Below are 144179 nucleotides of genomic sequence, written 5' to 3'. Positions count from 1 at the left end.
TCTGTTAACTGAGCAGTAGATAATAAGAGAGGAGAATATTGATGGTTGATTAGCTGCTTTCAATGTGTCAGAGTTACTTGTAGGGATTAAGTGGAAATGACAGCTCCATCTACGGCATCAGCTGGTTATACACACTTGAAGGAATTTGTCACATGGTAATTTTCATCTCCTATTTGTTAGAACATTTGGAAGTAAAGCATTTAAGAAAGCATGACCTTTGAATTCATAGATTGTATTTCACTTATGAAAATGTGGACTCTGATGAGTTACTGAATTTTTGTGAATCTTAATTGCCTTATTTATAAAAATAGAGGATAATACCTTTGAAGGATCACTGCTAAATCAGATAATAATTATCAAATTCTTAGCACAATACTTGGCAATTAGTAGGTGCTCAAAAATTAATGGTTAATCTTATTACAACATAAGCAAAATGTATACTTGGTACAAAGTATTCCCTAAAAATGTGTTAGGAATTGGTGATGAGGCCTTATAAAACTCTTGTAAAAGTTAGATATTCATGCTTAAAACCATTTTTTTTTTTTTACTTTTTGTTTATTTCACACACACACACACACACACAATCTTCCATCCAGTGGTTCATTCTCCAGATGCCCACAAGCTGCGGCTCAGCCAGGCTGAAGCCATGAGCTGGAACTCAATCCAAGTCTCCCGCATGGGTGGCAGAGACCCAAGCACTTGAGCCACCACCTGCTACCTACCAGAGTGTGCAATTTTAGTAAGCTGAAACTGGAAGCAAATCCCAGGTACTCTGATATAGGAATCTCAAGTGATGTCTTAACCACTGTGCCAAATACACCATCCCGACCCTGTGCCACGCACACACTTTTTTAAGCAGGAGAAGGAGATAAGTGAATTGAATATGCCTTTGTTTCTGAAAGGTACAACATATTTTTCAAAATGCAAGAACTACTGGAATTATAATACCTGATTGTTCAATTGCTGATTCCTGTGCCAACACAAGACATTGTTGAGAGGCAATCTCTAAAATGGGAATCTGGCTCACTACATTTTAATCCAGCTCCCCACATGATTCTTAAATTCACTGAAGTCTGAGAACCACTAATCCACGACATTCTTACACACTAGCTCTCATTTGCATTTCTAACAGAAAGGATTCAGGTTCTGGTAGGACTGAGAAGTTCACACATTTCTTCTGTCTTAAGATCAAAGAAGTTTTGGCCGGCGCCATGGCTTACTTGGCTAATCCTCTGCCTGCGGCGCTGGCACTCCGGGTTCTAGTCCCGGTTGGGGCGCCGGTTCTGTCCCAGTTGCTCCTCTTCCAGTCAGCTTTCTGCTGTGGCCTGGGAAGGCAGTGGAGGGTGGCCCAAGGGCTTGGGCCCTGCACCCACATGGGAGACCAGGAGGAAGCACTTGGCTCCTGGCTTTGGATCGGCGCAGCGCCGGCCGAAGCGGCCATTGGCGGGTGAACCAATGGAAGGAAGACCTTTCTCTCTGTCTCTTTCTCTCTCACTGTCTAACTCTGCCTGTCAAAAAAAAAAAAATCAAAGAAGTTTTAAATTTTGTTTTTCTTTATATTTATTTGAGAGGCTCAGAAACAGATAGCCAATTCCATTTACTGGTTCACTCCCCAAATGCTTGCAACAGCTGGAGCCAAGCTCCAGTGCTGAAGTCTAGAATACAATCCAGGTCTTCCACATTCCATGGGTGACAGGAATGCAGTTTCATGAGCCATTGTTGCTGGATCCCAGCGCTTGCATTAGCAGGAAGCTGGAATCATTAGTTGGAGCCAGGAATCAAATCCAGACATTCCAATATGGGATGTGGGTGACCTAACCACTAGACTAAATGCCCGATTCTCTATTCCCTTGAACTACAAACTCTCTTTCTTCTCTTTGTCCTATTTTTCTTCCTTCCTCCCCATTTCTCCAAGGAAAGCTGTCCTTGCGCCCTCCACTTACAATTCCTCCACCCAGTTCCAACTCAGCTACCACACTAGTTCTGTAAATTCTTTCCCAAACAAGTTTGCCTCTTTGTACCTCTGTCTACAGCTCTGCTTATGCTATGCTTTGAGTATGTTCTTTTTTTAAAGATTCATTTATTTATTTGAAAGTCAGAGTTACACAGAGGAGAGGCAGAGAGAGAGAGAGAGAGAGAGAGAGAGTCTTCCATCTGATGATTCACTCCCCAGTTGGCTGCAATGGCTGGAACTACACCGAAGCCAGGAGCCAAGAGCTTTCTCCGGGTCTCCCATGGGGGTGCAGGGGCCCAAGGACTTGGGCCATCTTCTACTGCTTTTCCAGGCCATGGCAGAGAGCTGGATCGGAAGTGGAGCATCCGGGTCTCAGACCAGCACCCATATGGGATGCCAGCACTGCAGGCCAGGGTTTTAACCCCCTGTGCCACAGCACTGGCCCCTTGAGTATGTTTTGTTCTCACCAAAACCCATGTTGAAGCTTAATTTTTCAATGTGGCAGAGCTGGGAGGTGCGGTCTAGGGGGCAGTGTCTGGGTCTTGGGTGCAGAGACCTCATGAATAGATGAACGCCTTCTCTCAGGAGTGAGCGAGCTCTGGCTCTCGTGGGACTGGGCTGGTTACGCGAGAGCAGGTTGTGAATGGAGTTCTGCTTCCTCGCTGCCTCTTGCCTCTCACCTACCTGTTCCTGCTCACTCTTGCACTTTCTGCATAAGGCCTCTCCAGAAGCAGCAGCCCCCATCTGGAACTTCCCAACCTCCAGAATCGTCAATGAAATAAACTACTTTTCTGTATGAATCACCTAGTCCCATGCAGTCTGTTAGAGCAACAGCAAATAGATTAGGACAATGGAATAAAAGTTAATTTTTAAGACTCCGAGGTTATATAAGGTGTAACCTTGTATGCAAGTGTTCTATTTTCAGAGAAGATGCTGGAACTGTCTTTCAAATTTTTAATAGCTTTAGAAATACTAAACGTCAATAAGTCTTTCCAAATGATGTCTCATTTTGAGCCTCACATTTTTCCTGGCATCACAGTGTACCCAAGGAATAACAAATCGGGATAAAGCAGTCTTCATTTTAGACCTCAAATTTTAAAAATTCCGAACTTTGTTGCTTCCTTCTTGGGTAAGTAAAGTGAAAATGAGTTTTCTCAGAAGCAGCAATTCCCTCCAGGCCTGCATGATATGAGAGTGGTCTGGGGCAGCGTTCGTAGGCTCCCACAGCATTGCCTGACTCAGATCCAGCTGAGAGCAGCCTCTTTTCCAGCCACTCACCCGTGTCATATTCCCCTGACACTGCTTCAGAAAGGACATAGAGAAAATGAACCTATTTTCATTACATGCTGTGTCTACAAAGATGACAGGAGTAGTGAAACCCACCACCTATACAATCACAGGCACCCTGCCAAGTCCAAGCTAATTTGTCTTCACAACGGCAAGTGTTTCAGAAGCCCAGAGGTTCATGGTGGTGGTCTGACAATTCAGTATGAAAGCTGCTTCTGTCCTTTGCTGAATCCCCACTGAGCTTGCCATTCCACTCGTTTGCAAAGGCATTCACCGTGTCTTCAATCAATTTTGAACTTTCTCTGTTGAGTAGAAAGTGACACCTGGAATCCGAGAGTGGAGGAGCTACACAGGTGACATTGCTAAGCCCTTTTTGTAAGTTCCCACTCCCACCCCCACTCTGTCACACGACTGGAGTCACATTTATAATGTGGGCCACAAGAATAAGCAGAAAGGTGAACTTAGACGATTTCATGTGGTCACCTGTGATAATATCGTCGAATCTGGACTTTGGAAATGAGACAGCCACATGCAATTTGAGAGACTGCCAACACAAAGTTCATTATCCATTATACCATATGTCACTGATTTTAAGTGTGGTTTGGGCCAGTTCAGTCTGAATGTCACTTATGAAAGATCACATCTCTGACATTTACTATGATTGATGATTAGTCTCTGAACCATAAAGCATTCTGCTCATCAGAAGGACGTGTACAGTGAAACGTATTTCCCTTGAATGCTTTTGTACTTGATTCTCTCTCCTCACCCCCACCCCCATTTCCTGCTATTTTTAGTGTCCCAGGTATGTTTATTCTGATACCATAGTGGTTAATAGGGACTTTTAGGTGAGGCTATATTTAATCCACAAATCAATTTTCCAAAATAAAAGGATATATTCTCTATCTATGGTGATGAGGTAAAGCGAGCCCAATAATCAAACCATATGACCACTCCTTCTATGAGAATGAGTGTTGGGGTCTTAAGCCTGTGGCTAGCCCCTGACCAGCAGGGGAAGTACAGGCACTCCCTGACAAGGCGAACGGGAAAGGTACGGTCGACAGGTCAGGCACACTGCAAGCACCCATGAGTTCTGTCAAAGTAGGAACTACTTTATCGAGGAAGTGTACAGGCTTATAAAGCTTACGAAAGACATGCGCAGTAGGGGAGCCAATCAGCGAAAAGGTCATGCAGGCATGGGTGGACCACGCATAGGAGCACCTTAAGCAAAGTATAAGGATCACTCACTGTCCACATGTCCGGAAGTAAAGCAGACCTATCCCTGCTGGTGGTCTGATCTTATGTAGCTTAACTGCAGCAGCCGCAAACACACCCCTCGAACATCTGCCAGGCGCCATATTGTAATGAGATTTTAGGCAATGCCCAGCCAATGAGAATGAAGGAGTATCTCTGCTGGGAGGAAATGACCTATAAGTACCTGACAGCAGGCATATATTTTAATAAGTACCATTTTTATGTTAACTTCAGAAATAGACTAGGTTCTTCTGAATCTTACTTATGATTTGAAAAAAGATACCAGGGGAGGGTGTTTGGCCTAGTGGTTAAGATGTCATTTGGGATGTCTATGTCTCATATCAGAGTGCTTGGGTTAGAGTTGCAGCTCTGCTCCCCGTGGAAGCTTTCTGCTAATGTTTGCCCTTGCAGGCATTAGGTGATGGCTCAAGGAATTGGGTTCCAGCCACTCACATGGGGGGTCTGGATTGAGTTACTGACTCCTAGCTTCCACCCTGGTGGAGACTTGGCTGTTTTGGGCATTTGAAGAGTGAACCAGCCGAATGAGAACTGTCTGTCTGTCCAACTGCCTCTCTGCCTCTCCACTAAATAAAAAAAGAAGTACATAGAGTTAAAATAAAAGATCTCATAATTTTTCCCCATCTGGTTGCCATAAAAAAAACTCAGCCCTGAAATATGAGTTGTTCTGTTCTTACACGATTTTAATTTAAAGTGACTGTAATTCTTCAGTATAATGTCATATTTTCTGGAAAGAGACAAATGTATTCAAATTTTGTTTGGCTCGACTTTCCTTGAAGCTGTTAAGAGTCTGGCTAAGATTAAATTCTAGTCATATTTATTAAATGTTTCTTTTCTTTTAAAAATTATTTTGAAATCTATGCACAGCTTTTAATGCAAGATTATTTATTTGAAAAATAGAGTTACAGAGGAAGAGGAGGAGAGACAGAGACAGAGATGTTCCATACTCTGTTTCACTCCCCAAATAGAGGCAACAGCTGGGGCTGGACCAGGCTGAAGCCAGGAGTCAGAAGCTTCTTCCAGATCTCCCACACGGCTGGCACAGGCCCAAGCACTTGGGCCATATTCTCAGGGACATTAGCAGGGAGCTGGGTTGGAAGTGGAGCAGCTGGGACTTTGACCCGGTGCCAATACTGGATGCTGGCACTGCAGGCAATAGCTTAACCAGCTGTGCCACAGTGCCAGTCCAGCCTTTCTTTAAAGAAAGATTTAATTATTTATTTGAAAGGCAGAGTGACAGGGAAATCTTCCATCCACTGGTTCACTACACAAATGCCAACAAAAGTAAGGTGTAGACCAGGCCAAAGCCAGGAGCCAGGAATTCCATCCAGGTCTCCCATGTGGTAGCAAGCACTCAAGTACTTGAACCATTATCTGCTGCTGCCCAGATCAGCAAGAAGCTAGATAAGATGGGGAGAACCTGGGACTTGAATCAGGCACCCTAATATGGGATGTAGGCATCCATAGTGGTGGCTTAACCCCTTCTGCTACAATGCCTACCTCACATCATTCTTTCTTACCCTTTTCATCAACAAAAACTTCATGACTCTGTTTCATAGCTTTTAGCTTTAAGATTCTGTGACTATAAAATGAGGTGAAGGACTCCATAGTCATATGTGTGTGGTTAAGATTCACCAGGGAACAGAGACGCAAGAGGAGAATGAGTGCAGTCATTATTGTCCATTTTAATATAGTAGAACCCTTTGACTTATACAAACTATGAAATCCTTTCAAATGAATGCTCACATTGCATAGCACCCTGCCATTGTACTTAAACTCTACCACGTAATGCAGGTACAGTTTCAATTGAGAGGTAGGAGAGATACACTGGTAATAATTTGAAGTTACTTTTTTTTATTTAGTAAATATAAATTTCCAAAGTACAGTTTATGGATTACAATGGCTCCCCCCCCCCATAATTTCCCTCCCACTCACACCCCTCCCATCTCCCGCTCCCTCTCCAATTCTATTCACATCAAGATTCATTTTCAATTCTCTTTATATACAGAAGATTGATTCAGTATATATTAAGTAAAGATGTCATCAGTTTGCACCCACACAGAAACACAAAGTGTAAAATACTGTTTCAGTACTAGTTATAGCATTACTTCACATTGGACAACACACTAAGGACAGATCCCACATGAGAAGTAAGTACACAGTGACTCCTGTTGTTGAGTTAACAATTTGACACTCTTGTTTATGGCGTCAGTAATCTCCCTAGGCTCTAGTCATGAGTTGCCAAGGCTATGGAAGCCTTTTGAGTTTGCCAACTTCGATCTTATTCCGACAGGGTCATAGTCAAAGTGGAAGTTCTCTCCTCTCTTCAGAGAAAGATACCTCCTTCTTTGATGGCCCCGTTCTTTCTACTGGGATCTCACTCGCAGAGATCTTTCATTTAGGTCTTCTTCTTCTTCTTCTTCTTCTTTTTTTTTTTTCCAGAGTGTCTTGGCTTTCCATGCCTAAAATACTCTCTTGGGCTCTTCAGCCAGATCTGAATGCCTACTAGCTGAGCACCAAAGGGGAAACCTGTTGAAGTGAAATGGACACTATGAGAAACAGTGACTTGATCAGCCCTTGTCCTGACTGTTGATGTACAATGTAATACTTTATCCATTTTAGTATTTTTTTTTGTTCTAGTACTATTGGTTGAACTCTGCAATTAACACACAATTATTCTTAGGTGTTTAAATTTTAACTGGAAAGTGATCCCTGTTAAATATAAGAGTGGGAATAAGAAAGGGAAGAGATGTACAATTTGGGACATGCTCAGACTTGCCCCAAATGGTGGAGTTAGAAACGTGCCAGGGGGATTCCAATACAATCCCAGCAAGGTGGCATGTACCAATGCCCTCTCACTAGTCCAAGTGATCAACTTCAGTTCACAATTGATCACACTGATAAGTCTAAGAATCAAAGGGATCACACAAACAAGACTAGTGTCTGCTAATACTAACTGATAGAATCAAAAAGGGAGAGAACGATCCAACATGGGAAGTGGGATACACAGCAGACTCATAGAATGGCAGATGTCCTAAATAGCACTCTGGCCTCAGAATCAGCCCTTGAGGTTACTTTTAAATTATTTATACAGCGAATAATTATCTCCTCACCATTAAACCTCTAATACAGTTTCTGAAATACTTTAGCTAGAAGATATTACAAGGTTATTGGGTCAACACTGAAACTTTATTATTATTAATATAAAGAGAACAGAATTCCTGTATTTCATAGATAAAATTCTCAGAAGATATCCATACTTCCCTCCCTCCCTCCATCCATCCCCACTCATTCTGAATTTTATAGCTGGAAGACCTTAGATAAGCTCCACAACTACTCACCATGATTGTTAGTGGCAATGCTGGGGCTGAGAAGCCAGAACATTTTCCGACTGGCAACTTTCAATAATTAGATTCCTCTACTGTAATCTGTCCTTACAGTTCACAGGTTGGGAAAATAGGACAAAATCTTGTTGCTTTAGGTGGTGGCCCAAGGACTGTGTCCTATGCACACTTATACAACTGGAAGTGTGTAAGCATGTGGCTACCCACGAGCAAGTTTCCCTTACCATGGGCTGGAAAACGTGTTGACACATGGCCTGGCTGGATATTCAGGCCTCTCTACTGATGATTCCACTTCTGGAAGTGCAGTTATTTGAGACGGACCCTTCTGAATCTCCGTGAATCTTTCTTACGGCTACTTAAGATAAACACTTTAGCTCTCATTAAAGCTGAAAATGAAAAGGAAATTTCAGCAAGGGTTGAAATGTTAGCTGTGGAGAGGCATAAACCACTCCCCTGACCTCTGAGATTCCCTACAATATCATTGGGTGGTTTCCTTGAAAATGTTATTTACAGCTCTCAGATGTTAAGACCAGCTGCTTACAGATATCTTTCATATCTTTTCCTACTCTCAAGGAACATGATCTAAATATGAATCATCATGGGCATCAAGAGCTTGGCTAAAAAATCTTCCTAGTGACAGAGGATCCTATTCCCTGAGTGGTGCCAGGCGAATTCTTTCCATAGATTCTTCCTCAGAAGAGAGGTAATAGGGCTAAGTGGAAAAAGCATGAGCTTTGGCAACAGTTAGATTTGAATTTTAATCCTGACTCAGTCACTTAGTGATTGACCTAAGACAAATAAATTAAACTCTCTGAGTCAGTTTCTCAACTAAAAATGGAGATATTACCTACTCCAGAAAGTAGCACAAAAAAAATTGTGGATTTAAAAGTACACATAAAGTACCAAAGTATAGCAGATTCTAGATAAATTATAATTGGTGGTTATTATTTTTAAGTTACATCTGGCCACCAAAATGGAGCAGAAATTTCCTATATGTGATAAACTTTTGAGAGTCTATTCCCCTTCCAAGCCTTGTACACTGACCAATGCATGTTGTGTTGGGGCTAGGGAGCTGGATGAGAGGAGACAGAAAAAAGATAGTGCCTGGTCTTTTTACTAAAATTTTAGCATTCTTTTCCACCTTTCTCTTTTCATTCCTTTATTCACTGTTTACCTTAAAAACATTTCTTTTAAAATAAAAAATAATACATCAATACATCCTTGTTAAAAATGTGAACAGAAGCATCCTTGTGATTCCTTTTTTCTGATAAGGGGACAGTCAAAATAGCTGCTGCAGGACCAGCGCTGTGGCCTAGCAGGTAAAGCTGCCGCCTGCACTGCTGGCACTGGTTCGAGTCCTGGCCTCTCCACTTCCAACCCAGCTCTCTGCTATGGCCTAGGAAAGCAGTAGAAGATGGAACTGCTTGGGCCCCTGCACCCACGCGGGAGACCCAGAAGTCCTAGCTCCTGGCTTCAGATTGGCACAGCTCCGGCTGTTGTGGCCATCTGGGGAGTAAATCAGCGGATGGAAGACCTCTCTCTCTCTCTTTCTCTCTCTCCCTCTCTTTATCTCTCTCTCTGCCTCTGCCTCTTTGTAACTCTGACTTTCAAATAAATAAAATAAAACTTTAAAAAATAGCTGCTGATATGGAAATGAAATGCTAGGAAGTAAACATCTTCCTGATGGAAGTAAAAAATATTTTATATATTAATTTTACCATATGGAGTTTAATAAAAATAATGATAATATGTAAAAGTAATGTAATTTCAAATACAGTCACATGGCTAAACTCTTTGTTAATTCCAGTAGTTTGACAGCTGTTGCTGTTGCTGCTAAGGAATTTCCAGTTGGATAATCACACATTAGGCAAATAGTGACATCTTGTTTCTTCCTCTCAAATTTGCATTCCTTGTGTCTTCTTAATTCAGGTTGCATTGGCTAGGTTCTCTAATAATTTGTTGATTGATAGGGATGGAGAGAACATTCTTGAAAAATTTCCTTATTCTACAGAGAATACTTTTACATTTTTCATATTGGATATCCTACTTGATGTAAGTTTTCGGTAGATACTTTTTAGCTGGTAAAGAAAGTTTCTCTTCTATTCTGAACTTGTTAAATTTAAAAAATCAGGATATGGTTTTAGATTTATCAAATTTTGTTGGTATCTAGTGGGATCCCCATGAAATGTCTTCTCATTTAAACTGGTAAGTAATTAAGCAACTTAAATTCATGGAGTATACCCTTCCTGGTCATAACACACACATACATGTTTTTAATTTTTATTTACTTATTTTAATTTTTTAAAGATTTATTTATTTTATTTGAAAGACAGAGTTACAGAGAGGCTGAGGCAGAGAAAGAGAGAGAGAGAGAGAGAGAGAGAGAGAGAGAGTCTTCCATCTGCTGGTTCACTCCCCAGATGGCCGTAATGGCCGGAGCTGTGCCGATCCAAAGCCAGGAGCCAGGAGCTTCTTCTGGGTCTCCCATGTGAGTGCAGAGGCCCAAAGACTTGGGCCATCTTCTACTGCTTTCCCAGGCCATAGCAGGGAGCTGGTGAAATGATCTTTTCTTGATGATTTGATAGAGCTCATTGGTAAAATTCATTAGGGATAGATCGTAGACTATTCAATTTCTCATGTATTTTTGAATTAGCTAAATATTCCACTTCCTGAGTCAACCTGGACAATTTTTGTTCTTTTCTTAAAAATCTTTCATTGAGCCGGTGCTGCGGCTCAATAGGTTAATCCTCCGCCTGTGGCGCTGGCACACCGGGTTCTAATCCCGGTCGGGGCGCTGGATTCTGTCCCGGTTGCTCCTCTTCCAGGCCAGCTCTCTGCTGTGGCCCAGGAGGGCAGTGGAGGATGGCCCAGGGCCTTGGGCCCTGCACCCGCATGGGAGACCAGGAAAAGGCGCCTGGTTTCTGCCATCGGATCAGCGCGGTGCACCGGCCGCAGCACACCAGCCGCTGCAACCATTGGGGGGTGATCCAACGGCAAAGGAAGACCTTTCTCTCTGTCTCTCTCTCTCACTGTCCACTCTGCCTGTCAAAAAAAAAAAAATCTTTCATTGATTTTAGGGTTTCAAGTATACAAGAGGTAGGCAATTCAGTTCAATATTTCTTCTGAAATAGAAAAAAAGAAAACTAGAGAAACTGAGAAAAATATTTTAAAAAAATATTTGGGGCTTTGGGGAGTGAAGAATGATAAGACCAAGATCATGGAGAAAAGCAAGTCCAGGAAGTGTGCAGTATCTGGGACTGTTTTTTTTTTTTCTAATTTGTTTTTAGATTCTGAAGAAGTGACTAAAAGGGCATCTTAGTCCATTTGTGTTACTGTAACAAATACCTTAAGCTGTGTCATGCATTTGTAAAGAAAAGAAGTTTATTCTGGCTCTTTGTTTTTGAGGCTTAGAAGACCAAGCTTGGGGTGGGGGTGGGGGTGCATCTGGTGAGGGCCTCCTGCTACTCCATACATGGTGAATGACGTCACGTGGGCGGGAGGGTGTGAAGGAGAGCTGAGAAGCATGTGCGGAAGAGGCTAAATGCAAAGTGGCTTTGCTTTGTAACAACCAATCCAGTCCCATGGACTTCACCCACTTCTGGGAGACGGGCATTAACAACTTCCAAGGGTGGTGCTTCTATGTGTTCCACCTTTTAAAGGTTCCACTACCTCTCAATACCATTACATTTGGGGCTTCTAGCATATGATCCTTTTGGGGGGAAAAACCATATCCAAACTCTAGTAGAAGGTGAGCAGTGCTTTAGACTTAGGAACTAAGTGAATAAACATTTAAATTCGAAATCCTATAAGAAGGGGAATAATGGCAAGCTTGCCAAGCTTTGGTAGACCCTCAAATATTACCCTAAGAATAAGGTTGAACCAGAACAATTTAGGTTGTCTCCATTTCTTGACTATTGTGAATATTGCTGCAATAAACATGGGAGTGCAGATGTTTCTTTAGTGACTGATTATATTCCCCTGAATATATATCCAGTAGTGAAATTGCTAAAATAACCAAAGCAATTTTAGACAAAAAGAACAGAATGGGAGACATTCTACTACCTGACTTTAAAATACCTTACAAAGCTACAATAATTGAAAGAGCATGGAATTAGCATAAGAACAGATTCATAGACCAATGGGACAGAATAGAGACACTAAAGTAAATCCATGCATCTTCAAAAACTGATCCTTGAGAAAGGGTCTAAGGACATGATTGAATAAAGGACAGTCTTTTTTTTTTTTTTTTTTTTACAGGTAGAGTGGATAGTGAGAGAGAGACAGAGAGAAAGGTCTTCCTTTGCCATTGGTTCACCCTCCAATGGCCGGCACGGCCGTTGCGCTGCGGCCGGCGATTGCGCTGATCCAAAGGCAGGAGCCAGGTACTTCTCCTGGTCTCCCATGGGGTGCAGGGCCCAAGCACCTGGGCCATCCTCCACTGCACTCCCAGGCCACAGCAGAGAGCTGGCTTGGAAGAGGGGCAACCGGGACAGAATCTGGTGCCCCGACCGGGACTAGAACCCGGTGTGCCGGTGCCGCTAGGTGGAGGATTAGCCTATTGAGCCACGGCACCGGCTCAGGACAGTCTTTTTAATAAATGGTGCTAGAAAAATTGGATATTTACACACAGTAGAATAAAACTAGAACCCTATCTCTCACTGTGTACCGCCTCCACAAAAGCCCTCAAAATGACTACGTATCTTTGAATAATTGCATTGGGGTGGCTCTGGAGATTGCAACATACACTTTAGATAATCTACTTGGAGTTTGTATTTTACCACTTCAGTGAAATGTAAAGGGAGGTCCCTTTACACCACACCGTCTTTATATTGAGGATGTCGTATATATTGTGTGCATATAAAATGACCCCCTGATAATGTTATAATTTTGCTTTCAACAGTCAAAAATCGTTTAGAGAACTTAAGAGCTAAAACAGCCTATTCATACAGGCATCATTTTTAGTTCCCTTTATTCATTTCAAGTTTTTCTTTGGTATTATTTTTCTTCTACCTAAAAAAACTTTCTTTAGCATTTTTAAAAGGATTGGACTATTGCCAACAAACTCCCTTACTTTTCCTTCATCTCAGAAGGTCGTTATCTGTCTTCATTCTTAAAGGATTTTTTCCCCCAAAAAAGAATTCTGGATTGGCCATTGTTTTCTTTCAGACTTCAAAAACATCGCTGTGCTGTCTTCTGACCATCCTTGTTTCTTTTCTGCAACCCTTTGCCGTACCCTCTCGATAATACCTGATTTGTCTGGGGCTTCTTGCGAGATTTTCCTTTTCCCTGTGGTTTTGAGCAGTTTAGTCATGATGTGTCTGGCTGTGGTTTTCTTTGAGTGTACATTCTTTGAGGCTCACTGAGCTTTTGAATCTGCAAACCCATATTCTTCAACAAATTTGGATTGGTTTTGGTCATTATTTTTTTTCCTGCTTCAATTAGAGTATCCTCTTCTTCGACCTTAGTGAAATGAATGTTAGATCTTTAATATCATCCTATACTTACACAATGCTCTGGTCAGGCTTTAAAAACTGAAATTTTTTTTTGTGCTCAGATTTAATTATTTCTAATGACCTATGTTTGGGCTCAATGACTCCTCCGTCATCTCCCTTATGCTACTGAGCCCACCAGTATGTTTTTAAACTTTACCTTTCAGTTCTAAAATTTACGTTTAGCTCCTTTTCCATAGTCTACTTCTTTGTCAGGAAGTCATCTTTTCATTCATTTCAAAATGTTTCTTTTACTTCATGAAACATAGGATAGATGCATTAAAGTTTTTGTCCGACAATTTCAACATGTTATCTGTTGATTATCTTTCCTATGGACAGTTGTTGAGAATTTTCTTATTCTTTATATGTTGAATAATTTTAATTGCTTCCTGGACATTTTGAATATCATGTTATTTGGACTTTTACTATCTTCTGGATATTTGATCTTTATTTTTAGTAAGTGATCCAGCTGCTTAGCTTAAAATTACCAATCCCAATCTGCCTTCTCTGTTCTGTGGTTCCAATGTCAGTCTAGTTTTCAAAGTTGCAGCAGTATTTTTTTTTCAACTTTTATTTAATAAATATAAATTTCCGAAGTACAACTTTTGAACTATAGCAGCTTTTCCCCTCATAACCTCCCTCCCACCTGCAACCATCCCATCTCCCACTTCCTCTCCCATCCCATTCTTCCTCACGATTCGTTTTCAATTATCTTTATATACAGAAGATCAACTTAATATATACTAAGTAAAGATTTCAACAGACTGCACCCACACAGACACACAAAGTACAGAGTACTGTTTGAGTACTAGTTTTACTGTTAATTTGCATAGTATAACACATTAAGGACAGAGGTCCTACATGGGGAGCAGGTGCACAATGACTTCCGTTGTTGATTAACAATTGACACTCTTATTTGTGACATCAGTAATCACTGGAGGCTCTTGTCAGGAGCGCAGCCGTATTTTGGTGGGCTCCATGTATGTTTCACCCAGAGGCTGCTTTGGGATATGAGCAGTGAGTCTACACCACAATTTCATTTTCATAGCATCTGCTATGCTGCCTTCATATCAGTTCCACCTATAAAGAACTCATAAGTTACTTCATACACAGATTTAAGGAATCCATATCTCCAGTGCTCTCTGCCCTACGATTTCTCCAATGCTCTCCAGCTCTCAAGGGCCCCCTTCACTGTCTTCTGCATCGAGGATAGGCTTTCAGCCTCTCCGTGCTGCTGTGTATTTCTCGTAACTGGGTCTGCCTCAGGAGTAGAAGGTGGAGAGAAAAGAGAAAGAAAAGTGATTACGAATTCCCTAAGATTCTCCAGATCACAGGGACTCCTTTTCTCAGTGCCTCTGGTAACAAAGAAGGAGTTTTCTCTGAGTTTGAGGTGCCTGCGAGCCCACCACACTGCTGTTGCCGAAGCGTAACTTCACGGCCTGCCACAGGGCAGGGCCAAGAGATTAGTGAAAGGAAAAAAAAAATATGAGGATTCTCTCCACACTCACTAACCTGCAGGGCTCCCTCTCTATCCCCAGAATGGAAACAAGGGTCTGTCTTGGAGCTCGTAGGGTCTAGAGTCTAAGTTAGAATGCAAAGGTGGAAAAATGAAAAAGTCAGAGTGAGAATGGTTGTTCTGTCAGCTTTGACAAGAGGTGTGGCAGAACAAGTTTATTCATTTTAGCCAAAGCCAGAGCCCTTAAGATTGAGACTTGAATGATTTACATCCCTGGCTGGATTGTGGTGACCCAAGACTGCCTGCATCACAGCAGCCTGCAAAACAAAGGAAAAGATGATGTAATTCTAGGTCTCAACTTAAACAATCTTTTATATACGGGATGTGGAATTCAATTAAAAAAAAAAACTAGTATAGTGCCAGTGTTTATGGCGTACTGAAAGCTGTTATTCAGAGCAACTTCCTTTGAATATATTTTCTTTTATGAAAAAAACCATCTTTACAAAAATCAAAAATTATCTCCCTGCTCACCCCTCCCTCCTCACCATAGGGCACAGCAGTCTCTGCCAATGTGGAGATTATCTATTTCTGCAGGAAAACATAGCATTCTAAATAATCTGCTATAGGATTAGTGACAATAAAAATATCGTCTGTTTAAAAGTTTTCTTATGATTAAATAATCATGGCATATAATCTGATTTATAAAAAATTTGATTTACATGATTGTTCCTCAGAATTCATTTAAAAGTTGAGGTACAGTACATCCAGATGTCTTTGGCTAAAATTTCAATGATGGTCTTGTCCTACGTACGTAGCTGCTTCCTCTCTACTCCAAGGGATTTAAAGCACAACAGGAAATGGAGTTCTATGATCTATCCTTCCTCTGTCCTACCAACTCTCTTTATTCAGTTGTTCCTTATTTACTCCTGAAGGGCTTATTTATGTTTGAAATAAAATACAGAACCAGAGCCAAAGCATCTTGTTGATTAAAAAAAGAAATGACATTGGGGTGGGTGGTTGTAACTACAAAATAAGCTGAGCCCAGATGTAGCACTAGCGAGAGGAGCAGTGTCACCCAGAGAGCCTCCCTGGGAACTTCCCTTTGGGCTCCCTCAGGGTGTTCCCTTCATACCCAGATGTGTGAACGGATACATACACAGCAGAGGGCGCCCCAGTACAACACAAGAGCCCCAGGGCCATGGGCCATCTCTCAGATCACCGGGCTTTGCTCAGTCTCACACTTCTGGTGATTTGCTCAACAAACATCTGGTGAGCGTTTATTGCACGCCAGGCTCACATGTGCATTACACACTTCTGACACAAAGATGAATTTGGTTCAGTTCCGACTCTCAAGAAGCTTACACACAGTCAAGTAGGGAAGATGAATGTGTGTTAACCAAAAAAAAAAAATAGTTAACATTTTTTTTTCCAGTTATGTTTTAGGCACCTTGCTAAGGACTTTGCTTTGATAATTTCATTTATTCTTTTTTTTTTTTTTTTTTTTTTACAGGCAGAGTGAGAGACAGAGAGAAAGGTCTTCCTTTTTCTGTTGGTTCACCCCCCAATGGCCGCCGCGGCTGGCGCGCTGCGGCCGGTGCACCGCGCTCATCCAAAGGCAGGAGCCAGGTGCTTCTCCTGGTCTCCCATGGGGTGCAGGGCCCAAGCTCTTGGGCCATCTTCCACTGCACTCCCTGGCCACAGCAGAGAGCTGGCCTGGAAGAGGGGCAACCGGGACAGAATCCGGCGCCCCAACTGGGACTAGAACCCGGTGTGCCGGTGCCACAAGGTGGAGGATTAACCTAGTGAGCCGCGGTGCTGGCTCTCATCTATTCTTCATAAGGGTTCTACAACATATGTACTCTTATAGTTGCTGGCATCACACTGTGAGAAGTGCTGTAATGGATGATGAGAGTACTTGGGAAGAAATCAGAGAGGCTAAATTCACCTAAGAGAGTTAGACAAAGAGAGAAGAGAGACATTAACTATAGACTTGTCTTTTGCTCTGCTATGAGATGGCATGGAGTGTAGGCTGTCTGGTTTGATTTGGAAGCCTCAGGACTGGTCTTCAATAAGTAACTGATGAATGAGTGATGTTTGAGCTTGACCTTGAATGCTGAGTAGATTCTTATAAGATAGGAATTAGAAAAGGGACACTCAGACAGAGGCTGCAGCACAACAAAAATACTGAGACCTGATTGTAAGATACTCAGGGGGAACTGACTAGTCTGTGGTGAATGAAGATTTGTGCAATGGTGGGAAGTGGGAGGAGAAACTGGAAGGCAGTTTGCTGTCTCAGCAATTCTGTGTAAGAAATCACCGCAAACAAAGTGCCTTTCACACAGCATTTATTACTGCTAATGAGTGTGTAGGCTTGTCAGTTGGGGGATTCTGCTGATCTGGGCCAGATTTGGCTGATTTCTGCTGGGCCTGATCATAAAAGCGCGGTGACTGCTGGGAAGGCTGTGGGCTGGCTTGCCCAGGTTGTATGGTTGTTGGTTGGATGTCGGCTGGGTGGACAGAGCTGCCTGGGCCATGTGTCACTCACCATTTTATAAGTCACCTGTGTTTGTTCACATGGCAGTGCCAGGGATTCATGAAAGCAAGCAGAAGTGGGCAAGGCCCCTTAAGACCTAAGCTTGAAATGGGTCCTCCGACATTTCTACCACCTTCTATTAGCCAAAGAAAGTCACAACCCCAGCCTAAATTCAGAAAAGGAAAATAGACCCCGTTTCTTGGTAGGAGGAGCTAGTAAAGTTGACAACAGTGGGGATACAGGGAGGGGTAAAGAATTATGATCTGTTTGCACTCAAGCAGTTCAGTTGAGATCAGATACCTGAGGGTTATCACCATCTGAATTCCAGGTATGTACTTTATTTTGCAAGAATGGGAAACCCTTAGGGCAGATATGTGGAGTAGCAAAGTCTCTGCTTGGGACACCTTCATTCTATATTGGAGTGCCTGGTTTGAGTTCTGGCTAGAGTACTCCAATCCAGCTATTTGTGAATACACATTCCTGGAGGCAGTGAATGATGGCTCAAGTACGTGAGTCCTTGCCACCCACATGGGAGGCCTGGATGGAGTTTGGGGCTCTTGCCTTCAACCCAGCCATGATCTGGCTGTTGCAAGAATTTGGGGGAATGAACCAGTGAATGAAGGGTCTCTCTGTGTCTGTCTTTGTTTCTCTTTCTCTATGCCTTTCAAATTAAAGATGAAAATAAATAAAAAACATTTTATAAAGAATGGGTGGGGGCAAAATTATGGTGTAGCAGGTAAAGCCACCACCTCTTGTGCTAGCATCCCATGTGGATGCCAACTCATGTCCTGGCTGTTTCACTTCCAATGCACTTGCCTGCTAATGGCCTTGGAAAAGGAGGGAAAGATGGCCCGAGTGCTTGGTTCCTCAGCCAGCCACGTAGGAGACCCAGAGGAAGCTCCTGGTTCTTGGCTTCAGCCTGGCCCAGCCCTGGCCCTTGCAGCCATCAGGGGACTGAACCAGCGATAGAAGGTCTATCTCTCTGTCTCTGTCTAATTTCTCTGTACCTCTTTCCTCTTTCAAATAAATAAATCTTAAAAAAAAAAAAAAAGAACAGGAAGCTCCTTAAAGCATAGCATAGTTTTGGGTTTTAGAAAGATATCTCTGGTAGTGACAAGATGGGAAATTTGGAAGAGGAGAGCTTGAAGACAAAGTACCTTTGAAGAAGCTAACGAAGAAGTGAGTTTGAAAAGAACCTGTGACGTTAGTTTACTCTATCTGCCAAGTTATATCAAGATTTCTTCTATTATCTGCTCGTACTAATTTACTTTGCACAGAGATTTTAAGAAGTGAGTTCAAACATATGGTCTAGAAGTTAATTTAGAGAGCCTCCAAACGTCTTCACTATATTAAGAGGCTTGTCTATGGTTGTTTCAAGTGTCTTGAGAATGAAATAGTGTCTAGAATTATTTCCTTATATAAAAGAAATACAGATTGTGAGGAATCAAGGAAGATTTTTGAGCAGGAGAAAAACTGTGGTCAGAGGTACCTTTGGGAAGCTCAATTTCTCATTGAAGAGTAGGATAGATTAGGCCGGCGCCGCGGCTCACTAGGCTAATCCTCTGCCTTGCGGCGCCGGCACACTGGGTTCTAGTCCCGGTTGGGGCACCGGATTCTGTCCCGGTTGTCCCTCTTCCAGGCCAGCTCTCTGCTGTGGCCAGGGAGTGCAGTGGAGGATGGCCCAAGAGCTTGGGCCCTGCACCCCATGGGAGACCAGGAGAAGCACCTGGCTCCTGCCATCAGATCAGCGTGGTGTGCCGGCCGCAGTGCACTGGCCGCGGCGGCCATTGGAGGGTGAACCAACGGCAAAAAGAAGACCTTTCTCTCTGTCTCTCTCTCTCACTGTCCACTCTGCCTGTCAAAAAAATTAAAAAAAAAAAAAAAAAAAAGAAGAGTAGGATAGATTGATTTGGGGAACTGTTTGGGGACCATAGAAAAGAGTTTATGTACTTACTAGGTCCGGAAATGACCCTGGGAGTGGGAAAGGACAAATGGATCTGCAGGGGGTTCTGCTAAGATTGGAGAGAACTTCTTTCATCTGATCAGTTATGTCTCCTAGGTCATGTTTCATAAATATTAAATGTTATTGCTAATGCAAATTCTAGGCACAGGGATTCAGTCAAAACTGAAAGGACATGGAAATCGCTGCCCTCACCATGCATTCTTGGTTCAAAAGGGAAAAGTGGAGAACATTGCTCAAAGCCCCCTCTTGCCCTAGTGGAACATTTGGGAGAATTGCCTTCTTTCTCTAACCTCCTTCCTCTGCCTTTCTGTGTGTGTGATTACTGTTTGTTTCACAGCATTTTGATGACTGAATAACATTGCCTTTCTCATATAAATTGTAGTATAAGATTTTTTTTTTCCCATAGTAGTATCTGTTCTTCATTATTGCCCCTAACTGGCTATGTGATCCCAAGTAAACCTCTGTGTCTGTTTTCTCATCTGTACAAAAGGAGATGTGGGCCAGCACTGTGGCATAGTGGATAAAGCTGCTTCCTGCAGTGCCGGCATCCCATATGGGCGCAGGTTCAAGACCCTGCTGCTCCACTTCTGATCCAGCTCTAGAAGATGGCCCAAGTCCTTGGGCCCCTGCACCCACCTGGGAGACTTGGAAGAAGCTCCTGGTTCCTGACGTCTCTCTCTCTGCCTTTGCCTCTCTGTAACTCTGCCTTTCAAACAGATAAATAAATCTTTTAAAAATTAATTAATTTAGAAAAGGAGATAGCCTTGTTATGAGGGGTAAGTTAACACATTTTGAAAAAAAAAATTTATTTATCATTTGAAAGGAAGAGTTACAGGGTCGGGGGTTGGGGGGAGACAGAGAGAAAATCTTCCATCTGCTGGTTAACTCCCCAAATGGCTGCAAAGGCCAGGGCTGGGCCAGGCTGAAGTCAGATACCTGAAACTCCATCTCAGTCTCCCACACGGATGGCAAGGGCATCAGCTCTTGGGCCATCTTCCACTGCTTTCCCAGGCACATTAGCAAGGAGCTAGATCGGAAGCGGAGCAGGTAGGACATGAACCTGCACTCGTATGGGATCTATTTCAAATCACGTCTAAAGAACTGAGTCCAAGAAGACAAACTACATGATTAAAAGTTACAAACATTTTTTTGACTCAGTGACCTTGTGATCTGACTTTTCCTGGGCATATATATTAAGCCGACCAGTCACAGATCTCCATACCACTCTGTGTGATCTGAACCAAGGAAATTCAGGCCTGGCTTTAGGCAAAGCTGAGCTGAAGGTGAATGTGGTTTAGGTTCCTCCATCATCCCTCTTGTATTCTCTTTGTGTACTCTCCTCTGTTGATTTCTGCATTCCTCCGCGGAGAACCTGCTGTGTAGCAGGTACTGTGTTGGGAACAGTGCCGGCAGAGAAAACCCAGGCCCTGAAGCGTGGAGTCCAGAGGCATGGCTGCAAGTCGCTGATGCCATTGCAGCAGGACAGGACTTGAACTGAGCGGAGGGAGCAGCATGGAGTTCTCCAAACCAGGGATTGGATGTCAAGGCTCTCAGGAGGAGAAACAACTGGAGGCAGGCAGAAGAAGGTAGCATGACACTGACATGACATTGACTCTGGCATTGCACTTACTATGTGGGACCTCAGGAAAGTTTCAACCCTCCCTGAGCCTCAGTTTCCTCATATATAAGACCAGGATGATTTCCAAAAGTTGTGAAAGTCACAGCAAATTGTAAAGTACTTGGTACATGAAGACAACACCAATTACGCGGCACTGCCAAAGGCCAAGCATTATTCTCTTTCAATGATTACTGAATTTCTCAGGCAATTCCCAGGCCATATAACTCACTGGATCCTCATAACAGCTCTGTAATATGGCTGTTCCCGTTAGACTCAAAGAACTGAAGTCAAAAGTGTTAACTGACTGCTTGCTACGGTGTTTAGAGTGAATAAACTGATATCCATAGCCCATGCTTTTAAGTTCTACCCTATGAGTTTCAATAATAAGGGCAAAAAATAGTGAGTTAATAATAAAGAAAAAGCACGTGATACAGTTTGTTAAAGCACGGGAAGTAAGACACAGCATAACATAATGGCTTATGCATAAGCCTGAGTCTGGTCAAATATTGTTTTATGAATCAGGGCTTTCAGTTATCAATAATAGAAATTGAATTAGAACAGCTTAAGTTAAAGGGAACTTGTTGGTGACATGATGGGGCTCCCATAATACATGTGAGGTTGAAAGATCAGGCTTCAGAAACACAGAAAGTCCATGGAGGGCTGGCGCTGTGGCTCACTTGGTTAATCCTCCGCCTATGGCGCTGGCATCCCATATGAACGCCGGTTCTAGTCCCGGTTGCTCCTCTTCCAGTCCAACTCTCTGCTGTGGCCTGGGAGGGCAGTGGAGGATGGCCCAAGTGCTTGGACCCCTGCACCCACTTAGGAGACCAGGAGGAGGCACCTGGCTCCTGGCTTTGGATTGGCGTAGCTCCAGTTATAGCAGCCATTTGGGGTGGGGAGTGTGAACCAATGAAAGTAAGACCTTTCTCTTTGTCTCTCTCTCTCACTGTCTAACTCTATCTGTCAAATAAAAAAAGAAAGAAAGAAAGAAAGAAAGAAAGCCCCTGGAAACCCCAGAAGGCATTGCGAAGAAGGCACAGTTTGGTGAGCAACACTTAGGAAGAGTAACATCCAATGGCCCCACCCCAGATGGCTCAAGTTCAAAGTCCTCAGAAAGTGGAATGTGCATAAAGGCCAGAAGAAGGAGGGTCTCTTTCATCTTCTGGTATAGGAAATGGTTTCCAAGAATTATCTGCTCTCTGAGACTGCACTGAAGAAAAGAATCATTTCCCTCCTCCAGAACTGGAATACTGTCAACGTGGGAGTGGACTGGAAAACCCAGCAATGACTCAGTCCATTACATCTATTAAGACAGCAATGAGGGCCAAAATTGAGGTATTGTTCCCTCCACCATCAGACAGGTATGTATTTGAATGCCGAGGCTTTGTGTTCCAAGGAGCAAAAGATCATTATCTGATCATATTTTGATCTCCAGTAAATTCTCTCAGTTTCCAAATTTCCACGGAATATATTCTTCCCATAGCATGGAAAATCTGATCATTATTCACACTGTCAAACAAACAAAACAAGGTAGACACAGGCCTCATTACTCTAGGAAGAGATGAAACATTTCTGGCAAAAAATAATAGCAAAAAGATTATTCTTTTTCATCATATACTTGAAGCCTTGAAGCCTAATGTATACAGTTCTTTCACACTCAGCTTTGAAATGGCTGACAGTTTCAGATTTTTTTCTCTTTCCTTACAGCTCCCTGGTGAAGAGCTGGCTCTTCAATCAAAAGTAAAGTAGTTGAAATATCCCAGAAATGAACATATTCTGTTTAATGGCTGCTGCTTCTTTCATAGGGGGAGCTGGAGAATTTTAGAAGTGGGGGAAATGTCAGTGATTACCTAATGTCTTCCTTTTGCAGATGAGGAAATTAAGATCCAAAGACTTTTTGCGGCCAGCCCCAGCTCAAACAGAAATAAATGTCAGGTCTCTCTTGATCTCAACTCTCCCTATTTTTTAATCCTGGCACATAGCCCATGAAATAACTTTCTAAAAGTTGTGTTTATTCATGAGGAAGAGAAAGAGAGAGGGAGAGAGAAAGAAAAAGAGATGATAGAGGTCTTAGGCCAGAGCCAAAGCAGGAGCTGGGAACTCAGCCTACGTCTCCCACGTGGGTGGCAGGAGCCCAGTTAGTTGAGCCATTGCTGCTGCCTGCTGTCATCTCCATTGGCAGGAAACTTGGAGTCAGGAGCTAGAGCCAGAATCGAGCCAGGTACTCAGCTGTGTGATGTGGGTATCTTAACCACTCAGCTAAATGCCTACTCCCCTGAAATTATTTTTTTCCCAGATTTGTGTGTGTGTGTGTGTGTGTGTGTGTGATTTGCAACATGATTTAGCTCCTCCAGTAAATTCTCTCTGTTTCCAAATTTCCACGGATTATATTCTTCCCATAGCACAGAAAATCTGGCTCAGCTTCTCTCCTTCAGTTCTCCTGTACCCCAACACTGTCTTCCTTCTCCAGTTTCTACCACATTCAGCTCCTGCATCCCATTGGTGTGTACTTGATGCTATCACAAGGAACACGCTCTGCCTAGTTCCTGAGTTAGTATCTTCTCCTTGGCTCTTCTCTCTTTGCCTAGAAACACTGTCCCACCCAACAGTATTTTAATAAGTGTATGAATGGAAACTTGTAGGTTGATTGGTTTGATGGGCCAATCAACTGTGGGTTTTTAAAAAAATATTTATTTATTTGAAAGAAAGAGCGAGATCTCTTTTGTCCACTGGTTCACTCCCTAAATAGGTGCAACAGCCACTTCTGCGGCAGGCTGAAGCCAGGAGCTAGGAATTCCATTTTGGTCTCCCACATAGGTGGTGGCAGGGGCCCTTGGGGCTGTCATCCATTGTCTTCCTAGAAACACTAGCAGGAAGCTGGGGCAGAAGCAGAACATCCGGGATTTGAAATGAGACACCAACATGAGATGCTGGTGTCGCAAGCCAAAGCTCAACTTGCTGCACCACAGTACCGACCCTCAGCTTTTTTAAATTTAATTTAATTTAATTTAATTTTTTGACAGGCAGAGTGGACAGTGAGAGAGAGAGACAGAGAGAAAGGTCTTCCTTTGCTGTTGGTTCACCCTCCAATGGCCGCCGCGGCCGGCGTGCTGCGGCCGGCGCACAGCGCTGATCTGAAGGCAGGAGAAGCCAGGCGCCTCTCCCGATCTCCCATGGGGTGCAGGGCCCAAGCACTTGGGCCATCCTCCACTGCACTCCCTGGCCACAGCAGAGAGCTGGCCTGGAAGAGGGGCAACTGGGACAGAATCCAGCGTCCTGACCAGGACTAGAACCCGGTATGCCGGTGTCCAAGGCAGAGGATTAGCCTAGTGAGCCGTGGTGCCGGCTCAGCCCTCAGCTTTGTTTTGCAACTTTTGCATGTGGCAGTTTTGGCCCTGCTCTCCGAGGCCTCAGGCTGTCTGTGCTCACTGTACCAACGAACTTAGGCTTCTGTGGGTGTCCATCTCTCTTCTGCTATCTGCCAAAGTCAACATTAGCCTACTAAGTATCCTTGCTTAGTTGCATTGTTAACTTTGATGACCACAGTATAAGGCATACATTAGCGAATATCTACTTCAGATATCTGTTGTGCATGACAAACCACCACATTTAGTGGCTTAAATCACATTTATTTATTTTTCATAAATCTGTGGATGGATGGTTTTACTGATCTTGTCTGAGCTTGGCTGTTAGGATTTATTTATTTATTTGAAAGGGGGAGGGAGAGAGAGAAAGAAACAGAGAGATCCTCTGGCTTACTCTTGTTCATTCCCCAAATGGCTGCAATGGCTAGAGCTGGGCCTATCTGAAGCCAGGAGCTAGGAGCTTCTTCTGAGTCTCCCACATGGGTCAGGGGCCTAAGAACTTGGGCCATCTTCCACTGTTTTTCCAGGCTCATTAGCAGGGAGCTGGACTGGAAGTGGAGCAGCCGGGACTTGAACTGGTGCCTATATGGGATGCCAGTGCTGCAGGCAGTGGTTTTGCCTATTATTCCACAGCGCTGGCCCCTGAGCTTGGCTAATCTTGACTGGACTTACACATGCATTTACAGGCAGTTGGCAGGTTGGTTGGGGGATGGTTGGTCTAGGACAGCTTTGGCAAAGACACTTGACCTTTGGAGGCCTTTGGTCTTTTGGAGGTCATGCTCTTTGGTCCTTCCAAAGACTGGCCCAATTTTTTTTTTTTTCATTGTGGTAGCCAAGTTCAAATAGAGGAGAAGAGGAAACTCAAAGGTTATTTTCCAAGCCTTTGCTCATGTCAAATTTGTTACTGTCTATTGGCAAAAAGTGAGTATCAAGGCAAGCCCAAGCATCAGGGAGGAGGGTATGAGATGAGATTCAGAGTGTAAAATATTGAAGTCATTTTACAGCTATCCAAGGTGGATGTTTGGCCTAGTGGTTAGTCTGTTGTTTGGGATGCCCGCATCCCAAATCAGAGTGCCTAGTTTCAAGTCCTGGCTCCACTCCTGATTTCAGCTTCCTGTTCATGTATACCCTTGGAGACAGCAGTGATGATTCAAGTAATTGGATTCCTGCCACCCACAGGTGAGACCTAAATAGAGTTAGCAGGCCCCTGATTTGACCTGCGTAAGCCCTGGTCATTGTGCACATTTGGGAAGTGAAGCAGAGCATGGGAGCTCTGTCTGTCTCTCTTTCAAATGAATCAATAAATGAATGGATTTTTAAAAACTAGCCAAGCTGGTTTGGGAATGTATGTATATATACACAGTACATGTGTATGTATAGTTACAGTCCAAAGTAATAGTAGTAACTAATGGAGTACCAATGGAGTGGCCATGTCTACTACTTCTTACACAAGTACCTGATTTCTTTAGAGTCGAGTGATTCTTCCCCTTCCCTCAGCGTATGTAGTTTCAGGAGAGTGGCACACGATCACATTTAGCCGAAGTACCACTTCCCCTTAGCAAGAGTAAGGGTTTGTGGCTCAAGCTGGAGTAGTAAGAGACTCAATTCCAGGCCTTTCTGTGAAGAAGCCTCTCCTACCAAACTTACTGCAGGGCCTGAATCTAAAAGGGTGTGGTATGAGAACTGCTCCAGTTACCTTGCCGCTGCGGAGCCAAGAGGTGGAGATAAACTCGGCCTTGGAGATGTTTTTTGAGCTGCAGGATCCATCTGTATCTGAAGCTAGATGTACGACTTACTTTTTCAGTCATGAATCAAAAAATCTTTTTATTTAAATGAGTTGAAAGGTAATACATACAAAGTGCTCAGATCAATGTCTATCAATAACAGCACTTAATATGTGCTATTACTTGTTTATAAAATTTAATCGATTTTCTGTCATTTGTAACCAAAAGAATCCTAACTGCTATGCACAAAGAGAAAAAAAGTAAAAAAAAAAAAAAAAAAAAAGAGAGTCCATTTAGAGAAGCAAATAAAAATTTTTTAAAAACCCCACAATCCACAGTGAGAAGTAAATAAGACCCTGCTGAGGAAAATGATGGAAGGTTTTTGTGGGGCCAGAAGATTTGAAGATCTGATACTCCTACCCAGCTCTTCCTCTTCTTGAAACCATTACTCCTGATTTAACCTTCCAAGTATTTTCTAATATGTTTCTTTCTTCTTCCACATGTCCTTCTCCACAACTCCAGTTTGGGCTCCAGAATTTATCACCTGGACTAGATTACCAATCTTTCAAAAATCTTGTTGACTTATTTTTGCTGTCACAGATTCACCCTCAATTCCTAGTCTTTCAACAAAGCACTCAGAGCCATTATTCAGAATCTAGACACCACTTCTTTAATTATTTTTTAAAGATTATTTTACTTGTTTGAAAGGCAGAGAAAGAGAGAGAGAGAGAGAGAGAGAGAGAGAGAGAGAGAGAGAGAATCTTTCATCTACTGGTTCACTCCCCAAATGACTTCAGCTGGGCCAGGCTGAAGCCAGGAGCCTGAAACTCCATCTGAGTCTCCTATGTGGGCGCCGGGTCCCAAGCACTTGGGCCATCTTCAGTTGCTTTCCCAGGTGCATTAGCAGGAAACTGGATCAGAAGCCGAGCAGCTGGGACTTGAACCAGCTCTCAAATATGGGATGCCAGCATTGCAAGCAGAGGCTTAATCCACTGTGCCACCACGCAGGCCCCTAGATGCCATCTCTAAACCACGCTCCCTATGCGCTGACACCAGTGAACTGGGTGTACTGCTCAGACGAGCCCTTTCTCATCTTAGCGCCTTCATTCACATTGTCTCCAGGAGTGGCTTCTCCCACAGCACCCAACACTTAGCGTCAACCACTTCACTCGCCTCACTGTAGTATAGTAGATTGTTTATATGTCTATTGCCCAACTCATCTTGAAGAGGCAATGAGCGTGTCTTAGTCATCTTGGTACCCTGACCCCTGGCACAAGGGCTGGCATGCAGCATGGCCTTGATGAAAATCTGGCAATGAATGGATGAAACACTGCAGTTCTCTGCTTAAGAACAGGAAGAATGAACACTTCTTCAAGGGTTATTCTGCCTATATAACAGGCCTGTAGGCAGTCTGCCCCCAGGTGTGTGCAGCTGATGAGTGGGAGGAAACAAAGAATACTCAGGGTTGAGCAGTGAGTTGGAAAATGAATATGGTCACTTGAGCTGAAACTGTCATTTCTTACAGCAGCGATAATAACAGGACATAAATATTCATAGAGTCATTATTCAGAGAGTTGTGAGGTGTTTGGCAGAGAATATACTGTTTGGGATTTTTGCTTCAGTGCCTGAAATTATTACTAATAAAATTTTTTTAAAAAAGCTGAAATCCAGTGTTCTCTGAGAGCCAGTGAGATGACGAGAAACTCTCAAGGTCTTAAGTCAAACTGAGTGGCAGCCCTGGGGTGGTTATCTGACAAGACGCTTCTTGGGAACCTTGTTAGAGTTGGCTCTCGCTTCTAGTGGCAACCCGGGCCTGATTATTTAAGACAGTCTCCTCTTTCCATGCATAATCGCAGACTCCTGGGGCCATTCTTTCTTTCTCATAGAGTGTCATTTTATTACTTAAATTGAAACATGCATCGCATCCTTCAGATAATTACCATACGTACTCATGGAAGAAAATATGAAAAACACATATAAAATAAAATAACCTTTAATCATGTCTGCCAAAGATGTAATTTTAGTATATTTGCATTCAGTTCTTCTTCTAAAAATATAGAATTTAATGTTGAACTAATGGTATAGAGCAAATGGCCACGTGATAAAGAACTGCACCAAGCCAGAAAAATGGGTTTTGCAGCACATTCTTGCCAGTTTCTAACTGGAAGATATTGAGCAAAGCTGCCTCAATTTCTTTGTCTGTAAAGTATCGATAAATACAATCTACCAGAGTTGAGGGTTAAAAGAGACAATAAACGTAAATCCCTCAACTCAAGCAATAGGTAGCCAGTCTTAAGTAGCTATTGCTGGGATCAGTATTGTTCATAATTTAAGTCGTATAGTCCCAAAGGTTTTTCTACACTCCTCCCCATAACTCACCCCTACATTCACCCAGTTACCCAATCCTGTTGATTTTTTACTTCCTTTGTGCTACTCAAATATGAGAGAACTTCAAAATCCTCATGGAAATAGAATCAAAAGATGTTTATTTTTATGCAAAGAATTAAAACTCATGAATAGTTTCTCATGATACTCATTTCCATGAACTTTTTGAAGACCCTTCACAAATCCCCCTCTTCTCTCAGGCTCTGCTTTGGTGCAGGACCTCAGGATTTTTTTTGCTCAGGCACCAGAGTTCTTTTTGTTGAGCTGCCTTCCAAATCATGCTTCGCATGGGCAACAGAGAGACTTTCTGAAACACAGATCTGACCACATCCTACCCCTGTGATAGTCGCAGGGCTGCTGGACGTGTGCACACATGCAGAGGCTCATGCAGCCTGTGTGGGAGACTGAGTGTGTGTGTATGGGGATTGTAAGGGTGAGGGGCAGGGTTCTGTGCCGTGGCTCGGGCAGAAGGGTGAAGAGCGTGAAATAGTGTCTGAGCTCCTGTCTGGTCTCCAGTTCTCCCTGATGAGGAGAGGGGTTTGGGCCAGAGTCTTAAGGCAGAGTCTTCTTAATCATCTTGGAAGAGGCTATAGCTACAAGCAGTGCTGCTGCAGGCACCTGCAATCCGGGGAGCCCAGATCACCTGTCACAGCCTCTGTGTGACTCACAGCTGAAGAGTCACCTAAGGCGTCAGGAGGGCTGAGCTGCCCAGCAGAACCACAGTGGGCAGCAGGCCGAAGGGTGTTGTGGCCAAGTCCGGATCTTCCTCCAGGCAAGATTTTGAATGCGATCTGTGTTTCTGAACATCAGCACCACAGCTTCCAGGGCTTGGCCCCTGCCTTTGTCTTTGGCTCCTGCATCCTTTCAAGTTAGGGACCAACACGCATCTGTACTCCAGCTGTTCTGAGCTAGTGGTACTCCCTGGAGGTGCCATGTATGTCTCCATGCCCTTGTACCTGGTACATTTTTCGGAATTAGATCAAGACATTTAAATAAATAGTAACTTAAACAAGATAATTTTATTTCAGTTTTACGTTGAGTCTGGAGGAAGACAGTCCAGGGCTGATAGGTTTGCCAGTGTCCTCAGGCACCTAGGCCACTTTCAGCCCATCACTCTGACATCCATAGCATGTGGCTCTTGCATTTCCAGTGCAAGATGGCATCTGATTTTTAGCAGCAGGAAGAACCAAGGAACAAAGGAGGCAGATGCTTCCAACAGCACTCTGATTTACATACTCTTTGCCAGAATAGTCAAATGATCATATCTACGGCAAGGGCAGCCAGAAAATAAATAGATGTCGTTATTCTGGGCATCTGTGTGCCCCAGCTTAAAATTAAGATTCTGTTACCATGAGAGAGGGTCTGGTCAGATACGGCGGAAGGCCTAGCAGTCTCCAGGCCACTGCTGGCCTCTATTTCTCTGCTGAGTCATGGGCTAAGCTGCGCTCTTCTTGGGAAGCTCCTGCACCCTCAGCCTCAGCCAGCGTTCTCAAAACTCCGTGAGCGCAGTTTTAACTCTCACTGTGATCTCTTTGTTTATTCATTTCCAAGACTGATCAAATGTAAGGTTGAAGATCATATGCCTAGCACACTCTCTGCCTCATAATAATCAATCATTATTTTCTGAATGAATTATCACTTTTCAGACAAGAAACTGAAGGTGATTCTTAAAAACCATCCACATTAATACATCCAGATGATTTTCTACAAAAGAAAAAAAGCAACTCAGTGGAGGGGTGGGCGCTTGGCTCAGTGGTTAAGACACCAGTTGGGATGCCTGTGCCCCATGTGGGAGTGCACGGTTCAAGTCCCAGCTCCTCCACTCCGATTCAACTCCCTGTTAATGTTCACCCTGAATGGCAGCAGGTGATGGCTCAAGAACTTGGGTCCCTGCCACCCATGTGAAAGACCTAGATTGAGTTCTGGGCTCCTGACTTTGGCCTGGTCCAGTCCTGGCTACTGCAGGCATTTGGGGAGTAATCAAATATTTCTTTCTCTCTCTAGCTTTCAAAAAAAAAAAACCTAAAGAAATAAAAACATTTTTAAAAAGTGATCCCATTGAGTAAGCATAACCTTTTCAACAGTGATACAGAAGCAATGAAACATCGATAGGCAAAAAACATGAATCTCATCTGAGCCTCACAACTTATATACTCAAAATTGAGCATAAAATTTAATACAAAGTGTGAAACTGTAAAATTTCTAGAAAAAAATCATAGAGGAAAATCTTCGGGGCCTGGGGCTTAGTGAAGAGTCCTCAACTTGACACCAAAATCACAGACCATAGGAGGGAAGTTAATAAATTGGGCCTCATCAAAATTTCTTTGTTTTGTGAGTCTCTGGTGAGAGGATGAAAATATAAACTATGGATTGGGAAAAAATACTTGCAATGTACATAGCTGACAAGCAGTAGTATATCATATATTTAAGAACTCTTAAAACTATATGGACAATTTAATTAGAAAATGGGAAAAGACATGATTTCACTGTAGAGGGTATGAAATGGCAAATAAACATATGAAAATATGTTAAAAATTAGGAAAATGTAAATTAAAACCATAATGAGATCACTGTATATTAGAAAGCTAAAATAAAATTAGTCATAGCATTAAATCCTGGTGAAAATGTGGAGAAACTGTTCTGGAAAACACTTTGTTTCTTTTTAAAAATTTTTTTAAATTTAAGGTAAACAAATTTCATGTATTTAATATATACACATTTAAGAACATTGACTATTTCTTAGGAAACCAATGTGAGTTTTCATATGACCCAGCAATTGCACTCCTGAGGTATGAAAAATTATGTTTGCAAAAATATGTATCAAATATTCAGAGCAAATTCATTTGTAATGAACCCACACTGAAGACAACCCAAATGTTCCTCAACAGATGAACGTTTAAACAAAGTGGGGTATGTACATCTCTTTCTTTTAAAAGAAAAGAAAATTTATTTATTTGAAAGGCAGAGAGAGGAAGGAGGAAGAGAGAGAGAGAGAGGGAGAGAGAGAGAGAGAGAGAGAGAGAGAGAGGAGTTTTATCTACTGATTCACTCCTCAAATGGCCACAACAGCCATGTTTGGGCCAGACTGAAACCAGGCACCAGGAACTCAGTCCTGGTCTCCCACTAGGGTGGCAAGGGCCCAAGAACTTGAACCATCTGCTATTTTCTCAGGTGCATTGGCAGGAATCTGGATCAGAAGTGGAGCAGCTAGGACTTGAACTTGCACTCCAAAATAGGATGCCAGCATTGTAGGTGGCAGCTTAACGCTTTGTGTTACAATGTCAGCTCCAGGAGTTCATTTCATGGACTACTACTCAGCAATAGCAAGGAATGAACTATTGATATCTGCAAACACTTGGATGGCTCTCAAGGGGATTATACTGAGCAAAAAAGTCAAACCAAAAGCAATCACTGCTGTATGATTCCACTTATAAAATATTTTTTAATTTTAATTAAAGAGGTCATAAGGGTGGGACCCTGATCTAATAGGGCGGTGGTCTAGAGAAAAATTCCCCACCCCCCAACATGCACACACCAAGGAAAGCCACATGAGCACATGATGAGAAGGCAGCCACTTGTGTGCCAGGAAGAAGGCCCTCACCAGGACTCAATCGAACTGGCACCCTGATCTCAGATGGCCAACCTCCAGAATGGTGGGAATGTTTGCACCCCCCAGTCTAGGGTATCTTGTTGCAATTTGGTGCTTCTGTTTAGTAAGGGGAAACCTTTGGCTAACAAGTCAAGTCCATTTATTTGCTTTCTCTGGCATGTAGGAGGCTGAGCATTCTGAAAGACATTTTGAGAAACAGCAACTCTGAAAAAGGCTGTTAGTGGGAGTCTGCACCCAGGGTAGTGTAGGATGCTTCTGTAGGCTACTGTAGGATGCTTCCCAAGACGGGTAGGAGGGCAGGCCGTCCTACTCTCCAGGGTGCTGGCCTTCCTCCTTCGCCATGGGAACTCCTGTTTGCAGCACTGCTGGGTGAATGACAACAGAGCATGTAGTGCTTTGTTAGAGGTGGGCATAGGGTCAAGTTTACTATCAGAATGAGTTGAGGGAAAACAAAGGAAATGTTTGATTTTTCTAAGCCATTAACAGTTGACACTAAACCTTGTCAGGTTTCAGTGGAAAGCAGCTGGATCGATACCCCTGGAGCAGTGCTTTCCCACTTAATGCGGGCACAAATCACCGGGACAGAGTGCTAAATGCAGATCTTTTCAGTAGACCTCGGGAGGGGGCTAAGATCACGCGCTCTAACCATGCTTGTGCTGGAGGCCCAAAGGCCAGACTTTTGAGAAGCAAGGGCCTACATTTGGACTACGAGTTCCCATGCACCAAGGCCACTGCTTTCTTTCTCATCAATCCCCAGGATTGGCATGATGCCCGGCACTAAAAGAGGTTCTCAATAAATATTTGCTGAATTGAATTAATGGGGACACTGGCTACAAGGACACATTTAGTAGTTTAATTTTCTGTTAGAGTAATAGTCACAAACCAAATGGATAAAAATAAAACCATAATTAATCATATGTCTAACTGGTACTCTGGAGTTTCCTAAGCACCTTAAGTTAGTAGTAGCTTATTTGGGGGGACAGTGTTGTGGTATAGCAGGTGAAGCTGCTGCCTGTGAAACCAGCATCCGATGTTTGTGTCCTGGCTGTTCCATGTCCAATCCAGCTGTCTGCTAATGGCCTGGGAAAGCAGCAAAAGATGGCACAAGTGCTTGGGCCCCTGTCACCCATGTAGGAGACCTGGATGAAGCTCCTGGCTCATGGCTTTGTCCTGGCTTATTGCAGCCATCAGGGGAGCGAACTAATGGATAGAAGATATCTCTCTCTCTCTTTCTCTCTCTGTCTCTCTTTTTTTTTTTTTTTTTTTTTTTTGGACAGGCAGAGTTAGACAGTGAGAGAGAGAAAGACAGAGAGAAAGGTCTCCCTTTTTCCGTTGGTTCACCCCCTAAGTGGCCTCTACAGCCGGCGCGTTGCGGCCCACGCGCTATGCCGATCTGAAGCCAGGAGCCAGGTGCTTCTCCTGGTCTCCCATGGGGTGCAGGGCCCAAGCACTTGGGCCATCCTCCACTGCACTCCCTGGCCATAGCAGAGAGCTGGCCTGGAAGAGGAGCAGCCAGGACAGAATCCGGCACCCTATCCAGGACCAGAACCCGGGATGCCAGCGCCGTAGGCGGAGGATTAGCCTAGTGAGCCGCGGCGCCAGCAAGGATCTCTCTATCTCTCCCTCTCTGTAACTCTGACTTTCAAATAAATAAATCTTTCTTAAAAAAAGTTATTTGATTTTTACTCTCAACAACAATCCTTAGAAGAGGAGCTGTCTGTCTTATTTTTATGTTATGGGTGGGAACAGACAAAGCAGAAAGGTTACATCATTGATCTAAGGAAGGCCAGCAGCACATACACTGAACATGAGACGGCCAACCGCTAGCTTTTTCCTGCTCTACTCTGCAAAAAGAGTAAAAACTTGGCCCCAAGTGGCTCATGTAATTCTTAGCATCATTTAGCTTGAGGCTCTTGATATTCCTATCCCTCTATAACAGCTATACATTTGGTCCAAAAGAGTTCATATGCCAGAAATAAATATATGGGAGTGATGTGAGGTGACAATTTGTCAAAAAATAATTCATGATCTCTTTTTGGGCTGCTTGGGCAAACCAAGTGCAACTGAAGTCTTCCTTCTCTCTCAGCAGAGGGGCTGCATCCAAACTCTAAGCATTCCCTATCAATACAGATTTCTGCCCTAGGGCAGCATCTTATAGACCCCAAGACACAGGTACAGGGCAGCTAGGGCTCTCTGCTCCAAGCCAGTTGGTAAGTAGCACCATACTGCCTTGCTGGAAAGTAGTCTGACCAGATTATCACCCCTCTGCTTAGCCTTTCATGCTTTTTCTGGAAAAAGAATGAAGGTGGGGATTGAATGGGGGTTCTCTCTACCTGAACTCTGACCTACTTCATATCTGGTGCAGCATTCAGGCCCTGGAGTGCCTTGGGACTACGGGAAACTCTCATATGCTCTTTCTTGCTGCTCCTGCCTTTATAAATTTCCCCGGGGAAGCTATTTCAAAACCCATGCCTTGTGGTGCTGTGGAGTTCATCTGAGCCCTTGTAGTGTATGTGGTTCTCAGAAAAGGACCACTTCTCTTGCATGGCAGAGGGGGTTAACTGTGCCTTTACAAGTTTAATGTCAGCTTTCTTCTCTTTGTCGCACTTTCCTTCACCTGAAACTTTTCTTCTGTGGGGATTCCCAAAGCAAAACATGGTACAAGATACATACAGATTTTCCTCAAAAAGGTCATAGGATGGCATTTGGTGCAGGAGTTAAGGTACAGCTTGGGATGCCTGCATCCCAACATCCCATATTAGAGTGTCTGGATTTGACTTCTAGCTCTGCTCCCAATTCCAAATTCCTAGTAACGCACACTCTAGGAGGCAGCAGATGATGGCTCAAGTGGTTGGGTCCCCGCCACCCATGTGGAAGACATGAATTGAGTTCCTGGTTCCTGACTTCATCCTGGCCCTGCCCTGGCTATTGCACGCATCTGGAGAATGAACTAGGAGACAGGAAGTCTTGGTCTGTCTTGCTGTCTCTGTGCTTTTCAAATAATTTTTTTAAAGATTTATTTATTTATTATTTGAAATTCAGAGTTACACAGAGAGAGGAGAGGCAGAGAGAGAGAGAGAGAGAGAGAGAGAGAGAGAGGTCTTCCATCCACTGGTTCACTCCCCAATTGGCTGCAATGGCTGGAACTGTGCCGTTCCGAAGCCAGGAGCTGGGAGCTTCCTCCTGGTCTCCCACGCGGGTGCAGGGGCCCAAGGACCTGGGCCATCTTCCACTGCTATCCCAGGCCACAGCAGAGAGCTGGATGGGAAGAGGAGCAGCCGGGTCTCAAACCGGCATCCATATGGGATGCCAGCGCCTCAGGCCAGGGCATTAACCCGCTGTGCCACAGGGCCAGCCCCTTCAAATAAAATTTAAATAATAGCTTAATAAATTTCAACAGATTGCTGTCACCTTGTCCTTTGTCCTAACCCCACCTGTTAGGTTTCTGCCAAGCATCCCAGGGATGTTAACAGATGACAGATTCCTGTTACCACGTAGCATTCTGGAGGCTATGTCAGATTCATGGAGTATAAGAACCTCAGCTGCAAAAAGAATCTTTTATTTCTGAAGGGTCGGCATGCCCAAAGTCTTGCATGTTTTTCTTTCCTAGAAATGCTTGCTAACACTTTCGTTTTTGTCTGTCCCTTTCCATTTCTCCCCATTATCTCTCATTTCCTGTCCCCACATTCTATCCCCTCCTTACTCTCATTCAATTTGTATTTGACCAAATTGTATCTGATGGATCAAGATACTTTGTGTCATGGAGCTTGATTGCCAGATTTATTTCTCTATCAGCAACTTTGGCTCAGTCTATGTAATTGAAATTCTCAGCTCAGACCAAGTACACATCTCTACGGGTTTCTAAGATCTGAGGTAGGTGGTATCCTAGATATCAAGATGTCCATTTGGGACAGGCATTAGGTGTAGTGGTAACCATGCCTCTTGGGATACATCCCATATGAGAGTGCTTGGGATCAAATCCTACCTCTGTTTTTGGTCCAGCTTCTTGCTAATGTGCACCCTGGGAGGCAGCAGGAGATAGCTCAAATTCTTGAATCCCTGCCACCCACATAAGAGACCTAGATTGAGTTTCCGGCTGTAGGCATCAGTCAAGCTCAGCCCCATCTCTTTTAGACATTTGGTAGATGAAACAGCAGATGGAAGATCTCCCCTCCCCCAACTTTTAGCTAAAATAAATGAACAATAAATAATTTTAAAGAAACATGAATTATCTTTTCTAAACTCCACGACCTCTTAAGGATGTTATATTTGTACCACCATTTAGCAAATGAGGAAACTGAGACTTTCATCAGTCAGGATGGACACAGTTGTGCTACTGTAACAAACAGCATCATGTGTCTTATTGGCTTAAAACAACAAAGATTTAATTTTTGGCTGTATTACCATTCCATGGTGTGTCTGGCTCAAGTTGCCCTCACTCTGGGACCCAGGTGAGTGGAGCCACCATGGCAGAAGGTAAGTGAGAAGCATGAATATTCCTCCCCAGTCTTTAGATATTGCCCAGAACCAACAGACATCACTTTCTTCCTATGGCTCCATGACGTATGTACTTCTGCCAGAGGTTAGGAAGTGAAGGCACTGGGCTGTATTTGCCTAGCATTACAGGAGACAATCCCTGCTGATGTCTGTCTCTTTGCCACCTCATATCTCTGTTCCCTCAAACTGTCCCAGATTACCCTGTTGTCCGAGAGAAATTGTTAACATAATTTTTTCTGTCTCAAACGTGTCCTAGAATGGGAGATATATTGTAAGACCACTTTACCTCTTGGGATTGGAATATATGTAAGCCTCTTTTCAAATGCAGAAAAGATGGTGGGTTATCAGGCATTTTTTTCACCAGAGTAGAAAAACAAGAATTTCGAGAAGGGAAGTCTGATTGAAGTCTCAAGCTTCAGAAATAGTGCCTCCAAGGAATTTCTTCCTGTAGTGCAAACCAGAATGTGTGTGTGTGTGTGTGCTTTACCATCACAAATAGTGTTTTGGAAAATTTTGAGGAAGCTTGCTACACAATTTACATTTTATGTGGTCAATTCTAGTTCGATGGCATAAACATAAGCAAGTTAAAAATAACCAAGAGAAACACACACAGACATCACACATTTTTGATGGTTGTGAAACCTTCTCCTGTTCTTTTTCTCACCTCACTGTGTTACTGGGCAGACTGCATCTTCCACAGAGAGGTGTGAATGAGAAATCTGATAACGTTCAGAACTAGAAGGGGGTGGCAGAGCTCGTTCTTCCTAAAACTGTGCAGCCAAGTTAAGATCCAACAAAAAGAAAGCATTCTAGGAGCTGGGAGGGGACACTTCGCTTTGTTAACATCAACGATCTCTACCTGAATAGAAGAGACGTGAGCTGCTGTAAGTGCCACATACTGTCAAGCCATCAGTGTCACGGACCACGTCGGTGACACGGACCACAGTGGATAGAAAGAGACAATGTATACACGTGGCTGACAAGGGCTGTACTGCCTATGGAATAATACCCTCACCTCCAGTCGCTGCAGCAGTGGTGGGGAATTCAGACAGGCTCACGATTTCTCACCCTGGCAAGGAATGTATGTTCTTGTCATCACTCATGATACATCCCATGTGTCAACCAACTCCTTCCCTTCCCTGTTCTACTACAGGGCACAGGGCTGTAACAGAGACAAGGCAAAATGAGGCCACTTGGGACACTGCCACAGGCAAGGGCTAGCACAAAACCAGAGGAAGCAGCATGCACAAGGAAACAATGTGCAGTTGACCTTTTTTTCCCCTTTTTTTCTGCTGTCTGGCAGCATCCAACCAGGTTTGTAATAAATTTATGTATAAAAAGTTGGTTCTTATTCTTTCATGAAAGCACCATCAAGCCTTAAGATTAGTTCAAGTCTCTGAAACATAATGCATTCTAACTTGCACCTGGTAACTGTGGATGATGGCGCAATTTACACTCAGCTCCAGGTTGTCTGTTTTTGACATTCTACCCGCTCACACACTTGCATTTTCAGAAACTATATGAGCACAAAAATATTAAATGAAATCCACTCTATGTTACAGTAGAATGACATGTTATTTATTCATATAACCGACAGTTAGGCAGTACTCAAAATTCATTTCAGTAAGCAAGTGATTCCACAAACATCTAATATATACTAAAATTGATAGTCAGAAAGTATAAAATACCATGGGTATGAAATGCCATGGTAAATACTATTCAACAGACTACAATCATAATTCCAAACTAAATCACGATCTTTTAAGATGATTTAAATAGTGTCAGTATGATTTGTCTTTTCTTCTTCCAAGCAATTTACTTCTTCCACTGATGCAAGACAAGATCGTTATTCTCAAGAAGTATTAGAGTGACATAGCTTAGGTTTCTCTCTTGTGACACATATTCTTGCAGATTGTTCTTAACATTGCCCCTTCACATGGAAAACAAGCCAGTCAGCACTCAGTTCCCCAAGCGAAAAACCTGGATTTGAACTGCGCTGAGAGGGGTAATTCAGAGTTCAGCAAGAGGCAGGTGGTGAAAAACCTTTTGCAACTTTTGATATATGCTGACTTCACGTCTGAGGCTCTAGGCATCCTAAACATAAACAGGCATCCACACCCATGAAGTTACGGGAATAAAATAATGTGATATCTAGATGACTGACACAATTGCAACTGGGGGTAAGTTACAATATAATTCAGCGTCACTCCAAACAAAAACAGCTCCTACCTAAAGTTACTTCTTCTAAGCCTCATTACATTTTTGAGAAGCGTGGCTGTTTGCATTAACAGTTTGGTTTATCATGTATCTGTCTGTATTATTTTAAAGACTTATATTTTATCAGAATGAGGTCCAAGCATGAACCTGGCTTGAAAAGCTAGCAGCAATAGTCATGAAACATTATCAATAAATTAAAAGGCTTTCACAGAACAAGATTCAGCTAAATGAATTACATACAAAATACAGCTAGAGAAATAACAATTGTGTAATGCTGAATTATGAGGGAGAGGAAAACAATCTAAAAAAATAGAAAACTCTCTCCATACCTGGGTGTCAAGGCAAGATGTAACACTGCATAATGCCACAATATGAGCAGTCCCTGGAGGGTGGATACTCCAGAAACAGCAGTATCTGGGGATCTTGGAATTATGACCAAGAGATGAAAATACTGTACCAAAAGGCATGCATATAATCACTGTGTGCATTCAGTGTGTGAGCTGTGACCTAGGCAGAGACCTAACACGACAATGAGGCAGTGTTCCAGGGAATCCATTCAAACCAGCGTGGGCGACTACATGTTGATTAAACCTTCCGAGGCAGCAAAATGTGGGCAGAGTGCCATGTCTGGGTTTTGCAGCTGTTTTACGATCCTCTTGCGGAATTTCTCCCGCACACGATTGAATTCCATTATGTCCATGGGGTCCTCTTCAATCCAAAATTTATGAAACTCGTGCATCAAATAGCCTGTTGGAATAAGGTTGTGATAAGAACGTGGGGGAAGAAAGATCTTAACACATTCAAAATCATCCTGAATGCTGAAGGAGAGGCTAGAGCAAAACAACAGTAAACACGGGTTCACAGAAGACATCAACAGTCAGCAAATACGACTGCTTGCAATGATTCTGAATACCAGCACAGGAGAAGCTACCAATAGGAACGACTTTTGAAACTGGTTCTGAAACGATTCTTGATTCCAGGAAGAAGGAAGACAAATCAATTCTGCCATCTCGTGAACATGAATCACATCAGAAATGTATTCGCAAGGCCACAGTGACTACTTCATCCTCTGCCTCCTAATTGAATTAACATAATGTTCTGATTTTTCAAAATTACTTTGTTCCGCCTTTTTTCTCTTGATATTCGGTTCAAAGTTTTAAATTACCCTGACAAATCAAACAAATGCATTCTGACAATCTATTATGAGACAATAAGGATTGTAAATTAACTCTAAACAACACAGACTGGTCCTTAAACTCTATGAAATTGTTAATAAGACTTCCTTGCTCTGAAGCATAGTTTTATAGTCAAATACATTTGCATCTCAAAAATGTTTCCTAGGAATGATTTGGACTGGGGAGATTTGGGGAATAAATGTTAGAATTCGACTGAAGAACCTACTCATTACATCTGTTCCTCACTGTGTTTCCTCATTCCACTGCCATTCTTTTTAAACCACATTTAAAACTGGAATACGACTTTTTAAAAAGGATAGTACTAGGTATGTGAATGCAGTAAATCCATTGAAAGTTCAGATGTCTTTATATATTAGCAAAAGTAAGGAAAGAATCTTAATTTAAAAAAAAGAAAAATGAAGATTATGCAAGGTTTTGTCTTCATGTAAGAAGGTGGTAGCAAATGGGAGTCAGGACTCCAGAGCCAGAAACCTGGATTGAATCCTGTGCTTCCTCCTCTGTGTGTAAACAAAAATGGAAAAAAATGAGCAGCGGAGATGATGGGGGCCCCAGGAAGAGACTTTGGAACAAAGACAATCAGTGTTCTACTGGGGAAAAAAAAAAAAGAATCCTTTTTTTTTTTTCTGGTAACTAGCTATGCTTAGGGATACTTTCAACATGCTTCTTCTTCTTCTTCTTTTTTTTTTTTTAAAGATTTTATTTATTTATTTGAAAGAGTTACACAGAGAGAAGAGAGGCCACGGGATCTCAGCTGACACTTAAAAGGTTCTTCACACTCAGCCAAAAGCTGAGTGTGGAAAAAACCCAGTCTTTCTACAGCCCAACTATGTGAAGTGTTCTTTATGCCCCACGTTTATCTCTTTTCTAGGTGAAGCATCCTCATTTCTCACCAGCCATGATTTGGAGTCTGTTGTCACCTTTGTTGTTTAGTATATAATGACAGAAACCCATTTTCTCTGAAGCTGGTATCTTATTTCAGCAAAAGAATTAAATAATCTGATTTTGGTGATTGGACAAACTCATACAATATCCTATCTTTTTAGGTGCCCTTGGCTTCCCTATAAATATTATAGTTTTTGTAGTTCTAAAAGAAATTTATGAAAATTTATAATTTCTTATTTCCTTACTATGTAAAATACATACATAACTTTCTTGATTGGTTTCTAAGCTCACATAAACATACTTGAGCTATTCTGGAAGGAAAGTCAGGTTTCTAGTATTATTACTTAAAATCAGCCACGATGATGTCATTAGTACTCCAAGAGCGACAGCTCTCTACTCCTACTGACAATGATAAAAGGCTCTGTGAACAATCTGTAATGAAGAATTCACTTTTCCGCAAAGTGCAGGGATATTGGCAACTCACTCTAAATGTGATGTCGTGTAGTGCAGTCTCTAGCAGAATGCACATCCATTCAATTTCTCCATTATTCTTTCCTACATGGAATTAAAGAAGAACATCTCTAACAATGGGCTATGGTAAGCGTTGACGGGAAGGTGGTCTGTTTTCTGCCCCTTTCTCAGGATCCTTCCTTAAAATACAAAAGCCAAACTTGAAAGATTGCAGACTGATTCCCTGGGACTTTTCCTCAGCACCATCAGTAAAATAATTAGAGACAAAATAACACAATCTTCATAACTGAAATAGAAATGGTGGCTTGGCTTCCAAGGAACATATTACAATCATAAGACTCCATTCATTTATATAAAATTACAGAGAATTCAAAAATTCATTTGGTCAGTTGGTTAACTGACTCACTACCTGCCAATTAACAAATCTATAACAGAGACAGTGTTAGGTACTGAGTTCCAGAAGCAGGTGGAGCTCCTGGCCTCCTCAGTTCTTGGACCCTCAGGGAGAGGGAGGCAGGCTTGCAACCTCAGCTGAGGATGTATTAGCTAAGGAAGCTAAAGGAGAGGGAGAAAACAGGCCAGGGTATTGCTTATAGTCTCTCATTTAATTCTTATATCTGTGGGGGTATGCAATGCAGATATTCTGTCTCCACTACAGAGGAGGATGTTGAGCTTAGGCAAGATGCTTGAATGCTGCACAATTACACAATTACAGCTGGAAGCTGGAAGCCGGACCTGAAACCTGCTGACATTTCACCAATTGCGACAAGCGCCTTTATTCGGTGCATTCTGCTCCTCCGGTGCTTAATCTTACTGAATAATTTCTTCTTTTGAAGGTCAAAGAAAAGATAATTCCTTTTCCTTTCCTGACCATTGTACTTGCCTTCTGCTCACTACACCTAACCTGACTTCATTTCAATGTGCCTGTGTGTTCAACAGAGCTTTAGATTGAACGTGATTTTTCTAACATACTGTCTTGGCAGCTCAGTGTTCAATGAATAACACTGTAAAATCACAGTGATAGAGCTACTGCATTCTTATATTCTTCCACCTAGATGAAATACTTGTTTGGAATACTAATTTGGCTTTTCAACTCAAGCCTGCAGCCCATTTGCTGCTGCAAATGTGTTTTGGTTTTACTTCATTGCATTCTGTTAGTAGGGAGCAGAGACATTTGCAAGGACACAGGTAATTGCAAGAATATTACAGAGGAGACGTGCAGGACTGATCACACTAAATGGCAGAATAGTGAATCTAGGGCACAATTTGCTTCCCCTAGAGATATCTGAGTCCCTCTGCCTATGACACAACTCACTGGGGGATTGCTGCTAGTTTCAAAACGTGTTGAGAGTCTTGGGAAATAAGTAATCCTATTGCATGCTTATTCATCAGGGCTAGAATTCTTTTGGAAGCTTATCAATTTAGGCCAAGTCTCAATTTTTCCAGTGAAACTAGACTCCTCTTCCCCCTGCAAAGAACATCATCCATTTGGCCTCCAGTTCATCCATCCATCCTTCTAACCACCCATCCTCCCATCCACCCATCCTCCCATCCTCCCATCCATCCACCTATCCATCCAATAGTCACCGAGCACCTGGTCTGAATCAGGCTCAGTGCCGAGGATATGACCCCAAACAAAACAGACATTTCTCCCCTTCCATGTCAATGCTTCAGGCTTTTACCTTTGATTCCTGGATGAACTCCTCTACTGTGCGACTCTGATTTTCTCCTCAGTGTTGAGCAACCCCAAATCTGTAGCTTAAGCCCCTTCAGAGCTCGAGAACTTTCCATTAGAATGCCCATACACAGTTTTCTGGATTTTTTATTTTCAGCTAAGTCATACAGTTCAAACAGCTTAACAATTTTTGTTACAGAAACAAATAAAAAAATCAAAAACAACAAAACAAAACAAATAACAGCATCTCCAGATCCAATTCCTGCTTCTCCAAAGCAGCATTTCAACTCCTTCAGCTAGTTATTTTGATTATTGATCTTCATAGCTCTAAATAATGTGTTTTCAACTGCTTTATTTTTTTTTTTTACTTCTCTTTATAGATGAAGATTTAGTTCCCTTTCACCTATCCTAGACACAAGGTTTCTTGCCCGATTCTTTTCTTTACTGGCCTTCTTTATTTACTTTAATTTTCTAATTCATTTAACTTTAACTATCCCCTAAGTATGTCAATGTCCTGTTAAGATGTTCAACCATGGTAGACACTCTATCACTTCACACTCTTCGAAGAGTCTCTTTTTGGACCTCAGGTCTGCTGAAATCTAGCCTGATTGTTTGCAGCCTATTGCTCAGATATTCTCTTGGGCTTTCCCGATGCTTCTTTCCTGGGATATATTTCCTCTCTTCTGAATCCCGTTATTCCTTTCAGAATGACTTATGGAAACAGATCCTTCAGGAGCTTCCTGAGAAAGGTGCAGGGAGGTAAATGCTTAAGAGTTTGCTTTTTTTTTTTTAAAAAAATGTCTTTATTCTTTTCTCATACTTAAATGAAAAGTTAGATGTGGTACAGAATTCTAAGAAGGAAATCCTATTACCTTAGGTTTTTCTTTACTATTATCTTACATTTCTGAAGACATTATTCTACTGTTTTCTAGAATAGAATGTTGCTGTGGAGAAGTCCAATATTATCTTTATTCCCAATTCTTTATGATACAGCTTTGGATATCTTGAGGATTATCTGTTCCCAGTGTCACAGAATCTCACAATGATATGGACCTAGTGTGGGTCTATTTCCATCTATTTTGTTGCAGCATACTTTTTTATTTTATTTTATTTTTTAAAAGATTTTATTTTTTTTGATAGGTAGAGTTACAGACAGTGAGGTGGTGAGACAGAGAGAAAGGTCCTCCCTCCGTTGGTTCACTCCCCAAATGGCCGCAATGGCTGGAGCTGCACCGATCTGAAGCCAGGAACCAGGTGCCTCCTCCTGGTCTCCCATGTGGGTGCAGGGACCAAGGACTTGGGCCATCCTCCACTGCCCTTCCCAGGCTATAGCAGGGAGCTGGATTGGAAGAGGAGCAGCCAGGACTAGAACTGACGCCCATATGGGACGCTGGCACCGCAGGCGGAGGATCAACCTACTGCGCTACAGCGCCGGCCCCCTGGAGCATATTTTAAAAAAGAAAAGTAATCCTTCAGTTCTGACATCTTTTTTCTTGATTTATTCTTTGATGTCCTCCCCTACGTTTTCACATTTTCAGGCATTCCTGTTCTTCAGATATAAGGTTTCCTGGAATGGTCCTTTGATTGTTCAACCTTTGTTTTCTATTTTTCATATTTGCCTTTTTGTTCTACTTTCTGGGAGAACTTTCTCTACCTTATCTTCTAATCTCAGAGACTTCATTTCTGCTAAAACATGGATCTGAGAGTCAACTCAGGCTGTCTTAGGGCCAGCACATTTCATGGATCTTTTAAAATATATCTGTGTTTTTAAGGATTATATATGCCAGATCAGAGGGAGATAGGCATCCATGATGTCGTTAAGTCAGACCACACTTGATATTATGCAAGAGCTTGGAAAAAGAAAAAACCATGACCCTTGATAACAGTAAGTGCAGGTTTTTTTTTTTTTCCCCTTAATGAGAAAACAAACAAAAATCAAAACCAAAGGAAGAGGTTTGAAGGTCCCAAACAGCCAAATGACTAAGAACTCAAGTTCAATCCTTGCCTGGAATGTTCTATAAAAAAAAAAACTGTATTGATAATTACAGAAGAAGACACTTACAGAATGTTTGTTGGAAGTGAGACAGCGTTGGAGCCTCTGGGGCAATGTTATAGAAATGGGTTTTCAGAGCTCCACTGATCAGTAGATTGTACGCCAGGTCTGTTATGTTGATGCCCACGATTGCAAATGAGTACCTGTAAGGTGCAAAGCACAAAACCAACAGTGTGTTACAAATGGGAGATAAGCACTTCAAAAATGATAGCATGCATTTTTACATTCCTATCAAATTATCAGAGTGGCAGTTGCCCTTCCCCTTCTACCCTATCAAAATCTTGACTTTTGTAAATTGTCCAGAAAATTTTGGTAGTGTGTACCATGAGAACTGAGAGCTTATATGCTTTGACTTGGTAATTCTATTCGCAAATACATGATAGGAAAAAATTCAAAACTTTAAATACAAGATATTCTTTACAGCATTGTTTATAATGGCAAGGAAACAGAAATCATTCAAACATTGTAAAAAAAGATGATTAGAGAAATAAATCAGGGTGATATCTTATAACATGTGATAGCTGATTAAAACTATAGTCTAGGGGTTATCTATGTCGGATATAATACATATGAACAAAGCAAGCCAAGTTTTAGTATATAAGGAATAGGATGAAATGTCATAAGCTATTAATATGGATATATAAGATTAATACAATGGGAATGAGTTTCATTTATTTTCTGTAAGAAGCTGTATATTACTTTTAAAATGAGAAAAAAATTTAAGAAGTATCTTAACATAGAGTATATTTCCCAATCCCTTTTCTTTGTATCTATTAAAAATCAAGGCTGGCGCTGTGGCTCAATAGGCTAATCCTCCGCCTTGTGGCGCCGGCACACCAGGTTCTAGTCCCGGTCGGGGCGCCGGATTCTGTCCCGGTTGCCCCTCTTCCAGGCTAGCTCTCTGCTGTGGCCCGGGAGTGCAGTGGAGGACGGTCCAAGTCCTTGGGCCCTGCACCCGTATGGGAGACCAGGAAAAGCACCTGGCTCCTGCCTTCAGATCAGCGCGGTACGACCGTGCCGGCCGCGGTGGCCATTGGAGGGTGAACCAATGGCAAAAGGAAGACCTTTCTCTCTGTCTCTCTCTCTCACTGTCCACTCTGCCTGTCCAAAAAAAAAAAAAAAAAAAAAAAAAAATCAAAAGGAAGGAAGTACTTAAATCATCTCTGCTAACATAAACCTAGCACAGAAAAAAAAAAAGGAGTTTCCTGCTCATAAATATTTTTGGAAAAAATAGATGTTATAATAAAAATATCTAAAGTAAGGTTTTACCTAAAGGCCCAACACTGATAGAAATCTGTTAAGTAAAACCTACTAAACGAGACAAAAACATAGATCAGCATCCCTTTAAATACTGAATGGGATAATATATTCCATCATGACAAATACAATTTCATCCTTATCATCTTTCCCCCAGTACTCGTAGGGTATTTTTGTCCTAGCTCTGGTCAGACTGACAATCTTTATATACAAAATCTCACACTCACCCAATTGCTTTATCCATCCTTTTCTTCTCCCATTCTGCTTTGCTGAATTTGCTGAATGAATGAATGAATGAATGAGTACATAATATTTATTCTCTAATTGGTACTTTCTCCCTTTTAATGCTTATGTTAAAATCACTAACCATATGGAAAGATGTCCACATCTTGGATATCCAACACTAATAAATTTAAATTTAATAATCTTAAAAGTCAAAATATAATTTATATGGAGCTCAAAAGTGGAATTATTTAAGGCCAAGTTATTTACCCCCATCCACTTCAGTACCACAGCGGGAGACAGTGCTAAAGGCCAAACATGAACATATGCTTCTACACTATCATCAACTACCAAACAGCAATTCCATTGTGAAACTTTGCCTGGCTTTTGTCTTTCACAGTCTCATGGTTCCCCACTGAATTTTGTTATGTTTTATCTCATGCTGTTTATCCTACTTAGCCTTATATCATGTGATGCCTGATTCACATATGTTAAATAAACATTTATTGCTAAATAAATGATTGGGTTAGTGGAAGGCAGGAAGGAAGGAAGGAAGGAAGGAGGAAGGAAGAGAGGGAAGATGTACTGTCTAGTTTTTAAAAATTCTGTTCCAATAAGTGTTGCAGCATTTTCTCTGGATGAGCTGAGTCAGCTAAGCCATAGCAGTCCCATTTTAATCTGTTTTATAACCTGAACTTCTGAATAGGACTATGTGAAGAAAAGAGTCCTGTCACAAAGCATTCTGAAAACACTGCCTCACCTCTGTTACTTTGCAGACTGACCTCTCTGTCCCATCTGCACTCCCCTCCACACTGCTGATGTCTCGCAACAGGCAGAAACCATGTTCTATTCTTTATCTGCGACTCCTGTAAACTTTATTCAGTGGTTTACACTAAAAACTACAGTTAGCATTTGAGCTAAATAAAAACTTAAGACTGGAGCTATTATGGACACTTAGCCTCCATCTAAGTAGGAGAGAGCTCTCTACATGACAAACATCAGATACACAATACACACAACCACAAAGACATCATGCAACACTAATATTTAACTATGTGTAGTTCCTATTCTGTAAACAAGTGGCTATAAAGGAGCTACTTGGAAGTCATGTTCAAATGTGACACCTGTTTTTAAAGTATAATTCTAACCTATAAACCAAACAGCCAGAGACATCAAAATATTTTTACCTTAAAAGACTCATACCCAAACAAAAATGAGTTCTGTGTGAAATTGAAGTTTTTTGTATAAAAATTTATAACCAGCTATTTTCTCTTCAGCAAAGTTTTATAAACATACATTATCTCTAGAGTTTGCTAAGTTAAATCTGTATCAGCAATGGAAATATAAAAGCCCAAATGACCTGCACTCATTTGGTTACTTATAGGATATCCTGGCTCAAACAGATGAATCCCTCTCTTTAGGAAAACATACCACACACACACACACACACACAAGTCAAAACTCTGCTCTTGAACTTGAATCCACTTTCACCCTTCAAGTTGCTTCAGGACTCAACGGATGGATGTGTCCAAGAGCAGTGGTGTACCACGCTTGCTGAAGGACAGACAGGAATGAGCTTTCTTTAGTGTTTATTGACATCTCCCTGTTCAACACCTGATATTCAGGCCCTACCAGTAACTATTTTGACATGATAATTGGTAATATGTACTTCTTTTACATAAGACTGATGTTGACACCATAATTGGTAACGTACACTTCTTTCATGTAGTTGACATTATAATTAATAAAATATGCTTATTTCAGACATTGGTAAAGAACAGCAGTGGCACTTTCAAAGCATTCTGATTTGTTTCCAGGGACATTTTCTTCCAACTTTAAGTTATTCATATGTGAGTTTCATCTATTCAATTTCATTGTAGCTTGAGAGATAAAGCACAATAATTATATCTATATGCACACACACAACACAGCACACTCACAAATGTCAGCTTCTTAAGAGTAGCTATACAAACCCTGGAGTACTTGCTCTCTGATGCTTTTCACAGGAGACAGAACTGTAAAGCTTTTTTGGAGAATGGCTCATAGACAACATTAAGCCCCCTTCAATGGTCAATCAAAACATACTTCAAGCTCCTTGTGACTTTTAAAAGATCCTGAAGGATTCATTTTTTCCACCTGATGTTCCTCCAGGACATTCCACCTGAGTGTACTCACAGACTCCTAAGTCCATTTAACCTGAGGGGGTTCAGAGTCTCCATATGACAGACATAAGCTGTTTAGAAAATGTAGTTAAAAATTAAAATAGCTTGATTATAGCCATGTAACATATAAAGAAAGAGCTTAGTGTTTTTCTTAAAATGAATGCCAAAAAATGTGTTTTAATCTTATTAAATATTACAAATTTGGGAAATGTAATGTAATTTAATGCACTTTAGCCAACTGCAGCTAGAATGAGTGAAACAGTAAGGTGTAGCAAAAACCCAAGTCAACCTACTCCTGAATTCTGAGAATGTTATAAAATTTTGGATTTATTGAGCAAAGATGAACACTAGCAACTAAACATGCAAAATATTGATTACAAAGTATTGGAATTCCTTATATGAAATGTGACTAACATGCATAAGCACTCATAACTACTATTTATAATAATATTAGAAATATTAATTAAAGAGAAAATTACTCTGCACAACAATATTCCCACATAAAATGTCCTCCTGGGGGTGGGGGAGTCACAGGTGTGTGGAGAAGCTTTAGGTGAAGTTTTCAAAATGTTCCTCCAGAAGTGGCTTATTTCTTCATACTGTCTGTTGAACTTTTACTTAGTGTAGTAATCATTATGATCAGTAAGTAAACTGAAAATAGATCTTTGTAAAAATGAACAGTGGGAATGGGAGAGGGAGGAGGAAGGGTTGGAGCATGGGCAGGAGGGAGGGTGGGGTGGGAAGCATCACTGTGTTCCTAAATCTGCGTACATGAAATACATGAAAATTGTATAACTTAAATAAAATTACAAAAAAATGCAGCAAATAAAAAAATGTTCCTCCAGTCAGGTTATGGTCATGGCTGTAGAAAGGCTCTCATATTTTCCATCAGGTTAACATAATCTGTTTCACTAAGACACAGCCACCAATCATTAACCATATTAGATAAAAAGTTGGGAAATGTTTCCTTTTGAATATTTTTCATGAAATTATATTTCTTACCCAGACTTAGTAAAATTAAAGTAATAACACACAAAAGCAAAGAAAAAAAATACCTTATTTCCTCTTTAGTGATATCCCTTCATGTAGTCAAAGAAAAAAAATTCAGAAAGGTAAATGAAAATGTAAATAATGTAGAATCTAGATTTTTACCAAAAAAACAAAACTGAACAAAAACAAAAGCCGCCTTGACAATTCCAGACCTCAGTTAGTCCCTGACTTCCACTCTGCCTCTATCCCTCCATCACTCTCGCTGGTCTCTGAACTCTGTCCCGCAGCTTCCCTTCTTCCAACCCTACTTCTTCACCTTCCTGGACACTAGTGACATTGGCAGTGCCATTAAATTCACATCTCACGTGAACGGTGCCACTTTACATCCCGAATCTTGGAACAAGTACCTGAAGTTCTAACTCTTCTCTTGGCATTTGTCAAAAGGGCTTGTTTGAAAGAGTTTTAAGCCTCACTTATGGTGGGATGACTCTCCTAAGGCTCTCATCAACAGACCCATGTAAGAGAAGAAGTTAATTTTACTGAATCCATCAAGTCTAACCAATCTTTCCTGTTCAACAATTACCTGCATTTTGGATGGAGAGAGTCAGAGAGGACCTGCTGAGCTGCTGCTGCATCCCGTTCTGCAAAATACCTGCAGATGGAGAGAAAGCAAGCCATGACTCCACCCCTGAAGAACAGATCCACTTTCGCCTAATTTGAGGCCATTTTGGATTTAGAGATGGATACTGTCAGAAGATATTCACCTGCTTCAGCTCTTCCAGAAAAAGATTTTCATATTCAAATTTTCCAAATATAATGATGTGGCAGTGTAGTTTCACAACCCACATAGACTTAGGAATGCATCCAGTGGATTTGGGGACATAATTATGTACTTTGCCAAGCTGCTGCTTTGGGAAGCCCACGTCCCATATCTGAGTGTCTGGGATGGAGTTCTGGGTCCACTTCCAAACCAGCTTCCTGCTACTGAACACTCTGGGAGACAGCTGACGATGGTTCACGGACTTGCATTTCTGTCACCCTTATGGGAAATCTGGATGGAGTTCCTGGCTCCATCATGATGTCAGCTTGGTCCAGCCCCAGCTACTGTGAGTATTTGGGGAGTGAACTAGAACCAGTGAATAGAAGATTGCTCTCTCTTTCTGTCATTCTGCCTTTCAAATAAATAAACAAATACATTTTAAATAAAAACCAGATGACTATAGATAAGGGAGTTGAATAGCTCAGCATTTGAGAATCCCAAAAGGTGGAAGCCCAGAGAACAGACAAGGTGAGGGGCTAGGACAGCCCAAGGGCAGAGATAAAACAGACTCCAGTAGGTGAGGAAGACACATTTAAGATGTATTTTTCTTGGGGGATATTCATCGAGCATTTGAATTCTAGGTGAATGGAAAATATAGAGCTTAGAGAAGTTAAAAAAAACATACAACTCTGTTCTGATGGGAAAGAGGCAATGAAGTTTCCTATCGCAAATGTACAAAGCTGCGTGCCTTCAAAAACAGTCATAAAAAGGGCTTCAAAGAGAGCATTATAAAACTATTGCACTGGGGCCAGTGTTGTGGTACAGTGGGTTAAGCTGCCACCTGCAATGCTGGCATCCCACACTGGAGTGCCAATTCAAGTCCTGGCTGCTCAACTTCCAAACCAGCTCCCTTCTAATGTGCCTGGGAAAGTAGGGGATGATGACCCAAGTTGGAGAATAGGATGGAATTCCAGGCTCCCAGCTCTGGCCTGCCCCAGCTCCAGCCATTACAGCCATCTGAGGAGTGAACCAGCAGATGGAAGATCTCTCTCTCTCCCATTGCCTGTGTACTCTGCCTTGCAAATACATAAAGTAAATCTTAAAAAAAACCATGTATGTATTCTTTAATGTGATGTGTATATATTTCCTGCATAAATCCAATGGGTAAATCAAGCTCTTCAGTTTCCACTGAGAAAATTTCAAACCAGAGTAAGCAATTTCAATACAGACCATGATTATTAATGTAATTGGGTCTCATTTCATACTTTTGTCTTATCTTGGTTTCCTCTTTTATGCCTTTCATATTTCTTGGTCCAGTGCATCTAAAAACATCCTTTAATAAATAAGACAACTAACCCTACATGAAATAATATCCTAGCTATGGATCTGTTATAGTTCAGTCAGTGTCAGTCTTGTCTCATTTCCCTGTGTTAATGGTGGTTTATCTTATAAAAAAAGTTTTTAATTTTAAGGTGTGAAATTTATTGATTCTTCTTTTTCAGTAGAAGGTGGTTTTTGTTGTTGTTGTTTGTTATTTGTCTGTATCTTTAAGAGATCCTTACTCAGATATCTTAAAGATTTTCTCCTAAGGTCCGGCATTGTGGCACAGTGGGTAAAGCCGCTGCCTGTGACTCTGGCAGCCCATATGGGTGCCGGTTCAAGGTGCCGCCGCTCCACTTCTGATCCAGCTCTCTGCTAATGTGCCTAGGAAAGCAGTGGAAAATGGCCCAAGTTTTTGGGCCCCTGCCATCCATATGGGAGCCCTGGAAGAAACTCCTGGCTTTGGCCTGGCTGTTGTGGCCATCTGGGGAGTGAACCAGTAGATGGAAGATCGATCTCCTTCTTTCCCCTTCTCTGTCTCTCTCTGAAACTCTTTCAAGTAAATAAATAAATCTCTTTTAAAAAAAGATTTGTCCCTCAAAGTTGGGAGGAATGCGTTTGACTCTTAGCTTGGGAATTACAGTGAGGAAGACATTTAATTCTATTTTTTTTTTTTTTTTTTTTTTTTGACAGGCAGAGTGGACAGTGAGAGAGAGAGACAGAGAGAAAGGTCTTCCTTTGCCGTTGGTTCACCCTCCAATGGCCGCCGCGGCCGGCGCGCTGCGGCCGGCGCACCGCGCTGATCCGATGGCAGGAGCCAGGAGCCAGGTGCTTTTCCTGGTCTCCCATGGGGTGCAGGGCCCAAGCACCTGGGCCGTCCTCCACTGCACTCCCTGGCCACAGCAGAGGGCTGGCCTGGAAGAGGAGCAACCGGGACAGAATCCGGCGCCCCGACCGGGACTAGAACCCGGTGTGCCGGCGCCGCTAGGCGGAGGATTAGCCTAGTGAGCCGCGGCGCCGGCCTTATTTCTTTTTTTCTAAATGGAAGGCCAGTTGTCCCAGTTTCAGTTATTTAAAAGCTCAGCCATTATCCACTTATTTGTAACACCACCTTTGTCATCAATTTGACTTTCTATTCATTCATATCACATGATATCATAACATTTAAAACATTTTATAAAATAAAGTGTGATTATGTTTAAAATAAAGGGAAGGATCTAGGGGGAAGATAGGGTGCCACCCAAAATCACTAAGGCTTCATTTCTTTTAAAAACCAACAAGATATTGTCAAAGGACATAAGAACAAAGATTCTCTTTGGCTCAAAAAAATTTTTTTTCAAATGATTGAATTTGAGTGTGAAAAAAAAGTACAATTAGTTGAGTCACACATGCGAAAACACAGAAGTTGACAGATAGAATTTGAAAAATAGAGAGATAAAACAAAAATAAATAAATAAAAGGTTTATGATCACTAGCATGGGAACTAGGACCCCAACTTCTTACTCCTGAGAACCGGTAACCAAATAGAAAAACTGAGCATCTGTCCTTCCTGTACTTTACAGAAAACAAATTACTATAGTTGACAAAGGAAACAGTTTACAGAATTCCAGCCAAAATTCATGGAAAGAATAACAGAATTATAAAAGCATTTTTTCTTGTGGCAGCAGCACAAGTGCAGGTTTGAGGTGTTGCCGCTCCACTTCCCTTCCAGCATTCTGCTAATGCACCTGGGATAGCATTGGAGGATGGCCCAAGTGCTTGGGCCCCTGCATTCATGTGGGAGACCTGGATGAAGCTCCTGACTCCTGGCTTGGTCTGGCCCAGCCTTGGATGTTGTGGCCATTTGGGAAGTGAACCAGCAGATGGAAGAATTTCTCTCTCTCTTTCTCCTTCTCTCTCTCCTCTCTCTCTCTGACTTTCAAATAAATAAATAAATTTTTACTTATTTTTAAAAAGCACTTTTTGCACAGTGAATTAATTAGTTTTGGGAAGATCATGGAAGGAAGAAAGCCTATCAAGGACTTCACAATGGAGCCACCAGGTTCTGATCCCTCTGACTCATCTCAGCGTTAAGACTGAGAGCAGTGCTGTCAACCTGAATCTTCCCAGGTCTTTCCAAATGTCTCCAATGTTCAGGAAATACAGGGGATGCGAACAAGTGGAAACAGACAAAGCCAGTTCCTGGCACATTTTACAGAACAACTGACTAGAATCTTCTACAGGAAGGATGACAGGAGGAAGTAGACAAAAGGAGAGGCAGAAGGGGAGAGACTGATCTAATTTAATAAGACCCCAGGGCCATATTAACTAAGCACAATGTGTAAATCTCATATAGACTTGCATTAGAACAACCAGTTGTAAATGGCATTCTTACGAGAACTGGGAAATTTGAATGTGGACTGGAAATAGATGACACTAAGCAATCATTATTAATTTTGTTTTGGTGTCATAGTAGCATTGTAGTTAATGTAAGATAACACTGACATTTTTTAGAGCTACATATTGAAATAGGAGGCATGAAATTATAAGCAGTACAGGACTTTCAATGACACTCTTGCCCAACAAAGTGTTGGAAGTATTTCAAAACCTAAACAATCTCTAAATCAGTAGGAGAGTTCTTTACCATCTTCCCCTCTTTTTGCAACTGCTTGACACTTTTCATAATAAAATTTGTAAAAATCTGATATTTTCTTAAAAAAATCCATAAAATCTAAAAGAAGGAAGATGCTAGTAGCTTGTATAAGCTTTATGTACCTGAATTCCTCTCAGAGAATTTGAATGTTTTCTTGCAAGTGACTTTTGGGACTAATAACTTTGACATTTTAATGAGAAGACCAGAACACCACTGTAACATATAATTACTCCTCCTTCTACTTACTGCAAATTATACAGGCCCAGAAGTCCCATTCCTCGAAAATCGGTTTTAGGATCATCACCTTGGAAACCAATTTCACACCACTGCTTAGAAATCCGAGATTCCAATGGAGTATTGGGCTTCAAGAATTTCCATAACTTGAGACAAAAAAGAGAATTACCCTGTTGATATTCACATACAATTCACTTTCCTATAGACTCTGATTTTGTAGACTATGTTATAAGGATTTGGAAAGCTGAATATATGCAAATGTACTGCAATTAAAGATGTGATATTTTAATTATCTGTGATAGCAGTTCTCAAAGTATAGTCTGAACATTCCTTTGGGGTACCCAAGACCTTTTCAGAGGGCCTGGGAGACAAAACCAAACCAAACCTACTTTAAGTAAAAGTAAGAGGTTATTTGCCTTGGCACCCTCATGAGTAGTACACTGGGATTTTCCAGAAGCTCCATGTATGGCATGTCAGAATGCATTGTTCTGAAGGCAGTAAAATGTGTATTTGTATATTTTATTTTTATAAAGACTTCTGTTTGAATTTATAATCAGAAACTAGGTAGATAATCTCACAAAAGGCTCTTTGGAGCTCTCAAAAATATTTAAGTGTATACAGAGAAAGTGAAAACAAGGAAAATTTGGGGACCACCCATTATCCAACTCATCAGAAAAGTTTTCCTAATGTTGTATTAGGACTTTTCACAGCATTATTAGCAAAAAGAAAAGTGGGCTGACTTGAGTTTTATTTCTTAGATCTTACCCATTAACAGGAGGGAGAATAAACATGTCTGGAAAAAGAAACATCAGTACTATTCATGAACAAACTTAACATATATTATCATCTTAAAGAGTTGAGTAAAAGAATTTCAATTAAAATCAACTATATATTGACAAATACAAATTCGAAATATTATGCTCTTTACTGCATAATAAATTGGTTCTACTTTCCTAAGTTTTCTGTAGAAAGAAAGATACTGCATTTATTACTAAAGAGGAGACAGAAATTGAGATGTACAGTTGTATAAAGATGTACGGTCAAACTACAGAGCTCTTACTAACAGAGATAGACATGTAAGCAAACTTTTTGGACTGTTAATATTTAATATTTTATCTTTATTATAGATAGGGTACAAATATAAGTGTCAAATCTTACTATTATTTTAGAAGTAAATTTATAAATTGCTGTTCTATAGATTTTAAAGTAAAGCAGAACATTAATTACGTTGCTTTAGAATAAACTGTCACAAATCTGACACATTATAAAACATAATATTCAATAACAGAAAATAGTAACAAATAAAAAGTTGTAATTCATACTATTTTAGTATTAATTTCAACACTAATCTAAAAATGACTTATTACTCACATTACATAGTACTTTATGTTAGTGTCACACAGATGGATTTACTTTATCAAAGGATGAGTGAAAAAGACTTCAGAGGAATGAAGGTAAATCATGCTTGAAAGCAAAATATAAAACCTGAGTATAAAATATCCCTTTTTATATAATCTAGACAAGAGTTTGCCAGTGCCCTGCATTCAAACAGAAAATGTGTGAGTTCATGGAAGAGACTAGTGAAAGACATGTGATCAGTCAGAAAAAGTTCAAAACATCCTCTAGGCACTGATTTGGTTACTGCCACAATGAAAAATAATAAAAAACAATGATTTTAAGTAATCCCAGGGTCCTCCACAATTAAAAAACTTTGGTATCATCCAGTGAGTTGGGTAAAGACTGTCAAAAGCAAGCATTTCCTTTCTGTAGATAGGTTACAAATCCCACTCATTAGGAGAATGCTTAGTTTGCAAGACTAAAAAACACCAGCCCCACCCCCCAATCTTTTAATTATATTTTCCTGTGAACATTTTGAAGTATCCATGAAAATGAGTGTATGTGGCTGTGTTCCAATAAAACATTACTTGTAAAAATGAGTGGCAGGCCAAATCGGGCCCACAGGTCTTGGTTTGCTGACTCTTGCTCCACAAAATTTTGGGTAGTAGGGAATCAAAGGGGTTAATACTCATTTAAAATACGAAAGTGCCTAAACTCAGGCAGTCAAACACAAACCAAGAGTCAGCCTCTGGGAACCAAATGTGAACAACACGTGGTTCTCTCCTGAGACACGGTGTTGTGTAGTAGGTTAAGAGCCCTTTCTAACTATGTGAGCTTGCAGTCACTTACTTGCTCAGTCTGTTTCCTCATCTGAAAAATGGAAATAGTACCAGTGCCACAAGGTAGTTGGACCAACTGAATGAAATAATGCTATAGAACACTTAGTGTAAAAGTTGGTACATATTAAACACTAAGTAGATATTTTCTATTACTGATTTTCTTATAATTATACTTGAAATTTGAATAAATTGAAGAGGAGAATAAAGATCTCCCTCCTAAGTTACCCTGGGGAGGCTAGCGAAGATGTTAAAATTCAGTAAGGATTTTAAAAATGAGCTGGCTCCATAAGCTGTACTTCGGAAATTTATATTCATTAAATAAAAGGTTTTTTTTTTTTTTTGACAGGCAAGAGTGGACAGTGAGAGAGAGAGACAGAGAGAAAGGTCTTTCTTTGCCGTTGGTTCACCCTCCAATGGCCGCCGTGACCGGCGCGCTGCAACCAGCGCACCGCGGCGATCCGATGGCAGGAGCCAGGTATTTATCCTGGTCTCCCATGGGGTGCAGGGCCCAAGCACCTGGGCCATCCTCCACTGCACTCCCTGGCCACAGCAGAGAGCTGGCCTGGAAGAGGGGCAACTGGGACAGAATCCAGCGCCCCGATCGGGACTAGAACCCAGTGTGCCGGCGCCGCAAGGCGGAGGATTAGCCTAGTGAGCCGCGGCGCCGGCTCTCATTAAATAAAAGTTTAAAACAAAATTAAAAAAAAATGAGCTGGCTTCCACTGTGAGAATAGTGGGTAGCAGCGAGAACACTAAGAGCAAATTCCTGGGCATATGGTATGACATGGCCTATTCTGGCTCATGGTGAATGGCGAATGTGCTGTATATGAAGTGGATGCAAGAGATGCAGCTTAGAGAAACAGTGAACACTGGAAAGCGTCCAAAATGCCATGGGAGAATGCACAGACTTTCCACGATGGACCTGGGGAGCCTGAAGTCTTTAATCTACGGAATCACAGACCTATATTTTAGAAAAATCTCTCCAGCAGTATTTTGGAAGATGGAAGAAAAAAAATATCTAAGGCTTAGTGGCAGAATTAAAAGGCTGTAATATCCCAAGTTGAAGATGATGGCTACATAAGGCAGTGGGCATGGAATACATTTGGGAGATATTTTGAGGGTGCTTTGTGGATATGATTTAGTGATTTCTATAGATGTAGAATATATCCCAATTAGATTGAAATTTATGTGAGGACAGAAAAGATGCTTTGTCTCAAAGTGCCTAACACAGTAGTGGACAGTCCTGGTTTCATAATTTAGTAGTTGTATGAATCAGAGCTTAGACTAAAAGGTTTATAGGTTTCTTCTAAAATAAAGACAATAATTACTATCTTGTTTAGTTAACCCAAATGATAACACAGGCATACTCAAAGAATAACCATAGATAAAAGTCATACATAGAAAAGAAAATGTGGTTTTTATATACTTTGGAATATTACTCAGACATAAAAATGATTAAATCCTGTCATTTGTGGCAACTAAATGGAACTGCAGTAGATTAGTTTAAATAAGTCAGACACAGAAAGACAGACAATGCATGTTCTTATTCATTTGTGGAACATAAAAAAAATTTGATCATACAAAAGTAGAGAGCAGAATAGAGGACACAAGGAGGCAGTAAGGATTGGGGAGGGAGCAGAGAGAGGGTGGATAATGGATACCAAAACCCAGTGAGATGGGGGAGCAGTTCTAGGATTATATAGCCCCACAAGGCAACTATAGGCTACAACAGTTAACTACACATTTCAAAATAACTAAAGTAGAAGGGTTTGAAGACTCCTGGCACACAGAAATGATAGTATTTGAAAACATGGAAATGCTAATTACTCTGATTTGATCATTGCATATTTTATACAGGTACCAAATTATCATTTTGTACCCCATAAATATGTACAGTATTATATGCTAATTAAATAAAATTTAAAACATCGTATCCCAAATATTCTTACATGTAGCTAATGAACCACAGTAATTCAATGCATCCACCCACATTTGTTGAAAATCAACCTTGTGTCAGCAAACATACATTAGATCAGCTAAAGATGGTGCATACGTCATTCATTGATTCTGAGGGCATCTCAGGTGCTTCTGACCAGTCTGCTAATTATATTACTTTTTTCCTTTTCATTCACCTGTTATTTCCTACCATACTTTGTTTTGTTGACCTTGAATACTTCCATCAGAAAATGGTCAAGGAAAAAAAGGACAAGAAGTGAAGCGGGAACTCAGTGGTAGGTAAAATAAAATTACAATTAGAGAAAGAAAAATAGTATCACGAAGAATGAGGCTTCTTTAATTTTTAATGATCCGTATCAGATCCAGCATGAATTAGCAGAGACAGATGAGTCACCTGCTTCAGTATTTACACATACAAATATACAACAGGATACATTTAACAAGTATGTCTTCTATTGACATTCTTCAATAAAATAAAGTTAAGGCAGCTCAACAAATGTTTTCTTCCAATTTTGCTACTGTTCTAAAGGCTGGCCCTAGGTTTTTTTATATTAACTTCTTTAACTGAAAATTCAACACTTTGAAGAAAAATTGTATTGATGTTTCTTAATACACCATAAGATCCAATAAAAATTTTAAGGTTTTTTTGACAGCCAAGAACATACTATTTTTCCAACAGTTCCGAAACGCCTTTACCTCCTCTTCTAATACTCTCTAAGTGACATGAACAAACAGTCAGCATTAGGATCTTGGGTCATCTCCCAAGACGTCTAAAGCAGAAATCAACTTCATCTTCTTCGAAATGTCATAATGAAGATCACAGGACCCTCTGACAAGTGCTGTTTCTCCTATTGACTTTCCACATATGTGAAACCACCTAAACTGGAGCCAAATGTGAGAGCCCACAGCTACCACCTCTGACGCTTTCTCAGCTGACAAACGAAAATTGCCTCTGAACTTCTCACATGAATTTTCTGATAGAAAACTCACTTTCAACACCTGAACCAGCAGGAAAACCCAGCCTTCCCAACCAGGTACAGCACACACAGCTTCTTAATCTTTGAACCTCCGATATCCAGAGAAGTGCCCGGCACAAGGCAGGCCCTTAGCAAACACCATCTGACTTGAATTAAGGACTGAAACTGTTCAAGAACTAACCTTCAAAAGTAGTTCTTCATGTTGGGGATTATCAGAATCATAGGGCTCTCTGCGCAGTTTTTCCACATCTGCAATGAGGTTTCTGTACCCAACGATTTGCAGAAGGCAAGCCTGAAGCGAGATTCCCAGCCTAAGGTGTTCAAAAACAAGAGAAACACACAGGAGGGAGAACAAAACACGTGCTTTTGGCATTTGTTTCTTTGATGTATACATGATGGAATTTTTCATATGTAGATAATATTCAGGAAATGGCTCAAAGTGATCTATGTAATAGAAGTACAATTATTACTGGAATTCCACATAGACAGTAGTACAACCTTGCTAAGACTGACCTCTAATCCTGGTTTTATCTTAAGGTAAACTGCAAACGTGTGGCTTAAAAAAAAAAAAACACAAGGGATTTCTTTACATGGCTGACTTGAAAGGAAGATGTAGAGAATACAGGTAGTAATGAGTTCCTAGGGATGATGTAGGCCCCCTAGATGGGTACATCAGAATCACTTCAGAAGGGTGTGCTCAAGAGGGTGAGTGGGGGAGGAAGAGGGGCAGGGAGGGAGGGAAGGAGGAAGGAGAAGAGAGAGACAGAGGAAGAGAGGGAGGGAGAGGGGCAGAGAGAGAGAGAGGGAGAGAAAGAGAGAGGAAGAGGGGAAAGAGGGAGACAGGGGGAGGGGAGGAGGGAGGGAGAGGGAGAGAGAGAGGGAGAGAGGCAGAGAGAGAAAGGGAGAGAGAGGGAGAGAGAAGGGAGACAGAGGGAGGGAGAGAGAAGAAGGGAGAGGGAGGGGGGAAGGAGGAAGGGGAGAGGGAGGGGGGAGAGAGGGAGAGGGGGAGAGAAGGAGAAGGGGAGGGGGAGAAGGAGAGGGGGAGGGGAAGAGGGAGTGAGAGAGAGAGAGAGCAAGAGAGAGAGAGATCCATCTTAAGCTCAGGGGCTTCAGGGAAGGAAACATTTCAAAATGAAATGAGATGAAACTAAACAAAAACTTATGCATCTCCCCAACAGCTTAGGCGGTGCCAAGAGAGCCCACAGCTGTTGCAGAGTCCCCACTGTGTCCTTTCCCACCACACCCTCAACACTTTGTCTTGGGCTGAAACAAAATCCCCCTGGCCTGTTTTCAAGTGCTTCCAATTCTGTCCTCTGAGCACGTTTAGTTCCGCCTTGCTCGGTCGTGCCTGTATATTTTAAGATAGTGATTCCTTCTTCTGGTCCTATCTCCAGAGGTTGGTGCGGGCAAGGGCAGGGTTGGTGTGGGAAATCATTCATGCTTTCAATGCCCTCTTGTGGGAAAGCTTCCCAGATGCTCTGATACACGGCTCAGTCTGCTCTGAACGCATATTATGCCCCTAACAGCCCCTAAGTACACATCCCCAGACCAGAACACAGTCTAGCTAGCAAAGCACCTAGAGGCCCACACTTTTGTAATCAGATTGCCATTTTCTCCTCTTATAACTTACAAGGTAAAATAGGATCTTTCTAAGCAGCAATGTAACATGTCAAGTCTTTTAACCAGGTGACTGATCATCAAGATTCTTTTTTCATATAAATTATTGTCATATAAAATATTCTATTCTGTACTCATCTGATGGTATTTTAAAATCTAAAGACATTACTTCATGTTTATTTATCCTTGCTAAATTCTTTACAGCCATGTTTTTTGTGTGTGTGGTTGTGACTGAACATTGGAAATGTCATATGATACTGTCCAACATATTATTCTTCCTAGTTCATTCACTTGGAACATTTCTGCTGTGACCATTATAACCACAATGACAATGACCTTGTCATCTTCTTCTTTGAGGGTAAAAAAAAATCACTGAATTTAAATCCAGACTTGGGGGCAACAGGTCTTAGGACTGGATACATACTACAAAAACAGAGGGCAGTGTCAGACAGCTCAGGAATACTGACCTTAAATAAATTTTATGTGCCATTAAATGTCTTATAATTACTTGTTGCCAAAGCACCAAAAAAAAACTAAATCTAATATTTAAGTTTAGCAAAGGTCACAATGGCACTGGTCACCCAAAAAACCAATGTAGGATTGAGAAGAGAGTTAATCTTGAGGGAAAGAAGAGAATGGAGAAATAAAAGGAAGGAACAAAAAAAGTCAATTAAATCTTTTCTACAGTAAATTTTAGTATCACCATCAGCAGCATTTAAGAAATATATTTAAAATAAAATGAGATTAATAGTAGTAATAACTGAGTAAGCTATATTTTCCCCATCCTTAGCCACCTATTTCTTTGTTTCCTCATAGAAGTATATCATTTTTGGGCTGGTGCTGCGGCTCAATAGGCTAATCCTCCACCTTGCAGCACCGGCACACCGGGTTCTAGTCCTGGTCGGGGCACCGGATTCTGTCCTGGTTGCCCCTCTTCCAGGCCAGCTCTCTGCTGTGGCCAGGGAGTGCAGTGGGGGAAGGCCCAAGTGCTTGGGCCCTGCACCCCATGGGAGATCGGGAGAGGCGCCTGGCTCCTCCTGCCTTCAGATCAGCGCTGTGCACCAGCCGCAGCACGCCGGCCGCGGCGGCCATTGGAGGGTGAACCAGCGGCAAGGGAAGACCTTTCTCTCTCTGTCTCTCTCTCTCACTGTCCACTCTGCCTGTCAAAAAAGGAAAAAAAAAAAAAAAAAAAAAAAAGAAGTATATCATTTTGGGGGCCAGCGCTCTGGCGTAGTGGGTAAGGCTACTGCCTGCAGTGCCAGAACCCCATAAGGGTGCTGGTTCAAGTCCCGGCTGCTTCACTTCTGATCCAGCTCTCTGTTATGGCCTGGGAAAGCAATAGAAAATGGTTTAAGTCCTTGGCCCCCTGCACCTGGGTGGGAGACCCAGCGGAAGCTCCTGTCTCCTTGCTTCGGATTGGCGCAGCTTCAGCCATTGCAGCCAACTGGGGAGTGAACCAGCGGATAGAAGACCTCTCTCTCCTTCTGCCTCTCCTACTCTCTCTGTGTAACTCTGACTTTCAAATAAATAAATAAATCTTTTTTTAAAAAAAGTATAGCATATTTTATATCAGAATTTGCTAATACTGAAAACGAGTCAGCAGAGTCCACATTGGGATGTTAAAAAAACCTATTATCTATAAGGCTATTTTTACTTTAAAAAGAAAATCAAGAATGAATGGAAAAGAAATGCTTTGAGTGCAACTTTTATAACTTTCATAGGACAGACCTCAAAAAATTTGCTATTTAATCTAATCTCTAAATAAAATTATGAGACTAATAGATCCCTCATGCCCAGCTGTAGTCTTAAATTTTTGGTTCAACCTAATTTAGAATGAATTGCTTCCTTATCACCTCCCCACAGGGATGAAATATATGTCAGAAGATTTCAAAAATACCTTCTCTACAAAATTAAACCAACACTTCATGGCTGAATAAGGAAAAGGCAACTAATTAGCTGGAGCAGCTGCGGACGAATGCCATAGGGACCAGGTGTTTTTGTGATGAGCCCCTGGATAGCTGTACCTAGATTCCCCCAACATATGCAGAATGTGTCCAGAAATTCCTTCCAGCCACAGCTCCCTGTCTCTGGGAATGAAAAGCTCTTCTCCGTGGGAACAGCTGAAGTTCTCTATGCACAACTAAAAGACAGTTTGACTGTTCCCAACCTAAAAATGTCTCTAAATATATCTGCATTTGAAGTTTATTCTACCCAATGTCTTTAACCCAAAATTTTACTAAAAAATTGCTGTTCTCATTGGAAAATATAGAGCTAATTTTAAATGTCACGAAAATTGCCAAATGCATTTTAATACTTCCAAGAGGAATAAATTATAAAGTTCTAAAGTCTTCATGAAAAAACTCCTCATCTCCCTCCCACGCACGCCTGTCTTTTTGACAAGCAGGTAGGAACTGTCTCTGAGATTACCAGCCTGTCAAGAAGGAATATTCATGAAGTAACTGAAGAATATTCTAGTTGGAGTTAAATCAGCCCAGGCGCATTCATGATTTGAGCATTTACTGCTAATGTGAAAACAGGCATCGCATAGAGTGACTGATGAGGAATGGGCTTCCTTTATCTCATCTGCTGGTATCAGGGACCTCTGCCACATTTCTTACATTCATTGCATTTCAGAAGCACAAGCATACACCACAGGAGGAACAGAAAGTGGCTGCCAGTTACAAGCAAGAAAAGAGACCTTTTTTTTCTTTATTCTTCAACTGCAAATTAAAACATTGCAAATGACTATTTTAGGAAGAGAAGAAGCAAGAAAGAAGAAAGGGAGAGAGGAAGGGGAGGGAGGGAGAAAACTAATTATGTGGCTATGTGATGTGTTCTAAATTTCCCAGACAAGAAACATTCTTACTGTGGATTTATGTCAGGGTTAATTTTTTTCAGTTCCATGATGTCTTCTATAGTTTTTTCAATAGCATCAGGGTGAACACTCACTGATGTCTGCAACAGCTGGAAAACATGTTTCAGTCAGTTCCTTTTCATCACCACCAGGGACTTAATCAGTGCCTACCTAGGAGGGGGCTTCTGGTATTGTTTAAGCTTCTGCATGAAGATATAAGCTACCAGCAAACACGGATCTAGTGTATTTGAATTCTAAGAACTTTGAAACCTTCATAATTGCGATAGTGCAATTTTTCTGATCAAGGTAATTAACATAAAGCAGAAATACACAAGTTGTTTTTCAGACCATTTTTACCTGTTTCAAGCTACTTATCAGAATACGGAAATGTTATGTTTTCTTTTCCTCACCTAACATAGTCTCCATTGTTGATGGGCTTTGTGCCTACCACTTAAGAGTGAAAGCCCAGGGGGATACACTCTTAAGGATGCCTGAATTAAATAATAAAATAAAATGATCAAGAATCTTGAAAAACTACTAGGGTACGTGGATGCTCAGCTACACGCTGTAAAAGCTGGCACAGCAGCTTCTGTGATTGTGTTACAACATCTTGGGTATAAAGTGAGATGATCTGGCTACTGAGAAAATACTAGAGAGCTGACGCTGCTCCTATTTTCATGGAATGTTTATGACTTGGGAAGAGGTATAAAAAAGGGGTAATTCAGCAACGAAGTCAGAGCATTTCACAAATCTGACTAGAAAGTCCCATACAGTGGCTGCCCTCATGTAGAAAGTGTAGTAGTTTGTAAGAGGCAAACAATTCTGTTTGCATAAATTTTCATAGCCAACCATTTATTTCTGTTTTTCTTTTTTTTTCGCTTTTTATACTAGAAGTAAGCCTCCAAGCAAAAAGTTGCTGAAAAAGAAACAATTTTACTTACCTTACTTTTTGAATCCCTCAGTGATGTTTCTGTAAAAAGAGTAACAAAAAGTCATTAAAAATTATCCTTTGCAAATGGTTTTAAATGACTGCACCCAAATAATAACACTGCATCCCCAATTCCACTGTTTCTACCATTTGCTTCCTTGTGTATTTCATGCTTACCAATTTTCATGGTTCTGGAAGCTCCAGGTTTGGTGCTGTAACAGATCCGCTGCAGTTCACATCTTCCAGTCAGCTTCCTCATTACAAATTTCAGGCAGCGCCACAAAAATTTACAGTAAAAATACAGGCACACCTGGATCAACATTCTGTGAAAAACAAAAGACAGCACCCTTCCAATAGAACTCTGCAAGAGAACAGAAAGCAACCACCACCAGCAAGGAAGGAAGCGAGGAAGGAAATGTGCGGTTAGATTTCTGGGTTTGCAAGTGTGTGTTGCTAATCCTAGACTACTTTATTTGCTGGAGCTATGATTGCTACAACTGGATGCAGCTCCAGAATGTCCTATTCGAGTCAATATGGCATTCCAACAAGTCGAGGATGAAACACTGGATCCTTTATTTTCCCATTTTTGCCTAAAAACATGTTGGCAACACATCAGAATGGGGAAAACAATGCTGTAACACTGCTCATGTTTAGGACTTGTCTGATTCCTGTAGACTTGGGGAAAGAAATACTTGCTTCTTCTGCCTGCCTGGACAACCTCTTAGCTCTTCCTTGTTCATTTACGGCCCCTCCTTAATGCCTTTTCTCTTTCTTTCTTTTGCCACTACCTGTATTTGGATTCTTCCTTTGCTCCCTATCTGCCCTCCCTCCCTCCGTTTTCCTTAGGCATTGGTTTCTTCCTTGAGGACTAGTTGTGTAGCCACTGCCTCCTCTGCTGACCAATTCCAATACTCCCTAGGCTTGCTGGATGCTTCTTCATCAACCCACTAGACAAGCACCATTGACCATGGAGCCTCCTTGGAGATGACAACATTCTCTGATGTAAACTTTTCAAAAACTCTCGAGAAGTTCGTTCCTGGCTCTCACAAAAGAAAATTTTCTTCACTATAAAGTCTATTTTGTTCCAGTAATACTTCAATAAATTATAAACTCTATTGTAACTGACTGTGTACTTATTCACAAGTAAATTTTTCTTTTTAATGCTGACTTCTGATTTTTAAAATATGAGTTTCAACTACTTCCTGGTATTTCAGAGTCTCAGAGTGATTCCAGCTTTAAATGTAACGTGAGTCTATCATCCAGGAGCTTATATTCAACTTGTCTTCTCTTTATACTATGCATTCCTGGGGGAAGAACTATTTATAGTCCTTCCTATCAATGTCATTTCTAAAGGTGTCTGTTTTCATTTTTCTCTCAAATGTTCACTAATTCCCTCAAGGGGAATCCAGGGGATGGACCCAGGGTCACTTGGACAAATTAGTTAACTAATAGGCTTAACAACGTGATCCATCCTTGAAAATGATCCAATACTTTGCTCAAAATTTTCTCATTCAAATATCTTCAACAGCCTTGTGTTAAAAATAAAAATTATAACTGTCTGACTTGTACAAAGGGATGAGGTCTATATCTTATAAATGTAAAGGAATGGAAAGAAACAATGCAAACAACTAAATTGCTTCATTAAGATCCCATCATTGACTAGTTTACAGTCAATAAAGTTATGTCCCAGAATATCTAATAACATGAAAATGGCTATGTTTATCACATAGAAAAGAGTTACAAAGGACTATGTGTGGGATGATATACTTTTCCTTTAAAAATTTTTCATAGTGACACATTAACAGGGAAAAAAAGGATTGGCAAGATACGCAACAAAAATGTTAACAGTTGTTTTACTAATAGGATCACCAGTAACTTTTATTTTCTTTGTTGATTAAGTATGTTTTCTTTTTCTATAATAAGTATGTACTTTATTTTAAAAAAACAAACTTATAGCAAAAATCAAAATGTGTAAAATGCACCAAAACCTTACCAAAAGTATTTATAAAATGTCTATGTATAGCTGGTTAGTATGAAATTAACCAGGTTCTCCTGAAAGACAAAAAATGGATTTACTACAATGTAAAGCCTGACATTCAACTGTTCCAGTCAATATGTTCTACGATTTGTGAGATTTAGGTTAACAGCCCCTGCCTTCCATCCACCCCCACCAAAAAAAAAAAAAAAAAAAAAAAAAAAAAAAATCCTCTAAAAATAAATTCAGTGGAACATTTTAATGAGACAAGTGAGAAAATTTATAATAAAACCTCAACTTGCTCTCTTGTTTTCACTTCCAAACTTTTGGAAATCCATGCCAGAAAAAAAGACTGAGCATTATCTTTATTAACTGATCCCCAGCCAAATGGTAATTACATTAATTCCTGGGAGCCATTATTCCTGTGTTAAGTCGAGGTGTAAAAGCATTCCATGATAGCTGCTTCATGTACAACTTTCTGCGAAGCTGACCTCAGGAGTGGGCCCCTGCCTCCAATGAAGCCACCTTTCTAGTCTTAGTGTCAGGACGCTATTGTAGGTGGAAGCACCTGCCAATCAGGCCCTCGCAGCCTAGGGAAGGTTCCGGTGATTATTTATGGGGTATCTTTGTAGTTACCCTACTTAGGAACAAGACATTAAACAGATTATAGTTAAATAAATCCTGAGAAAGTTTTCTCAGTGCCTTCTTTATCAGGTCTACATAAAGATGCAGCTTGAGACCAGAAATGCCATCCTGGACGGCAGAAGTATCCGAATGTAGAGCAGCTTCCAGCCCAACTGTAATTTCTCTCCCTGGTCTCCCTGCACATGAGAAAATACCTGTTTTTGTTTGGCATCAAGACAAGCTAATATAAAAGGAGAGAAAGATATCACATTCTGCTTGCTTTTATGTTTTTTTTAAACTCTCCTGACAATATTCACACTGCCCAAGATAGAGAAACCCAAAAGAAATCTGCAGTAGGAGTATGGTATGAAGAATCAATTCTCTTAATTTCTTTTTTAAAAATTGTATTTTTTTTGAAAGGCAGGGAGAGAGGGAGAGACAAAGACAGATAGACCTTCCCTCTCCTGGCTCACTCCTCAAATGCTCACAACAGCTATGGCTGGTTCAGGCCAAAGTCAGGAGCTAGGAACTCAACCTGGGTCTCCCATGTTTTTGGTAGGGACCCAAGTACATGAACCATCATCTGCTGCCCCCCAGGGTGCACATAAGCACAAAGCTGGAACTGAAGGAAGAGCTTGGACTTGAACCCAGGAACTCTGATATGTTCTGTGGGCATCCCAAGCAGTGTTTTAACCACTGTGACAAACACCAATCCCAAGAATCATTTCTTAGAGCTCACAACTCTGAAATGCTTCACCTCCTTCTCACATAATCACATGAGCAATAGCATAGATTGTGAGAGAATCATTTCAATTATGAAATAACACTGACATACTGCTAACTCTTTTGTAATAAATAGACCAACAGTCCTGTTAATATTTATTATCCAAATATATTTTAATTTTTGGTTTATTTTTCTAATGAGCCACCATGCCCACAAATATTTCATTAAAAAGTCTAGGTACTATATATTTATTTTTCAATCCAGATCATCAGATCAAACAATGTGTTGACAGGCATAATTTATTTTACATTTAGATCATGAACCTGTATAGGTAAGGCATGTTCAGAGATGGAACCTTCAGTGTTACCCCTGTGGAAGCCTTCCTAGGATGACTTCCCTCCTTATGAAAGGATCAGCAAACCCCCAACAGGAGCGACTCTGGATGGCTGTTCACCACCCAACACTCTCACTGCCAGGAGCTCACTTCTTAAATTATTTGGCCATCTTCACATCCTCAAAACGTAAAGTTTATGGAAAAACTGCTGAGGGGTCAAAAGCAGAATAATAAAAATGTTTAAGTATTTTGAGAGAATAATAAATTGGTTTGACATATTAACCCTGAAAAGGAAGAAATTAGGGGAGAGATCTGTAAACAATCTTGAGCTAATCAGTGTTTTGTTAAGCAAGGAATGAAGGAAGGAAAGAAAGGGGGAAGGGAGAAGAAAGGAAGAAAGGGTGGGTCTGTTTCTTTTCTGAATTTAACAGCCTTGAGATTCCCTGCACCTTTTTCTCCTTTAATTAAGAGGAGGCACTTCTGGCCGGCGCCGCAGCCCACTAGGCTCACTAGGCTAATCCTCCACCTGTGGCGCCACTACCCCGGGTTCTAGTCCCGGTTGGGGCGCCGGTTCTGTCCTGGTTGCTCCTCTTCCAGTCCAGCTCTCTGCTGTGGCCCGGGAAGGCAGTGGAGGATGGCCCAAGTGCTTGGGCCCTGCACCCACATAGGAGACCAGGAGGAAGCGCCTGGCTCCTGGCTTCGGATCGGCGCAGCGTGCCGGCCATAGCGGCCATTTGTGGGGTGAACCAATGGAAGGAAGACCTTTCTCTCTGTCTCTCTCTCTCACTGTCTAACTCTGCCTGTCAAATTAAAAAAATATTAAAAAAAGAGGAGGCACCCCAAAAGTACCCTGAGATCTCAGTTACTTCCTCTTGAAATGCACTAACTCCATCCTCTCCACTATCTGAGCCCTTTTTCCACGAGGTTTATAGCTTGCTCCTTTTTCCTCTCAGACGGAATCAGCGAGTCAGTAAGTTTAGTTTTCATAGGGGAAAATTTGCTCTTTTTCTGTAACACTTGACTTACTTTTCTTCATTATGATCAAAAATTCCCAACTTACCCCTGAAAGGATTTGTTAGATTTTGTAGGAATAACAATAAAATGCTCAAGACTAAGAAGAGAAAATACTGATCACATCTCATATTTTTAATCAGTAGATATATAGGCAGCCGTTTTTATATTTATTTCTGTTTCTTTAATCATGGATTTTTTTGATAGTATTCCCAAAAAGTGACTGTAACTTGCCTAGTGTGAGTGCCTTGCATAATTATGAAAACCTGATTCAATAAAAATTAGAGGAATACACGAATCCCATTTCCAATATTTTCTGTTACCACCATGTATTAATATGCTGCAGAGTGAAGTTTATGGCTGAGTTCACAGCAGTGTTCTTCCTTAAAGCGATCATGATTATATTTATTATTTAACATTCATTCTCTACCTTGAATCAGAGTAGCCACCCATGTAAATTATTCAGAAGGGATCATATCTCTGCTACCAAATAAAAGTGAGCTCCTGTCTGCGGCACTTTTACTAGGGGAATCCATTCAGCAGGGACGGGGCTTCTGAACGGAGAGCTGCGCCTAGAACCAGGAGCCCCTTGTCTGCAGGGGGAGAGGGTGTGGGTACCTGCGGTGCAACACTACTCCATCATCTTAAATTTGTTACTTTGATGTCTTCTTTTGGAACATTAAGAGAAAAGTGGCTCATTTTGAACAGTTTCAATGCATGTACTAATGAAAGTTAATTCTTGCTTGAAGAAATCCTGTAATAAACAAGAAGTACACCTGTTGGTGAGGAAAGCTCGGTACCAAAATGATCACAGTTCTTGGTTCAAACCACAGTTGCCCAAAGGAAACCATTTTCATCTAAAGGGTGATAGAGAAGAGCAGGCTGCTCAATGTTGGGAGCATGACATACCTTTTCTAGGGTGACATTTAATAAGTTTTGGTTGCTCCATCAAAGCTCCTCATTAGGGACATTGGCAGCTGGGGAGGAATTAACAACCACTAGGTGTTTTGCCTAGAAAATATGGCTGTCTCTAAAATGAGCTGTGTCCTAGGAAGAGAGGCTGTATAGGATCTGATCTGAATTGGAAATGTGAAATCATACAAAGAAATCATCTGTGGGCCTCTAGAAAAATAAGCACATTGCCCTCCCATAAAGGAAAGGAAAGGCCTTGAGAACGGACTCTATGTCCAGGAAGGGAGAGCGGGGGGCCATGGTCTTTCTATTATTCTTTATCTAAAGAGATAGCACTGCCTTCTTGAAAAAATTAAGGAGGGTGGTGGGTATGTATCCACCATGGATCAATGTTATTAAAAATTCTGCTGTAGCTGCCGGCACTGCGGCTCACTAGGCTAATCTTCCACCTGTGGTGCTGGCATCCCGGATTCTAGTCCCGGCTGGGGCGCTGGTTCTGTCCTGGTTGCTCCTCTTCCAGTCCAGCTCTCTGCTGTGGCCCGGGAAGGCAGTGGAGGATGGCCGAAGTGCAGGGCCCTGCACCCGCATGGGAGACCAGGAGGAAGCACCTGGCTCTTGGCTTTGGATTGGTGCAGTGCACCGGCCGCAGCGCGCCGGCCCTAGCGGCCATTTGGGGGGTGAACCAACAGAAGGAAGACCTTTCTCTCTGTCTCTCTCTCTAACTCTGCCTGTCAAAAAAAAAAAAAAAAAATCTGCTGTAGCAAAGGGTACTGTTTTTAACCTCCAGAAAATCTCTAACTGAGGGCTTAGACAGCAATAACTGATTTTGGGGTAATTAAAATAATAAATTAATAGTTCATCTATTTCTTTTAAAAGAAAAGAAGGTGGAGCTGGCATTGTGGCTCAGCAGGTTGAGCTGCCATCTGTGACACTAGCATTCCATATGGGCGCCAGTTCAAGTCTCAACTGCTCCATTTCCAATCCAATTCTTTTACTAACGTGCCTGAGAAAGCAACAGAAGATGGCTCCGTGTGGGAGAAGTGAATGAAGTTCCAGGCTTCTGGCTTTGGCCTGGCCCAGCCCCTGCTTTTGTGGCCATCTGGGTAGTGAACCAATGGTTGGAAGATCTCTCATTGCCTCTCCCTCTCTCTGTGGCTCAGCCTTTCAAATAAATGAGTAAATCTTTTAAAAAAAAGATAAAAGAAATGAAGACATGGGTTTATCTTAATTTACTAAAGATATCATTTAATTAAAAACTGATGCTTTAAAAAATTTTTTTTGCTTTTTGCATAATAGTTTTATTGAGTTATTTGTAGGGAGAAGTGGCAAATACATTATGCTTTTAAAATTTATTTATATAAAGGGAAAAATTTCATGCATTTTATATATACAGTTTTAGGGAGAGTGGGAGCTCAATAGGGAGGGAGGGTCAGATGGGAAATATCATTATGTTCACATTATGCTTTAACATGTTTAAATGTAATCTAAAATATAAACTTGTATTGGTAAATAAAAATATTTTAAAACAATCAAAATTAGAAAAATATATAAACAAAGTCATCAAAGGGTATCATTAATGCCCCATCATCCATTATAGGCCTAAAAAGTCTCCCACAGGGGATAAGAGATGAGCTAGCTATTATTACAGATTCACAGAATAGTATAATCTTAATTTAAACCATACCAGGTTTAAGGATATTCACAGTATTATGAGCAAATTAATGTCTGTTGAGTTAAAGACCTGGAAGAGTAGAAGGTAAGAGATTGTAAATGAATTGGGGTAGGAGAATGGAAAATGATGATTAAAAGAGAGTTTAATGAAACTGAATAAACACATGAGACTGGCCTTGTTGTATAGAAACAAAAAGAGTGAGGACTATGGCATTGGAAAAAGTGAACATGAGCCAAGGATTTAATTGTACTACAAGCTCCGTGACATCCCTGTGCATGAGGGACTGACAGTCTAGTAGGAAAAAATGACAATAAAACAAAAAGTTGGACACCAGGATGATATTTCTATTAAAGAAAATACTCAGGTGTTCAGGAGACAGAGGGGAGAAAATATATACCTTCCTCTGAAACTGGAGAGGAAAGCCATGCTTGGCTCATCCTACACGAGGCCAGGACGGGGGAAAATCAGTATCCTTACTCACTTCAGAACTGATAATTCCAACAGATAAGTGAATGAAATCCAAGGCAGTATTTACTGAGTACTCATGGCTTTCATTCATCCTGCCCATGTTCCATAGGGAGGCTCAATAAACAATAAGGTGGCGAAGAGTTGGCCCCAAAAAGCCAAGGGGAAGCAAAGGGCAGGAGAGGTGCCTGCAGACCCTCTCCAAGGGTCTCGCGGGCAGTGTGATGGGAACAGGCAGGCTCTGGGGAGGTCACCTACAGAAAACTGCCTAGAAAAATATGCAGGTTAACATATTTTAACAGGAGTGTGGAAACATTTCTGTTTGTCTTAATGCAGGGATCAAAATAATTTAAAGTCTCTATGTGTATAGATACATGTACATTTGTGTGTGTGTATACACAAGTATAGTGTATATATGTATGTATCACATATCATATATATTATATGTGTATGACTCCTAAAAGAGAGAAAATTGTGGCTATAAGTGCCAGTCTAAGTACAGTCTATAGACAGGTATTTGGATGCACAGGCCATAAACCTTCCTCTTTTCACGTCTTAGTTCTGCATCTCATAAGCTCAGTCAATATCTCAAGCTACAATAACCAAATTTTGGGGCTGGCATTGAGGTACAGCAGCTGAAGCCATTGCTTACAAAGCTGGCATCCTATATCAGTGCACTGTTTCAAATCCTGGCTGATCCATTTCCAATCCAGTTTCCTGCTAATGCACCTGGGAAGGCAGCAGAGGAGGCCCAGGTGCTTGGACCCCTGCCACCGCTTTGGGAAACCAGGATGGGGTTCCTGGCTCCTGGCTTTAGCCTGGATGAGGCCTGGCTGCTGTGGCCATCTGGGAAGTGAACTGATGGCCTCTCTGTCTCTCTGTCCCTCTCTCCATGAATGCTGCCTTTCAAATAAATAAATCTTTTAAAAAAAATTACGGGAAAACAACATTTCTTTGTGCCTTCTGCCATTCAAAAGCATCGAAAATTGGTTGGGACTGAATGGAAAGTTTGACTGGACAGTCTGGGGTGAAATATTACTATGCTTCTGGGCTGTTTTACACCATGCCTAGAAAGGTGTCCAAAAGCTGCCTCAAGGTGGTTGTTTATCTTTTCTATTCACTGTAAACTGGGTCTGCATCCAACAACAAACTTGGACCACTTGTGCTGGTGGCACCTGGTCATACTATGTTCACAGCATCATTTCCACCTCTGCATCCTCTGTCCCTATTTTAAATTTTTTTTTTTTTTTTTTTTTTTTTTTTTTTTTTTTACAGGCAGAGTGGACAGTGAGAGAGAGAGACAGAGAGAAAGGTATTCCTTTGCCGTTGGTTCACCCTCCAATGGCCGCCGCGGCCAGCGCGCTGCGGCCGGTGCACCGCGCTCATCCAATGGCAGGAGCCAGGTACTTATCCTGGTCTCCCATGGGGTGCAGGGCCCAAGGACTTGGGCCATCCTCCACTGCACTCCCTGGCCACAGCAGAGAGCTGGCCTGGATTGGGGCAACCGGGACAGAATCCGGCGCCCCGACTGGGACTAGAGCCCGTGTGCCGGCGCTGCAAGGCGGAGGATTAGCCTAGTGAGCCGTGGCGCCGGCCTTTAAATGTTAAAAATCTTAGCCCTCCCACGTTTTCAGTATCACCTCAATGAACACGTCCCTGAATAATCCCTTCACAAAATCCTTGAACCTACCACTGACCACCTCCCTGTTCCTGAGTTTTGTATGCATACACTGCATCTCCTTAGCAGGTGCAACATTACTTTGGAACAGAAACTACCTCACATTTATTTTATACTACTTATAATGCCTTACTGTGGGCCTACAGTAAGGTATAACAAGATGTACAAATTATGGGAAACAGCTTTGAGATCAAATAGGCCTGCACTCAAATATGTGTATGCTTTTGAGTAAACTACTTAATTTGCTAAGCCTCCTTGTCCTCTGTAAGATGTCATATTGAGTCATATTTTATTATAATTGATATTAAGAGAAAATAAAAAGTGGTATAATACTGGGACAGGTGTTATGGCGCAGCAGGTTAAGCTGCTGCCTGCAATGTCAGCATCCCATATCAGTGCTGGTTCATATTCTGGCTGCTCCACTTCAGATCCAACTCCCTGCTAACATGCCTGGGAAAGCAGCAGAAGATGGCCCAAGTACTTGGGCCCCTGCACACGTGTGGGAGACCCGGATGGAGGTCCAGGCTCTTAGTTTCAGCAAGAACCAGCCATGGCTGTTGTGGCCATTTGGGAAGTGAACCAGTGGATGCAAGATCTCTCTCTTTCTGTAACTCTGCCTTTCAAATTAAATAAGTCTTTGAAATCAGTGGTAAAACACTAGCACTAAATGTTTAATAAATGAATCAGTGGGCCAAGATCAAATGTGAATGACTAATTAAAATCAATTTAGTTTTTTTTTTATGAATTGCAAGCCTTTTATTTATGTAATAGTAACAGTAAAAGACTTCTCTTCCCTCAGTCACTCTAAGCCAGGTCATAGGGACAAGTCTGTTATATTGGCATTGTTCAGTTCCTCCTACAGGAGCTGAGCTTGGCAGATGTTATCCTCTTTTCTGCCTGAGGAATGAAAATATTCAGTGAGGTCCATGGCTGAGAAACTGAGATTCTGAGGCTGGAACAGGTGAAAGTAATTATGTACATGAAGTGACTTCAAAAATTCCCTTTATTAGAATTTACCAAAAGTTAATAGTGTTCTCAATCTACAGCATGGAATGGAATCGTGTGCTAAGTCCTAGCATGGGGGAAGAAAAGACTTCAGTACAATCTTGGACTCCTTCAGCAGTGTACACCAACAGAATTAAAGTTAATAGCTTATATTATAAAAATGAAATGCTAAGCTTTAGCTATTTGAAGACCTCAAAAAGCACCCCTCTTTTTCTAATCACATATAGGCACATTTTCTTATCCATTTTATCTCTTGTTTTCTTTTCAAGCAGACAACACTATCATCAGATTGGGTGGGTGACTATAGGGTACTACCCAATATTAAGCTTTTTTTCCAACACTGTTTAAAACATACTCTTTAGCTGGGTAGACCAATCCAGTAGCATTTTTGTATACCAACGTAATAGAATCTATTCCTTACATTTCGTGGAAATTTTTAAACACACATAAAATATTTTTCCCATTTGTTTATGCTCTGAATAGTTACACCATTAATATCTCAGATGGTAACAGTGAGCTGGAGCAGCTGGGTATTTCTATACTTTGAATGTCCCCACGTTCATAACTCATGCTGAAATACAATCTTCATTGTGAGGTATGGATGGAACCTTTAAGAGGTGATTAGATCATGAGGGGTCTGAGCTCATAATGGATTAATCCATTTATGGATTTATGGGTTAACTGTCTGTTATTAAAGCCAGTTTGGTTCTGCCTCTTGCATGGGTCCCTTCTCATCATGTGATGCCCTGAACCATCTCAAGACTAGAAAGTGTCCCACCAGCAACAAGACCCTTACCAGATGTGGTCTTTTTGATCTTGGACTTCCCAGCCTCAAGAAAGCTAAGAAATATTTTTATGTAAATTATCAGTCTCAGGGATTACTATAAAACAGAAAATAAACTAAGATAGGTATTATGCATCTTAAGTGTGGACTAAAATTCATTCTTTCCCACAACATCATTTGATTTTTAAGTTTCAAACTGAAACATAAAAATTGGGGTCAGCATTCCATATTGGAGTGCTGGTTTGAGTCCTGGATGTCCTATTTTCCATTCAGTTCCTTGCTAATGCTCCTGGAAAAACAGTGGAATATGGCCTAAGTACTTGGATTCCTGCCACCCATATTGGAGACAAGATTAGAGTCCCTGGTTCTAGTTTCAGCCTGGCCCAGAATGGCTGCTGCAACCATTTGGGGAGTGAACCAGCAACTGGAACATCTGTGTCTCTCTGCCTTTGAAGTGAGTAAAAAAAAAAATCTTAATAAAAATTTTATCAAGTTTTTTTGCTTGATATGTAAATCTGTCATTCTAGCTCTGGTTTCTCATAATCAATACCAACTATTATTTATAAAACATATGTCAAATTAAAAGAGAAATACTTGTATCAGAACATATAACTGATAGGGATGTGCTGGTTCTGTGCAAAATTACAGTGGTACATTTTCACTGAACCAGTTTTAATCACCACCTACCAATTAATTTTAAAATACAGTATTATAATCTTTTCTAAGCACACTGTTGCAACTATGCAATTCGACAATAAAACTAACAGAAGCAATGGCTACTATTTCTCCTGAAATCACTGGTCCTGAGGCTACTCAAGCTCTCCTAAAACAACAGACATTGAAGAAGTCAGAAGGACAAGGCTTGGCACAATCCTCACTACCACCACCACCCTTTCACAAAGGGAGCTCCTGATGTCGATGCTACATCAACACTGAAGCTTCCTGTTAACATCATGCTACAGCTAAAAGACATCATGTAGACACTCAGGAGGCATTCTTAGATACCAATTTTTTAGGAATGTGTGAACAGATGAGGTAATTACCATGGTAACCAAAAACATATCAGGTCAAATACTGAGCTGGCAAATGTCTTAGTGATTTTTCAAATTCCATCTTTGTACACAGCTGAGATAAACAGGTTAGAGGGCAGTCTACACAAGAAAACAAACTCTGATGCCAATAAGCAATATAAACAGTTTAATAGTGGCCTGAGCTTTCAGCTATTCTAAGATCCAGGAAAAGCAGCAGCTGCACCAAGGCACAGTGAATCTTGTACAAATGAATATAGATGCTCTAGAAACAATGATGGAACCAAAACCAACCAGGAAAAGAAAATCTTAAATTGCATCCTCGTAAAGAACCAAATCATTTTCTAAAAGAAGCAAGCCCATTAGCTATTTGATTAGTGAAAGTAAGCCAAAACAAAGGACAGGAATGTGTGACAGAGGTAGGTCCCTCTCTTGAGGACAAGAACCAATCTTCTGGAAAGTGTGTTGACTCTGCCAACATTCAGGACTGGACTAACTTCATTCTTCATATTTTTAATATGCTATGAAATTTCTGGGAAATTTCAACAAATACTCTTGAAAATAGTTATAATTATCGGTCTCACCAAATGGCTTCCAGAACAAAAACAAGATCATCCCAAAGATGATAAATAATATATAACATACTCTGTCCAGCATAATCTTCAGGGAACTCATAATCAGTACAGATTTCAGAGACATCACTAAGACAGCACAAGAAGAAGCTTAGAACACATATTTCGACCAAAAAAGGAACATTTTAAAATCCTTGTACAGATTAGCCAGCAAACCAAAATCTAAATTAAGGTATATTTAGAATCAGTTATTTCAGGAAAATGATTTTACACAAATTGTAGTTGCTGATTCATTGCCTGCTAACTCCTTGAACTTCAACTTGCAGGTCTACTATTCTTTAGAGACACATGGCATCAGGATTGTCTAAAAGATTTGTGCTTTTGTGTCCATGACCTCTTGTCTTCTACAAGTATTCTCTCTTAACATCAACATGTACATGGAGTTAGCCCACAAACCTGGACACCAAATTATTCTAAGTCAAATGCAGTGTCAACAAACCTGGTCACCTGATAGTAAATGTTACCTTAATTGGCAAGGAAGTTTGTCCACATTAAAGCACTCAGCCAGGGAACTATAAATACTTACCGCAGGAAGTGCTTCATGGTGCCTGAGCTGATAGTCCAGATGCTACACAAACCGTGCTGAAGTAGTTACTTCCTAATTTGCCTTTGTCAAAGTAAGTATAAGCTGTGGAAAGAAATTAGATATATTTGCTATATGGGAGTTTGAAACCACAAGCCAAAAATTTGTACCTATTAAGAAAACAATATTCTATGCACCCAGAACATTATCAACTGAAATGACCATACAGAAACACATTTGAATGGCTAGAGACAGATATAGTCTTTCATTTATAATTATACAATTAGTCTTTCAGTCTTTCATTTTAAGTCACTTGCTGGAGAAATTATTAGTTTCATGGGCAACCCCTTTAATAGTATTTTTCCTTTACTTTTGGGTATTATTCCTCAAATTGAGGAACAGTATTTAAAACAATATAAAAATGAAGAATCATAAAATTAACTATCCTGATTTCCAAATAATTGGGGGTCTTAAATTAAGAATGCTCAGCAGGGCCGGCACTGTGGCATAGTGGGTAAAGCCGCCACCTGCAGTGCCAGTATCCCATATAGGCACCAGTTCAAGACCCAACTGCTCCACTTCCCATCCAGCTCTCTGCTATGGCCTGGGAACACAATGGAAGATGGCCAAAGTCTTTGGGCCCCTGCACCCACACGGGAGACCTGGAAGAAGCTCCTGGCTCCTGGCTTTGGATCGGCACAGCTCTGGCTGTTGCGGCCAATTGGGGAGTGAACCATCAGATGGAAGACCTCTCTATCTCTGCCTCTCTTTCTCTGTGTAACTCTGACTTTCAAATGAAATAAATAATTCTTAAAAAAGAATACTCAACCCTCCAGAACTACAATTAAAAATAATTGGAAGCAACTGGTAACGTCTTTAAGCTCAAAAATAGTGTTAAAGAGCCAGGTACTCCAAACAAACAATGGTTCAGACCTCATTTCCTTTCTAAAATTTATTTGTTGGTTCATTCTCCAAATGCTACAAAAGCTGAGACTAGGCCAGAATAGAGGCAGAAGCCAGAAACTCAATCCAGGTCTCCCATGTGGGTGGCAGGAACCCATTACCTGAACTATCACTCTTGCCTCCCAGGATCTGCATTGGCAGGAAATGAATCGAGAGCCGGAGCAGGAACTTGAACCCAGGCACTCCAACATGGGATGCAGGCATCTTAACTGCTAGGCTAAATGTCTGATTCAAGGCTTCATCTGTGAAGCGCAAAAAGATTTCATAGTTGTATACCACTTTTCAGCTTACAATTTGCTTTCCTTTCATAGGCACTAGGGGTAGCCTACAAAGTAGCAAGCCAGGATGAGACTACAGAAGAGAAAGGCACTGGAAGCAACAGCAGAGAGAAGTGACCTCAGGAGAGGACACCAGCTGCAAGAGCAACCGGGGAAGGGAGCCTATGGACAAGTGGCTAAGATGCTGATTCTGAGATGAGAGGGACAGGTTGAAGAGTGGGGAGGGAAAAATGGTCTTCAACTTTACAAGTATTTTATTTCTTAAAATGTATATGAAACCAAACAAAGGAGAAAAGAACATATTTTCATTTCAGGAAGTGGGAACATGTTACTTTTTGTACTTTCGTGGCTTTTGAAATTGAATCCAAGGGAACAGACTTGCAGTACAATGGTTAAGGCATCACTTGGCACCCTCCCACCAACTCCCATCTTATATTGGAGTACCTGGATTTGAGTCCCAGCTCTGCTTCTGATTCCAGATTCTAGTTGATGCATACCCTTGGAGGCAGGCTCAAGTACTTGGGTCTCTGCCACCCATGCAAGAGATCTGGATTGAGTTCCAGGCTCCTGGCTTCTATCTGGCCCATTGCAGGCATTTGGGGAGTGAACCAGCAGATGGGATATGACTATCTGTCTATTTATTTCTTTCTGTATATATATTTCAAATGAATAAAATAAATACTTTACAAAATATAAACTATTTGGTTAGTGTTCTCCCAGTCTTTAGATCATGGTTTCTAATACATTCAACAAAAAATAGAAACAGAGATCCCTGGAGAAAGAGTTGATGCCAGAGCCAGAGCAGGAAAAAGTGAGCTTAAAGGATCTTGCAGTCCCAGGAAGCCAGGAAGCGCTCAAGGCAAATGGAATAGCAATATTTCAGATAAACACAGTAGCCAACAAAGTGCTCCCAAAAGCCAAAGTTGGGTCAATGTGAGTAACAAAAATAAAGTGGCATTGGATTATAACCTGAAGCACAATGTGAGTATCCATGGTTCTATGCTGATATAAGTAAATCACTGAAGAAACAAATAAATCAATGAAGAGGAATCTATAAATCTCTCATGCAAAAGAATTCCAAACAGTCTAAGTAGATATCCTGCCCTCAAGAAGGTGTAACATTAGTCCCTAAATGTAGGCTGGACTTAGTGTCTTCCTGGGTACAGTGTGCCAAGTGGGAGATTGGGGCGAAGAGCAGAGAACCCAGGGAAGCATGACTTCAGCCAGGTGATCAAGGCTAAAATCACCAGTGAAATTTCATGGTGATTGCACACAACCTTGATAGGATATGAAGGCCACAGGTGATCTTCCTATCAAAAACCTATAACCCCAGTCTATTTGTGAGAAAAGCATCAAACTCCAATGGAAGAACATATCATGAAAAATCTAACACTCCTCAAAACTCTCAAGATCATGAAAACAAGGAAAGCTGAGAAACTGTCACAGCCAAGGAGCTATGACTACAAAACTCAATGTGGTATCCTAGATGAGATTTTGGGACACAAAAAGGACATTGGGTAAAAACTTTGGAAATCTGAATAGAGCAATAGACTTCAGTGAATAACAAAGTATCAATATTGGTTCAGTAGCTGCGACAAATGTAGTGTATTAATGTAAGATCTTAACAAAAAGGGAAATGGAGGTGCTAATGATATAGGAGAACCAGGCAGGATGATTAGGTAGGAACAGATGAGCTGGAAGAGGTTCCTAATAATTTCTGCCTTTAGTCTTGTATTGTACACCCCTTACCTGTCAATCTAGTATGCCACTTTCCCATGATACACCAGTGTCTCATCCAGGACCAAGAAGGAAGAGCCACCTTTATAGCCACATGGATGTTAAGTTCCCTGCAGAGGTGCTATGAAACTCCCAAAAAACTCATACATGCTAAACCCCTCCCAGACCCCATCCCATTTAAGGGACCACCTCTATTCCATTAAAGTGACTGTTCTATGTGGAAATGGCCTTTTCGGCTTTTTAGCTTCTGGCTTTTGCTTTTGGCTCCTTCTCCTGCCTCCTCCCACATTCTCTTTCATAGGCAACTCTCTGGTCCACTCCACAGGAATCTCTTTGTGTGGAGTTGCTCATACTCATGCATGAATGTATATTCATTCTCTTACTTTTGAATAAATCCTGTTCTCATGTATGTACTATATTTATGTAATTGTTTTGAATTCCTTTCTCTGTGGGGGCAAGGACTTGGAATAAAAATTGAGGCATATACTCCTATAGCACTGGAACATTGGAACTCTCTGTACTATCTTTGTAATTTGTAACTCTACAATGACTCTAAAATAAAAAGTTCATTAAAATACATTGATGCTTACTATGCTCTAGACACAGTAATGTAATAGGGATGCAGGGTGCCCAAGAAGGTCTGGTTCTAACTTGCACACCCAACATTCTCCAGGGATGAGAGGAGACAGGATGATACAGAACAATGAATAGGGGCTTTAACACAAGTGAGAAGTGGAAATCGACAATGTGACAGTGAGTAGGAGAGATTCTCTCTTAGATGCAATGGGGGGAGGATTCCTCAGATAGCACACATGAAACCTTGAAAGCAAAAGAATGCACAATGTGTATAGGGAAAAATGTTCACAGTGATTTCAGTTGGTGCTTAGTGAGAAGGGAAGGTAAAAGCAATGATGGCAAGATATGGAAAAGCAAATAAGAGTCTGACCCTGGAAGGCTTTTGAAAGTGATGCTAAATAAACTCTGGCCTCAGAATCAGCCCTCAAGGCATGCGGATCCGGCTGAAAAGCCCATGAGAGTATTTCAGGCATGGAAAGCCAAGACACTCTGGCAAAAAAAAACAAAACAAAAAAACAAGCAAACAAAACCACAAAACCTAAATGAAAGATCTCCGCGTGTGAGATGGAAAGAACAGGTCATCAAATAAGGAGGTACCTTTCTTTGAAGGGAGGAGAGAACTTCCACTTTGACTATGACCTTGTCTAAATATGATCAGAGTCAGTGAATTCAAAAGGCTTCCATAGCCTTGGCAACTCCTGACAAGAGCCTAGGGTGATTACTGATGCCATAAACAAGAGTTTCTATTTGTTAAGTCAACAACAGGAGTCACTGTGCACTTACTCCTCATGTAGGATCTCTGTCCTTAATGTGGTGTACATTGTGATTTAATGCTATAACTAGTACTCAAACAGTATTTTTCACTCTGTGTTTCTATGTGGGTGCAAACTGTTGAAACCTTTACTTAATATATGCTAAACTGATCTTCTGTATATAAAGAGAATTGAAAATGAATCGATGTGAATGGAAGGGGAGAGGGAGCGGGAAAGGGGAGGGTTGCGGGTGGGAGGGAAGTTATGGGGGGGCATTGTAATCATAAGCTGTACTTTGGAAATTTATATTCATTAAATAAAAGTTAAAAAAAAAAACAAACAAAAAGAAAGTGATGCTAAATAAGTTAGAAACTAAGTCCATGAGCAGCGAGGACCTATGGAAAGTTTTCAAGCTCAGAGGCGAAAAGATCAGATGTTCAGTTTTGAAAGTATAGTCTGGTTGTAGTCTAAAGAATAAACTGTCCTGTGATGAAATTACAGGTAGAGATACCATTGAAAAACTTGTTGAAATAATCCAAGCAACAATAATCATGGTAAGATAAGCCCATGGATAGACAGAAGTGTGAAGAATTTGAGAGGTATTCAGAAGGTTGAATTGATAGGACTTTTGCTTATTTATTGACACTAGGATTGGTGAAAGAAAAGGAGGAGATAAATATTATGTCCACATTAATGGTTTACAATTACATATAAAGTGGAATTATCTACTAAGATATGGAATTTTCAGGTAGCAGTTTAGGGATTCTGGGCATACAAGAGGTCTTTGGGGGCATTTTTGAGTTTTTAGGGCCAGATGGTAGGGTGGGGATATAAGGTTACAAAGGTCAGGAGAACAATCTAGGTTGGAGGCAAAGATCTAGGGTTCTTTGACATAAAGGCACTAACAAAAATCACAGCCCACAAGGAATTACTAAGTAAACAGCACTGTTCATCATAATAGTTATTTGTCATTAGGGTAATATTAAATATGAATTCTCATACTACTAATATATTAAAGTATGGACTACTGCTTAGAAAGATTTCCCTAGATTTTTTAAAGAACTTTACCCTTAAATGGTTTAATTTCAGTTAGACAATTGGTTTACCTCTCCAAAAAAACTCATTTCACAATGCAAAATCTATTCTTTACATAGTGGTTCCTGAATTTATCCACTGAAGCAATTTCTTGAATGCTTAACTACCCATCACTGTATTGAGAAATACAAGATGTTTAATACTGTGAGGGAAGCTTAGCATTTAAGAAACAAAATTTGGCAAGGATGGCATAAGTGTGCATGGTAGTTAAAAGTGTGTTTCGAACACAGAGAGTTCTGAACTGGGTTCCACCACTAGCCAAATGGTAGCCCTAGCAAACTGATTAACCTCTGTAGAGCTTAGTGGGGGTGAGGAAGTAATTATAACTACATTGTAATGTAGTTAATCTAAAAATCTAAAAATTAAATGAACCAAAGCAAGTAAGGTGCACAGTAGCACAGTGACAGGAATATGCATTCAGGGAGTGATACTCATTATTAATATTTTAATTTTATCCTTCTTATTATATCCCCCCCCCCTTTTTTTTTTGACAGGCAGAGTGGACAGTGAGAGAGAGAGAGAGATACAGAGAGAAAGGTCTTCCTTTGCTGTTGGTTCACCCCCTCAATGGCTGCTACGGCTGGCGTGCTGCGGCCGGCACACCGTGGGATCCGAAGCCAGGAGCCAGGTGCTTCTCCTGGTCTCCTATTTGGGTGCAGGCCCAAGCACTTGGACCATCCTCCACTGCACTCTCGGGCCACAGCAGAGAGCTGGCCTGGAAGAGGAGAAACCGAGACAGAATCCAGTGCCCCAACCAGGACTAGAACCCGGGGTGCCTGCACCATAGGCAGAGGATTAGCCTATTGAGCCGCAGCACCGGCCTATTATATCCCCCTTTAAAGCAAAGATTATTTTGTCAAGCAAAGATTCACTATGGAGACTGTTAAATTCTGGCAAGTTGATGTGACCTGAACTGGGACAGTGAGAGTGGTAGAAAGTGGGGGAAAGTAAAAAATATTTAGAAGGTAGAATAAATTGGACTTACTAATGGGATGGGAAAATGAAGGAAAGGCAAATAACCATTAGTTGTAGTTATCTGTCCTCCAAACAGGAAACAAAGATAACAATTAGATGTCATTATGTATCCCCCCAAAGAGGAAAAACACCCAAAATGGTTTTGGGTATTAGAAATTTGCCTGTGCAAATGCCATTTAATTCATCACACACTGGGTATTCATTAGATTAACTTCATTAAATGTTTTATATAGAAAAAGTCTAGCCTAGTTTGAATGTTAATGTCCTATTTACTGTTAATTAGGTAATCTGCATTGTAAGACATCATAGTCAGTATGCCAGGCATGATAAGAAATGTCCTGGGTGTTGTTTTCCTATGAGGAGTGCCGAGTTCATTATCACCTCTATACTAGTCCAGCTTTGTAGCCAAGTGGCTGGCAAGATTCAGGAGGAAGAGAATCCACCTCTCAGAGGCACAGAGTTCTCACAAAGAGGCGGCCACCACAGAGTTCTCAAGAATTCTTACACACAAGTTACTTGCGTGGCTTGTATCCGGTTCTCTAACTGAAAACATGCAGACATAAACTATGTGTGTGTTTAATCAGGCTTACTGAAGTATTACTTACATATAGACAAGTTCACCCCTTTTTGGTCAGACATTAACTTTAATGTCACCTGTTTCACAGGAATCAAGGGGAACATGAAAGCCACTCTGCGCTGTCCCGGCCTGATGATTTCCTCTCTAGAGGAGTTTGTAACCTGGGGTAGATAGCAGAATCAACTGCTGGAACAGGTATTTATTTGGTCTCGTGGTTAGGACAGAGCTTGGGATGTATCCATCCCACATTGGATTTGCTCCTTGGAAGACAGCAAGTAATATCTCAAGTGGTTGGGTCCCTGCCACCCACATGGGCGACCCAGATGGAGTTCCTGGTCTGAGTTACTATGGGCATTGGGGAGTGAACTAATGGATGGAAATCTCTCTGTCTTTCAAATGAGTCACACAGAAATTTACCTGCAGTCTTCTTGATCTCTAATGTGGTTGTGAAGTCATTGGTTTCACATTTGCTTCGCCCCTGGATCACATGTCCCTATGGGGCTCTGGACTGAGACAATGTCTGGCACACTGAGCACTCACTTTGTAATGGCTGGAATAAACTTTGCACCCTTACAGAGAAATGCACTTCTTTAACAGCATTATTCAGTAACAGCACTAAGGAAACAAACTGCAAATCTCCCACCTGGGAAAAAAATCTGTAGATCTCTTTTTTAACCAAAATATGTTTATAGTCCAGGGTTCCCTAACCCTATCAGTGTATCTGAGTACAGAGACCTTGCCCTGAACTCATCTAAAGGGAAGGATCAAATGATTGGAGTTGCTGAATCAAACACCCCCAGGGATCAGCTGACACTTCAGAGTGCCCGCGGGGTGATCCACCTCTTTTTAATATTTTTTTTTTCCCAGCTGGGAGGAAAGGGGCAGGATGCAGTCCGCTGCTTCGGAAAACTCATCCTCTCAGCAGGATCAAGCACTCTGGCTCAGCCTCCCTTGAACAAGCAGCCCCCTGAGGCTCTTTGAAAAGTACCTGGGGGTAACCCTACCTCTCAGAAGTCCATCTATCTATGCACACCCCAGGGGAGGAATCAGAGACTCAACTGGAGGGAAGAGAACACCTTTCTTTAACATTTTAATTCCTATATGAGATAAAAAAAAAAAAGTTTCTGTGTAGCCCTTCAAATTTTAACTGACTACATTGATGAAAGATAATCCATAAAGTAAGTAATGTTTCATTGTTACAACCTGTCTAGGATTATAGAAATTATTTTAAAAACTACTTAAGCCACGTTTAAAACTATAATTTCAATTTTTAAAATTAAATCTCAGCATAAGCTTTTGTGAAACTAATAACAGCTAATATTTATAAAGTGTTTACTACATGTAGACAAAATTCAATGGGTTTTATGGATTAACGCACTTAATCTTAGCCATGGTCCTCAGTGAATAACAATTATTATCTCTGCTTTATAGCTGCAGAAAATGATGCACAGAGGGTTACGGAAACTTCCAAGGTCACACAGTGAGTATGTGGCACAGCTAAGACTCAAACCCTTGCAGCCAGGCTCCTAAAGCAGTTTAGTCATCACTCCCCTGTGCTACTTCTGGAAACCACTTAGGTAAAATTCTTCACTGATATAAGAGTGAAAAGAATGTAGGGTGCGTTCACTTTAAACTACGAGCTGGGGATCACCTAGGACTGGATATACATCCGTACCTCAAAACTTAACAGCGCCCAGGCAGCCTGCGGCAGGTACCTGGCAACTCCTAACTCCTAACGACAGGCCCACATTGCCTGGTCTAACAGCACATCCTCGCGGCCCTCCTAGAGTGTGAGGAAACCTCAGTGCTGACATCCCTCCATCAGCCCGTCTTCTACAGGCAGGCGCCCGAGGACAGGAAGCAAGCAATTGCAAACAGCACCATTCTGGAGAAATGAACAATCTTTCAAATTACGCATTTACATTTAGCACATGCTCTCTGCTACAGCATTTTGAGGTGTACTGCTTGTGCATAATGACCTCCCTAAGGCCACAGTCTGGAACCTTCCTTTCCTCCTTCCGTGATTTGCTTGAAAATGCTCAGCTGGCACTTACTAAAATCGCAACTTGGAAGGGTTTTTTACCCCCTTCTTCAGGAATAAAGCACTCATCCAGAGTTTATTTTTGTGATTTATAGCACTAGAAGTCCATGCCAGGCACAGAATTCAAGGATGCCTGCAAATATACTTATGAGCTGCTTCAAAAACAGAGAGATTTCCGGCTTTCACTGTGGTCACCTACATCTTAGGCACTGTTTGTGTGGAGGCAGCAAGTAGGGTGGGGGAAGCAGGATGGATGAAGTTTCTTTCTAATCTACAATAGAGTAAGTAGATTTCAAAATATAAATATTAATCTATTTTTAAAATGTTGAAATGTTTATTAATTTTCATCTACTTGAAAGGCAGAGCAACACAAATACACACACACAGAGGAGGGTGGGGCAAAGGTCTTCCACCTGCTGGTGCACTCCCCAAATGCTCATAATAACCAGGGCTGGGCCAGACTGAGGCTAGGAGTCAAGAAGCCTATACAGGTCTTGCACTTGGGTCATCTGCTGCCTCCCAGGATGCATTAGAAGGAAGCAGAGGTGCCAGCACCCGACATGGCATGCAGGTGTCCTAAACAGCAGACTGACCGGCTGTGCCATAATACCCTACCCAATGTTAATCTGTTTAGACACAAAAATGCTCAATATGGATGTATACTTTCAATGATATATTTTAGTTTTAAAAAAACTAAATTTCTAAATTAAAATCACAATAAAAGAATGGGAAATTTAGGTTTGCATTAAAAAATAAATGGATAAGGGCCAGCATCATGGTGTAATGGGTTAAGCCACTGCCTGAGATGCCAGCATCCAACATGGGCACCAGTTCAAGTCTTGGCTGCTCCACTTCTGATCCAGCTCCCTGGTGATGCGTCTGGGAAAGCAGTGGAGGGTGGCCCAAGTCCGCGTGCCCCTGCATCCATGTGGGAGACCCAGAAGAAGCCCCTGTTTCCTGGGTTCAGCCTGGTTCAGCTCCAGCTCTTACAGACATTTGGGGAGTGAACCAGAAGATCTCACTCTATATATTCCCCCCCCCCCATGTATCTCTGTCTTTCAAATAAATAAAATAAATCTTTAAACAAATTTAATGGATACAGTTTTGTCAATTTAACCAGATGCCTCTGGCAAAATTTTTGCTTTCATATAATGGGACTATCATGAAGGCATTTATCAAGAGACATTCAACATGGAACTCCAAGGCAATGAGGACATTTCCAGGGCCTGTAGGCAAGTGGGGTACCCTGCCGCTATGGCCACTGCTGATTCTGGTCACACAGCAGAGGCGCCATCACTGGCTTCTGAGAAGTAGACCATTCGGGGTGGCTTCTGCAACAACTGTTAGTACAAGCAGAGATTTAAGCTCACTTTAGATCTGACAATGCACAGCTTGACAGATGCTTCCTCAGTGAATTCCATGGTCAAAATAAAAATATTTATTACATCAAAAATGGTGACATTGGGAGAACTGAGTGAGGAGACTAAGGAGTTAACTGAGTATGTGTACAAGGGGAGAGGCATTAGGTATGAATATTCTATCTTCACTTATACAGTAGAAAATCAGTATACCTAGCACTTCTAAAATAATGAAAAGCAGTGGTTAGTATAAACACTTATTTAGGAGTACGGTGGAAAATATCAGAAGAAATAGTTTGAACAAATTTTAAGCAGGTATTCCTGAGAGACAGAAGTCTGGAGTAGAGATGAATTAGGGCCTGAGAATTGCTGATTTTCCATTGTAAGTCTCATAGCACTACAGTGTCTTAAATGTGTTACTTTGATATAAACAACAACAAAAACTTAAAACTTAAAAAGATGCCATGGAGGGTGAGCATTTGGCACAGTGCTTAGTATGCACCCCATATCAGAGTGCTTGGGTTCTAGTCCTGGCTCTGCTTCAGGTTTTAGCTTCCACTAATGTACATCCTGGGATGCTGCAGTGAGGGCTCAAGTACTTGATCCCTGACACATGGGAGACTCAGATGGAACTGTGTGTTCTTGGCCTCCAGCCCAGGCAGAAGCCCTGGTCACTTCTTCACAATCAGTGCCATTAAACCCTGAGTTAAAGGGGCGGCCAGCGCAGCAGCTCACTAGGCTAATCCTCCACCTGCAGCGCCCGCACCCTGGGTTCTAGTCCCGGTTGGGGTGCCAGATTCTGTCCCGGTTGCTCCTCTTCCAGTCCAGCTCTCTGCTGTGGCCCGGGAAGGCAGTGGAGGATGGCCCAAGTGCTTGGGCCCTGCACCCCATGGGAGACCAGGAGAAGCACCTGGCTCCTGGCTTCGGATCGCACCGTGTGCTGGCAGCAGCGCGCTGGCCGTAGCGGCCATTGGGGGATGAACCAACGGAAAAGGAAGACCTTTCTCTTTGTCTCTCTCTCTCTCTCACTGTCCTCTCTGCCTGCAAAAAAATAAAAAATAAAAAAGGGGCCAGCGTTGTGGTATAATGGGTAAAGCCACTGTCTGTGATGCCAGCATTCCCATATGGGTGCCAGTTCAAATCCCGCTGCTCCACTTCTAATCCTGCTCCCTGCTAATGCCCTTGGAAAAGCAGTGGAAGATGGCTCAGGCACTTGGTCCCCTGCCACCTACATGGGAGACCCAGATGAAGCTCCTGGTTCCTCACTTTAACGTGGCCAAGCACTAGCCATTGCAGTTATTTGAAGAGTGAACCAATGGAAGGAAGATTCTCTGACTTTCAAATAATAAATACATCAAAAGATAATGAAAATATTAACGCTTCAGGAATTGGAGAGTGGTTTGCAACTAGCAGATGGATTCATAAAACCCAAGCTCTTTCTAGAATGGTATCCAACCAACCATACATTGTGGGTATGTGCTTGATTTGACACAAAGAAACATGGAAAATATTTAACAGGAACATGGAAGAGTCTGAGTTAAACTCTGACATGGTTCAGTGTGATGTGTGCTTATTAGCTAAGAGAACATCCAAGTTATTTGATAGACTAATTGTGAATTCTTCTTTTTGGACCAAAACAATAAAGAGGAAAATGTGGCTTACTGAAGACTGCATTGAACACGGTAAGAACTTTCTTTACACAAATCCTGAACTATAGCATATATTCAAAAGAAAGCTGCAGGCACAAGTATTGGCTTAGTGGTTATGACACTAGCATCCCATACTGGAGTACCTGGGTTCAAGTCCTGGTTCTGGTTCCTGCTTCTAGCTTCTTGCTCATGCAGAAGGCAGAGGTGGGAAGTAATTGGGTTCCTGCCCCCATGTGGAAGATCTGGATTGTGTTTACAGCTTGGCTCCTGGTTGCAGCCCAGGTCCAGCCCCAGTCATTGCAGACATGTGGTGAGTGTGGTGAGTGAACTAGCAGATGGGATCTCTGTCTGTCTTTCTGTCTCTGTCTTAATAATAGTAATAACAATAGCAATAGAGAAAGCTGCAAGAAAAATCAAGACTGATATTATTGCAGAGCAGAGCAGAGATATGATCTGTCAGCATCATCCAACTTTCAGCAGAAGAAATCAGTGGACATCAAAGTGGCCCTGATTTAATTTTCTTTTTCAAAATCTCCAAAGACAAAAGCAACTTAAAGCCTAACTAAAATGAATAAAAATTTTGTTTACTAAAAAACAGTTGCCACTAATTACAGGTAGCTTTTCCAAGAGTATAATAATGATGTTGCAATTATGTACTTTTTAAAGGCCATTGTATTTTAGAGAGATACCAAGATGATGGAATAGGGAGGGAGCTTAATGCTCTAGTCTAGGAGAAGATAGAAAAAAAAAAAAAAAAGTGGAGCGAGCCCAATCTCAGGGAAGAGTTAAGGAGAAAACAGCAGAGGAAATGCCACACAAATTAAAGGGACACTGTGGACCTACATGGAAGGTGCAGACCTGCACAACTCAGGACCCCAGAAGCCGAGAGGCTCAGTACCAGCTTTGGAGAGTGAGGTGAGACCAGGCTGCAACAGACTAAGCCACTGCAGATAAAGCTGTGAGAAGAGCCTGGCGTGAGTACAGCTTGGAGCCCTGTGTGGGACAGTGTTCTTGCCAATCTAAGGGGGGGGGGGTGGCACATTTCTCTCTCCCTGACCACCTGGCACCAGTGTCCTGTAGTTAGCCATGAGGGCAAGCACCATTTTAGACATATGTAATAACTGCGCCAGCCAAGCAGAGAAGCCTGAGTCTGGCTGGGAGAATTGACAAGGGGCTGGGTGCTCAAACTGTGGGAGCCTTGTGTGCTGGTCTGTGAAAACTCTGGCTGCATGGGAGGGCTCAGGGTGTGGCTGGGTCTTTGCAAACAAATAGTATACCTACTGGGGCTAGCAATCAGGCACTGGTCTCCTTGGAGGAGAGGAAGTGAGCGTGAGACTACACCAACAGAACAGATTAATCCTCCCCTCTGATAAAAAGAAAAAAAAGAATCTTCCCACACCCAATTTGAGTGTCATCTTAAATACTCCCCTCACCCTGGAGTACTGAACAGAGCTCCCTGGTCACATCCAGCACACACTCTAGGGTATTCAAAGAGAGAGCAGATATTCTACTAAGCCACAGAGGCAAAGACTAAAGACAAAAGTCATCACGGGGGGGACCAGCAAGCATCTCCACAAATGCCCAAAAATAAATGCAGCAACTCAAGAAACAAGAATAAGGAAGACAACATGATGCCCCCAAAGGAACACAACAATACTTCAATACTAGAATATAAAAATGAAGAGATTGAAGAAATGCTGGAAATGGAATTTAAAAAATTGCTCATAGGATTCCTTAGAATAATCAGAAGCAAATCCATGATTTAAAGAAATCTATACATGACATGAATAAATATTTTTTCTATGAAATTGAGATTTTTAAATTTTTTAACTTGTATTTAGTAAATATAAATTTCCAAAGTACAGTTTATGGATTACAATGGCTCCCCCCCCCCCATAATTTCCCTCCTACTAGCACCCCTCCCATCTCTCACTCCCTCTCCCATCCCATTCACATCAAGATTCATTTTCAATTATCTTTATATATAGAAGATTGATATAGTATATATTAAGTAAAGATTTCATCAGTTTGCACCCACACAGAAACACAAAGTGTAAAATACTGTTTCAGTACTAGTTATAGCATTACTTCACATTGGACAACACATTAAGGACAGAGATCCCACAGGAGGAGTAAGTACACAGTGACTCCTGTTGTTGACTTAACAATTTGACACTCTTGTTTATGGCGTCAGAAATCTCCCTAGGCTCTAGTCATGAGTTGCCAAGGCTATGGAAGCCTTTTGAGTTTGCCGACTTCAATCTTATTCAGAAAAGGTCTCTCCCCCCTTCAGAGAAAGGTACCTCCTTCTTTGATGGCCCTGTTCTTTCTACTGGGATCTCACTCACAGAAATCTTTCATTTAGTTTTTTTTTTTTTTTTCCCCGGAGTGTCTTTGCTTTCCATGCCTAAAATACTCTCATAGGCTCTTCAGCCAGATCCAAATGCCTTACGGGCTGATTCTGAGGCCAGAGTGCTGTTTAGGACATCTGCCATTCTGAGTCTGCTGTGTATCCTGCTTCCCATGTTGGATCGTTCTCTCCCTTTTTTATTCTATCAGTTAGTATTAGCAGACACTAGTCTTGTTTGTGTGATCCCTTTGACTCTTAGACCTATCAGTGTGATCAATTATGAACTGAAATTGATCACTTGGACTAGTGAGATGGCATTGGTACATGCCACTTGATGGGACTGAATTGGAATCCCCTGGCACATTTCTAACTCCACCATTTGGGGCAAGTCAGCTTGAGCATGTCCCAAATTGTACATCTCTTCCCTCTCTTATTCCCACTCTTATATTTAACTGGGATCCCTTTTCAGTTAAATTTAAACACCTAAGAATAACTGTGTATTAATTACAGAGTTCAACCAATAATATTAAGTAGAACAAAAAAATACTAAAAGGGATAAAACATTAAATTGTACATCAACATTGATGACAAGGGCTGATCAAATCACTGTTTCTCATAGTGTCCATTTCACTTCACCAGGTTTCCTTTTTGATGCTCGGTTAGTTGTCACCAATCAGGGAGAACATATGATATTTGTCCCTCTGGGACAAAGAGAAATCAAAATGAAATACTGGAAATGAAGAATTCAATAGATTGAATTAAAAAATGCGGTGGAAAGCCTTAACAACAGACTCAGTGAGGCAGAAGAAAGAATATCTGAGTTAGAAGACAAATCTCTGGAAATTTTAGTCAGGCCAAAAAAAAAAAAAAAAAAAAGAGACGAAATTAGAAAACTAAAAAGCAGTGTTGGAGATCTATGGGATACCAACAAACAACCCAACATATGGGTCTTAGAAGTTCCTGAAGGCGTGGAAAAAGAGACAGGATTAGAAGGCCTATTAGTGAAATAATTACAGAAAAACTTCCCCACTTTGGAGAAAGAAAGGGATGTTCAAATAGAGGAAGCACATATAACTCCTAATAGACATGACCAGAAAACATCTGCACTACTACACATTGTAATAAAACTCTCCAGAGTAAAACAAAAGAAAAGATTCTAAAATGTGCACAAGAGAAACATCAGATTACTTTCAGAGGATCTCCACTTAGACTCACAGCTGACTTCCCATCAAAAACCCTACAGGCTAGGAGAGAATGGCAAAATACAATCCAAGTCTTAAGAGAAAAGAACTGTCTACATAGAATACTGTACCTGTAAAGCTCTCATTTATGAAAGGAAGTGAAATAAAGACCTTCCATGACAAACAGAAATTGAAAGAATTTGTCACCACTTGTCCAGCCTTACAAAAGATGCTTAAGGATGTGCTACATACAGAAACATGGTCATCACTATGAAAGAAGTTGAAGGCAGAAAATCTCCCAGTAAAAGTACAAAGGAAATCCCAAGTAAACAATAGGAACATTTATGGAAAAACAGCAGGGAAATTTAACTTACTCTGGTTTTTTCTTCTGTAGTTCCTTAGATTTCAGAATATCCTGTTACTGGGAATCTAGTCACACACTAAGGCCATCTTTTTTGAATCTTTTTAGAAAGAAGACATTGATTATATTGGACCATCTTTTTTTTTTTTTTTCCCTTCTCTTAGTATATATCATTTGTGTGATTACAGTGTTAAGTTTTAGTTCTTATATCTTTGGACAGAAGAGTGTATCAGTTATTTTATTTATTTGTTTATTTATTATTTATTTTTTGACAGGCAGAGTTAGACAGTGAGAGAGACAGAGAGAAAGGTCTTCCTTCCCTTGGTTCACCCCTGAGATGGCTGCTACGGCCGGCATGCTGCGCCGATCCAAAGCCAGGAGCCAGGTGCTTCCTCCTGGTCTCCCATGCGGTTGCAGTGCCCAAGGACCTGGGCCATCCTCCACTGCCTTCCTGGGCCACAGCAGAGAGCTGGACTGGAAGAGGAGCAACCGGGACAGAACCAGCGCCTCAACCGGGACTAGAACCCTGAGTACTGGCGCCGCAGGTGGAGGATTAGCCTAGTGAGCCACGGCGCCAGCCAATGTTATCAGTTATTTTAAATGAATTTTTCCCTGACTTTGAAACTCAGTCCATAAGTGTGTTGCTGCCACAATACTTGGGTTTTCATTACTTGAATACCTGAAAACTGAAATTGATGATACATTATGTAATGAATTAGGTTTTTATTTCTGGATAAAATTAGAAGTAAAATAAAGATTTGAACTACTTACAGGATGAAAATAATGATAAGTCCTTATAAGTACTATGGACACTTTTGTGTTTGAGGCTTCCAAAATTTAAGTGTTTACTACATTTTTCTCCTGAAATTCTGCTCTTCTTTTCTATGCTTCATGCATTTACTCTTATTACTGATGTTGTAAAACAGCAAGGTGAAGTGTCATTATATCTGTGTTTATTATGAATCCTATAGCTCTTCTAGTTAGGAAAAAAAATAGTCTCAAAAATACTCTTAGTGAGTTTTTTTTTTTTTTTTGGTTAATACTTTACCCACTAATGGTATTTTAGATACCTTTAATCATTTTAATAAGGTGTCAATAAAAATTTAAAACATTACACACTATATTTGAACTAGTTAGTGAAGAGTAAGAAAAAAGGCCAGCTTACTGAGACTATAGTTGTTACACTAGTTAAATTTCAAACTTTTTAATAAAGGAACTTTCAGAGATAGGTTGAGACCCAACAGTATTCAATAAACCATTATCTGTGATGTGGAAAGGAACCCCAGAAGCAGTAGAAGACCTGTGAGGGCAGTTACTTGCCATGGTTGTGGTTGTGGTGTACTTGTACTTAAATACAGGTAGTGACACACTGACATTTGTGTTGCCCAATAATCTGTACTAAAATAACTATCTCTGTGCTAAAATAACTATAAATTAATGGAATCGACAAAGAAGAAATGTTATGACTATACTGTATTTGGGAGTCTTTGCACAACTAGGTAAAGTTTCCATGATACAAAGTATTTGGATTTTAAAATTTAGTATTATAAGGAAGAAGACATGGCATTATTCCATGTGCTTAAATAATAACATGCTTATTGCGTTTCAGAGCAAAACTTATGAAATGAGTAATTGTTACTGCATTAATTATAATGTTAAATTGCCAAGTTGTAGCATAAAGCTTAAATCTGTTTCTCAAATGTGAACCATAGTAGTCTAATGCTCTTTTGTATATACTGTAAGTGCTACAAATAGTCTCAGCACTGAACACATATTGATACTTCTCAAATGAATGCAACCTTTGATGTAGGGTCTTGATATGCTTCAGAAAGTATCTGAGTACCCACAAATTTGTTAATCTGGTAATGAAGATAATTCCTGTCCTTTTGTTGTTGTTCCATATTTTCATGTTTAAATTTGAATTTTTACTACTGTTAATTTAAGTACAATTTTTTCAATGGTTAAAATGAGGTTGTCACTGAAGAAACTTAAAAACAGCCTCATTCATGCAACTGCTTAAGTAAAAACTGTATTTTATGTTCTGTGTTCATACACTTTTTTTTTTATAGATTTTATTTGAGAGGTAGAGTTACAGACAATGAGAGGGAGAGACAGAAAGGTCTTCCTTCCTCTGACTCACTCCCCAAATGGCCACAACGGCCAGGGCGGAGCCGATCCAAAGCCAGGAGCCAGGAGCCTCCTCCGGGTCTCCCACGCAGGTGCAGGGGCCCAAGCACCTGGGCCATCTTCCACTGCTTTCCCAGGCCATAGCAGAGAGCTGGATTGGAAGAAGAGCAGCCGGTGCCCATAAGGGATGCCAGCGCTGCAGGTGGAGGATTAATCCACTGTGCCACAGCGCCAGCCCCATTCATATACTTTTAATGATCTGTATTTCTGTTTAAATACAAGTGTTGATGTTTAGGCTTTGTTTCTTTCTAACAAGGTTTTTTACCATTGACTAAATAAAGAAATGTATCTTTTTGAAGAGATTTATATTGTGTAAATAAAAACTGGTTGAAACAAAAAATAAATAAAAGACATTGTATTTTAGATACATACTGAAATATATATAAATGACAAGATATAGTATCTAAGATTTGCTTTAAAATAAAAAAGATAGAGAGTAGGACTAGAAATCAAACACTACTGGTCATTTGGTCATGAATTGTTGATATTTTTAATACTTGGTATTAAAAAACCCTACTATTTAAAAATATCTTAAAAATACTACTAAAAATACCTGCTATTAAAAAATACATGCCTACTTTTGTATACATATGAAATTTTCCAAGTAAAAAGCTATTTTTAAAAATGTACCATCCACAAAACTCAGAATCACTATAAATATACTAGGAATTTTTTTAACAATCCAGTAAGGTTATGATGATTAGTGTCTAAATTTGTTTATAACAGAAGTCCCAGGTAAATCCTCTTTAACAGCTTTGGGAAACTCTGAAACAACAAGAAGCAATTTGATATTTAACCCACATCATTTTCATAACTGATTTAGTTCTCTTTGAATCCTCTAGTCTACAACCTCTAATTAACTATTAGGAATAATTGTTTTTAAATAATTATTTGATGAGTTTTTTTCTTAGTGGTGCAAAATACAGTTGTATACAACAATGACATCAAAGATCCAGTGAAATATGATAGATGAGTTGAGCAGTAAAAAGTGACATTTAAAATATGACATATGCTTCCTAACTTTATAAATGTTAAACTGTAGGAAAAATCTACCCATTGGAATTGATGAAATATGGTATTTATTTTCCTGAAAAGTATCCTTTCTTATCCCACCTCTTATTGTCACACTAAGAGTCTCTAAAAATCAATAAATTATCTCCTCTCACTTGTTCCCCTGGCAGTAGTTCATAAATACATGTCTCAGAATCATCCCTTAAGGCTTCCTGGTCCAGCTGAAAAGCCTGTGAGAGAATTTCAGGCATGGAAGCCAAGACACTGTGGCAAAAAATGTTCTACATGAAAGATCTCTGTGAGTGAGACATCTGTGGAAAGGAGGAGGTACTTTTCTCTAAAAGGAGGAGAGAACTTCCCCTTTGCTTATGGCCTTGTCTCAATACTGATGGAGTCCCTGGATTCATAAGGCTTCCATAGCCTAGGCAACTCATGTAGATGTTACATTAGTTAAATTTCAAAATTTTTAATAAAAGAAACTTTCAGAGATAGGCTGAGACCCAACAGTATCCATCAAACTATATCCTGTAATGTGGAAAGGAACCCTAGAAGCAGTGGAGGACATGTGAGGGCATTTATTTGCCATGGTTGTGGTTGTGGTGTGCTTGCACTTAAATACCAGTGCTTAATGATGACACCAAACTGTCGCTCCCCGTCTTCGTGGAGGAACGACACAGGACCCTGCCCTCCCCGGGTTTGCTGCTGGTTCTTCCCGGGTTGGCTACTGTCCCTTCCACCTCCGTGGAAGGGCGGTTCCCCCTGGCCACTTTCCCCACTTCCGCGGGGGAGCGGCATACCACCGGCCGGCTCTCTCGGGGGCTGCTCAGGTGTTCCTCATAGATGTTCCCCTTAGATGTTCCTAGTGCATGCTGTCTCTCTCCTCCTTTATAGTCCTCTTCCACCAATCCCAACTCTGCTACCCACACGCCGAGTACGCTGCTCTCCTCCAATCAGGAGCAGGTCCTACAGTTTATTGGTTGAACTGGAGGCAGCTGTGTAGAAGCTGTTTCTCCGTTCTCAGCGCCATATTGTGGGAGAGCAGATGCATAGAATAAGTCTTAATTCCAGTAACTTAGTCTAGTCCGAGTTGCTCCCCACACCAAACCAATCCAATAAAAGACACTGCTACTGCCACCACCAGGTAGAGACCAGAACTGGTGCCTCTGACCTTCCAGTTCTTGGTGAAGGGGCATTGCCTGCTGAGACATCCGCCATTGGGGCAGAGTCCGGGTTACTGGCTTATGGTGTAAGGGAGGGAAGTATCTGGCACTTTCAGCTCCTACCGTGGGAACGGGCTCTATCTCATCATAGAGGAGAACCTCTGTGATGGTTAACTTTATGTGTCACCTTGACAAAGCCAAGGGGTGCCCAGGTGAACCATTTCTGGGTGTGTTCTTGAATGAGATCAGCATTTAAACTGGTGGCCTCAGTTGACTGCCCTCTCTAACATGGGAGAGCAACATCTAATCCACTGAGAATAGGAATAGTCCAAAAAGGTTAAAGAATGCAGAATAAATCCCTTTTTGCTTCCTACCTGCCTGCTGAGCTGGGAAACTCATCTTTTTTTTTTTTTTTTTTTTTTTTTCTTATCCTTAGACTGGAATTGTACCACTAGCTTCCTGGGTCTCTAATTTACAGATTGTGGGACTTGTCAGCCTCTATAACTGAGTTGGCCAGTTCTTCATAATAAATCTCTTTACACACACGCGCACATACACACACACACACCTCCTATTGGTCTGCTTCTCTGGGAAACCTTAACTAACTCAGCCATTAATATAAAAATGGACCCCAAATGGCAGCATTGAAAAGGAATGACAAGTGTCCACTCTCTAAACAAATACAATTGAAAGCCCAAACACAACACAGAGTAATGACAGAGCACACACAGTACCCTCAGAGTGAACACATGTTCACTTTTCCTTTTGGTCTAATTTGATCAGGCATCCTGTGAGATTTTATCTTAAATCTTGGACACATGTCTATTTTATGGCTATTCAAAGTATATCTTATCATTTTGAACCATGAATTTCATGTGTGATCTTAGATAATTACAGAATAACTAGAAATAGCCTCTTTAATTTAACCTAACAGTAGTCACAGAGTAGATGCATTTACTTTAAGTTATAATTGATTAATTGCCTAAGGAATAATTATTAAGTGGGAAAGGATAAGGCTATATATTCATCATAAACCAAGGAAATGACATACAGTAGTACCTCAGTTATTAATGTTTCTAAACCAAGTTAGGAACTGGCAGATTCTTACATAAGTGACTGGGACTCAATTTCAACTGCATGATGAGATTTCGGAGGTGCTTAAAGTCAGCTGGGTGAAAGTCCTGCCCAGTAAGGGCATTCTCTCTTATTAAATCCCTGGCAGGTGGCCTCAGATGTGTCACTCTTTTACATTTTTTGATCTAGACTATTCATCTATGAACCCAACCAGATATCACATTAATTTCTTTTTACTCTTAGCTAATATTCAAATGAAATAAAATTATTTTTCACAACTAAAGTGTTGGCAAACTAAGAATTCTACACTATGTCCTTGGCATCTGATTTTGGAACCTAAATATATGATACAATCTTAGTTTCAATACTTCCTCTAAACTAAAAGACATCAAATTTAATCCTGATTGTCACACAAATTTACTACTGCTTTGAGCTTAACATGATCAATGCATATATTTCAGTCATTGATAAAATTGTAGAAATATCATTGCCAAATAATTAGCTCTAAACAAGCCAACAGAAACCACCTTCTAAGCCAGCTTCTTACATCTATGAACATGCTCTGGGTACAGCTGATCAAAGTAGCTATGAGACCATATCCCAGACACATTTTCTTCCTCTCACCCACAAAGATTGCTCAAGAGCCTAGTTGTTACATGAGTCCCAGATGGACTGTGTATATGTAAAAATTTAATGAGACTGATTTATTTTAAATACTCCAGGTTATCTACAATTTAAAGGAAGAGTAAGGGAGATTTTTGGCATGGCATAGAACTGTTTTGTAAAGAAAAAAACACGATCCATCTGTTTCGAAAGTCTTGATTTTCATATATTGGATTCATATATTGAGCTGCACACATACATGAGACAGAATATGAAGATCAAAATTCTATGTTAGGTATTATAATAAAGGTATTTTAATTAAAGAAGCTTTCATAAATGCCATTTTAAGGGAATGAATGATTAATTTTCTCAACTAATTGCAATTGTTTAAGTGTTTTGCTAATTTAAATGGATTCCAAGGCCAAAGATATCTGAAATTAAAATGTAAATATTCTAATGGAATATAAAATCTTCAGGAATTGCTTCCAAATTCTGAAGAGTAGAATATTCCTATTCTTCTTTAAAAGGAAAAGGGAGAAATGTACTTGTGTAGTAAATTCATTCCAGAGATTGATTTGTGCTTTAAATATTCATAATGCCAACTGCTGAAGTAAAAAAGATTTAGGGAACTGAATTTATGATGTCATTAATGAAGTCTGTTAAACCAAAAGACAGCAGTGGGATAAATAAATTATTAATTTCGCCATGAATGAAACCCTCAAAACATACTGCAGGTTTTCATCAACTACTTGTACAGGAGAAAATAGGAAGGTGAATTCTAGCAGCTGAAATAAGCTCTTATACCAAGTATTCTAATCAACCAAATTGTAATCCCAATAATTAAAATGGAAATTCCATTTAAAGGCTATGTAAAAACCTTTGAATCTATAGTCATTAGCTTGCTTGAGACTGGTTTTTAAAAAAGAGCTTAATGAGCTCTTTTTTGGGCATTTAACACAATCATCTTGCTTTACACTAGAAAAGCAAAAAATCAAATTGTGAATTGTTTCAGTGGCCTCTGAAACATCATAGAGAGTACACAGACATGACATAAATTGTTTAATTATATTGAGAATAAAATTATTCACCACTTAAAACTGTACCAATACAATGTTTATTTTATAGATGCTGAGACTGAGGTTAGCACAATACTCTGCTTTAAAAAAAAAAGTGCATATCATCCATTTTACAGCATAAAAACTGATGTAAATTATGACTTTCTCATGGTCAGCTAAGTGAGCTAGAAGGTTAAAAGCTCCCAGGATACAAGACCATGCTGTCTGCAGAATATTTAAATTCAGAGCATTTACTGTGAATTGAGCACACAGTTTCAGTCAAGGATTTTTCTGGGTGATAGTCCACATAAGCCGTCACTAGAGATCACTGCGTAAGCCTTTCCTTAATAAGCCGCGTCCGTGTGAAATCTCACTGAAAATAAAACCCGTGGTCTAACTGCCTGGAAATTTTAGCAACTTCACTATGTCCCTGATCACTTGTTTTCTCATATTATCAGAATTTTAAAGCAGGACATGTCTGGCAGACACTGCAGGAAGGAATAGTACAAATACCTGAAATAGAACTGCTTTTCACTCTATTCTAAAGAATCATTATTTGATAAGAAAGACTCTGATGAACTATTCCATGATAGTTAAGTATGAGTAATTTTTATGACTTTATGAATTTATTGTAAAATACAAAGTAGAAACTTAATGACACATATGGATACTCAAACATATCCATGAGGCTTTTCTGAAAAAATAGTCCCTATGATAACTAGATTTAATCTAGCATGGCACTCTATCAGTTTTGCAAATTGGAATCTTCAGGAAATGAGCAATTCTTCTCTGCCAAGAAAGCACTGGTTTGATTTTCAACTTCTCTGGATGCTTTCCATGCTGATTAATTGTGAAAGTACCGGCTGGGTCTTCACAAACACAAATGTATGTGGTGTGCTATGTTTTTAGAATTAACTGCATAGGGAACACATAAAGTAGGTATTCTCTAATACTATGGGAATTATGCTCACTTCCATATGGGGCTATTTCTGTAAAATGTACAGTCTCCCCAGCATCAGAATCTGCTTCCTTAAAGAAAGCTGAAACCAAATCAGAAAATGATTATAATTTAATGCTTTTCCTACTTGAAGCAACAGATTTGCTAAAAGCAAAACATCTGCTTATCTTACTTCAGGAATTTGGGCCAGAAGCAACTGAATATTGATCAGTCTTGCAAATATTACATTTAAATATCTACCTTTATACACAATAAAACTTTTAAATAATACAAGTATATTCCAGATTAAGTGATGATGACTTTTTAATCTGAGGAAACCGAGATGGTAGTGGAATAGTGAAGGAGCACTTCAAGTATTAGTTAAAGGGCAGAGCAATTGCTTTGTTATTAAAAAAAAAAATTTAGGGGTGGATGTTGTGATGATGGCTTAGCTACTTGAGACACCTGCATGCCATACTGGAGTTCAAAGAGACTCAGATAAAGTTCTGGGCTCCAGGATTTGGTCTTGCCCAGCCCTGGCTGTTGCAGGCATTTGTGAAGTGAAGCCATGGATGGAAGTTTTCTCCCTGTCTCTCTACCTTTCAAGGAGATGAAAATAAATAAACATTTCATTTCTTTTCATTAGATTTGAAAAGTAGACACAGAAAGAGAGAGAGGGAGAAAGAAGCAGAGCTAGGACTTGAACCGGGCACTTGAATATGGGATGTGGGCATCCCAAGTGGCATCTTAAATGCTGTGCCAAACACCTGCCCCACTTGTCCCTTTGCAGTTTTCTTCTTCCATCCTTCTTGGCAACTATTGAAAATCCATTTAGAATCCCCTTCTTATGGCTTCTTTCTCAGCAGACCACTGTGCACACTAACTGAGACCATCAGGTAAAATCTTTCAACTGTCAGCTCCACCCACCATCTACAGATGGCTTTCATTCCTCCTTCTGTCCCAGGTTAAGATCACACACACTTACCCAAGGTCAGCTCTCAAAACTGCTGGGCATCTCACTGCATGCCTGGAGCTGCCCAGCAGAGTTCAGTTTCTCTCCCAGGCTCCTACACTGCAACACACACGCACTTCTGGCATAGCAAGTTCCACGTCTCATGATGTAGGCCCCACTCCCACCTCTCTTCCCCTTCTCTTCTTTGCATCCTCGGCGTCTCCTACAAAGCCTGGCAGGCAGAGCTACATGACAAATTTGTGTTGAGTTGAAAATCACTCACTCCCAAGCACAAGTTATTTTCAAAAGCGTGAACCAGAACTGAGCTTGTCCCAGATTACAGAACCACATATGATTTCTGCTCCACTTTATTTTTTCAACCTCTAAGTGACCCAAAAAAAAAAGAGGAATGAAACATTTCTAAAAAATTAGGGTTGTTGGGAAAAAAAAGTTCTTCAGCCACAATTTAATTTTAGATACACACTAATAATTTTTTTAGCATCAGTATGTACAAATGTTATATGGCACATATTTAAGTTAAAAACAATTCATTATTTATGTGAAATTCAAATTTAACAGGGGAGGCAACCCTACCAGTGACTTTTTAAAAAATTCTCAGCAGACTCAGGTTACAATTCCTTAAGACACCTGGTGGTTTGCATCCAAGCTTTGCAAACTTCTCAATCAGCCAGATTCTATGTCTGTTCATGCAGTTGGATTTCTTCTTGCAAACATCTCAGAGAGATGCTTTAGGAAAGGCTACTTATTACATAATGCTTTTACTTACTCTGTTAATTTTATAGAATTGCCTTTTAACACCATCTCAATAATTTTATCATAAAGGATACCACATAATATTGCTCAATATCTCTTAAAAAGCTCATGTTTACAGAGTTATTACAATGGCTAAGTCCTAGCTACTTGCAATAATAAAGGACAATTTTTGAAAATTCCATATCTGCAAATAAATTGGCAAAACACCAAGAGGAAATCGGAAAATCTTCTGGGGATCTCTCTTTCTCAGGAATCAAGCACAGCAACACATCCTGCCTCCTGAAGGCCAGGAGAAGCAGCCTGGCAGGCGGGGGTGGAGCCTGTGATGTAACTGCAGTAGTCTTTGTTGGAAGAGCCTTCCCTAAACGTGAAACATCTGGAAAGAGAAGCGCCACAGCCTCACTGTGCACGGGCTGGCAAGAGTTGCCTCTTACACCATTCTGTACTGAAGACTTGAGAATTTGGTCAACAGAGGAATCCTTAGGAAAACTAGGTACCTATCGCGCCAAGGGAATGGGGGCGGGGGGGCAGGCTTTTTGTGCACAAAGTACCGTTTTAGAGGACTGACAGCTGTTGTGTGGGTTTACTGATGAACTGGTGATGGTGCAATAGAAGTTCCAGCCCAAAGTGTAGGAAAAGATGCCCAGAGCCGGCTCCAGGCCTCAAAGTTCCCTAGATGAATTGGTTCTTGGGTTGTTTTTGACAGTGATATCTTACAGAGAAGATGTTCATTTCTTATTTCCATGGAATAAATTAAAAAAAGAGAACTACCTCTCAGTGTAGAGGGATTCGAGAGTGTAGGTTTGCCAAAATTTCAATTGAATTGACCTCTGAGAGAACTTGTACTAAGTCTGCTGGAACTACCCGTTGTCATTAAGATGATAATGAATTAAGACGTTTATCCCCATACAAACACACTACCTGCTTTCCACCATTTTGGCAGCACCACTTAAGGACGGTTGTCAAGCTACCCGCACAACACGCATACACTGCAGAGATGCAGAACAATGCCTGGATGCCTGCCCAAAATCGGTCTCTCCAAATGACGGACTCAATTTATGGTACCATTCCAAAGCTCACTGGGAGTTAGCAGCGTCTTTTCCCTAGGTGGTGGGGGAAAGGGGTGTGATTTGGGAAGCCCAAGGCACTCGCTGGGGCTTCTACCTGCTTGCGCGGAGCAGAAAGGCTGACAAACCTATTCATTAAACTTGATCTGAAGCAAGCGAGCCAGTGAGGTCGTTCCTGAAATATTCATAAGGTGTGTTACCGGACTCGCCACTTGCAGGCTGAGCAGAAACACCGGGAGTAGGGGCAACCCGTACCCACACTTGGATAAAAAAAAAAAAAAAAAAAAGGCACCCACAACTGCACATCCCACCACCACACTGCGCTGCGCTGCGCTGCTTTTTACAGCTCTGTCAGCTGTCGCTCCCGCACGCGTCTCTTCGATTCCACCTGCCCCGGGAAGACGGGGGCTCTCAGTGCGGAGTTTCCCCAGCAGTTGGAGGAGGCGCGGAGCACCTCACACCGCTCTTCCTGGCTAGAAGCACAGAAGACCCCCAGCCCCACGCCCCCGCCACCTGGCTGCCACGTACCGCCGGAAGCCGGCAAGGCAGGGGGTCCCCTGGGACCCGGACCCGTAGGCCGCCCCAGCCAGGCAGCCCTCCGTCCCCACCTCCCATTTTGGCCTCTGCCGTGGGGCCCTCCCCTGTTCAGTTGCTAGGAGCTCCCGGGCTGAGATGCAAACGGCCTCTCGCGCAGACCTGCTGCAAGCCCCGCGGCTGCTAGCTTTGGGGGGAGGAGGGCAGGCTGAGGAGGGGGACTACTGTTCCGAGTGACCCCAGAGCCCCTGCACCCAGGTAGTGTGTACTTTCATTCACGTCCCCTCTCTGCCCCCGGCCCTTCGCATCTCTCGGCTCGCACAGATGCCCCGCGTCCTCGCGGCCGCCTCTCTCCTCACCAAGGGCATCCCCCCTCGCCCCTCAGCGCCTGTCGGGTGGCTACTCACCTGGACCCCGGCGGCCGCAGCAGGCTCAGCGGCTCCCGGCGCGCGCCCCTGCGGTCTCCATCTCCGCCTGGCCCGGGCGCACCGGCCGCGCGCTTCCCGAAGGCGGTCGCCGCGGTCGTCCCTGGCGCCAAGGCTGGACAGAGGCAGCCCGGGCTGCCGCACCGGCTGCGGGCGCGGGAGGGGCGGAGGCGGGGCGGGAATCTGGGTCGCGTGGAGCGGAGCAAGCCGGGATGTTCCCTGGGCGGCGGGCGGCGAGCTGGCGGCGAGGGCGTGCAGAGGTTTCCCGGGGAGCGCGACGCGGGCGGCGACTGAGCATGCCCAGTCAGGGAGCCGGGGGCGCCGGCGCGGTGCCGGGGAGGGATCGTGGCCCGCAGCTCGGGAGTCTGGGAGCACAAAGGGTTAACTCTGCGGGCCCGGCTGCTGTGGGTCGAGAGCGGGAAGTTGAGTTGCAGTGGCCCAGTTTAATTTCGCCCACGTCCACACCTGTCAATGGGATTCCTGAGGAGTCCTGGGCAAGGTGTGTTCCCACCCCCTTCTGGAGAATTGTCCAAAAGTCAAAGTTTGGTTTCACTCCCGTGGTTTCACTCCCGCTCCAACCTCCAGCATCTGGCTGGGCACCAAGGACTCCCTCAATCTAGACACCACCCCCCCCCCCCCCCCCCCCCGGTACCTGGAGACTGCCCCTCCCCCTACCCCATTCCTGGACCTGTCGGGTCAAGCTCTTAAACAGCCAACTCTTTAATTAGGTGTAATTGAGAGATCATGTCAATCCTCCCAGGTCCTTATCCACATTTCAACTAGGGCTTCAGAAATAATATCTTAACCCCGGGGTTAATCGTAAGAGGGTGAAATATAGACACTGTGATCTGGGGTTAGTTGGGGTCACACACACACACACACACACACACACACCCTTACCCTTACCGTTCTTCAGGATTGAATTTCGTGCTTGATTGCTAATCAAAAGAGCTTCTTGTATTAGGAGGCAGTATGGGGGTCAGGAAAAGAGGATGGGCTTCCAGGTAGGTGTTGATTTGGATTTCATGTACCAACCCAGCAGACACAGCAATGATGCCCCGATCCCATTAGCAGTTGTGAGGATGGTGGGGCAGGTGGCTGAGAGAATGCAACAGAGAGTAGCCCTGTAGCAAAGCACCTGCCACATAGTTGATGTTCACAGAGTTAAAGTCTGGGTTCCACTTGTATTTTTTGCCCTTATGAAATGTTCCATCAGTGATAATCCTTCAATGGTAAACATTTATCATGTTCCTGGCTTACCTTAAGTGACCTTGAAGCCCTAACCTTTCTGACTTATTATGAATAAAAACACCAGACACCATCTACTTTCCGTCTAACTCTCCAGTGTCTTCATGCTCCCATGAATAAACCTCTGAGAAAAAGATAGTCCAAGGCTATATATGAGTCCTCTTTGGGGGAAAAAGTTGTTTCTGGAGAGATTCATTAGGGACAAGTTTATCCATGTGACAAAAGATTTTCACTCCATAGTCTTCATTGGTATCCCATGTGGTCCTTGTTTCACAGCAACTGCAGGAAGCAATATATGGCAGCTAGAGAAGAAAATTTACTCCTCACTCAGTTTGTCCACTTTTTCTTTTCTTTTCTTTTCTTTTCTTTTCTTTTCTTTTCTTTTCTTTTCTCTTCTCTTCTCTTCTCTTCTCTTCTCTTCTCTTCTCTTCTCTTCTCTTCTTTTCTTTTTTGACAGGCAGAGTTAGACAGACAGAGAGAGAGAGGGAAAGTTTGTCCACTTTTTAAGACACCAGTGTTCAAAAAACAAGTTTTTCATTGACACTCTGCTTTACTTATGATGTTCTAACCCTTCTGGAATACCCTTCTCCTTCTGTTCCACTTCATGAAGTTCTACTCTGCCTTCCAGCTCAAACACCCCTCCTTCCTGAAGGATTATCCCCAGGCAGAGTTAATGCTGTGCTGTCAGAGCACCAGTGTGTACTGCCATCACAGTATTAACCACAGTCTATTACTGGTTTGTTTTTTTTTTTTTTTTTTTTTGACAGGCAGAGTTAGACAGTGAGAGAGAGAAAGACAGAGAAAGGTCTTCCTTCCAATGGTTCACCCCCCAAATGACCACTATGGCCAGCACATTGCGGCCCGAGCATCACGCCGATCCGAAGCCAGGAGCCAGGTGCTTCTCCTGGTCTCCCATGCGGGTGCAGGGGCCCAAGCACTTGGGCCATCCTCCACTGCCCTCCCGGGCCACAGCAGAGAGCTGGACTGGAAGAGGAGCAACTGGGACAGAATCTGACGCCCCAAGTGGGATTAGAACCTTGAGTACCAGCGCCGCAGGCAGAGGATTAGCCTAGTGAGCCATGGTGCTGGCCCACAGTCTATTACTGTTTAAGCAACAAAAACTCTTTACGGAACAGTTATTATGTGCAGACATAATTATGTGCTGGGAAAATAACAACCAACAAGATAGACAAGGTTCCTGGCCTCATGGAGCGTACAGTCAATTTGGAAAAGACAGGAAACAAACACCCAAACTATAATCACAAGGAGCAAGGTCAAGCACTTTTTGTCTTTATTTCATCTGTCAAATCAATCTATAGAATCTTGATTTACCTCTCAAAAGCACATCAATAAAAAATTAATGTTTGGGGCCGGCACTGTGGTGCAGCGGGTTAAAGCCCTGGCCTGAAGCGCCGGCATCCCATATGGGCGCTGGTTCTAGTCCAGCTCTCTGATATGGGCTAGGAAAGCAGTGGAAGATGGCCCAGGTGCTTGGGCCCCTGCACCCATGTGAGAGACCCAGAAGAAGTCATAGCTCCTGGCTTCAGATTGGTACAGCTCCGGCCACTGCGGCCAATTGGGGAGTGAACCAATCGATGGAAGACCTCTCTCTCTCTCTCTCTCTCTCTCTCTCTGCCTCTCCTCTCTCTGTGTAACTCTTTCAAATAAATAAATAAATCTTAAAAAAATTAATGTTAGTCCCAGATCAACCAAACTGATGGATGGATCCCTTCCAGTTTGTTGCTCAACCAGTGATTTTATAGTTCTTTCACTTGATTCTCTCATCTAAAACTGTCCTAATCCTAAAACACTCTAGGTGGGCAAGTGCAATCCTAAAATGATAGGGGAGGGCCAGAGAATTTAATCTCTTCTGTAGTGTATATCCTGTCGCTTACCTCAAGGAACAATGTTTCTCCAACTACCAGACTCAATCTGGATTCCCAGATGTCCTGCTTCCCAAACATCTCTTTCAAGATCTTGCACTACTCTCAAGCCATAACCATCTCACTACCTTTGGTCTCTCAATAGTTATACTTTGTCCTATATTGTCTGCCTCGTTGGATCTACCTACTGTCTGAACAACAAGCTTTTCCCTGATGCTTTTATTGTTTGAATGTGAGACAGACTTGGTACCAACTCAGACCAATTTCTCCAAAGCATGTTTGTATGCATGTGTTTCATATCATTCAGCAACAACCTTGCCACTGTTTAATGTGAGCTACTCCAAGATAAGATCGCATTCGTTGCTGTATTACAGAAGTTAGCAGATGACCAATATGTAAGTGAACCTCATTGACAGTTTGAGAAGTGAGTGAATAAGTTGTGCAGATTCTTAATCCTATTTGATTCCTTAGACTATAGTTTATTTTTTTCTTTCCTAACTGGTCTTCCTACTAACCCTGGACTCAATTCACCAGGATTTACTTAAGTTTTCCTTTGCTAGTCTATTAATTTCCCTCCAGGCACAAATCCATAGATTTCTCCACTTAGGGCTTTCACATGGTTTTTGGATTAAAAAAAAAAAACTTGCTTAGCAGATTAACATGCCATTAACAGAGAAAATAGTTGATAAACTGAGATTATGTGATCTAAATATTTACAAGGAATGAGTAAAGAACTCACAGAGTTCTTTAACAGGCTGTGCCATGAAAGCCTGCCCAATGTTCCATAGGGAAGAGAGAGGAAATGCTGGGTTGTCTCATCCGCTTGGACTCCGTATCATCCCATTACGATGACAGAGTTTGGGGCTTTTCTGGACAGGTGGATGTTCTTTCTTGCTCAGGTGATCTCTTACTGAACATCATCCTTAGGAATTTATTTGACTAAAAATTTCCCCACCCAGAGACTTCTTTATTTAGCAAGGTTAGATTAAGCAATGGGCAAGTAGGAATTTCCTGCCTGGATCATCCTGTGGGTGAAGTAGAATTAATGGCCCATTTATTTATTTTTAATTTAGCTCTGGTGTTAAGTAACATGACTAGACAAATTCGGAGTAGAGGAGTTGTCTTTGACGTATTTGCTTTGTAATACAAGTAGAAAGGAAACCTCTGGATTTAAAAAGTACTAAGCCTTGTCCAATTTGGTTTAATTGTTGAGTTTAGAAATTCATGGAAGACCACTCCATGCTTTTCCCATAGAGTAGATTTTATGAGACTATGGAGTTCTGGGTACAGAAATAAATAAAATGGCAGTTGGGCTCATCATATGTATTAATATCTATAATGAAAAATCATGGCCAGCTACATAAGAGATAATCTTCATGTTCAAGAATTCTGTAAAAGCAAAACCAACCAAGATTCTTAGATGTGCTGCTATCCTAGTAGTTCTCAAAACATGATCTACAGGAGGATTCCCAGTGGCATAAATCCAAAATATAATTCACTTAATAATCATTTATTGAGCAACTGGAATATATAAGATGCTATTCGATACTGGGGATACAAATATAGATATGCCATTGTCTGTGGTCCTTAAGAACCCATATCTGGAGAGAATCATAAAAATACTCACATTGGTGATGGCCCTGTCGTGTATTGGGTCAAGCCTTCACCTTTGGCTCCAGCATCCTGTATGGAAACCAGTTTGAGTCCCAGCTGCTCCACTACTGATCCAGCTCCCTGCTGGAAAACAGTGAAAGATGGCCTAAGTGCTTGGGCCCCTGCACCTATGTGGGAGACCCAGACAAAGCTCCTAGCTCCTGGCTCCTGGCTTCGCCCTGGCCCAGCCCCAGCTGTTGTAGCTATTTGGAGAGTGCCAGTGGATGGAAGATCTCTCTCTCTCTCTCTCTCTCTCTCTCTCTCTCTGTAATTCTGCCTTTCAAATAAATAAATAAATCTTTTTTTTTTTTTTGACAGGCAGAGTGGACAGTGAGAGAGAGAGAGACAGAGAGAGAAAGGTCTTCCTTTGCCGTTGGTTCACCCTCCAATGGCCGCCGCGGCCAGCACGCTGCGGCCGGCGCACCGCGCTGATCCGATGGCAGGAGCCAGGAGCCAGGTGCTTTTCCTGGTCTCCCATGGGGTGCAGGGCCCAAGCACCTGGGCCATCCTCCACTGCACTCCCTGGCCACAGCAGAGAGCTGGCCTGGAAGAGGGGCAACCGGGACAGAATCCGGCACCCCAACCGGGACTAGAACCCCGGTGTGCCGGCGCCGCTAGGCGGAGGATTAGCCTATTGAGCCGCGGCGCCGGCCAATAAATAAATAAATCTTTAATACACTCACACACACACAAACAATATGGACTTTTTCTCAGGGTTGTTTCCAGCATAGAATTCGATCTGTATTAAGACTCTCTCATCTCATTTCAGTTGCTCAGCCAGTATTCTCTGTGTCTGGCTTTTGTTTTTTATATCATTCTCCTGTATGACAATACAAGCCAAACACTCCTGTGTGTCCTGGTACCCAACCCCAATCCTGTAAGCCAAGTACAAGGGAGTTTAATCTCTAAAAAGTGGTTTTTCCTGCAAGAATCTAAGAACGAGACTTGATGAGAGACAGCATGGTAAGAGTTTTAAAATCTTGTGCCTGGCACTGACACTGACGCCAATGTTTCTGCTTGGAAATTTTAATGGGCAATTCCTGCCATGGCCTTTACTGAGGGGCAGCTTTTAAGCGAGACATTAACATTGCTAGGCGGCAGCCTCTCCACCAAAATTTATTTTTAAGGCATTGAAGAATAGTCAGGCATAGTGAGTGGGAGAAAATTAGGCTACAGATGGAATTAAGAAGCTGTATTATTTCTTCCTGAAAATTGATGTCACATAGCTTGAAGTGAGAACGTGCAGTGAAACTCTGGAGTGACAGTTATCTAGTTTGATGCCAAGATAAGCTTTGAGGACAATACGAGATAGCTACCCAAAGACATATTTGCCATGGACAAGTTTAAAAGTGCATCTATTGGAAATGAAGTAACCAGATGTAGTTTAAAATACACAAAACTGGGTGGGCACAGCACTTATTCTGTAAATGGTGCTGGGTTGGATGTGGCTCTCTGTGACATCATTTTTCCCTAGTAGCCAAAATCCCACCAACTTCTGAGATCTCAGTAGTGGTATACAGGAAGTTCAGCTTTGCTAAACATATAAATTGCTCATTTCTGTTCCTAAGTTCGAAGCCATCCTCAATATTGTTTTAGATACAATTTGTGTGAATTTAACTAAGACTGCCAATGGCATCATCAAAGACTGCTGAGAACTGAACCTCACGGCCTCTCTGCAGCTCAGGTTGAAAAAAAATCTGTGTCTAGAGGTCTTGGAAAGTACGCAACAACATTCAACTCCCCATTGCTTCTTGCATCAACCTGGAGTTTAAAAGATTGTGGCCAGCATGGCTAAGAAATGGTTTCTTCTTCCTTATCTACTGGGGAAAGAAATCTACAGCTTAGGAAAAGGGATGGAGCTTGTCCCTGGAAAAAAAATAGTTATTCATTTGGGAAGGAAAAGAGAGGGAAAGGGCCAGCAGTCAGTGGTCCATAATGAAAAATCTTGAATCTGTTGTTTTTCAGGAATAGATACCAAGAAAGCATAAACAGTCCTGATTTCATGTAGCCTTTATTAAAACAATGGCCTCTTTTCTCATGTTATGTTCTTTATCATAGTAAATCTGTCAGTAGAAGCACTTTGCTGACTTTTGGGCATTATCTATATGACCAAAAAATGAACTTGATGAAATATTTGAATATAATGTATTTAAGAGAGTTTTGCAGGACATTTGTTCAGATAATAAAAAAATGAGACCAAAATCTCAGACAAAATTACATGTAAAACAGATGGCTTGGTCTTACTAAATTATTGAAAGAACACAACTGAAACATTCACTTAAAAAAATTATTTATTTGAGGGGCTGGCGCTGTGGCACAGTGGGTTAAAGCCCTGGCCTGAAGTGCCAACATCCCATATGGGTGTCAGTTCTGGTCCCAGCTGCTCCTCTTCTGGTCCAGCTCTGTGTTGTGGCCTGGGATGGCAGTGGAGGATGGCCCAAGTCCTTGGGCCCCTGCACCCACGTGGGAGACCCGGAAGAAAAGTTCCTGGCTCCTGGCTTCGGACCGGCCGTTGCAGCCATCTGGGAAGTGAACCGGCGGATGGAAGACCTCTCTCTTTGTCTCTACCTCTGTAACTCTTTCAAATAAATAAAATAAATCTTTAAAAAAAATATTTATTTGAAAGGCAGAGACAGAGAGAGAGAGAGAGAAATCGTCTATCTACTGGTTCACTCCCCAAATGGCTACAAAAGCTGGGGCTGGGCCAAGCTGAAGCCAGGAACCAGGAATTCCATCCTGATCTCTCACATGGATGGCAGGGTACAAGCCATCATTTGCTATTTCCCTAGGCCCATTAGTAGGAAGCTGGATCAAAAACAGACCAGTGCTGGGACTAAAACCAGCACTCTGATAATGGTTTGCAGGCATTCTAAATGGTGACTTAAACTGCTATACCACAATGTCCACCACTACAACTGCCTTATTCCAATGCATATAGTCAATTTGTGGGCTGTTTTTATTTCAAAGTATTTTCTATTGCAAAATTCGCATTTATACCCCACATAAGTATTCTTTTATTTATTCATTTATTCATTTATTTATTTATTTTTTCTCCCAAAGAAACCTTTTATTTAAGGAATACAGACTTCATGTATTTCATAAGTACAGCTTTAGGAATGTAGTGATTCTTCCTATCATATCCGCCCTCCCATCCACTCTCCCACCCCTCCTCCTCCTCCCTCTCCCATTCCCAGTCCCATTCTCTACTAAGATCCATTTTCAATTAATTTTATACACAGAAGACCAACTCTATATTAAGGGTTCAACAACAACAACAACAACAAAAAGCAAAACAAAAAAATCTGTTCTTCAACAGTACAGACAGGACTGTTCAAAATCATTACATCTTGAAAATTTCACTTTTTTTTTAGAAACTTAATTAACTTTAAAGAAGCACCCAAGAAAGATACATCTTTTGTGAGCACTTAGATATATTATAATACAACTCTTTGAGGACAGAGGTCCTGCATGGGAAGTTAGTGCACAGTGACTTTTCTTTTTAAGATTTATTTATTCATTTGAAAGGCAGAGGCAGAGAGAAAAAAAAGTGTTCCATCTGCTGGTTCACTCCCCAGATGGCCACAATGGCCAGAGCTGGGCCGATCCAAAGCCTGGAGCTTCTCCCTGGTCTCCCATGCAGGTGCATGGGCCCAAGGACTTGGTCCATCTTCCACTGCTTTCCCAGGCAATAGCAGAGAGCTGGATTGGAAGAGGAGCAGCCAGGTCTCGAACCAGTGCCCATATGGGATGCCGGTGCTGCAGGCCGGGGCCTCAACCTACTGAACCACAGCGCTGGCCCCCACAGTGACTCTGGTTGTTAATTTAGTAATTAGCATTCTTATGTATGAAGTCAGTGATCACCTGAGGCTCTTGACATGAGCTACCTAGGCTATGGAAGCCTTTTGAATCCAAACTCTGTCAGTATTTAGATAAGGCCATAAGCAAAGTGAAAGTTCTCTCCTCCCTTCAGAAAAAAGTACCTCCTTCTTTGATGACCATTTCTTTCCACTGGGGTCGCACCCAGCAAGATCCTTCATGTACGACATTTTTTTTACCTCAGGGTCTTGGCTTTCCATGCCTGAAATGCTCTCATGGGCTTTTCAGCCAGACCATATGCCTTAAGTAAGGGCTCATTCTGAGGTCAGAGTGCTATTTAAAGCATTGTCATTCTATGAGTTTGCTGCCCACATAAGTATCCTATCATTAGACTTCATCTTGAATGCATTGTTTACCTTGTAATAAACATAGAACCTAAAGTCTTGGCACAAGCACTGTGGTATAGTGGGTTAAGTCAACATTGGCAGTGCCAGCATCCCATATGGCTGCTGGTTTGTGTCCCAGCTGCTGGTTTGTGTCCCGGCTGCTCCACTTACAATCCAGCTCTCTGTTACTGGCCTGGAAAAACAGCAGACGATGGCCCACATACTTTGGACCCTGCACTCATGTGGGAGGCCTTGATGAAGCTCCTGGCTCCTAGCTTTGGCCTTGCCAACCCTGGTTGTTGGCAGCCATCTAGGGAGTGAACCAACAGATGGAAGACTTCTCTCTCTGCCTCTGCCTCTGCCTTTCCCTCCCTGTAGCCTTGCCTTTCAAATAAATAAATAAATTTTAAAAAGTCTTTTGTCTGTGGAATGTAAGTTTTTCATTTTTATTTCAAAACTGAGGAAATTCTGATTCTTCTGAAAATCTGTGTAATTAATGCATTTCCAGATGAGACAACACTACAGAGCAAGTTGTCTTTAGAATCTACCAGCTTATAGTAGAAAGACAGGAAAATGTAGCAAAGTGTGTTTCAAAAAATATTTATTTGAGAGATAGGGAGGGAGTGAAGGAAGACAGGGAAAAAGAGAGAGAGAGATTCCCCATCTGCTGGTTCATCCCCAGATATGTGCAGTAACTGGGCTGGGCCAGACCAAAGCCAGGAGGTAGAAACCCAACCCCGTTTGTCAGTGCAGGAACCCAAATAATTTGAGTCATCGCCACTTGCCTCTCAGGGTGCCCATTAGCAGGAAGCCAGAGTTAGAAGCCAGAGTTTGAACCCAGGTACTCTGTTGTGGAATGCAGTTTTCCCAACCCACAGTCTTAACTGCTAGGACAAATGTCCACCTTCCCCTGTCCCCAACAACGTGTGTTTTTTTCCATGAGGTTTATTTTTGTGGTCAAGGAAAATTTGATTTAGGTTTTTATTTAAATTTTGTTAAAGATTTTAAAGTATGTTTATTAATTTAAATAAAACCCCATATTGTATGAGCATCATGAAAAAGTTCTATACTAAGAAGAACAAGTAATCCTTATCACTGTAATTATTTTAATAAGTCCAAAGCAAAACATTTGTTCCCTAGTTTTGGAAGTATGAGCTGGTTATGACTTTGAATAAGGGATAGGTGGATTGATGAGGGATAGACAAGGAGATGAATGGGTGGATAGATGAAGAGAGTGGGAAGAATGAAGGAGGAACATAATTAGCACTTGGGTAAGACATTCATCTGCACAGAATTTTCTGAGACCATCTAGATTTCAAATGTCTTCTCTTGTTACAAGTTTGTGTTTCAGAAGATGTGTCTAAATTTTTTATTTATAAAATGTGTTACCATATGCCAGAAGACATTTCTCCTACTAATTTAATATGAAGCTGGAAAAGATGAAGATTGCTGTGACACCCTGTCTCCATTCAACATTTGTTGAGCACTATGTACTAGGTTCTGGTGAGCACGGATGATGGAAGATAGATAATGTGGACTCTGCCCTCAACATGGTTGTATTCTAGTAGAAAAAGCCATGGAAACTGATAAGCTTGATGCAAAGGAGTAACTGGTGGGATAGAGATACAGGTAGTTTTCTAATGGGAGTCCACTGGAAGGAGTCCCTGTGATCCACCTTTCTGTAATATGCCTCGGGATTTCCTACACATAATAAAAACACTTCAACAAAGAGCATGCCTGCTTTTAGCTTGTAGCATGTGGTAACAGGACCCTGTTACTCATGCAGTGCAGGTATTTAGGTCATATAAATGCCTGTGGCTTTACATCTCATGGTGTCATGTATTTAAATGTATGAGTCATAAGAAAGAGCAGCCTGGAGTAATGTGTCTTTGAAAGTCTGATTTTTCAGTTCTTGAAATCCCACATAACAGCTGTGCTCAGAGTACCTGTTCTTTCTTTTGTTGTTGTAGAAAGGGCAATTCTTCTATAAAGCAACTCTGAAACTCAAAAATATTATTTATTTATTTTTTGGAAGATTTATATATTTATTTGAAAGTCAGAGTTACACAGAGAAGCAGAGGCAGAGAGAGATACAGAGGTCTTCCATCTGCTAGTTCAGTCTCCAAATGGCTGCAATGGCTGGAGCTGGGCTAAGCCGAAGACAGGAGCCAGGAGCTTCTTCCAGGTCTCCCACATGGGTTCAGGGGCCCAAGGACTTGGCCATCTTCTACTGCTTTCCCAGGTCATAGCAGAGAGTTGGATTGGAAGTGGAGCAGCCAGGACTCAAACCAGTGCCCATTTGGGAAGCCAGCACTGCAGGCGGCTGCTTTACCCACTACGCCACAGAGCCAGACCCCAAAAATATTATTTATGAATCCACAACCCATTAACTCCTTTCACCTCAATTCAACAATCTTTTCTTGAGTACCTACTATAAATAAAGCATATTTCTAGAAAATATTCCATATTTTTAGGTACTAGAAATTTGTTGTAGCCTAAGGATGATAATTAAATTACTTGAAGATAGTAAAAAAATAATAAGAAAAAGCACAAATGCTTTCACTATGTTCCAAGTACTATCCTAAGCACTTTACATATTACCTCAATGACAATGACATAGAGAGCCCATGAGTCTCCTATTAAATGTGGAATTAAGAACAAAGGAGAAGAGAAATTGTGTTGAATATCAAAGAAATAAGACATCCTTTTAAATCCCTTTTTTAAATTTGCTAGATGATTTCAGCCAGTGTTCCTTCAGAGGCAGTGTGGAAAAGACTACTACAGATGGCAAGAACATCAAAATTTTGAAAGGCAGAGAGGCAGCCAATGATCACAGAAATTTGGAGCCTCAGAAGCCACCAGTGGGTGAACCAATGTCTTTTTTATTCAAAACATTTATTATTTTTATGCAACTGAAAAACATTTGTTCAATCACATTTTCCCTGTTACCTATTCCACTCTTATCTCCAGATCCAGACAATGTTCTGAGGGATTCAGGTCCCTCTCATATGAAAGTAGACTCGAAATTGGGGGAAAAGTATGCAAGAGAAAAACAGAAATTGGAACAGCAGTGTTATCCTTTCAATATCCCAGTGTAGAGTCAGCTTGAGGTAACAGAAGTGAGTCAACAAATTATCCACCAAGGCTTTTGTTGTTGTTGTTCTCATTAAAATGGCAGGAAAACCCAATGGAAGAGTTGCTAGTAGTTCAACCCTAGTGGAACATAATCTGTAACTTTCTGGTATGTTTTGAACGTGAACCAAAGACATTTTCTTCTGTGAGCGGAGAATTTGATAAGAAATGTCTGGTATACCCAACAGGCTCATATGGAGAATGCTGTCAAAATTGTGGATGGGCTCTATGTTCTTGTTGAGGTAGAGTTTTTGCTGAATGGGAGAAGAAGGGCCAGGAATACTTGCAATTATAGTTCTGCCTCAGAATCTCTTGGGTAAATATTTTCCAAATAAACATGCCAGAACATCAAGAATCATGAATCAGAATCCTTGGGGATGGGGCCCATGCTACCAGGGTTTGAAAACTCCCCAGGTGATTCTAATGCACACAGATGATTAAGAACCACACAGGAGATGAGCTGAGTCCTATAAGAGCAGCAACTAAAGCTCACTGTTTATTATATTCTTATAACAAACTAGTAAAATTTATATATTGTCCCAGGCTGAACATTCTAAACAGGCTATTGTGTGCCTAGATTTTGATGTGGTTTTTATTTTTCTTTGCCTAAGTGAAACTAGTGCATTACTAACCCAATAGTGAGAGGCCTTAATAGGCACTCCAGAGAGAGAGAGAGAGGCAAGAGCATCAACAGCCCCAGAACTTGCCATCCTTTACCATAACATTCACTAGGCTGTGGTAGGCAGGGGAAGGCCATCAGGGACGGGGCCAATTTGTTTACAAGGAAGCATGATGTAGCAGAGATGGGGAGGGGATATTCTTAAAGTAAAACATGTTTTTTTTTAGAATGGCCACCAATATTTATTGGGCCTTGATTTGTGCCAGGCCTTATTCAGAACATTTTACCTCTATTGTTGCATTCTCATAACAGTCTTTTTGTTTTTTAAAGATTTATTTATTTATTTGAAAGGCAGAGTTACAGAGACAGAGATCTTCCATCCACTGGTTCACTCTCTAAATCACATGGCCACAATGGCCACAGGTGGGCCAATCCGAAACCAGGATCCAGGAGCTTCTTCTGGTCTCCCACGTGGGTGCAGAGGCCCAAGTACTTGGGCCATCCTCCACTGCTTTCCCCAGCACATTAGTGGAGAGACATATTGGAAGTGGAACAGCCAGGACTTGATCCAGTGCCAATATGAGATTCTAATGCTGCAGGTGGCGGCTTAAATTGCTAGGCCACAGCATGCCAGCCCCTCTCATAACAGTCTTAAAGGTGGATTCTGTTAACAACTCCATTTGACATACAGATAAAGAACCGGAGGCATAGGGAGGTCAAGTTCACACAGCTAGTTAAGATGGGGAAGGCAAGATTCCAGGTTGTTATTTGAACTACACGTGATATTGTCTCTCAAGGTTATATTAGTTGACTACTATTTGATGAGAAAGAATGGAGACTGCAAATTCTGTTTATTCTGGTCTTACTTTTTATTAGATTTTGTGAGTCAACAGTAGCTCCATCCGTAGTGGAAATTAAGATGTATTTTAGAGAAGGGACAGGGAAGAGTGGCTGTCACCATGTGCACCCTCCCCAGCCCCCACTTCATTCTTCTTGTTCTGCTCTCCTTTTATTTTTTTTCTCTTTATTGTTCCCCTGCCCATTTCTCTTCTGCATTGCTTGGGCCCTTAGTCTACAGATTCTTGGAGATCCTCAGCTATAAGCAGTCGGAGAGGGTTAAAAAGGCAACAGTATACCTAAAGGAGAAAGAGTGAGAAGCATGAGTTAAGAATGCTATGGATGGGGCAAGTGTTGTGGCACAGTGGGCTGAGCCATATGGACGCTGGTCAGAGTCCAGGCTGTCCTACTTCCAATCCAGCTCCCTGCTAATGAGCCTGGAAAAGTTCTTGCATCCATGTGGGAGAACCAGATTAAGCTGCTGGCTTTGGCCTGGTCCATCCCTGGCTGTTGCAGCCATTTGGGGAGTGAGCCAGAACAGATGGAAGAGCACTCTCTGTCTCTCCTTCTGCCTTTCCTCTCTGTAATTCTGCCTTTCAAACAAATAAAGCTTAAAAAAATTTTATAGAGAACAAAGACAGAATAAAACAGGAAGGGATCCACTCTGAGTAGAAGGAGCGAGGTGCCCTATGTTGTTCTCCCAACAATTAGGACAGCAATTAGTGTCACAGGAAGGTTGGAGGGGAGGGAGGAGGTTACACATTTGACATGACTAAGCCTAGCAGAACAAAAGAGTCAGACATAAACAACATTTATGCACAACTGGGAGGTGTCCCAGGGTCTGGTGAAGGAAAGAGGAAACTGGGTTCTTAGATGCAGATGGACCACTTATCCCACCTAAATGTCAACAAAATGACAAAATCAGATAATATTAGAGTGAAAGGGATCTTTAAAATGGCAGAGTCAGGTATTCTTGTAAAATGTTAGCCACGGAATCCTTATAAATGACTACCTACTATGAACTCCAAAACGTTAAATCCCTCCACTGTGTGTGGTGACTACCTGAAGCATCTCTAAGAAACCCCAATAAGGTGGAGAGGAGAACAATTTGAAAATGAATGGTTAGGTCTAACTATGTCATTTTGCAGAGAAATTGACGAGGTGTGGAAAAGTTGATAGGATTTGCCAGCATCAAATTCTTTCTTCTGTCCCCATGCAGTGTGCTCTCTGCTGTATCACTCTGCCTGTAAATCAATGAACAGAGAAAGTCAAAACTACATATTGAGCACTATCTGCATGCAATGCTTGATCCTGCACACTATACTGTAGGCCTCAAAAGCCCATGCTGTGCCATCAAAAAGTTTATAGCTTATTTAGTGAGAATGGAATCGCCATGTAAAAGTTAAACAGCTGAAGGAGACCAGGAGGTGGTATGTATGTGACCACAGTTGGTGTGATATAAGTCAGGCCACCCCTGATTTCTATTCCCTGGGGGCTTGGGTTGGACCCACAGTGGGAGCCTTGCGAGCCTCCCTGGAGTCACTCCACCAAACCTGACTCGCTGCTATTCTGAGGCCTGACCCAAACAGAAGTGATTGAAATCTCCTGTGTAGCACCTGTCTCTGTTGCTTTGTAGGGTCCTCAGAAGGGCTTCCCACCCCATGTTATTATGTTCCTGAGCCCATGGCATGGGAGCTTGCTGTTCCTGAGAAGTGAGGCCCTGCCTCGTTTTTGGGAGTTCTTCTCCTAGGGAGTGAACTCCACCCTGAGTTCTGGTGACTGAGCCTTTTTACCTACAAAAGCGCATTCCTGAAGATACTTGCTGGTAGTTCCAAGAATTGCTGTCTGTTGGATTTGTTGTTTGTGATGACTCTGTTACATGATGTTTCTTGCCTGCCACAGGACTGTGTCATGCTTTTTGGATATTCTGTTTTCTGGAGAAAACCTCCCAACCTCATTAGCTGATATATAGTTGCACGTGTGGTTCAGAATCTAACCTTTAGGTTTCACTGTAAACAGTGGCTTAAGAGGTCCTGCTGGAGCCTTCTCCTGGTCTTAGCTGCCACACAACCAGCTTAACAAACCCTATGCTAACCTCGGTGCCCTTTAGGCCCTTATCTCCTTTAAGGGGTTGGGGAGTTGTCTTCAACGATCTAATCTGCAGAGAATAACATGGATGGGTGATCAGTCACAGCGGTGCCTTTCACCCTGGTAAAACTGTGGTTCTGTGGCACCCAGAGCAGCAGTTGCTGGAGGATGCTGGATGCATTTGGAAGTTTCAGAAGTTTGTCTAGCTATTTGGTATGAACTTGCTTTTCTCTGGTTTTCTATGGCCAAGAATCTAGTCATTGACTTTCCACTGTCCACAGGAAAATCAGGCTAAAGGTCTGTCTTAGGAGCAAGGAATTTGTTGTAGAAGAATCTCCATTGATTGTTCTATGAGAACATTTTTATATAAGCCCTCACAAACTTGGGGGGAGCAGACAGCAATGGTAATCCAGCTTCTTAATTCTAAGCTACACGTCTTTCTCCAATGCAAACTGAAGTGCATCGTGCCAGAAGGGAACTCAAGCCCCAGCTGTTGAGAGCAGATCCATGCTGGATGAACCGAGAGTCTTCTAGTCACAGTGCACACCAAAGGTGGAGATGGGACAGCTCCACATTAAAGGCCTGACAGACCTCTGCTGTCTGGTCTCCTCTAGATTGTCTGCTTCCAACACCTGCACATAACCAGGAACCCTGCTTCTTGGTCAGTGCTCGGTATAGAAACTACCTTGCTTGAAGGGATGTGAGTTATGTTTTTCTCTTTTGGTAGAACTGGATCTTTGTCAACCTTTGTTATCTGTGTAGTGATAGATTATTGATTGGCGCTTCGATCTCCAGGTTCCATATAGGATCCTCACCTGGTAGGCCCTTGCTTCTCAGGTGTGTGCAACTGTCTTAGTAGTCCTTACTTAGCTTTGCATAGCTCAATTCTAATTGGGTACACCTGAGAGTTGAGCCTGCCTTTGAAGGCTGTCACTTTTGTGGTCTCTGAGCATACAGTAAGGAGACCAGCATTTCATCAGATATGGACAACATGCGCAGCTTCCCCTTGTTGCTTCAGGAGTTAGGGTACTCCTGCCATTTATTCCATGGCCTGCAGACCTATTTGTGGTAATCAGAGCTTGAAACCCAAATCCTTCAGGGATTTCTATGTATCAGACCTCCTTGGAGGCTCTCTTGTCCCATTTATATGGTAAACAAAACCAGTGTGCTCTGGCTGTGGAGTACTCTAATTTTGTCCCAAACCTCACCTAGAAAGGAGAATGTGAGCTTGGTGCTTGATGTGAAGGAGGTGTTTGGCCTTAGCAAAGCTGCCCTAAGCCTGCCCTGTTTATCTCATTTTTTCCCACCATTTCCTAGAGCTTAATAGGAGGATAGGCGACTGATTCTCACTTCCAGATGAACAACTCCATCCATGTTGATCTCATCGCTGCTCATAAAACCTAAACAGTGTGGCTAATGGAAGCAATGTTCCCAAAGCACATTTTCCTTCAGCAAATGGAGCTTACAAACCCAGCTGGTTGTTTTGGAACACCAAACAAAAGTTCCCTGCTCTTCTTTAGTACAGCTTGACCCCATTTCTCCAGTTCCAATGTCCCTAGATACTTACAGTTCCAACCACCATCCCTGTTACAGAGTTGTCTAGAAGAAATAAGGACAAATCTAGATGGTTTTGAGGCCAAGCCATACTTAATAAACCAGCACAACCAAGAATGTACTAGAAGTTCACTTCTTACAGTAGTATCTCGCCCCCTTGTGGGGATGAGGGCTGATGTCACTCTCTTCTTCCCAAACACTTTAAGATGCTAGGAAAATTACTCATTGGCTTTTTACATTTAACATTTTTTGAATTTTATTTGAAAAGGAGAGGGGAGAGGAGATAGAGATCTCTTGTTTACTCCCCAAATGCCCAGGAACCAATAACTCCATCTAGGTCTCCCATGTGGTCAACAGGGACCCGACAATTTGAGCCATCCCTTGCTACCTCCCAGGATACACATTAGCAGGAAGCTGGAATTGGGAGAAGAGCAAGGACTCAAACCCACTAACTTCAGTATGGGATGTAGGCATCCCAGGCAGCATCTCTGCATCTTATCTGCTACACTAAACACCTGCCCCTCAAATTTTTTTTTTAAGTGACATAGAGTGAAATCTTTCATCTACTGGTTCACTCCCCAAATGACCACAATGGCCTGAGCTGGGCCAATCCAAAGCCAGGAGCCAAGAGCTTCCTCTGGGTCTCCCATGTGGGTACAGGGGCCCAAGGACTTGGGCCGTCTTCCACTGCTTTCCCAGGTGCATTAGCAGAGAGCTGGATAGAAGTAGAGCGGTGGGGACTCAAACAACTGCCCATATGGGATTCTGGCACTGCAGGCAGTGGTCTTACTCTAAACTACAGCACTGGTCCTGCAATTGTTCTTCTAAAAATCTAATTTCCACACTCTTTATTCCTAATTGCTATTTCCTTGAACAGCTAACAAAAGGGGGGCACTTGTGATCTACGCTACCAGATTTTACCTGTTCTCACAGTCACCTCATATGGCCCATGAAATTGCACACCCCTGGCCGGCACCACAGCTCACTAGGCTAACCCTCTTCCTGCGGCGCCGGTACCCTGGGTTGTAGTCCCAGTCGGGGCGCCGGATTCTGTCCCGGTTGCTCCTCTTCCAGTCCAGCTCTCTGCTATGGCCCGGGAGTGCAGTGGAGGATGGCCCAAGTGCTTGGGCCCTGCACCCGCATGAAGACTGGGCTCCTGGCTTTGGATCGATGCAGCACGCCGGCCGTGGCGGCCATTTAGGGGGTGAACTAACGGAAAGGAAGACCTTTCTCTCTGTCTCTCTCTCTCTCTCTCACTGTCTAACTCTGCCTGTCAAAAAAAAAAAAAAATTTGCACTCTCCCTAATTAGGTGATGTCTCTACATTGTCAAAGCACCACCCTATACCCAGGTCTTGTATTCCCAGGAAGCCTGCCCTACATTCCCCAACACTACTTTAATGACCAGGGAACCAGAGGCCTGGCTAGATCACTGACACTGGTGCCAACATTTTTGGTCAGATTTGATATGTTCTGTGATTTATGGCTGAATTCCTAGTTCCTCATTTTGCTTCTTGACGCTCTGATGTATCTGTTCCTTCTATTTGACTTTTCTTGATATAAACTGTGCTGACTTTTGAGAGGTACTTTGTAATTATAGCTAAATAAAATTTGCTCAAAATTCCTAACCCTTGATTTTGGTACCTATCCTCCCCTTTTGGACTCTGAACAGGAGACTCCTGGATCTCTTTAGAGATGTGCCTCCTTTAATGATTCCAGAGCTCTTGAGACAGGATCCTGATTTTCCAGGATTGTTTCCCCTTGCTGCCACCTCCTGGCCAAAGGTGCCTGCTACATGGAACAGAGCACAGCTAGGGGCTTCCTGTATTTCCTTAGGGACTACATAATTCTGTCTTTAACAGCTGGTCCCTAAAATCTTTTGTTCCCTCAATTCTCAGCCAAGACTTGTCTAGCCACCTCATTCCAATATCCCTAGGTTACAGCAGAACCAGTTAATAAGAAGCCATTGTTGCCAATAATGTCTACTTAAATTGACTGGACTAAAAGAACATTTAAATTTACAGAAGAATCTGTAACACAGGGGATGATATGAGAAATAAGTCAGACTTATGAGCTCCATACAGTAATCACAGGAATGGAAAACACTTGTCAACATGAAATCATGGTCTACCTATATAAACCAGGTCAAGAACCTCACTGACTACCTTGAACTTGTTGTTATAACAAAATGCCTTATATATTACCCAATCTAAGCATCAAAAGTTTGTTCCATACAGTTCTGCAGACTGGGAAGTCCAAGATTAAGATACCAGTAGATGGAGCCAGCGCTGTGGTGTAGCAGATGAGGATGCTGCCTGCAGTGCTGGCATCCTAGATGGGCGCCAGTTCGAGTCCCAGCTGTTCCTCTTCTGATCCAGTTCTCTGCTGTGGCCTGGGATAGCAGTAGAAGACGGCCTAACTCCTTGGGCCCCTGCTCTCACATGGGAGACCTGGAAGAAGCTCCTGGCTCTTGGCTTTCGGTTGGTGCAGCTCCAACTGTTGCGGCCTCTCTCTCTCTGCCTCTCCTTCTCTCTCTGTGTAACTCTGACTTGCAAATAAATAAATCGTTAAAAAAAAAAAAAAGACACCAGTAGATTTGGTGCTTGGTGACAGTCTGATTCTCAGAGATGGCACCTTCTTGGTGTGTCCTTATGGGGCAGAAGAGCAAAGAGGGAAAATGTGCCCCCGAACGGCCTCCCCCTCCTTTAAAAAACAGACACTAATTCTATTCACAAAGACATCTCTCTCATGACTTAACCACTTTCTCAAAGGCCCCATTTCTTCTTGCGATTGCCTTAGGGTTAAATTTCACCTTATGAAGTTTCGGGGGACACCAACATTCAGACCATAGCAATGTGTTAAGTTTCATGAACTAGGCCGGTGCCGCAGCTCACTAGGCTAATCCTCCACCTAGCGGCGCCGGCACACCGGGTTCTAGTCCCGGTCGGGGCGCCGGATTCTGTCCCGGTTGCCCCTCTTCCAGGCCAGCTCTCTGCTGTGGCCAGGGAGTGCAGTGGAGGATGGCCCAAGTGCTTGGGCCCTGCACCCCATGGGAGACCAGGAGAAGCACCTGGCTCCTGCCATCGGATCAGCGCAATGCGCCAGCCGCAGCGCGCCAGCCGTGGCGGCCATTGGAGGGTGAACCAACGGCAAAAAGGAAGACCTTTCTCTCTGTCTCTCTCTCTCACTATCCACTCTGTCTGTCAAAAAAAAAAATTAAAAAAAAAAGAGTTTCATGAACAAGAGCACGATCATCAATGATAACTTTTAATTCCTGAGCCCGAGAATGTCAGTAGTCTTCCTGGAGATGTTGAGAAGTAAATTCTAGGTCTTATTACCTTTCCACAGATCACATGGTCCCCTATGTCATATTTTAAATAGGAGATAAAATGCTAATAATGCTATTATCCAGGCTTATATCTAACTTTGAAGCTGGGCCAAGAAATGACGTAGCATCCAAACTTTCAACTAAGATTCTGTGTACACTGTTTTTGGTGAAGGTTTTAGTTATACTGTGAAAGTTACTTTTGTATATGCCCGCACAACAAATGTACCCACCTAGAGCACTTTCCATTTCTGTCATGTCTGTATTTGGACAAAGTATCAAAAAGTATCTTTGCTGCAGTGGTGTTCCTCAGCAATAATGTAGGCACTTTTGCTTGGACTCTCCCTCACTGTGTGATCTTGGGAAAGTTGCTTAACCCCTCTGAGACTCAAATCTCACTTGTCAAATTGTGAGAATAAAATTTGTGGGCTTTTAAAGGATTCAATAATTCTCTGTGTTAGGAACTTAGTACTCAATATCTTAATAAAAGATAATTGTGGATAAAGAAATCTAGCTTTAATGCACAGAACTCATCTCTTTCAGTCCTGTGAAAACACCAACATGAATGTTTCTTTAAAAATGGCTCCCACTTAAATAACTCATACATTTTGTCTTTAAGCCTCCATTGCTACATATGTAAAATAAGATGAGGGTGCCAGTAATTAAAATTGTTTTGAGATAAAGTTTTATAGATTCTTTAATAATTTAATAATCTAACCTTTGGATCATTTGCCTTCTTGATCATTTGTACCTTATAAAATTACAGTATTTCACTTGAAATGTTTGTCACTCTGGGGAAGATTCTTGGAAGGGATCTATGTCAATGAATAATATACAGTGTTTTTCTTCTATGGTTGAACAGTTGCAAAAGCAGCAGGATTTCTTGTTAGACATGCAAATCACTGGATCCTGGCCCAAGAGATTTTGGAGCACACACTATATAACCCACTGGGGTTTGGAGAAATTACTAAAATTTCTATTTTCTTTTAGTTGACTATTATGTCAGGTGGAGTCACAGACTACATTTTTCAGCAAGTACTACAGTGAATCTGACATAGGTTATCCTGGAGTTGCCCTCTGAGGACCATGCCCTCGTGCAGTGGCCCCAAAAGGAAGTGTGTTTGCCTTAAGGGATGTGGAAGACTTTATTGGATGTTACAGTTTTATCTAAAACAAATATCCACTCGCATTTCATATATTGGATCCTTTCTTAGGTCTGCAAGTTGTGTTGTCACCATGTCACAGATTTCATGAGAGCTGCTCTAGAAGAAGAGGGGACAGGAGTACACAGGCAGGAGAGCTGCCTCTGGCACTCACTGTTGCACTAAGTGAGACACGGCTTTTGTGACTGCTAAGTGGCTATTTGGATTATATAATGCCAACACTCTCTTTGTAAAATGGACAAGTGGGTTAGAAAACTCCAAATTCCCTACAGCAAAGGTAAAAGTACTCATTCAAATCCAAGTAACCCCCAGAAAATGGCAAAACTGATGCTCTCAGTAAGGGATCTTAGTCACAATGCAATTACACTAAGACTATCTAATCAGATTTGACAAGAAGTACAATTTCCAAATTTAGAAACAATCACAAAAGCTGCATGAAATGTGAATTCACATCCAGTATAGTTAATGAACACACTTTCCCTTTTGGACAAACATCTGTGGGGCTTTGAGAGATTTAATGGCCATATGAAGACCTTTCAAACGGAAGTATGTGTATATTTATTTGTTTATTTTTTAAAGATCTATTTATTTGAAAGGCAGAGTTACAGAGAGGGAGACAGAGACAGAGACAGAGAGAGGGGTCTTCCATCTGCTGGTTCACTCCCCCAAATGGTCACAACTGCCAGGATTTGGCCAGACCTAAGCCAGGAGCCAGGAGCTTCTTCCAGGGGTCTCCCATGTGGGTGCAGGGACCTAAGCACTTGGGCCATCTTCTGCTGCTTCCTCAGGTGCATTAGCAGGGAGCTGGGTGGGAAGTGGAGCATCTGGGACTCAAACTGGTGCCCATATGGGACACCAGCACTGCAGGTGGTGGCTTAACCCACTATACGACAGTGCTGATCCCACATATTTTTAAAGAATACTTTTCTCCCATAGAGTTAAGGAAAACATTAAAAAATAATTTTATCTTATTTAAAATAATACAAATCCGAGGTGGGTGCTTGGCTTAGTGGTTAAGATGCCACTTGAGACACTTAGATCCTACATTGATAAGTGCATTGGAGCCTCAGCTTTGCTTCTAATTCTAGCTTACTACTGATGTACACCCTGGGAGGCAGCAGGTGATGGCTCAAGTATTTGGGTCCCTGCCAACCACACAGGAGGCCTGGACTGAGTTCCAGGCTCTTGGCTTCAGCCAGGCTCAGCTCTGGCTGTTGTGGGCATTTGGGGATTAAATCAGCAGATTAAAAGATCTCTCCCTCTCTATTCTTCCTTCTCTCACTGTCCCCCCCCCTTTTTTCAAATAAAATGGAAAAAATGCATGAAGCCTGTGGGGAGCAACTCGGACTAGACTAAGTTACTGGAATTAAGACTTATTCTATGCATCTGCTCTCCCACAATATGGCGCTGAGAAGGGAGTAACAACTTCTACGCAGCTGCCTCTCGCCAATTTGATTGACTGAGCTGCAGGAGCTGATCCTGCTCCTGATTGGAGGAGAGCAGCGTACTTGGCGTGTGGGTAGCAGAGTTGGGATTGGTGGAAGAGGACTATAAAGGAGGAGAGAGACAACATGCACCAGGAACATCTATCTGAAGGAACACCTGAGCAGCCCCCAAGAGAGCCGGTCGGCGGTGTGCCGCTCCCCCGCGGAAGTGGGGAAAGTGGCAGGGGGAACCGCCCTTCCACGGAGGTGGAAGGACGGTAGCCAACCCGGGAAGAACCAGCAGCAAACCCGGGGAGGGCCGAGCAGACAAAAGAACAGCGCAGGGTCCTGTGTCGTTCCTCCACGAACAGGGGGAGTGACAGAAGCCCTTTCCTCCAGCCACCCCAAAGACTTCCCTGCACCTTGAGTTGTCTGCTACTCTTTTATTCTCTTTGGCTTGATAAATACATCACAGAAAAATATTATTCTGCAAAGCAAGGAGATCTTTAGCCTTAAGAATAAACAAACTATTTGGGGAGGTTAATGTTTCTCAGATAAAATCTTACATTTGCAAACAACCAGAACACAATCCTCCAAGCTGAGTTTTACGTTTATTACTATGAATTAAAGACTAGACCTTTCCCCCCTTTTTCTGTGTGTGTGTGTGATTTTTTTTTGTCTCTAATGACTGCACAGGTAATATTTTCACCATATGACTTATAAACTGCAAACTTTTCATTGAATTTTTATTAACATGGCATGAATAATGCATTCAGTCTGGAAATGTCACAGTGAACATCAAACGGTTTTATATAATGCATTTTTTAAATATTTATTTATTTATTTAAAAGGCAGAGTTACAGAGAGGCAGAGGCAGACTGAGAAGTCTTCCATCCACTGGCCACAACGGCTGGAGCTGGCTGATCTGAAGCCAGGAGCCAGGAGCTTCTTCTGGGTCCACCACATGAGCGCAGCGGCCCACGGACTTGGGCCATCTTCCACTGCTTTCCCAGGCCACAGCAGAAAGCTGGATTGGAAGTGGAGCAACCAGGACTAGAACCGATGCCCATATGGGATGCCTGCATTGCAGGTGGTGAAGAAGCCAACAATAGGTGAAGCAGCACCGAAAACACAGTTTGGGAAGAAAACTTGATACCTACTTGTGTCCCAGGAGGGATACAATGAGTAGCAGAAGGAAAATTCCCCAAGCTTCCCCCCCCCCCCCCGCACAAATGGAAGTAAAACCAGAAGTTAGCCAGAAAACAAGTGGAGGCTGGGAAAGAGAGAAGAGAGGTTGGAAACCTCTTAACTATAGTAAAAGATACCACAATTTGGAACCACAGTAAAAATAGAACAGTTTTCAAGAACTGTTGGGGCAGCTTTTAATTTTTTGTGATTCAAGAGTCTTGAGGAATACAAGTGCTGTTAGTAGTCTATCTTTGGATGCTTTATTAGTTAATGAGACTGCTCATCTTTCTAGTACCCCTTTCTCTTAGGTTTTCAGATAGGTTATCTTATGATAATCTGCCCAAAAATATGTGTTCAGCCTTTCATGGCCCTCAAGGAGCACACTATTAATTGTCTCTCCAACAAACATCTCTCTTTTCTCCTTGGGTAGCCAACTAGTCAGGAGTAAGCCTGTGTATTTGTTTTCGGTTGCTGCAGTAACATTTTATCACAAATTTAGCAGCTCAAAACTATGTAACATTTTTTGAAAAGTTGCTTAGGTCAGAAGTTTGAGTTGGTTTTGTTGGCTTCTCTTTGAGTTTCATCAAGACAAAATTAAGAAACTAGCCAGCTGGGCTGTTAATCAACATGCACTGTGGAGGATCTGAACTTATTCAGGTGGCTGGCAGGAAAAAGGCCCCACTTCCTGGCTGGCTATCAGCTGTGGGTGCCTCTAGCTAACCAAATGCCTCTCTCCAGTCCTTGCACGCGGATCCTTACATCTCATAGCCAGCAAGAGTGTTAAATCTGTCACACTTGGAGACAATTTGGGTAAAAAGATGTATTTATGTATGTATTATTTAAAAGAGTTACAGAGAGAGGTAGAGACAGAGAAGATCTTTCATCAGCCGTTTTGCTCCCCGATAGTCCCAGTGGCCGGGGCTGGGCCAGGTAAAGCCAGCAGCACAGGAGCTTCTTCCAGGCCTCCCACATGGGTAGCAGGGTCCCATTCAGTTGTGCCATTGTCTGCTGCTTTTCCCAGACCATTATCAGCGACCTGGGATTGGAAGTGGAGCAGCTGGGACTCAAACCCACTCTCATATGGGATTCAGGCATTGTAGGCAGTGGCTTTACTTGCTATGCCACAATGCTGGTCCCTAAGATAATTTATTTTAAAGTCTGCAAACTTAATTACATCTGCAAATTCACAAGTTCTAGGGGTTAGAATGTGGATATCCCTGGAGGTCCATTATTCTGCCCATTATCATATGTGATCTATGGACAGTCAAAACACACACATACTAAAAAAAAAAAAAAACATGAGAGGAAGTTCATTGGGAATTCATTTCTTGGATGAAAAGACAGTGCTCCTTTGTTTTCAGGTAGGAATGTTAATAGAGTGACAAAATGTCTGGTATTGTAGCAGCCACCTTGTAACCGGGAGACATCAAGAAGAGGATAAAAAGTCAATAAACCAAGGAAGCCGGATTAGGAAACTGAAAAGCATTTGGACTGTTACATTGAACAGCAGAACCAGTGCCAGTGATTGCCTTTGTCTGGATGGCTTGCCAATTGAGGAAAAATAAATATTTATTTAAGGAATTAGTCCAGGTTTCTCTTATTATAAATGTAAAGGAATTCTAAATATGTTGTTCTTTGCCCTAGTTTCTGGAACTCTACATTTGAAGGCTTTAAAATGTAGTATTGGTTAATCTTACTAAATTAATTTACATGTCATTTACACTTGAGGGTGGGGCCAATCTTAACCTTACTGTGAGAATGTGCTCTCAATTACAGAGTTAAGAGTATCCAGGGGTTGGCAAACTATAGCCCATTAGCCAATTCCTGCAAGCATAGCAGGGGCAGCTAAGAAAAGCTTTTCACATTTTAAAAGTGTTATTTAAAAAAAAAAATAAGAGTACCTGGAGTATTTGGCCACAAAGCTGAAAATATTGTCTGGTACTTTAGAAAACAATCCTTCTTCCACCTGCACTAGGCATACAGAGGGCTCACCTCTCATGAAGTGGAGAGTAGGGTTCTACCAAGAGTTATTAGGTCAGCATTTAATACCTTTCAAGAATTATTATAACTCACCATGTAAAGCTTCTGGCACAGCTGAAGATGAATTCTATCTTCAAATTAAATTCCTTTTCAGTTCAACGTTTATTAAAATCTTTTTATTGCAAAACTATGGAAGATACTGAGGTTACATAGTGAATTAAACAAGGTCTCATTGTAGCTGAAAATTGCTCAATTTGTCATCTTCTCTGAGAGAAGTAGTCTACAGAATACTCCCAGAAAAGAGCCTGTAGAGAAAGGATAGCATACAAAATTTTCTAAGTACCCAGATTTTTCCAAGAATACTAAAGGAGGGATGGACAGTTAGTAGTTGGAAATTTAGGCCTGTAACTCAGGGGCAGAAAGGGAGAAAAACAACCATAAGAGCAATATGCAGTATTTTACCACATCAATCCCAGAAAGTAAATGCTGTTTTGCAATTTCTATTTCAGATCATGATCCAATGTTCAGAGTCTTATGAAACCAAATTGCTTCCCAGGGGTGAGCATTTGACCTACTTGTTCAGACACTTCAAATCCAGCTTCTTACTAATACAGACCTGAGGCAGCAAGTGATGGATGAATCAAGTCATTGGATGCCTATCACTAACACGGGAGACCTGGATTGAGTTCCCAGGTGTTGGTTCTGGGTTCAGCCCAGTCCAGGCCACTGTTGGAATTTGGGTAGTCAACCAGCTCTCTCTAATAATAATAATAATAAAGTTGAAAAATTATTTTAAAAATTGTTAAATGGGAATGGGGAATGATTCATAAATCTCTTTAAAATTCTGGGGCGACAGACAGGAAAGAATCTGCAGAAAAAAAGAATCAACCACAAAACTGAGGGATTGCTGGTGTTTAATTATGGACACAGGGAAGGTAGCACAAATTCTGACAGCAAGTGATCAAGATGTGTAAAGAGAACTAAAAGAGAACAGTTTCCCAGAGGCTTAGAAATTTAAAAGTTTTGGGGCCAGTGCTGTGGCATAGCAGATAAAGCTGCCACTTGCAGTGCCCGCATCCCATACGGGTGCTGGTTTGAGTCCTGGCTGCTCCACTTCCAATGCAGCTCTCTGCTATGGCCTGAGAAAACAGTAGAAGATGGCCCAAGTCCTTGGGCTCCTGAACTCATATAGGAGACCCAGGAGAAGCTCCTGGCTCCTGGCACTTGGCTTTAGCCTGGTCCAGCCCCAGCCATTATGGCCATTTGGGGAGTGAACCAGTGGATGGAAGACCTCTTTCTCTCTCTCTGTGTCTGCCTCTCTGTAACTCTGCTTTCAAATAAACAAATAAATCTCAGAAAAGAAATTCAAAAGTTTTGAAAGCTTCAGTACCTTCAAGTAGGCCAGATACTAAGGTGAAAGTACGGAATTCGGCCATTGGGAAGTGGGATACTTTACACTGTTCAGTTTGGTATCAAATAGCCACATACAGCTATTTAAGCTAATTACAACTAAATAAAAATTTAAAAATTTGCGATTCAGTTTCTTAGTTGTACTAGCCACATTTGCAATGTCCAAAAGCCATCCAACACAAGTGTCTACCATACCAGACAGCTCAGATTATAAAATGTTTTGATAATTGCAGGAAGTACTATTGGGATGCTTTTGAACGCATCCAGTAGTGCACAAGCAAGACTGCAATGGGGGGCATTCAATGTGTTTTTCCTTACACATCTCCCAGGTCTTTTATTTCTGGTCTGTTACTAGATCTTTCCCCCTTCTATCTGCCATTTCTGTGTCTCAGTTAACATTTCCTTCCTTTTTTTTTTAAGATTTATTTGAAAGTGTTAGAGAGAGAGAGATCTTCCACCCGCTGGTTCACTCCCCAGATGGCCACCACAGTCGGAGCTGCGCCGATCCAAAGCCAGGATCCAGGAGCTTTGTCTGACCTGGGATCCCACGGGGTGCAGAGGCCCAAGGACCTGGGCCATCCTCTACTGCTTTCCCAGGCCACAGCAGAGAGCTGGATGGAAAGTGGAGCAGCTGGGACTAGAACCGGCTCCCATATGGGAAGCCGGCGCTTCAGGCCAGGGAGTTCAGCCGCCGCGCCACAGCGCCGGCCCCTCCTTCCTTTTCACTTTACCATGTGAACGGCTCTTTTCTTCTAGTCTCCCCTCCCACTATCAAATAGAAGCTCTGGTTATATCACTTTGTTTCTCGAATCTTTCTGGGACCCCCTTAGCCCTAGAAAATAGAACAGTGTTAGGTCATGGACGGTGTGGAGGCACCCTCTCTTTTTACCTCCTTCAACATCTCCCATGCATCTTCCTAACACTCTAGGGTACTCACGTTCCCCCGGCACATTCACGCGCATGCACCTTCCTTCCAGCTCGCACAATGTCCTCTTTCAGCCCCCAGCATCCTCTCCATACCTCCAAGAAGATACAGGAGGAAAGATATGCTGAGAGATCAAGGCGGGGTGAGACCCAAGGAGACAAACTTGTTTGACCTTTTTCCATTTGGGGAGCGCTGAAAAAAATAAGCCGCATTCTAAAACATTACTATGCCCCCAAATAAGAAGCGATTTACACGGTAACGGAGAGCAAAGACATTCGGCGAAGAAAGGGTCAACAGAGAGCTCCGGGGACCGAAGGGAATTGTGGGAGCTCCGTTCGTCGCCCCGTCGACTCATGGGAAATGTAGTGCGGTTGCTTCCAATATGGCCGCGCCCAGGTGAGTTGGTGTGCGAGTTTCTGCGGCGGGTTCATGGGCTAAAGTGAAGAGGTTGGAGGGAAGCAGTGCCCGCGCGGGAAAAATCTGGCTTAAGCCGAGGCGGAGGAGTGTGGCACTTCTTGCTGGAGAGCACTTTGGGCTGCAATGCCTTTTCCTCTTCCTCTTGTTACCTTCTTTCAGTCTTTTCTATCCGCTTGGCCGGTGGGGGCTGACAGCCCAGGGAAAGGAGGGGGGACCCGAGCAGTGCGGCCCGTGGGCAGTAGGGTGCCTGTGCGTTGGGTGGTTTTGTCAGTGTCCAAGGTGTATATGTTTGTGTTTGGCACGGATGCCCACGTGGGTCTGTGGTCTTAGTCTAGCGCTTCTAGGGCTTTTCTGACTGGACCAGCGTCAGTCCAGTGAAGCAAAGGCGTCGCTGGTGGCCTGATGTCCCACAGGGCTGTGTCTTCCTGTGCTCTTATTTGAGTAATCCCTGTGACTCCTGGGCGTCCCGTGGTGTTGGCTGGTTTTTTGTTTTAATTTTTATTAATATACAGAATGTTATTCTATTGAACATATATATATATATATATTTACAGAGTTAGATAGTGAGAGAGAGAGACAGAGAGAAAGGTCTTCCTTCTGTTGGTTCACCCCCCAAATGGCCACTACGGCTGGCTCACCGCGCTGATCTGAAGCCAGGAGCCAGGTGCTTCTCCTGGTCTCCAATGCGGGTGCAGGGCCAAGCACTTGGGCCATCCTCCACTGCCTTCCCAGCCCAAAGCAGAGAGCTGGACTGGAAGAGGAGCAACCAGGACAGAATCCGGCGCCCCAACTGGGACTAGAACCTGGGGTGCCGTCGCCTCAGGTGGAGGATTAGCCTAGCGAGCCGCGGCACCGGCCCTGAACATATTTTTTGTCAGCTGTAACCCAGGCACTCAATTCTGTGCCCTTACTAAGTACGTGACATGAAGCAGGTAATTACAGTGTGAGAGAGAACTTTGGACAGACGCACTGAGTGTCGATGAAAACACCTCAGAATTCTGGAGGAGGAGAGGCTTAGGAACCAAGTTGGCAGATTTCAGACAGAATTCAGAAGACAATTGAGTGGCTGCCATGTGCCAGATTCTGTTTAGTTGCTGACTGCTACGTGGTGAGTTACACATAGAAAATCCCAACTTCATGGAGCATAGTCTCTGTTAGGGTATAGGAGCAAGAGAGAATAAACAAATTAGCCAGAGTGTAAGGAACTAGACAGTTTGTGCTCTTTTTTTTTTTTTTAAAGATTTATTTTATTTATTTGAAAGACAGAGTTACAGAGAGAGATAGAGACAGAGAGAGACATCTTCCATCCGCTGGTTCACTCCCCAGATGGCCACAACAGCTGGAGCTGTGCTGATCTGAAGCCAGGAGCCAGGAGCTTCTTCCGGGTCTCCCATGTGGGTGCAGGGGCCCAAGGACTTGGGCCATCTTCCACTGCTATCCCAGGCCACAGCACAGAGTTGGATAGGAAGAGGAGCAGCTGGGACTAGAACTGGTGCCCATAGGGGATGCCAGTACTCAGGCCAAGGCTTTAACCCGCTGCACCACAGCGCCAGTCCCAGTTTGTGCTCTTTCAAGAGTTAAAATGAAATGATATGATTAGTGAGGGGTGTATTATTTTCCCCATCATTAAAAATCTTTATTTCATTTAAAAATAGATAATTTAAATGAATATATACTGAATTAAAAAAATGTCAAACAGGAAAGCTCCCTCTCATTCCTGGACTTACCTACCCAATTTGCCTCTGTGGAATCACCCCATGTCACCAGTTTCTTTTGTGTTCTAATGATTTTTATGTACAATGTATATACTTGTGCTATACTTTAAAATCTGGCTTCATTTGATAAGAGTTTAGGTTTTCTAATTTTGCTATTAATGAAGTATAATTTAAGCACACAAGCACTTTTTTTTTTCTATGCTTCCAGGGTCATAATAAGTGCTGTGTTGTTCAAGAAAGGCATGACACACACAGGGAAATATGCAGTAGGATGCATTAGGGTTAAACTTCCTAACAAGCAGGTAGCAGAGTATGCATAATCTTCAAAGGGTCATCCCACAGGGAATTTTCTTGGTCTGGAAGCAGCTGGACTACACTAAGCATGGCTAGTATCCTAGTAAATAGGGACCCTACTCCCATAACATGGCATGGAACATCCAAGCGTCTGTGCAATAGAGGAAGCTCCCTGGTCAGGGTTATGGCTTTCTTAGAAAGGGAGCACCTCCAGATCTCAACAGCTGGTACCAGCCTGTTCCTTGTTGAGGTGACTCAGATCTGCTGAGCCATGGCTGTCAAGCCACTGGACTGGAGGAAAAATGAGTCTCAAATAGTATCCTGCTTTGTCTTTCAAATGCAATGATGTTGCAGGGCAGAGTGCAGGAGACAGGAGAGAGGATAACAGAAATGTGGTTTTGAGGCTCCATCTGCTGGTGCTGAACTCTTGGTAGCTGACTTATGAAAGATTGTCAGCATCTTTTCTGACATTTTTTTCATTTTGTGATCTTTGCTCATGTGAGATATTAATAAAATTATTTTGTGCACCCTCATGCCTCGTTATCCATGATATGCTGTCAAGTTGCTGTTCCAAAGATGGAGATCTTAAAGCGGAATGAAGGTCCTCAGCTGGACTTCATCTTGTTAAACAGTTCTGATATAGCTCTTCTAAAAATGAACAGTAATATAGTAATAAATGAATTTAATCCTCCATAACAAAATGATGAGAGGCATTATTATTATTATCCTTGCCTCTGTTTACAGATGAAGAAAGTGAAACACAGAAATACATGGCTAACTGTCATACAGTTAATGGTTCATGGAGCTGAAATTTGAACCTGGACTCCAGCCACTGTGTTATACTGGCTCATGGCAGTGAATGAGTGTCTGGAGTAACTAGGAAAAGTATGCTTTAATCCCTGTCTTTGAAGACCTCATCGTCCAGTGGAACAAGGTGGATACTAGAAAAAATAATTATATTTAGTGCAATATTAGCAACATCCATTCAGTTATCCGTTTCCTATACATTGTTGGCTTAAAAAAAAAAAAACATTTATTTACTTAAGGCAGAGTTACAGAGGAAGAGGGGGAGAAAGAGAGAAAATCTTCCATCCGCTGGTTTACTCTCCAGATGGCCGCAATAACCAGGGCTGGGCTGGGAGCTTCATCCAGGTTTCATGTGAGCAGCAGGGACCCAAGTGCTTGGGCCATCTTCCATTGCTTTCCCAGGCCATTAGCAGGGAGCTGGATCAGAAGTGGAGCAGCCAGGACTCAAACTGGTGCCCATATAGGATGCTGGCAGCTTTGCCCACTATGCTATCACAGCAATGGTCCCACAGTGTTGATTCTTCTTCTTCTTCTTCTTTTTTTTAAGATTTACATTTTATTTCTTTGAAAGACAGAGTTACAGAGAGAGGTAGAGACAGAGATCTTCCATCCACTGGTTCACTCCCCAGATGGCTGCAATTGCTGGAGCTGTGCCGATCCGAAGCCAAGAGCTTCTTCTGGGTCTCCCACGTGGGTGCAGGGGCCCAAAGACTTGGGCCATCTTCTACTGCTATCCCAGGCCATAGTAGAGAGCTGGATCAGAAGAGGAGCAGCCGGGACCAGAACCGGCACCCATATGGGATGTTGGTGCTTCAGCCCAGGGCTTTAACCCGCTGCGCCACATCACCGGCCCCAAGTATTGACTTCTGAAGCTTTCTAACCTCAGTGCCTTTCCTAGGACCATTTTATATTGCTACCTGCCAGCCAGACATTGCAACTGTGCATCTGACCTAGTACCTTAAACATTTTATACTGAAGTCTCTTTTTCTCCCTTACTGAGCAGCTCTTCCTAACCTTCCTCTTGACCTGCTAGTGTTGTGATGACACCACTCGTCTCAATCACTCGGGCTCTATTCTGTTAGTACCTTGTCCTTGATTCCTCTCTGTCTCATGTCTGAGTAGTCATAAGGCCTGTTGATTCTGCCTGAACGTTTTTTCACCTTTTCCCTCTTTCCCTTCCTTCTATTTCTTTCCATTCTGCTGCCTACAGCCCAGATCAGGCCTGCATTTCTGGTTGCTGAGTTGGATTGTTATAGATCTTCTCACCTGTCTCCTGCCTATGGTGCCCTCCAGACAGCCTGCCTTGACTCCACCACATGGCTCTGTGCTAGGAAGCTGGATTGCTAGCATTGCATAGACTGGGCATTTTTTCTTCTGTGCTTAAAGGTTAGAGTTTTGAGTGTTTATTAGCTGTTTTGAAATCTGATTTTATTGAACACGGTAAATTTATTTCTTTTTTGACTTTGAAATGAGAAGAGAATGGGACTGGAAAGTCAAAAATACCAGTATTTTATTTTCTTGCCAGACATGTCCATATGTATTTTAGCATCTACCCTTTGCTGCCTTGTTGAATACCTTCCGCTCTATATCAGTTTATATGTACTTCATAGAGCTGAGACTTTTTTAGAAACCTTAGATGTTACCTTCTTAGATATTCCTTTTTTTTTTTTTTTTTGGTCACTTCTCTAGATTGGTGAAGTAAAGGTAAACTAAGGATTTAAGAGAATTATCACAGAAATTTTTATAAAGTGTGTTAAGATGTGAATAGTGTTATTATAGTTGTTCCTTTGGGACTCTTAAGGTTGACATTTTTTGCCATTTTTTTTCAGTATTGCTATGGACAGCAGGCATCAAAGTAGTCACAAACTCAACAAAGCTGAGAAGAAGTTCTTAAGGAAACAGATTAAAGCCAAGCATACCTTGCTGAGACACGAAGGCATTGAGACAGTATCTTATGCCACTCAGGTGACATGAAACAATTACTGTTTAAATGTGAATGTATTGACATGTTAATGTTTTGTTCATATTTGTCACTAACTGCTCAAGGCTTATAATTATTCAGTCATGTGTAACATCCATATTAAACATACTTTTATAGGACCTTCTGTTTTGGCCTATAGCCCAGCCTATAATTTGAATTTCTATTGATTATGTTGATTGAACTAGAGGAAGTTTTGGATATATATTGATAATAGTGCTGCATGAGTCTTTTCAGGTTACAAAACATACTCATAGTCATTATGACATCTGATTTCCTCCAAATCCTTAAATTCAAGTATATCTCAACACTCAATTATCTTCATACTCATAGTTTCCAAAGTGTGTTTTACCTGGACTTTGATTATTTCTTCCCCATAATATTTTTAAAGGAAAAGAATAAAATTGTAGACAGACTTCAATTATATTTTATCTATTCTGGAGAGAATAAATATTTTTCTAGCGATATGTAAAAATATAGGTACTTTGGGGCCAGCGCCATGGCTCACTTGGTTAATCCTCTGCCTGCGGCACCTGCATCCCATATGGGCGCTGGTTCTAGTCCCGATTGCTCCTCTTCCAGTCTAGCTCTCTGCTGTGGCCCGGGAGGGCAGTGGAAAATGGCCCAAGTGCTTGGGTCCCTGCATCCCTGTGGGAGACCAGGAAGAAGCACCTAGCTCCTGGCTTCGGATCGGCGCAGCGCCGGCCGTAGCGGCCATTTGGGGGGTGAACCTACAGAAAGAAGACCTTTCTTTCTGTCTCTCTCTCTGTCTATAACTCTATCTGTCAAATAAAAAAAATATAGGTAGTTTGTGTAAATTCATAGCATTATAAGATTTTTCAAGAGCAGTGATCTGCAAATTGTCAGGACTGAAGATAACTTCCAAACAAAATGTGAATTCTCTACTTCATAATTCTTATTACTGTCAAAATTGCTTGGATAAATAACTAAAATAATTATTACATTTAATTATGTTGCATGACTCATATGTATTAGGAAATTAACTCCTCCCTTCCTTTCCCTTGTTTTTGTGTTGTCTGCCTTTAGAGTTGCCCACAAATGATTTGGACAGCACCTCTGGAGGCCCTCTAGTATTCCTCAAGTCATGCCTTGTCATCTTCAGTGGGGAAGTGGACCCTAGATATTTATGAACTCTCAGCAGCAACTCCTTAGATTTAGGAATGTGGAAATGCTTTTGGAAAATAATTGCATCCAACCAGATTATTTTGATATTTTAATTAATAAACCTCATTGACTGAGGTCTGGGCAAGCCATCTGAGATTAAATTTTTTGCCATATTACATAGTGGGCATGTTTATTTTGTGTGTGCATATACTTAGATACATACAAAGTATTGGCTATCCCAAGACATAGTAAAGCTTTACTTTTGTTATCCAATTTATAGTGAGTTTATTACATTCTTTTCAAATAAGCTTCTGAGTTTTTGACATTGTGTGATAAAATGAATACACTGCGCTGTGTACTAATCTTTAAAAATATTTATTTATTTATTTGAAAGGCAATGTTAGGGAGAGAGAAAGAGAGGGAGAGAGAGAATTGCTTCTTCACTTTTTGGCTAAGATGAAGTGGAGAGGGGGAGATAGAAAGAGAAATCTTCTATCAGCTGGTTTACTCCCCAAATGACCGCAGTGGTGAGGGCCGGGCCAGGCTGAAGCCAGGAGCCAAGAGCTTTCTCTGAGTCTCCCACGTAGGGAACAGGGGACCCAGCACGTGGACCATCCACTGCTGACATCCCAGGCACATCAGCAGGGAGCTGGGTCAGAAGTGGAGCAGCCAGGACTTGAACTGGTACCCATATGGGGTGTTGGCTTTGTAGGTGGTGACTTAACCACTGTGCCACAATGTTCTATGTTCTAACCTTGAACTTAGTATGAATCAATGGTTGACCTCAGGCCATATCTAGCTTGTAAGCTAATTATGGATTTTACATTTTTAATAAAGTTTTATTTTATTTATATATTTGAAAGTCAAAGTAAAGAGAGGGAAGAGGCAGAGAGAGAGAAAGAGAAAGTTCTTTCATCTGCTGTTCTCCCCCAAGTGGTGGCTTAACCTATGACACAATAATGCCCATCCTTGGGTTTTACATTTTTAAAGAGTTGTTAAAAAAAAAAAAAAAAAAAAAAAAACCAAGACTGTGAGAGAAACGGATGTGGTCCATGAAGTCTAAAATACTTGCTCTATTCTTTTTAGAAAACTTTGCTAATAGCGGGCATAAATGATGAAATTGATGAGAGCAGGCCATTAATAGTTTACTTTGTTTAGACTACAATGTTTCTAGAAGTCATAGATCATAAAGTAAAACTCTTAACACTTAGCAGAATAATTTTTTAAAAGATTTATTTATTTGAAAGGCAGAGCTACAGAGAGGCAGAGGCAGAGAGAGAGAGAGAGAGAGAGGTCTTCCATCCACTGATTCATGGTTCATTCCCCAAATGGCCACAACAGCCAGAGCTGGGCTGATCCAAAGCCAGGAGCCAGGAGCTTCTTCCTGGTCTTCCATGCAGGTGCAGGGACCCAAGCACTTGGGCGATCTTCTACTGCTTTCCCGGGCCACAGCAGAGAGCTGGATTGGAAGAGGAGCAGCTGGGACTAGAACCGGCGCCCATATGGGGTGCTGGCACTGCAGGCGGAGGATTAACCTACTGCGCCATGGCACTGGCCCCAAGTTGAAACATTTAAAGGAAAAAAATTGAATGCAAACTGACTGAATTACGGAAACTGAATTTCCTTAGAGGAAAATTTTCCTGTTTTACGTTTAATAGAATATATTATTGCTTATTCTTTGAACCAGTATCTTTAACTTTTACTTTACTTTTATTTTATTTTGTTTTATTTTATTTTTTTCATCTGTGTGCCTCTGGGTGTATGTTTCTCTGTTGGTTCACTCCCCAGATGGCCCCAACGGCTGGAGCTGCACCAATCTGAAGCCAGGAGCCAGGTGCTTCTTCCCAGTTTCCCATGCGGGTGCTTGGGTTCAAGCACTTGGGCCATCTTCTACTGCTTTCCTAGGCCATAGCAGAGAGCTGGATTGGAAGAGGGGCAGCCAGGACTAGAATCAGCACCCCTATGGGATGCCGGCACCACAGTCAGAGGATTAACCTACTGCACTACAGAGCTAGCTCCACAACCTGTTTTTTTTTTTTTTTTTTTTTAAGATTTCTTTATGAATGGCAGGGCAATGGAGAGAGAGAGAGAGAGAGAGAGAGGGAGAAAGGCAAGTAGAGGGATCTTCCATCTGCTCCCCAGAAGCCTTCAATAGCCAGATCTGAGACAGGCTAAAGCAGGAAGCCAGGAACTCCAACCAGGTTTTTCCCATTGCTGGCAGGAGGTCAAGAATTTGGGTCGTCTGCTGCTAAATTCACAGGTACTTTCACAAAAAACCACTGGAAGCCAAGTAGCCAGAACTTGAAGCAGCATTTCCATATAGGATTCCAGTGTCTCAAATGGTGGCCTACTTAATCTAATTTTTTAATTTTAGTTTATTCCTCTGTAAAGTGTGCTAATACTACCTAAATAAATTCACTTTGTTGTGAAGATTATGTAATTGAAGATTAAATGGGTGAAAGCATATAGAACCATCTCTGGCAAAAACCTATTATGGAACTACTTGTTTCTTCTCTCCTCCTCTTTCCCTTTCATTATGCTAAATTTATATATCTGAACAGTAAGAAAGCCATCTCTTAATTTGTATTTATGACAAGTAATGGATATTTCTCTGAAGTAGGCTATTTATATTAAATATAAATATTGAATATATTTAATGTAAAGATTAAAAATAAATATTTATTTAACTTAGGAGTACTTTTTATTCCCCAAATATTTAGTGAATTGCTTTATGTGCTTTGTGTGAAGTTCACAAACCAAATAATCACTAGGAAACCTTTTTCTTTTTCTTAATTACATGTTTGTAGAAGTATTAATTAAAAAGAATCTTACTTAATCTTATTTTTAAATAAACATGTTGACATCAATTACTCATATTGCTTTCTTGTTCTGTTTTTTTTTTTTTTTTAAAGAACCTGGTTGTTGCCAATGGTGGTTTGGGTAATGGTGTGAGTAGGAACCAACTGCTCCCAGTTTTGGAGGACTGTGGACTGGTGGATGCTCTCTTAATGCCACCTAACAAGCCCTACTCATTCGTGAGATACAAAACCACAGAAGAATCCAGGAAAGCCCATGCTACTCTTAATGGAAAAGAGATAGTG

General features: G+C 41.8%; 2 protein-coding genes and 1 long non-coding RNA gene across 15 annotated transcripts in view; 1 reads left to right on the top strand and 2 right to left on the bottom strand.

Moving 5' to 3' along the window:
* Positions 1–6474: 6474 nt before the first annotated feature.
* On the bottom strand, positions 6475–8372 carry LOC138850557 (uncharacterized). The gene is made up of 2 exons (XR_011390487.1): positions 7852–8372; positions 6475–7039 (listed from the first exon to the last, which is right to left on the bottom strand). It is a non-coding gene; the product is annotated as an uncharacterized lncRNA (long non-coding RNA).
* A 29678-nt stretch (positions 8373–38050) lies between these two features.
* Positions 38051–106235, bottom strand: ELMOD1 (ELMO domain containing 1). Of its 7 annotated transcripts, none has more exons than XM_002708412.5 (12): positions 106096–106235; positions 78445–78546; positions 65252–65397; positions 65088–65116; positions 64159–64256; positions 59857–59986; positions 54578–54711; positions 50203–50271; positions 49685–49708; positions 46473–46523; positions 44998–45131; positions 39141–39458 (listed from the first exon to the last, which is right to left on the bottom strand). In XM_002708412.5, the coding sequence occupies exons 2-12, from the start codon at positions 78459–78461 to the stop codon at positions 39286–39288; spliced, it is 1005 nt and encodes a 334-aa protein (XP_002708458.2). In that variant the 5' UTR covers positions 78462–78546; positions 106096–106235; the 3' UTR covers positions 39141–39285. The 7 variants fall into 7 exon arrangements, with proteins under 7 accessions (XP_008260125.1, XP_002708458.2, XP_051705708.1 ...); XM_051849748.2 differs by having other exon boundaries at positions 65252–65435; positions 106096–106112; XM_051849751.2 differs by lacking the exons at positions 78445–78546; positions 106096–106235 and adding exons at positions 67068–67126; positions 70361–70476 and having other exon boundaries at positions 65252–65435.
* A 28762-nt stretch (positions 106236–134997) lies between these two features.
* The window catches only part of ALKBH8 (alkB homolog 8, tRNA methyltransferase), a 74444-nt gene continuing 65262 nt past the window's right edge, over positions 134998–144179 (top strand). Inside the window, exons 1-4 of one of the 7 annotated variants that reach the window (XM_051820062.2) lie at positions 135008–135138; positions 139186–139361; positions 139805–139940; positions 143991–144179. The exon at positions 143991–144179 is cut by the window's right edge and continues 49 nt beyond it. In XM_051820062.2, coding sequence (XP_051676022.2) covers positions 139812–139940; positions 143991–144179 — 318 coding nt within the window. In that variant the 5' untranslated portion in view covers positions 135008–135138; positions 139186–139361; positions 139805–139811. Of the gene's footprint in view, positions 135139–137912; positions 138103–139185; positions 139362–139804; positions 139941–142846; positions 143339–143990 lie in introns of those variants that run through there. The other 6 variants (XM_051820060.2, XM_051820072.2, XM_051820085.2 and 3 more) reach the window with 6 other exon arrangements.

This window comes from Oryctolagus cuniculus, chromosome 1 (assembly GCF_964237555.1).
Source record: "Oryctolagus cuniculus chromosome 1, mOryCun1.1, whole genome shotgun sequence".
Classification (NCBI taxonomy): Eukaryota; Metazoa; Chordata; class Mammalia; order Lagomorpha; family Leporidae; genus Oryctolagus; species Oryctolagus cuniculus.
Note: the sequence above shows the minus strand (reverse complement) of the source record. Positions and strands in the feature narration are given on the sequence as shown.

Excerpts from the sequence above, each read along its gene's own strand:
- ELMOD1 (XM_002708412.5), bottom strand. Across the intron at positions 65,117-65,251 it reads TTCCAGAACCATGAAAATTG|AAACATCACTGAGGGATTCA; the intron begins GTAAGCATGAAA and ends CTCTTTTTACAG. Across the intron at positions 64,257-65,087 it reads TGAGGGATTCAAAAAGTAAG|CTGTTGCAGACATCAGTGAG; the intron begins GTAAGTAAAATT and ends CATGTTTTCCAG.